Below are 136,648 nucleotides of genomic sequence, written 5' to 3'. Positions count from 1 at the left end.
GTAGAGATATGGATGTCAAGAACCTGTGGTTTGGAATGTTCGTTGAGTGTGGGACAAGACTGACCTTTGGCAATTGTGGCATAGTGGTTACAGATGAGCTTTCCAGAGCCAAGTCTTCAGATATGTGAAGGGAAAATCAGACTGGAGACTCTTCTTAGGTAAGATGACCAGATTGTCCCACTTTTGGAGGGACATCTGGGGCACCTGGCAAATTGTACTTATGCTGAAATTTTAAAATATATATTACAATACTATTTTTGCATTCTATGCGTTCTATGAAAATTTTTGTTGCTCCATATAGACCAAATTTTAATCAAGACCCCCCCCCCCCCTGGTCAATTATGTCCCGCTTTACCAATGTTAAAATCTGGTCACCTTATTCTTAGGGGAAGATTACAAGGCAACCAATTCCTCCCAGTTCTGCGTCATTTCCCTTCGTGTGAATTAGGCCACAGACACTGAAATGCCCCTCTGCCTTAATACACATGGGGTAGTCATAGTACACAGGTGTCCACCCTGTTCATTCTTCTACATTGTTTCACTGTTGATAAAATCTTGTGCCCACAGGCTTCTTTCATGATTGCTCCTTAGAAGAACGGATTTTTGTACCCTGTTGTTTACTACCCAAAGGAGTATCAAAGGAGTTTACAAACATCTTTTCCCTTTGTCTCACCACAATAGTCAACCTGTGAGGGATGTGGGGCTGTGAGAGAACTGGGAATGGGCCGCAGTGACCCAGCAGTCCTCAGGTGTCTCAAAGCATTTTCCAGTCGTCTTCCCTTCCTCTCCCCATAGCAGACTCCCCATGAGGGAGGTGGGGTAGAGAGCCTCACATGGAAGCTGGCAACCCTAAGAGGAAGACTGTGCACAGCAGTCTTGACCTTAGTAAGGTTTTTTATACTGTTTTTTATTTGCCAGGCCAAGGCTGGAAAAAGTCAAGTCAATTCCCATATGTCTCCAGCCATTTACTTGTTCACTATTTACAGTTTCAGGCTGTAAATATTTATTTAGATCTTCCCGCACTTTCCAGACTCACAGGACTGATGCTGGTCTGCCTGCCTGTGCCCCAGAATACAAACAGTTGCTGGTAAGGGCTGGCCATAGCCCAGGAGGGACACACCTGCACCACTCCCTCCCAACTGCAGTCAAAAATGGTTTCTTTGAAGGCTGGACTCTGAGGCATTGTACGATTTTGAAGTCCCACCTCCAAACCTCCAGGAATATTTCCAACCCAGGGGTAGCCAACCTCCAGGTGGGGCCTGGAGAGCTCCTGGAATTACAGCTCACCTGCAGAGTATAAAGATCAGTTCCCCAGGCAGAAAGGGCTACTTTGGACAGGGTTGTGGTAGAGAAGAAACATTTAAGGCCTCCCACACAGGTCATTGTTGAATTTAAAGGCTCAAGGTCTACTGCGCAGGGTTGTTGTGCAGATGAAACAGGAGACAAAAGAGCCAGTTTCTTCTGCAGAATAATGCTGTGCAGTGACCTCAAATCTGTAGAGAGTTGCAAAGAAGAAAGACACATGGCTTGGCTGTGTCTAACCCTCGGACAGAGCAGTATTTTAAGTGAGAAGGGGCTTTTCTGTGGCCTCCCTGTCAGGCAACTGTTTGGCAGAATGGGATAGTCCCCCCCTCAAAAGGAAGGCCCTCAGTCTCCCCTGCGTTGCTCTTGGAAATACCTCCCTCCCCTCAGTCAGGGGCTGTCAGAGGCTCCTTCGCAGCAGGCCTGAAGGGAGGGGGAGGGGGAGCACTCTGCAGCCTCCTGCCAGCTCTGTCAGGGTTCTGAGGCAATTTACAGTTGGACATGACAGGACAGCCTTATGGTGAAAAGGGCTGGCACAGCCTGTCCAAGCCTCTGTTCTCATCCCCCTTGGCAGCCCTGCTGACCTCCTCTCCCTGCGGTGGTCAGGAGCAGGCTGGCAGCCATTTCTCCAGATTGCCCTGGAACTCTGGTCAGTCCAGGGCCAATTGTTGCTCCCCCCCCCATCCCGGATTGAGCTCACCCCAACTCTTCTTACTGTTTTATTAGGAGGGACAGATGTGTTTTATTTTTCCTTTTACACAGGATTACTGAAACTAGCAATACCGATCATCTTTTGATGAAGATTTCCTGGCATGGACCAGCCAACTTCCCATATTTGTTCATGTTATATACTGACTTACATTCAGTGACCTTTAAATTTGGAGCTCCCACCTATGTAGTTTGAATTGTATTCATTTGCTTTCTTAAATGTATATATTTGCATTAATTACAATAAATAAATAACATTTTCCTTGGTTATATCAGTGACTCATTCCTTCTGTCTTCTAGTTCCCAGAAAAACTGGCATCTGTACCTCTCCTTTGGCATCTCTTTGCTAAGAGAACCCAGATTTTGACCACATAGCAGTCAAGCACAACATAATTGTGTATGAGGGGAATGCTCTATGCTGCTTAAGTATCAGGGCTGTGGAGGAAAGTATTTCAGAAGCATTATAAGGCTTTCCCAGTGAAGCAACTGTATGACGTATTTTTCCATTCTGCTACAATGTCACAGACTACTGAGCACATGACTAATCCATTAAGTAATGCCACTACCTTCCACAAGCTCTTGCCCTGATGTGCTAGGACATCCATTGTACAGATATGGCAGACGCAATCTCCTAACTGACGTGCATGTTCATGAGCATCAAGGAATTAATCGCATGAATATACCACTAGTGTAGCAAAGTACTGTTACTTGCAATTACTATTTCTCCAACTTGAGTATCTGCTAATCTAATTATTTTGTGATATTGGTTCAGTTTTGGAGCTCGGTAATTCTGGTTTATTTGGCATTGGTTATGGACTGTGAGATTGCTGTCAGCTCTGCAGCAGCACCTTGAAGAAGGCTGACAATTGTTCTGGACTATGTTGGAACCCAATATTGTGATTTCTAGAATATTTCCGCTGGGTATGATAGATACTATGCAAGCTGTGTGTTTGCTCTCACCTGGTTTTAGTGCTGTATTTAGAACTTGTATTGCTGAAATGGTCCAGTTTGGAAAGCTCATAGTTCCGCAAGTCTAAATGAATAATTTAAAGTATTCTCACTATAATTATGTAGGAAAACCTGGTATTGCATTAGCAGCTGGGAACCAAGTCCACATAGTCCAAACACTATGAAAACAGTGTTGCACTTACCTGTAACTGTTGTTCATCAAGTTGTCACTATGCAGGCACGCAGGCTAGCCACCAGGTGGTTTTCTAAGTAGGCTAGTAACAGAGCAAGAGGAGCCCGCTCCAACTGGGGACACTGGAGACGTTTTCCCACCCAATGGTCACGTGATCCAAGGAGGGGCTCTGGGCTCACCCTCAGTTCTTCTGAGCCATTGCTATAAGCCAGAAATAACACATTTTACAATAGAAGAATAGCTCACAGCAGGGCAGGAGGGAAGGATGCCTGCCTGCACAGTGACAACTCAACAGTTCATCATTGTTGTCCTGTGCAGTTCCACATGGGAGACTAGCAAATGGGCTTACCAGAGGGTGGAGTGTGTGATCCAGTGGAAAACATAATGCAAGACTGCTGTCCCCACTGACGTCTCCTTTCTTGTATTAACGTCTACGGAGCTGTGCTTAATGACAGTGTCTCAGGTGGCTGCCTTGCATACCTCAGTCAGCAGGATGCCTTGTTGAAAACTGGCAGACACTGATTGAGACCCTGCCAGGTGTGCTCGTATGTGTAATGGACACTGGACAGACACTTGCTCATAGACTCTTGACTCCTAGATATCCTCTGGGCTTATGTGGCCTTTCCTTTAGAAGGTCCGGTGAAACAAACTTTATATATGGGAAATCAGCTCTAAGTGCTATAACTTCCCCTACCCTTCTTGCAGATGGAATGGCTACTAGGAAGGAAACTTTGAAAGAGAGATGCTCCAGAGAGCAAATAGACAGAGGTTCAAAGGGGCGGTTATTAAGTGAGTCAGAACTAATGACAAAGACCACTGCGGCACAATGGGAGCCCTGGGCGGGTACAAGTGGTGGCCTTTGAGGAATCCCCATATGAAAAAAGGGATTTCCCCTACACAATGGCATGGAAAGCAAAAACTGCCACTAAATGGACTTTAATAGCCCACAGCCTTTCAATAACAATAAATATTCTAATACTAGCAAATCTCTTAAAGGTATAGGAAATACTAATTGAAGGTTTGCAAGCATTAATGAGAATATTAATTACAGAGCTGGAATAATATTGCTCTCTGGTTTCACCAGCCAGGCAGTGCAGGTTTGCAATTGCCCATCCCTAAATGGCCATGGCTCCCTGACACAAAGGGAGGGAGGTGGTACACCCCCCCCCCCCCCGTTTCTTGATATGAAACATTGCTGTGGTGTTGTCACTCTGCACTTGGACTACCTTCCTGTGCATGCATGTTTTAAGATGTAGCAGATCAAATGCCTGCAACTAGAATGTGGAAAGTCTTGATTATGGCATCAAATTATAAGCAACTTTCTCCATATCAAAACACAGAGAAATAAACATAAATAAGCTACATTAAGGTTGATGATTGTGACCCTAACCAGTAAAAGAGAAACCAAAGGAACTGAAGGTTTAAAAATGTGGATGTCATTCACACTAAAGTCCCTGATGTTTAAAAGGAAGATATTTGCATGGAGTGGACTATATTACATTTAAATCATTCCTGTTTGTGCACAAGCAGATGCTACAGGCCAAGCAGTTAAATTAATTCTGTAGGAGAAGAAAGAAGGAAGGCCTATTGGAAAGGGAGTTTGAACTCTTCTGATATTCAGCTGTATCTCTCTTATGCTGTTGTCAACCCCCTCTTAGGTGTGTGCATGTGGGTGCATTTCCTACAGACAAGTTGTGCAAGCAGCCCATTATCTTTCTTCACCAGGGTGTGTGTGCCGGGACTAGAAGAGGAGCCTGTTAGACCTGGTACTACTGGGACACGTCATCACTAGGCACTCAGTTTGCCAGGTGCCCACATTCTCAATGCCAGCCAAAGGCAATTCAGCTCAAAGTCCTGCCTGCCTGCCTGTTGTCTAGGAAACCATGAGGCAACCTGCTGCCTTAATGGTGCTGTTAGCTCCACTGTATGTATCTGTGTGTGTGTGTGTGGGGGGGGGGGTTGACAGGTACACCTAAAATGCAGACCAACCTGAAATAATACAATTTGTGTTTCCAACATTAAGCCAGTGCTGCAGTACAAAAGGAGCTAACTTCTGAATAAATGAAAGAATGAGCAGGCAAAAGACTTGGGAGCCACCAGGAGCTCCTGGATCTATACTACATGATTCATTTTGGCATCCTTTGTTTTTCTGACCTGGCTTCGTTATATTTACTCAGAAGTAAGCTTTGGCGGGACTTCCAAGTATGATTAGAATTGCAATTGGAGAAAATAAACTGTACAGTTCTTGCACCTTTCTGTATTAAACTCCCTTTCCCTTAGTGGTAAATCTGAAGGCAAATTGCTATGTCACAGCGAGGTTCTTAATCATTAATCTTCATTAATGCTAGCAAAACTACAGCAGAGCAAAGTTGTATATTCTCTTCCCAGGACGGCAAACCCCATCTTTCTCCTTCTTCCTAACGTTTGTTTTTTCTGATTGTGAAAATCCAGACTACTTTACCACACAGTGGCTTCCTCCTTTTTGGGTGGACGTGGCCCAACCTGTTAGGTCAGAGTCCAGAGGTGGGGAAAGCAGTCACTTGTCAAAAGGTCTGAGCTGGCTAGTTGTCATTGGCTGAACTGCCCTGCCCCTTTGACCACGCTGCATTACAGCGCAAGAGAGCAGAAGGAGAAAGCATATTATTTCTGCAGTGTTCTTTGCCTGAGAGCGTAGCAGATTCTACAAAGGAAACCTGGACCTGATAAGGTTTGCTTACCAGTCAGTTCTCAATCAACAGTTTCTCAAACACCCTATCCCATCCCCAACATTCAACAGTGGCAAAGAATGACCATTCCTTGGCTAAATGCATTACTTCCTCATGTTGTTAACTGCAAGCCTTTTGATCTTAAATGTTACTATAAGTCCTTAGTGGTTACATTGGGCATGACATCACCTGCAAAGGAAAACTGTTGTGTATGCAGACAGTCTGCTCAAGAGCTACAGCATGCAAATGAAGGCGTCTTACATGACCAGTGAGAGACTTGTATTAGGACAGTGTTATGGACTAAACAGACAGCTCCATTAAGGGCCAATCAGGTTCCCGGGAGGTCGGCTCAAATGTATATAAGTTCCATGAGTTCCTATGTTCGCTGTTAGGTGTTCCAGCTGGTGCTGGCGTTGAATACAGAGCTTTTGGATGTGAAGAAATTGTCTGTTTCCCAGGTGGCCAAGATTGTAAGGAGAAATTTATTTGACCAAAGGGATAAGCAGGGAGGTGAATCGGTAACAACTTTTGTCATAGTCTGGCTGCCCATTACTGTAATTTTGACCATCTTGAAAACATGCTCTGCAATCCCTTGTCTGCGGCCTTTGTGATGAGCACATGCAGTGACACGACATTTCTTGGTGGTCACTCAACTTCCAACAAGCACTAGAAGAGCTCTCACCACAGAAATATCCACCAAAAATATGAAAGAGGGGTACCACTCTTGCCAAGGCAAAGCTCACCTTGTCCACAGTGAGGGCATCTGGAGAGAAGATGATGAATTGGATGAGGAGGTCAAGAAGCTCCACATGACCAACCACGCACACAGAATCAACAGCCTTTCAGCCTCTGTACCAGCTGCAGTGAGGATCTCCCCCATTTCCAGATTGCTCAGTGCCGCCTCTGTGGGAAATGGGCACATCACCTGAGTCTGCAGACCAAACAAAGCCTGCCTTCCCTGACGAGGGGAAGCAACAACAACAAGATAACCTCAAATAGGGCAGCACTGCACCCAAATGCCTGCCCTGCTATGTACTCAGCGGCCAACACCATCTATGCCCCAACTGTAAAGATAGTCAATGCAACCTTCACATAGGAAGAGCTACATCACCGTCAGCATCGAAGGAGCACTCTGCCATGGCAGTGGATACAGGGTCTGCCCTCTCCATCATATCCAGGGACACCCTCTCCAAACCTGGACAATCCCAGGTCCTGCAACGACATTGGATAGTTGACTACCCCTGGGCTAATGCCTCACTACCACTTTTGACTGCATCAACCCCGACCTGATGTCCTCCTGTCCTCCAGACCAGGAGACTCTGGCAACAACCTGCTCATTCACCACAGATGCCGTCTATATATGGAACTACACCAGCAGGCCATGATGGATGCATCCATAGCACCAGATCTGTCTCCTATAAGGTACAACTGCCAGACAGCTGCACCATGTAGGAGACACCATGTGATGATGCAGTGCCATGTGGACGCAGCAACACACACCAGTCAACACAGAAGGTGCACCATTGCCCACCAGTGATACTGGCTCATTCATGGCTGACCTTGCAGATTACGGTGACCACATTCAATCTTGGAATTCAGTCCCAGCAGAACCTCCTGGTGATGGCACTGACTCTATGATGACAATGTCCGAGCCTCCATCTCCAGCGTTATCGCCATTGTCTCTGCTTCCAACACCACTGGGTCCGACTCTGGCTCTTGCCAAATCTTAGGTGTTCAGAGTGCACAAGGACTCCTCCAAAGTACCTGGAGGACTTTATTTGCAGTCTGGTATGTGCATATCTTAGGGGGAGGCATGTTGTTTATGCAGACAGTGTGCTCAAGAGCTGCAGTATGAAAATGAAGGATTCTGATGTGACAGATGAGTATCTTGTATTAGGATTATATTATGGAACAATCAGACAGTTCTGTTAAAGGCCAATCAGGTTCCTTTATGGGCCAGCTCAAATGTATATAAGTTCTTGTTTGATGTCCGATGTTCTAGTTGGTGTGGGTGTTGAGTAAAGAGCTGTTGGAGTTGAAGAAACTGCCTGGGCCTTGCCGATCCCACAGACTTAATGAAACACAGAATTCCAAATGTTTTTGTTAAGTACTATCACCATAACAAGGTCAACAAGTCTTTGTCAAACCAGTTTACAGGGTGGAAGGGTTGGAAGGCTAGCCTGGGAGACCCAAGTTCAAATCCCCATGAAGCTTGCTGGGAGATATTAGGCCAGTCACTCCAGCTCAGCTTCAGCTACTTCACAGGGTTGCTGTGTGGATAACAGGAAGGAGAAAACCAATTCATTAAGAACAATAAGTTAAAAGCAAAACAAGCTCTGCCACTAAAACCTGAGGACAGATGAATCAAAGGCATTTTTTATAACCCAGGTTTGGGCGGGGGGGGGGCGGGGGCCCCCCATTCAGTTATCAATGAGTGTTGGCCTTGGCCTCAACCATATGCCTGGTGTTTTACAGGCCGCATGGAACTTTGACAGTTCTGAAAGGCCTGGATCTCTGCTAGGAAGTCATTCCACCAGGCTGGAGCCAAGGCCAGATGCACTTCTGGGGCTGGCGATCACCAACCGGTTGGAACTGGCAGAGCAAAATGCTATTCGTGGCTTTAGTTGGAGAGGTGGTCCCTGAGGTACATAGTTCCCAGATGACATAAGGGCTTAACAGCTAAGGCCAATACCTTAAATCTGATCTGCAGCTTGACCAGCATCCAGTGCGACGGCTGAAAAACAGGTTGAATGTGAACTCTCCACAGGGTCCTTGTAAAGACCTGGACAGCTCGTAAGGGCAACATTATGGACCTGTTGTAATTCCCAGATAAGAATCAAGGGCAGGTCCACATAGAGCGAGTTACAGTAATCTAGCCTGGAGTTGACCGTCTCATGGCTGAGTGTTCAGGGCGCAAGTAAGCTTTACTTGGCATAGGTGGAAAAGCACCTGATGGGCTACTTTTGTGACCTGTGCCTTCTTGATAAGGGAGGCGCTCTTCCTCCTCTGGCCCCTTCCTTACCAGCCATAAAGGCCTCCATCTTCAGTGGGTTAAGCTTCATGCAAGTAAGCTTATTGACAGACTTGCAGTGTTTAGGAACATTTGTGTGATAGACCAAAATTCAACATTACCGTGGAGGAGAAAGGTAAACCAGGCAACTGTTAAGAACAACTGACTTCCTCTAAAAGGATGGTGGTCCTGTAAGCTGGTAGAATTTCAAACACAAAACATTTCCCAAACTAGAGGTGGGCCCGTGTGCTTGGCTGCCAAGCAAAACCAAGGCTTACATTCTGAGAATCAGCAGTTCTAAGGTTTGGGAGAAATTAATGCATCTGATACTGCTGTCTTTCTAGTCACTTCCCAAAGCAGCCCTGCCAGGACTAGAAACCAGCTTTTATGTAGGAGAACAATATCTGGTGAAACCAGACATTACCAGATTTGGGAGGTGGGGGAGTAGCATACTTTGTGTGCCTTTAAGAAACAGCCTGATGTGCAGAAAGAAAGCAGGTAAATTTCCCCCCATCATTCCATTTCCATGTATTGGAGAGGCAAGGTTTATTTTGAGGCAGGCTATCTGTCTGTCATGGTCAGTATTGCTTACTTAAACTGGCAGCTGCTCTCCAGGATCTCAGGCCGATCTCTGTCACATCACCTACTACCTTATCCTTTCCTCTAGAGGTATGGGAAACTAGAAAGACTGTCAACACGCCCAGGGGAAATGTCCTGTTCCTTTAAAAGAGGCCAGTAGTGTGGAAATGATATGCGATGCTGAATAACATAAATGGTAAATAACATCCCATTAAATCTATTAAAGGGACAGGTCTTTTTCTCCTTCAGGCAGTCACAAAACTAGGGACTGAACCCAGGACCTTATGTATGGATACTACTGCGCCACAATCCTGCCACTGTTTTTTGTTCGTTTGTTTGCTTTGTTTCTGTATGGAGCCTGATGTGACAGGTCCAGGAGCTGCACCAGTATCAGACTCTGTTGAGAGAAGCAATAGTAGAACACTGTTAGATTTTTTTTACCTTGAGACAGCTGACCATAGATACCAGTTTCCTAGTGCTCTTCCACTCAGAAAATGCTTGGGCAAGCTCCGCAGACCTAAACACCACCACACAGTCTGGCTACCTACTCTGCCATCTCTTGGGGAGCACAGGAAATGCATCTAAATTAATCTCATATGGCTTGTGTTACCAGGACTGAAAAAATAACGACTATCCTAGCAAAAGCCATATCTCCACTGAAGGATATCCATGTGTATTTAACTTAATAGATTGTAATCCATCCTCTTTTCCATAAAACTTAGGGTTGCAGAACTAGCCCCTTCCATATTTTTCACAGAATCAGAGTTGGAAGGGGCCATACAGGCCATCTAGTCCAACCCCCTGCTCAACACAGGATCAAGCCAAAGCATTCTAAAGCATCCACTCTTATCTTGTGAGACAGCCTTGGGGGACAGACGGTCCGGCCTCTCCAGTGCCAATCAGGATACAGCCAGCTGCATCCTGATTGGCCCTGCCCCTACAGCTCCCGCCCTCCCTCACCAAACCCTCACAGTCGTGCCTGGCTGTTAGAGCACGTCTGTGACTCCATCACTCCACTTGCAGGGCTCCAGGTAAGATGCCCGGGAGGGGAGGAGCGCTTCCCAAAGGCCTCAGAAGCACACCCAGGGCCACACAGAGAGGGAGCGCTTCCCAAAGGCCTCGAAAGCACTAATTTGCTTGCCAGGCCCCCGGCACTACTTTGCTTGCCTGTGCTTGCCAGGCCCCCGGAAAGTCATCTCGCCGTGGGGGGTGGGTGGGTGGGGGAGAGGGAGTGCTTCCCTGGGGCCTGGCTTGCCAGGCCCATGGGAAGCGCTCCCCTCTCCCAACCCCCCCTTGCCCTCATCGCTTCCCGCTGGCCTGGAAAGCAGCTGGGAAGCTCACGGGGAGGACCCCTTTGAAGCCTGTTCTTATGAATGGGCTTTGCAGCTAGTATTAGGTATAAGAAGCATATTAATTATTCAATCATAACGGTATTCCAGGTACATTTCTCCTGTTTTCTGATTCTTTCTCAGTGATTGCCACTCCAAAATCTATGTTCCATTTAGCAGTCATAAATCAAATAAGACATATCTCTTAGCTATAAGCTCTGTTGTCTTGACACAGTTTACTCCTGGGAGATGCAAAATGATGTCTCAGAAGACCAAGATCCAACACAGGAACACCAGGATGAGGGAAATATGGAGGAACTGCCTAGAAGTATGTGGATATCTCAAGGCTGGACTTAGTGTAGTGGCATCAATGGTCAGCTGATGGTTCCATGGGTCCTGGCAAGGAACATGATTTATAAGGTCAGATCTGTCCTAGTATGGGTCCTTTCTAACAGCGAATGCTGCAGGTTGCATGGCGCTGGGATTAAAAAGTGTCAGAGAACTATGGGTATAAAAAAAGAAACCAGGAGAGGTGGGAGAAATATCAGGCCATGCTGTCTGCTGGAAAGTCTCATGCCAAGCAGCTTGAGATGGCTTCTGCAAACCAGGTAGGCTAAGCGTGCCACAGCCCTTGTAGCACCAGTGAAACTCCACAGCAACACCACCCCATAAACTGAACCCTTGTATTCTCAATCTTTGCCATTCACTTATCCCCGTCTAGTGAATGCTGAACTGGTAAAAGGGGAAGAGGGTGAAAACATGCTGGTGCCACTGGATGGATTATTTGTAAACAGGCAACTGGAGAGACACAGAAACAGGCTAAAAGGGTGTTGATTCTTAATGCGGTAGGGAAAAAAACTGTTGGAGAAGACTCACTGTGACAACTTACCTCAGCCACGTGGACTGTCCGATTGGGCAGGGAGGAGAGGATGGAACTGATTGACTGTATACTGAGGGCTGTTTGACTTTTTCAGAGATTTTCACTTCCGATAAGCAACTCTCACAAGATTTACGAGCAGCATTTCAAATGCTACAGGGCTCAAGCTGACAGAGCTGCCTTACCATAGAGTTGCTTTGCCACAGAGTTGTCTTATCATAGAGTCAGTCTCTGGAGGAGAGGGAGGAAGTGTAAGTCTATTTTTTCCTTTTTTAAGCTAATTTTTCACCACTAAGCAATAGATCGGCTTGAGGTTAGAATTTTCACAAAAATGCTAAACTGTGCATATCTTCAGGTACTAGATTGGATTATTAGGTGGGTCCCAAAGAAACTAGAAGACAGGGGCAAGCATTGTGGATTAGTTCCAGAGCGGCTGAAGAAGCTGAAGTATAGAAGGAACTAACCATCCATCATATAGAACCCTGCCAATCTTGGGGAAATTGAACTAAATAAGAAAAAACATCTTGATGTAGTAACATATTGTTAAAGAGCTGTCCTCCCCTCCCTTAAAATTTTGATCAACCAATCCTAAATCAATTTCAAGCTTCAAATTTGTAAGATATTATTAGAAATCAAGTTTGTTTTCTTTCTTATTCCAAAAATAATTTTTGTTTATTTTGGCTCACTGGGCTTGTCACTTGATTGTGTTGATATCATTTTTGGCTGTTATTACAAAACTGAAGGTTCAAATGAAGTTAATCTGATTAATGCCATCTCTCAGACTATGTTTTAATATTAGTAATTCTTATATAAAGGTTTAATACTAGTTAATTGACATATATCAATTTATTGATCTGAGGTTGGCTTATTGTTTTAGAATTATATGTGAAGTTTATGAGTTAATGTCTGCAAAGCTCTTGTGGCGCAGAGTGGTAAGTGGCAGAAATGCCGTCTGAAGCTGTCTGTCCATGAGGTTGGGAGTTTGATCCCAGCAGCTGGCTCAAGGTTGATTCAGCCTTCCATCCTTCCGAGGTCGGTAAAATGAGTACCCAGCTTGCTGGGGGGTAAAGCGGTAATGACTGGGGAAGTCACTGGCAAGGCCACCCTGTATTGAGTCTGCCATGAAAACGCTGGAGGGCATCACCCCAAGGGTCAGACATGACTCGATGCTTGCACAGGGGATACCTTTACTTTTTAAGCTAAGACAAAATCTCACAAACAAGAGTTTGATAGATTTAAGGGCCTTTTGGAGAAAAAATAAAGATATATCTCATAAATTAAGAACAAAGAAAAGAGAAGAGGAAGATCAGATAGATATGTCACAAATTATGTGGGGTTTGGACAAGCACGCAAAGGAGCTTAGAGCGGTAACTGAAGATGTAAGAAAAGAAATTGCCATTGTGAATAAAGAAGTGATAGACACTAAGAAGCAATTGTCAACTACAATCGATGACCTTAAGAAGTATGTGGAATTAAACACAAGTCAAATAGAAGATGCTCAGACTAAGGTACAACAATCACAACATGATGTTAATGACCTGAAGAAGTGTTATGACTCTATTGAAGATAAGAGTTATTAGAGATCCAGGGAAGGTCAAGGAATCTGAGGGTAAAAGGAATTCTGAAGGAATCTGGAAAAGACAATTTGCTTCAAGAAGAACTAGTCTAAGATTTGTTGCCTGAAGAGGAAATTTGAATTGAAGCTACAGAATTTACTCCTAGGCAGCAGTGCCCAAGAAACAACCAAGCGACATTCTTATAAGCTTTGACAGCAAAGTTAAAAATTCAAGAACCAGTTAATGGAACCACTCAAAGGCCAAGGCAAGAGGTAAGAGTGTTTCAAGAATGGAATTCCATTTTTTAAGACAGAAGCTTAAACAGAAAGAGATCCGATGTTTTTGGAAGATTTCCTTTGCATTAGAAGTCTTGTTGTCTGAAGGGAGACATCTTTGTATACGACACTGATCAGACCACACCTGGAGTACTGTGTGCAGTTCTGGAGGCCTCACTTCAAGAAGGACGTAGATAAAATTGAAAGGGTACAGAGGAGAGCGACGAAGATGATCTGGGGCCAAGGGACCAAGCCCTATGAAGATAGGTTGAGGGACTTGGGAATGTTCAGCCTGGAGAAAAGGAGGTTGAGAGGGGACATGATAGCCCTCTAAGTATTTGAAAGGTTGTCACTTGGAGGAGGGCAGGATGCTGTTTCTGTTGGCTGCAGAGGAGAGGACACGCAGTAATGGGTTTAAACTTCAAGTACAACGATATAGGCTAGATATCAGGGGAAAAAATTTCACAGTCAGAGTAGTTCAGCAGTGGAATAGGCTGCCTAAGGAGGTGGTGAGCTCCCCCTCACTGGCAGTCTTCAAGCAAAGGTTGGATACACACTTTTCTTGGATGCTTTAGGATGCTTAGGGCTGATCCTGTGTTGAGCAGGGGGTTGGACTAGATGGCCTGTATGGCCCCTTCCAACTCTATGATTCTATGATTCTATCTTATCAAGACAATACAACAAGCACAAGAATTAGTGGATAAACTCTCCCAGACTCCAACTGGAGTAGATGAATAGCCAAAACAGCCTACAGATCAGCCACAACCTCCTGATCAACCTTAACCAGGTCCATCTAATTCAGATTAAAGGTGATGATAAAAGGTGAAGCATGGAGATATTTAAAATTATCTCAATAAATGTGAATGGGCTAAATGCACCAGCAAAATGATCAAGAATTTTCAATCAACTTAAGAAGGCTGCAGCAGATATAGTTTGTCTTCAGGAAACATGTATCAAGCAAAACCATGAAAAAAATCCTGAGTGTAAAGAAACTTGGAAGACTTTTTACAGCATCTGCTAAGGTTAAACAGTGAGGGGTAGTGATTTGCATTTTAAATTCCAGTCTTAATGCAGAAATGTTGGTTCAAGATATGGAATGTCATTTGTTTATTGTCAGACCCATCTGATAAAGAAGAACTTGATTTTGGCAACCATATATGCACCAAATACTGGAAGAATTTTTGAAGAATTTTTTGAGAATTTTTCAGGACTAGCAGGTACAGAAGCAATTATGGTTGGTGATTATAATGCTGTTTCAGACCCAGTGATGGATAAACCAAAAAAGATAATGGGAGCCAAGATGCCAAAGATAACATTGTTGAATTTTAAGCAACTGGCCCTAGATGACTGGAGAGAATTAAATCTCAAAAAACTTAAATACATTTTTGACAGCCACACAATTCCTATACAAGAATGTATCAGGGTTGGCTTTCTGAAAGCCCCCGTGCTGGAGAACACTGGGAGGGCATGGCCCCACCACTGTTAGAAGGTAGGTGCCGGCAGCACAGGGCCCCGAGAAGAGCCTGCACCACCGGTGGAGCACAAGAGGCAGCGGTGGTGGAGGCCTGGTCAGCCACAGCTGGCCCGGGACCTGCCAACAGCACACCCGACATACTCTCAACCTGCCACCTGGGGAGGGGGCAATACCCAAGCAGCCAGGAGCCCTCTGTGCCTCCCCAGGCCTGCCTCCTCCTGCCCACCTTCCTCATGGTAGTGCCCACTGTACAACTAGTATTAATAACAAAACAAAAATCTTTATGATGGCAACCTTTGAAAATATGGCAACAGAAATGAGATGTATATCCCGATGCAACATCAACCCTGACAAAATTAAATATCTTGGCGTCTATATTGATAAGGAAATAATTATATAGTCTGGAATAAGAAGAAGAAGAAGAAGAAGAGTTGGTTCTCATATGCCGCTTTTCCCTACCCGAAGGAGGCTCAAAGCGGCTTACATTCGCCTTCCCATTCCTCTCCCCACAATAGACACCCTGTGAGGTAGGTGAGGCTGAGAGAGCCCTGATATCACTGCTCGGTCAGAACAGTTTTATCAGTGCCGTGGCGAGCCCAAGGTCACCCAGCTGGTTGCATGTGGGGGAGTGCAGAATCGAACCCAGCATGCCAGATTAGAAGTCCGCACTCCTAACCACTACACCAAAATACAGGAAGACATTAAAAGATGGTCAAAATGAATTTCTTAGCAAAAGAACGGCAACTATTAAAATGAATGTTCTTCCCAAGCTAAATTTCCTATAGATATTAAAGACAAAACCCTACAGCAGTGGCAAAGTTGTTTGAATAAGTTTATTTGGAATTATAAAAGACGTAGGAACTCATTTAAAGTTCTCCAAGATTACAAAATGAGAGTAGGTTTGGAAGTACCAGATATAAAATTGTATTTTCACGCGTCTGCATTAACTTGGATTATAGATTGGATGAAAAACCCTAATATGAGAGACCTGGCTTTTGAAAAACATGGATTGGAAGAAGGATTGCATAGTTTCCTGTGGCCTGCAATAAGTTCTAAGAAAAAAAACTGATACACATTTTTGGAATGCTCTTTTAAAAGTATGGCAGAAATATAAAGATAGAATAAGTCCCAATGTATCCATGTCAAATCCCCAGCTGAGGCCTATTTGAATACATTGCAACAAAAGAAAATTGATTAAGATAAAGATTTAACACTTGAAAATGGACAGAATGAAAGTGGGGACAACTAAAGCAGGAAGATATACTGATTGGTTTGGATATTTGCAAATAACAGCAAAGCTGAAGTCTAAGAGACATTGGGAAGTTATTCAGGCCAATGACTAAGTTTGAATTTGCAAATTTGAACATTTGCAAGTTCAAATATATAATGTATTATTTAAATATGAGACTGAGGGTGAGCAGATTAAAAATTGTATGATTAAATGGATGCAAAACTTCAACCATAATGTATCCCTAGACAAATGGGAATGATAATGGGGTAAAATATTTAAGCTTACTAAATATTAATCCTTGAGAGAAAATTGGTTTGAAATGTTTTACAGATAGTATGTAACACCTAAAGGGATAGTAGAATGTCAAATCAATATAACAAGAAATGTTGGAGATGCTATGAGGCTTTTGGTTGTTTTTACCATATGTGGGGGCATTGTGCTAAGGTTGAAAAATTTTGGATTAAAATACATACCATTAGAGAAGATGCTAAAAATTCCTTATGCTTTCTGAATATAGCGTTTTTCCTGAAAATTCACCTAACTAATGCCAAGGATTTTTTTTCATGCTACGATGGTGGCAAGATTAATTGCATAGAACTAGAAGCAACAAGACCTACCGACTGTAACAAATTGGTTGGATAAAATTGGTGAACTCACCAAGACGGCCAAGCTACCAACTTAATAAAGAATTCCAAGACCTGTGGCATTTTTATTTGCACTATGTGAATAGGTAGTTTTCTAATCTATTATGCAATATGGATAAAATATGGAAACCATAATAATCTAATGTCTAAGCCAATGTCTTCTTGTAATTGTTATGCTCTATTCTTTTTTGAATAGGAAAACTTAATAAAATATGTTATTTAAAAAGTGATAGAAGTCGACCACGAGGCCGAGGTTGACCCCCTAACCCTGCCCACCACTCCTCTTTCACCATTAATCCCAAGCCTGTAAGGAAAGCAACTGTATTTTTTAAGCAACAAAGGCAACATCGAGCACTTAGGGCATGGATCCTGAAAGACTATTCTGATGCAGAAGAAAGTTATCATTCATCTTCTGCACTGGTGGTTAAACGCCAAGGTAGCAATCGTACCATGCACCCGCCTATCCTCCCGCCAGATTCCTTCTGTTAGCCTGGCGAGTGGGCCTGTCACCCACCTCCACCACAATGGCATCTTATGCCGGAAGATTCAGATGGATGTCATGTCATAGAATCATAGAGTTGGAAGGGGCCATACAGGCCATCTAGTCCAACCCCCTTCTCAACACAGGACTAGCCCTAAGCATCCTAAAGCATCCAAGAAAAGTGTGTATCCAACCTTTGCTTGAAGACTTCCAGTGAGGGGGAGCTCACCACCTCCTTAGGCAGCCTATTCCACTGCTGAACTACTCGGACTGTGAAAAACTTTTTCCTGATATCTAGCCTATATCGTTGTACTTGAAGTTTAAACCCATTACTGCGTGTCCTCTCCTCTGCAGCCAGCAGAAACAGCATCCTGCCCTCCTCCAAGTGACTACCTTTCAAATACTTAAAGAGGGCTATCATGTCCCAAGTGACAACCTTTCAAATACTTTCTCCAGGCTGAACATTCCCAAGTCCCTCAACCTATCTTCATAGGGCTTGGTCCCTTGGCCCCAGATCATCTTCATCACTCTCCTCTGTACCCTTTCAATTTTATCGACGTCCTTCTTGAAGTGAGGGCTCCAGAACTGCACACAGTACTCCAGGTGTGGTCTGACCAGTGCCGTATACAATGGGACTATGACATCTTGTGATTTTGATGTGATGCCCCTGTTGATACAGCCCAAAATGGCATTTGCCTTTTTTACCGCTGCATCACACTGCCTGCTCATGTTTAGTTTACAGTCCACAAGTATCCCAAGGTCTCGTTCACACACAGTGCTACCTAGAAGCGTATCCCCCATCCAGTAGGCATGCTTTTCATTTTTCTGACCCAGATGCAGAACTTTACACTTATCTTTATTAAATTGCATCTTGTTCTCATTTGCCCATTTTTCCATTGTGTTCAGATCTCGTTGAACTCTGTCTCTATCTTCCGGAGTATTTGCCAGTCCTCCCAATTTGGTGTCATCTGCAAACTTGATGAGTAGTCCCTCCACCACCTCATCTAGATCATTAATAAATATGTTAAAAAGTACCGGGCCGAACACCGAGCCCTGAGGTACCCCGCTACTCACCTCTCTCCAGTCTGATGAAACACCATTGACAACAACTCTTTGAGTGCGGTTCTCTAACCAATTCCCTATCCACCTAACTATCTGAAAATCCAGATTGCAGTCCTTCAACTTATCCATCAGAACATCATGGGGAACCTTGTCAAAAGCTTTACTAAAATCCAAGTAAATGACATCAACCGAATTTCCCCGATCCAGCAAACCTGTTACTTGGTCAAAAAAGGAAACCAGGTTCGTCTGGCAGGACCTGTTGGAGACAAATCCATGCTGACTTCCTTGGATCACCAAATTGTCCTCCAGATGTTTGCAGATCGCTCCCTTTAATATCTGCTCCATTATCTTCCCCACAACAGAGGTCAGACTCACTGGTCTGTAGTTTCCCGGGTCATCCTTCCTCCCTTTTTTGAAGATCGGAATAACATTTGCTCTCTTCCAGTCCTCCGAGACATCTCCAGTCCTTAAAGAGGTTCCGAAGATGATGGACAAGGGCTGTGCAAGTTCTCTGGAAAGTTCTTTGAGTACTCTCGGGTGCATTTCACCCGGACCAGGGGATTTGAACTCATGCAGTGCAGCTAAATGCCTCTCGACAACCTCTCTATCCATGTTAACCTGCCACCCAGACACTGTCCTTTGGCTATGGCCATCTCTAGATGTGCCTAAACACTTTGACCTGTGGGAAAAAACAGATGTAAAAAAGGCACTAAGCCTTTCTGCTTTCTCTGCATCTTCCGTTAGTTTGTCCATACCCACCCAACAGTGGGCCTATTGCCTCCTTTACTTTACGTTTGCTCCTCACATAACTGAAAAATCTTTTCTTGTTACAATGGGCTTCCCTGGCCAATCTTAGCTCACTCTCAGCTTTGGCCTTTCTTATGATTGATCTACAATGCCTAGTAACCTGTAGGTACTCTTCTTTAGAGCTCTGTCCTTCCCTCCATTTCCTGAACATTTTCCTTTTCTTTCTTAGTTCCTCTTGAAGTTCTCTGTTCATCCAAATAGGCTTCTTAGAGCTCCTGCAATGTTTTCGTCTTTCTGGGATAGTCATTGATTGAGCATGCAATAGCTCCTGTTTGAGTAGCGCCCACCCTTCACATGCTCCCTTCCCTTCCAGCATTCTCGTCCATGGTCTGACACTCATCATGTCTCTGAGTTTATTAAAGTTTGCCCTACGAAAATCCAACATCCGCATCTGGCTACAAGCTTCCTTGGCTCCCCATCTCAAAAGGAATTCTATGAGGACATGGTCACTTCCCCCTAGGGTCCCCACCTCCTTCACCTTATCCACCAACTCTTGCCTGTCCCTTCTCTTCACATATGTTGTGAAGAATTACACAGGATGTAACACTGACTGTGACATTTCCCGCCAAAACAAGCAGGAAGAATGTTTCCGAACACTGTTAAGCTGAAGTATTCCTCTTCCAGGCCAAGAGTGTAGCTTGATTAATAGCAAATTCTAAATACCATAGAAGCAAAACACAGGAGAACTTAGTAAAGCCATTCATCTTTGCACATAATGCAGATAATTTTAAATATATATATCTATATACATATCTATACATATATATATACATATCTATATCTATATAAACACACATAATAAGCACTTGGGACAATGCACAGCCCCCCAACCTCCCACTTACATTAGGCCCAAAAACATCATTCCCAAGGAGAAAAGCAATTAAGCTTTTCCGTTTTCAGCTATACCAGCAGATGGCTCTTTAGACTGCAAATCCCCTTGGCTCTAGTTTTCCATATATGCTCTACACTCCCATGCACATGCTTGTGACAGACCACAGGTAACAGTAGCTGTTAAGCATTCCACTTTAAGAATATGTCTGGATTCTGATTTATTAAGGGAATCCTGCCAGCTGTCTTTGGCTGGATATACTCACTGTGATTTGTGTGGCTAATTTTGCCCCACTCCCATAGCTTTCCACAAAAATAGCTTTGTTCTCGCAGCTTGAAACTGGGGATAAAGAAGCAGTCTCTGATGTGGCTGTCCTTAACTAGATAGGAAACCCCACATGAAAATTGACATTGGGCATGTGGCTCCTTCTTTGTGCAGCTCTCAGACTTTGTATACATGATGACCCCAGTTAGGAAGCTGAAGACAGCTCACTGAACAGACAAATGAGCAGTTGCCTGGATGTATAATGCAGAAAGTGCTGGACTGGAATAAAACTCAATACTGTGCTTATTTTATATTTTGGGAGTACTGGTAGAGAGGAAAATGCCCATTGGCACTTACCGTGAAGGGTACTTCTCCCTGGGTTCTAGGACTCCATCCTTGATGGTTCTCACCGCTGGTGCTAGGGAGGCAGGCCTTAAATTTACTTCCTCTTCCTGTCTCCCTGGTAGAACCGCCCTCAACTTCAGTTGTGATCCTTCCAAAGCTCAGAGAAACAATACTCCAAACTACCATAACAATAACTCCGTAATAATTTTTCTTTTTTCTTTTTTAATAATAAGAACATGAAATAGTGGAAGAGGAAGCAGAAAAAACAGTTCCGAACAACTAAATTCCAATATTCCCCCTTTTCCTGTCCCATAATGACTATAACAGGACCAAATTTCAGACGACGCCCAAGGAGGGCTGGATGGAGTCCTAGAACCCAGGGAGAAGTACCCTTCACGGTAAGTGCCAATGGGCATTCTCCCCTGGTTCTAGGACTCCATCCTTGATGGGATATGCAAGAGCTTACTTTGTCCCGGGCGGGATTGTGTCGTCTGAATCTAAGCCTTGTAAAGGAACACTTCTGCCAAAGGCAGCCTCCGCTGCACTGTAATCACTAAGCTTATAGTGCCTAATAAAGGTGGAAATTGAAGACCAGGTAGCCGCCTTGCAGATCTATTCTACAGAGGCAGAATTTATCATGGCAGCATTCGTTGCAGCCCCCCTAACTGAATGAGCTGTAATGCCAGAGGGCACAGGCCTACCCAATGAACTGTATGCTTCAGCAATACAATCCCTGAGACACTTTCCAATAGCCACAGCAGACATCCTTTCTCCTTTATTAGGCGGAGAAATGCTTATGAACATTGACTCTGATCTCCTAAATGGCTCCGTACGTATAAGGAATGCCTTGAGGGCCCTTCGTACATCTAATTTATGCCACAAAACTTCTTTAGGATGTTTAGGGTTAGGAAAGAATGTAGGCAAATTGATTTCCTGCATCCTGTGGAACCTAGATTCCACCTAGGGCCTAAATATAGGATCTGTCCTCAAAACCACCTTATCTTTGTGGAACACATATAACTAAATAATCTTAATAAACTATGAACTACCCCCCCCCCCCAATTTTCCCCCCCCTGGGGAATGAACTGGGAGGGAAAGATACAGAGGAAAAGAAGTAGAAGGATTTTAGTATAGAAATTCCAACTAACAGTCTTAATCTAGCTTCTATAAACAAAAGGTGAAGAGCTAATGCTCACACAACCGCACTCCCTGCAGGCAGGAGAAAAACTGAAGATGAGGGTGGTTCTACCAGGGAGACAGGAAGAGGAAGTAAATTTAAGGCCTGCCTCCCTAGCACCAGCGGTGATAACCACCCATCAAGGATGGAGTCCTAGAACCAGGGGAGAAATAGATGTTACCAGCTATGAGCCAGTTGCCTCTGATTGGCAGGCTATAAATTAAATATATTCTAACGTAACATGATTTTAAAAAAACGTATACCCTCAACTTCTGACAAAGCATACAAATTGCTAAGAACAAGAATACCCCAGTTTATATAGTACTAGCTGGCAATCACAATCTAACATATAAGATCTAGTTCATGACAAATGAGCCTGCTAAAGTTTGGAGATGGTACAATTATGTTCTACCTGCAAAGGTTTTCTGAAGGAATTACATAACTAATGAGAGAAGGGTTGAGGTTTGACACACTAAGTAGAAAAGAAAAACAGGCCAGCTGAGAAAATAAGTCTTACAATTTATTTGAACTTTTAATCTGCTCTGTCCCAGTCAACTCAAATACTTGATCAAAATTAAATACCAAAAAATTGTATAGAGGAAGAGGCTTGAACAAGTAATGTGTGGCTTCTAGATTTCAAATTAATACTAATTCTGACTTTAAAGTGATGGAACACAAATCCTTTTTCAAAATAATTGCTAAAAATTGACAAAAAATACTGAAGACTTGAAACAACTACTGACAAAGGTTAAAAGCAAAATGTGCCAAAGCAGGATTACAGCTGAATGCTAAGAAGACAGAAGTAAGAACAGCTTGGAAACTACACAACTTTAAGGTTGACAATAAAGTTGACAAGGTTTTATATTCCTTGTTTCCACCAAAAGAAGCAATAAGGGAGACTGCAACCAAAAAAATCAGAAGATTGAGACTGGGAAGGGCACCATGAAGGAGCTGGAAAAAAAATTAAGTGTAAGGATGTGCTGCTGGCCACCAAGATCAAGAGAATTCAGATCATAGTATTGGATGTGAAAGTTGGACAATGAAGAAAGCTAACAGAAGAAAGTTGATTAATCTGAAGTGTGGCACTGGAGAAAAGTTTTACAGACACTGGATGGGCAAAAAGAGAAATTAGTGGATTCTAGATCAAAGCAAGCCTGAACTCTCCCTAGAAACTAAAACAATTAAACTAAGGCTATTGTACTTTGGTCATACTATGAGAAGAAAGTGTCTTTGGAAAAGGCAAAAATGCTAGGAAAAGTTGAAGGCAGCAGGAAAAGAGGAAAACTTTAAATGAGATAGATTGACTCAATAAAGAAAGCCACATGGCCCTCAGTTTGCAAGATCTGCTGTTAATGATAGGATGTTTTGGAGAACACTAATTCATAGGGTCATCATAAGCTGGAAGTACTTAATACACATGCACAAGAACAATAAATAATTACTGAGAGATCAGGGAAACCACCATCCATGGACGGATCAACTTTTGATAAGACTTTCCAAGAGCAAGATACTTGGGAAAGAATGTGGGACAAGAGACTGAATAAAAATCACTACTTCTTCTTCATGGATACCTGCTGTCTGCCAGAGCAGTGGTCCCCAATCAACGTTCTGGAGACCGGTACCAGTCCGTAGATCAGTCGGTACCGGGTTGCGGCTCCTCCTCCCCAGCTGCTGCCCTGCCACTGGCTCACCTTTCGTGCTCTCCAGCGGCTGCCATGGCTGGGGCTCCCCCTTGGCGTGGCACTGCGCAGATGGCTGCTGGCAGCGCCCCCCAGCGGGTGACAGGAAGTCAGGAGCACCGGTGGGAAAGCAAGTGGAGCAGGGGCTCAGGTGGCAGCGGCGACGTCCCTCGGCAAAAGACTACACGCCCCACCCCCCGGACCTCAGTAAAATTGTCAAGCGTTGACTGATCCCCGATGATAAAAAAGGTTGGGGACCACTGTGCCAGAGCATGTTAGAAAGCTAAGATATATACTCCCTGTTTGGGGGCAGACTAGGAAGAACAAGTTCAAGCCGAGCTCATTTTTTTTCCAAGCTAGATTTTCATATACATGCCCACCAATTATTATTGGTCATTTTACCTTTAAACCAGGAGGTTAGCAGCCTATTACTTCAGAAACCATTTCTCTGTAACCTACCTTCCCATGCTTTAAATTTCTCAGTACTTTTCATACAGAGCCCTGAAGCTTGAAGATTTACACTTCACCATCCTGTCTAGCCCTTCTGCTTTTAGTGCTGCAACTGTAAATGGTTTCCTGTTCCATTTATCAACTCTCCCAAGAAACATTAGCAGTGCTGCAGCTCAACACCCATTTCCATTGTGATGCAAATAGCCCTGTCATCATGGAAAGGAGACCAAAAGTTTAGAAAGTATCTCACTAAGGAGTCCATGCACTAGACTGTGCATCAATATAATCAGCGCAAACAGCTGCTTTCAGAAACATCATTTCCTTTGCCAAGGGGAAGAGCCACACACATTATTACTCTTTGACAGTCCCTAGTGGCCCTACAGGAAATAACAAAGTGCTCATACAATAGCTGGCCATTACCATCTTCATTTAAGAAACGTTTCAAAGGTTAGCAAAGCAGTATAGGTGTCTCCTTAATGTGTGCATTTACCACAGGTTTCCAAGAGTGACAACTGTGCAGATTTTTACCAGGTATTTCTGCTTTTTAATACACATAATAGAGCTTTGGTATGTGCTTGTTCCAGTCACTTTTCTCAGGCCTGCCTGGGCCATCCAGGTCAGGGCAACATCTCTATTAATCTCCCTAAATATGTATAAATTACCTAACCCATCTTGTTCTATAAATTTCCTTTTAAATGAGAAGTTCTTAATGAAAGCTTCGGTGTGCCCTCAATACAGCTAAGTTGTTCAGCTCTTAAAAATTATTTTTAAAGGAGGTAACTATATCTCATGATCAAATACCAGCCAAATATTCAATAGGCCTTGAGGTACGTAGAGATATATTACAAGGGTCTTTTCGGGAACAATGTGTCGGGCAGAATTCTTTTCCTCATCTGGCATTGAATAAACCGGCCAGGAAAGCACCACTGCATATGTCATTCTGTGAGCGAATGGCAGCTATTCCCTTATCAAGAAAAAAGTAGTGCATCCAGACGATAAGAAGCTGGTCCCTGCCCAAATTTGCAGCATTTGCTGCAGAATTCTATAGAGTAACAGCTTTTCTATCCCCCATTTTGGTGACTACACTGGCAGAAGATGCTTTTGCTGCTACTGGTTATGTTGAAGCCACCACCAGCAACAGTTTAATGCCATTGGGAACAAGTGAGCTCAATTCACTCATATCGCAGAAAGTTAACAGACAGGCTCAGAAAGAGGAGCTGTTCCCATTTATTGACCCTTTTTCAATGCACTGCTTCAATGGCATCACCTGGGCAATGGCACTGCTCTAGGACATCGGTACCCAACCTTTTTGCGGTTGGGGATCACCTCCAAGGGTGGGGGGAGAGTTGGCGGCCCAGGTGCCTCTGGGGGAGAACGCACATGCACAGAGTTGCCGCGCATGCGCCAGCAGGGGTGCAAGCGTGCATGCGTGGCCGCTCTGTGCGTACATTTGTGTCTGCCGGCATGCCAGCGGACACGCCAGCCTCTGCCCCCACTCCTCGCAGCGAGAAGCTAGCCGGGCCGCTTTGCTCGCAGCCTGGCGAGCTTCTCGCTGCGGGGGGGGGGGGGAGGCAGGCGTGGCCACTGCCGGCCCGGTACCAGGCTGCGGACCGGGGGTTGACAACCCCCGCTCTAGGAGACTCACAGGCTGGCCAGGGTACAGGTCATCTTGCTTCCCTCCCTCAGTCAAGGAAGCAGAACTGTCCTTACTCAGAGGGGAAGGCTGGCAGTCATTTTTCAGGAACAAACCAATCTATTTGATTCCTAATAGATCTAGTTCATAACACTTCAACACAGAATTGATAGAACTGTGCATCTACACTTGCAGACCAATTTACTAATCTTGGAGCAGAGTCATGCACGGGAATCAAAAGAAGGTACTTCTTCCACAACTTTCTAATAATTATCCAAGGCACTTCAGTCATAGGAAAAGTCTACTTAAAGATGTTGCATGCCCCTCCCAAGGCACACAGCGTAACTACAGCCTTATGACTGCTGTGCCACCAGCATTCCTAGTTGCACATGCTGCCCAGCAGTTGTTATTGCAGCATTTCCAGCTGCATGTGCTAGGTACACAGGCAGGATAGAGCACAGGGAGAGGGAAGGCTTTTAGGTGGGCATGGGTATGATGCACAGGTGGGAGAGGCACAAGTGGGTGGGAAGGGAAGAAACAATAGGGTCTGCTGGGCAGAAAGAAGACCAAAGCTCAGAACCAGCTCTACATTATAGATTACCGTGGAAACGTTTATCAAACACAAGGTCCATAACTGCTAAATAAAGGGAAGTGAAGAAGCAAGCACAGTTAGAACCGGCAGACATCTGTAAAATCAAAACTGTCACATCCCCAGTATGTCTGCTGTCTCACAGCACATTTGTGTGCTACCTATGCCTTTGTTACTAGTAATTTCACAAGAACGTCAAACATATAATCAGTTTCAAGATTTTATTTTGTCAGAAGGGGAAGCTGATGATTCCAAATCTGTTAAACTGTTTCTAAGATTTACAGACAAAAATGTGCCAAATCAAACAAAAATCTCCTCTAAGGAAAGGAACAGGGAGGAGGATGCAGGGGCAGAGATATCATGATGTAAGAACCACACACTTGGTCCCAGTTCTAGCACAACTTTGGGACTCTAAGCAGCCCACTGAGCCGGACTGCCAAACTGGAACATGCCTGCCTGGCAAGCAGAGTTTTCAGACTCTACAAACCTCCTACTTTTTCCCACTGCCAGGTTCCTGGGGTTTTGCTGGGGCTGCTCAGCTATCATGATAGAAAGAAATCTAATCAAGGCAATAATAAATACTGACAGGCCAGGCACACAATTTCAAAGGCAGAACAGATACATAAGGCGTTCACTGCTCTTGAGCATTTGTCCATTGCAAGCTTTTTGTTCGGACTGGATAAGAAGCTGCTGAGCTAAGTCATCCAGCCCTGAAATCCAGAGGTTGCCCCAGGGACTTCAGTGCTTTGCAACAAATTGGGATGTGACAGAACTAACAAGGAGATGACAGTGGCACTACGACTAAGGCCATCTGCCCCAGCTGGAAGCAAAGGCTTCCATAAACCATGGGGAACCTGCTAAGTGTAGCAGCTTGAACCCTGCTTAAGACCTTGGAGAGTTCAGCATCAGCAGGATTATGGTCTGGCCGGAAGATGCAAAATGGGACAGGAATATGTGTATGGACGGGATAGGAGCACATATAAAAAGTGTAACAAGATCTGGGGGCCCCTCCCTGGGGGATGTACATTACACACATTAAGGCATCATGGTTACAGAAACCATCACAAATGGAAAGACAGCCCATGCTCCCCCAACCCCCGGGAGGGAAGGAGGGAGGCAGGCCATGGACATGATTAAACCTGGAAACAATTGGGACAGCAAGCAGTTGCCAGCTCTGCATGGAATCATGAATCCTCAGTACTTCACCTCTTGCCCAGAGACAGGAATGCCTCCAAATCCTCTCTCCCTAACAAGCAGGAGAACTGCTTTCCTTTTAGAACCTGCCTGACATCTATTCCAAAGGTTTTGAAGCAGCAGTGAAATAAGCCCAGGAGGAGACCATGAAGCATGCCTGCCTCTGTGCTTAGGGACAGTCAGGGTAGGTTTGGTCAATTTCTTTCAGTGATTCTCAGAGGGAACATGGGGCACTGAGCCAAGAAGTCTTTCTGGTGAGCTAAAAGGGGAAGGGGGAAGGGGTATCCAATGCCAGCACTTTGGTACAGGGTGGGGTTTCTACTGTAGCCACTGTCTGAGCAACTCTTGGGATTTGGCATTAGAAGGACTAATCCTTCCACTCCTTCTTGATGGTCAGATTCCACTCCCAGGACAGATGGTCTGTCTTGTCATCATCTGTAAATTTGGATTTAATATTGTAGTTGCCCCGGGCCAGCATACCCTTGGGGGCTTCCTCCATAGGGGTTAAGAACTCATACTCTTCGGCACGTGGCCCATAACTTCCAACCATGTAATCGGTCTTGTCAACTGGAAGGAGACAAAAGCGGTGATAACTTATGAACTGCCAGGAACACAGACTGTTGAAACAAGTTGATACATCTCAATCAAGAACAACTTTTGAGCATCCTTAAGCAGTCAGCCCTGTCTGCTTGCCGTTCTGCCTTTTCTGCAGCCGGCATTCAAACATAAATTATGGTTTCACATTAGGTGGCCCCCAACTTTTGGTTTATTGATGAAATCTGGTTTTAATCTAAGGAGGTAAACACTCCTTTGCACACAGACTTTACCAAAGGGGTGGCATTTCTTTGCCTAAGAGGAGATAAGGGATGTATAATACAAATTCCTTTGCAAGCACTCACTTTTTACTCCTTTCCTGAATGTGTGCTGAATGTACTTCAACCCTGAAACGATCTCCTTGTTCACCTAAAACAGACAGAAGTCAGCCAATATGAACTTAACTGACAAGCACTCTTCCCACAGCCAGAACAAGGTAAATATGCGTTATATACATATTATTATATATCTCCCTATATAATAACTACCACTTTGTAAGACTTACGCAAAAGGAGATTTTTAGCTGGTACTCCACGCCCTCCTTTAGTACAAAGGACTGCTTCTTGAAACTTTCCAGGTCACCTAGACAGCACAAAGGCAGAAATGAATGAAACTGTCCCCCCCATTGAGCAAAACAGGTCATTTAATACCAGCTTGATCTCTCTTATGCAGAAAATGTTTATTTTTCTATAGTAGTCTGAAAACGTAAACATGGAGCTCTATATCCTAAGCACCACGGCTGATATTACCCACACAAGGGATCTATCCAGCCCATGACAACCAAGAGCAGCACCATCTTGAGTTTTTTCAACAGGGAAGCTATGCAATTTCAAATTGAAATGGGTAGACAGGAACAGTGAAATAACTGCCAATATGGAAGAATCCTGGCCCCTGTAAGCTGCTTGTACACAAGCTTGCTGCTTATGAAACAAGATAATTAAACTATATTAACAGGAGCTTTTCTGGGCAGAATCTCTTCAGAAGTTTAGCTCTGAAGAATGCTCCTCCCGTTTCATAATCCAGCAAGGGGCAGAATACATATCTATCTTTTTTGTTCTCAGGTAACTATGGGTGCAAAAATACTGAGGGTAGAGACTTCTCTGTTAAGGCAGTCTACTCTGACTTCACAGGAGAGATCTCCATTCTAACACAACCTACTCACCTTTGAGATCCAACTCCAATGGGCCAGGGGCACTGGCACAAACCAGAGTCAATTTTGTTACCACCACATTTGGAGCACTGGGATCTAAAACAGATGAGGAAAAAGCATTAAAAGGTATGCAGACTAGTCCTCTGTGAACTCAACTGATCAATACAGATGCAAGCAGGTTTTTCAACTATTATAAGGCCTCTTCGTAATATACTATACCTGAAATTGCTAGGAATCCTCTATTTCGATTTTAAAGATGTCTACCTTCCAGAAATTGATGGAGAAAAATGAAGTGATCCCAAAATTAATGCATAGGAAATTAATCCAGTTGTTAAGTCATAGACCTTTTATAGAACTTTTACAGCTTTTATGATCTACTTTGCTACTTTTCTGTCCTCCTCACCAGTGTCAGTTCTGCTGCTTGAGGTTCTTCCAAAGATAAACCTCACAAAGATTCCTTTTTCCTTAACTCTAGTTGCAAAGTTAATTGACATACCACATATGCAAAAACACATACATGTATATATATTACATATATTAAGCTGCCAATCTCTCAGATGGTCCTTTTTGACCAGAACCACATGCATGTCTTCAAGAGCCTAATGACCTAACTTTGGTCAGCAAGATTTCTCACCCACACCCAGATGGGAAAAGGAAGGCCTAACTTAAAAAGACACTGGGTAATCTGAAGGGAGGGGGCAAATCTAAACAGCCTCATTCTTTTACCAAAAGGCAGAAACACCTTGTGGGAACTCACCAGCAGCAATGGCTACATTTCCAAGCAGGGCCTCTTTGTACTTGCGCAAACTCTCATCATCTTTGTCTAGCTCTTGGATCTCCTGGATGCTCTTCTGGGCAGGGGGCTTGTAATTGACAGAGTGTTCATCCTCTTCATTTTCAGCTGCAATCTGGGCCAGCTGCTCAGGGGTGGGTTCTTGTTCAGCCATCTCTGCAAGTTCAACCTATGTCTAGAGTGAAACACAAGAACACAAATTATCACCTGCAAACTGAATGACCATTGGATACTTACTGTGATACTTACTGTGAAGGGTCCTTCTCCTCTGAGGGGAAAAGATGATATCTTCTGGGTGACTTCCCCCATTCTGTCAGGGAGGCAGGATTTAAAGTGCTTCCTGCCATCACTTAGTGAGGTCGCCCAGAGCTCAGTTCAGCAACTCCAACAAATTCTAGAACACTAAAATTCTAACTGAAAACAGCATGATAATAGGAACAAGAAGAACCATAGACAAAGATAAGGCAACACTATTGGCAGGTCCCCTACTGGGTTCTTTTTTATGATGATGGTTTGGAAGGGATGAAAATGTCCTCTTTTCCCCCACAGAGAAGGACCCTTCACAGTAAGTATCCAATGGTCATTCTCACTTTGAGGGCAAGGACATCTGGGACCTCCCTAAGCCAGTTTGGTGTAGTGGTTAGGAGTGTGGACTTCTAATCCGGTAAGCCAGGTTCGATTCTGCACTCCCCCACATGCAACCAGCTGGGTGACCTTGGGCTTGCCACAGCGCTGATAAAGCTGTTTTGACCGAGCAGTGATATCAGGGCTCTCTCAGCCTCACCCACCTCACAGGGTGTCTGTTGTGGGGAGAAGTAAGGGAAGGCAATTGTAAGCCACTTTGAGACTCCTTTGGGTAGAGAAAAGCGGCATATAAGAACCAACTCTTCTTCTTCTGTTCCATTGGGCGGGTTCATCATCAGTACTCCTTTGTGACTTGCTCTAGTATTCTCCTACCAAAGACTGTGTGAAGCACAGATGACTTCATCTGGAAGTCCTTCTTGCTGCTGAACTAGTTACCATAGCTCTGGCATTTACGCTTGATGCATCCGGACTCACATCTGCCATAAAGGCCACCGCTTTTAGCACTCTTGACACAACTCCCTATCACATTCTGGTATAAGTTATGGTATATTGCACATTGAAGCTCTAACCACTACGGAAGTTATGGAGATAGCTCCAGTGGCCACAGCCACTGATTCTAATGTCTTTCATAATGCAAACTCCACCTTTCTGTCCATATGATCCTTATGCTCTTCTTCAGACAAAAGGCCATATTCTCTGTAAACCAACCACTGGTCCATCAACCACTGGCACTTGAAATAATTCCTCTGCAAATTTTGGTATTGTATACATTTTCTTAACTGATGCTGGGAACTGTCTATTTTGACATGGGTTTTATCCATTCCACTTTAAATTGTCTATCAAAATATGGGGGGAGTGGAAGAAGCTTAGGGACTGTTTCCTTTGGAGGAAAAAAAAACTTTTTTTCTCGCAGGTCTCCTTGGATCCTGATTTCCTGCTCCCTCCTCCTCTGTTTTAATTTAGGGCTGTCATACACCTTCCCTAGCTTCCACCATCTTCTGGCATTTTACACTTTTCTGGGATGCCTCCTTGGTGGTCAACGTAGGGATAGTCCAAGAGGATGCACCTGCTGACATTACTGTCTGCAGACTTCCACCAACAATTGGGGCCCTGAGCTCCCCCTCCAAGAGGATGTCCTCGAATTCACTGCACTATTCTTAGCACCCAGGAAACTGAATGGTAATCCCCTTTAGCTTTTCCCTCACAATTGGGAAACACACATTTACTGGCTTCTTTCCCCAAAACCACTTGCCTTCTCCAAGAGAAAGGTTGGGGGGGGGGGTTGTGTTTAGAACTATAGTGCAGGAATAAAGAAATAGAAATAGCAACAGAAATGTAATTTTAAGGCTAGAAATAGCGAAGAAGGCCTGTATGTTGCCTGGCTCACTGCTCTCCCTACTGAGGCAGGAAATGAAATGAGCTCTGGGCAACTCACACCAAGTGATGACAGGAAGAAGTCCTGCCTCCCTGATGGAATGGTGGAAATCACCCAGAATATGATGGAATGTGGAAATTACCAGAAAATGTCCTTGCCCCAGAGGGAGATGTTTCCTTACACAAAGATGAAAAAAGGTCTCAAGGGACTGTACTTCAGTTTTAAGAGGTCAGCTTGGAAAAAGTTTCTTCCATGGGAAGACAGCAAGAACAATGTCCCCGAGCTCAAACAGTCCCATCCTCAATCTAGGAGGATCACACACACCTGCTTCCTGACATAAAAACCACTGAATTCCTCGTACAACCTGAGGAAAATATAAGCATTCACTAGATATAAGCAGAGTTCAGCATTAAAAGGAACTCTTTCCTAACCTTTTAAAAATCAAATTCTGTCAGGTGGATCAATAACTGGTTGACAGATCACACCCAAAGGGTACTTGTTAATGGTTCAGCATCCTCTTGGAGTAACAAGTAGAGTGCCCCAGGGATCTGTCCTGGGGCCTGAGTTGTTTAACATATTTATAAATGATTTGGATGAGGGATTAGAGGGGATACTTATTAAATTTGCAGACAATACTAAACTGGGAAGGGTAGCAAACACAACAGAAGACAGAATCAGAATACAGGATGTTCTTGACAGGCTCGAGAAGTGGGTCAAACTGAATAAAATGAAATTCAATAGGGACAAATGTATAGTTCTGCATTTAGGTAGGAAAAACCATATACACCAATATAGGATGGGGGAGACTTGTCTTGGCAGCAGCATGTGCGGAAAGGATCTAGGAATCTTAGTAGAGCATACACTGAATATGAGTCAGCAGTGTCACTCGGTGGCTAAAAAGGCAAATGGGATTTTGGACTGTACCAAACAAAGTACCGTGTCCAGATCACGGGAGGTACTCTGGTTCAGCCTTACTTGGAGTACTTTGTTCAGTTTTGGGCACCACAGTTGAAAAGGGATGTAGACAAACTGCACCGTGCCCAGAGGAGGACAACAAATATGGTGAGGGGTTTGGAGACCAAGACGTATGAGGAAAGGTTGAGGGAGCTTGGTCTGTTTAGCCTGGAAAGGAGACGACTGAGAGGAGATCTGGTAACCATCTGATTCTGTGAAGGTTCAAGGGGGGGCAAATTACAATGGATAAGCAATAGGGTTGTGAGTGTCCTGCATAGTGCAGGAGTTGGACTAGATGACCCAGGAGGTCCCTTCCAACTCTATGATTCTATAAAATTTTCTTAAAGGAACTGTTGCCATAGTTAATTTAGTTTTGTTTCATTTACACACAAGTCAAATCAAAGGGCTTTACTATGAAAAAATATAATCATTGATCCAGGCTCTTCATGAACAGGTGCTCCAACTACTCCTCAAGCCATCTGCAGCTGAGTCATGCTAAGAAGCAGTAAGAAGTTTACATGGTTCATGTGGTAACAAAAGCATTTTCCACAACCATCTAATGTGGACTAAAGAATTCAGTAAGACCGTTTACGCACTGGAGGTTTTATGCCAGGCTGCAGGCTGGAGTTTTAGTCGTGGCAGGTTGCCCCACCTCTTCCTGCACCCACATGGGGGAGCATCCGACCTGGTGCACCTCATCCACCCCCAATTTGTACTCCTGCATGGGAGCTGAGGCAGTGAAGTTCCCAGTGCATAAACGGTCTAAGAGACACACATACCCTTCATTGTCAGGCTGGGTGAACATGGAAGAGAAGCAGCTTCCTCTGCAGTGGATGACAGCTGCTTCTGGACCAGACTGTTTCTAAAGATGTGGTAGGACAACATCTCAGCCAAGCTCACCCTAAGGCAAGACAAGAGTGGCTTGGTAGTAAGATGCCAAGTGTTTTCCAGGGTTCGGAATGCTCTGGCAAACTGGCACACTTCCCAGTACATACAGGGCATGCTGTAAACAGCACTAACCCATTAATCTACCGCAAACTACCCCAGTAATTCTTTGCACCTTGCAGTAATTCTTCAACTGACCATTCTTCAAGTTGCTATAGCTTGAAAATTACCAAAACCCTATAATGGCAGGGAGGGGGGGATTGTGCCTCAATAACAACAAAATCTATGGTCTTTCAGACCAAACTGAGGGGGGGGGGATCTCATGTAGTCCCCAGTTCAGCACAGAATAAGCAACCATTTGTCCTTCATCCTGAAGTGTCTTCTGGTCTGTAAGATCGCACTCATTCTTCAGGGCCCATGAAAGGGGAAATTTCAGGGATAATAGTCTCCTCCTACCAAAGGCAGCACAGCGCCCTGTTCTCGTGACTGGAAACATTCACAAGATGCAGCCTAACTCCATTCCATTAGAAAGCAGGGAAAGTCTCCTCAACCAAACAGGAAGTTGGCTTAATGCCAAAGGTGTGGCCACATGCCTTGGACATGACACTCAAAAGCATCTATCACTGGCACAGCTCAGCTGCTTTCTCTTTTGGATTAAGCTATGCACCAGAATCCTGCCTGTTCCTTATTTCCTACTTCATTAAGGCAGCATTCTACTCTGGAAATGTAGGAAACATAGCTATTACACCACCATCTTGTGGCCCCAAACTGTATTGCTAGGTTCAATGCGGCTTTCTCCGCAACAGCAAAATAGCACTTGGATGCATTACTGGCATGGCATCATAAACTCCCCTTTCCATTTTGCAATGTACATGCACATTCAGAATTGGAAGCTACTCTGGATAGTGAGACAGTCCACAAAATTATTTTAGGGGGCCAGCAGTATTAGTTTATTGCCACAAGCATTCACAAATATTTTAAATTGGGAGAAAACTTGTTAGTTTAGAGTGCCAGACACCTGTTGATTGTTCCACAAAACAAAGCCAACAGGAACAGTGACAAAGAAACTGGGGCTGCCCGGCACATGAGGTGCATAAGGCAACAGCCATCACAACCAATGGCTTCTCAAGATGAGCCATGGAACTCCAGCAGCACAACTGCAAGGGGTCAGGATCCATAATGCTCAAGACCCCAGGCTAAGAGACTAATCCTCTAAAGCAGTGGTCCCCAACTTTTTTATCACCAGGGACCGGTCAACGCTTGACAGTTTTACTGAGGCCTGGGGGGGGGGGTAGTCTTTTGCTGAGGGATGTCGTCGTCGCCGCCACCTGAGCCCCTGCTCCACTTGCTTTCCTGCCAGCAACCCTGACTTCCTGCCGCCCGCTGGGGGGTGCTGCCAGCAGCAGCTGCGCAGTGCCACGTCGAGAGGGAGCCCCAGCCATGGCCGCTGCTGGAGAGCACCAAAGGTGAGCCAGCAGCAGAGTGGCAGGGCAGCAGCCAGGGAGGAGGACGAGGAGGAGCCGCAGCCTGGTACCACCTCATCCACAGACCGGTCCCGGTCCCAGGACCGGGGGTTGGGGACCACTGCTCTAAAGATTGCCAATGATAGCAGCCTGGAAAGCTGTTCTGACTGCCAAGATTCCGCAAGAAGGCCAGCATCACAGCTTGGCCCCACAGCACAGATGGGAGGGCTCAGTCCTAGACAGCAGAGCTATCTCTGCTTTGCACTATGCAGTACATGCAGATCTGCAGTGGCCATCCTGTAAGCAGAGAGCCAATGGGGTTGCATATCTATAAGCAGCCTTTCAGAGGTGGAGCAAGCCATTGTGACCTTTGAAGGGAACAGCCTACTTTCACATCCAAACTGCATATCCAGGAGCAGCTTCAAAGCAAGAGGAACCCTTGTTCCAGCAGAAAGCTCTTCCCAACCCTCCTAAAACTCTCTGAAACTCTGTTTTATTAGGGGTTAGCAGAATAAAGCCTGGCGAGAACAAAGTCCCTTAACCCCTCCCCCCTTCCCAGGTAAATAAACATCAGTGGAATTATCTGATTCACTCTTTCAGGTTCTGCTCACAACTTCCTGGAAGTTTTGTGACCAAATTTAACTGATGCACTTAGAAAAATGCACCAGAGAAAGAAGTTTTAGTCAGTAACATTCTAGTATATGGCCAAGCAAAATTCATACCAAAAACAAGCCAAAAGTCATAAAAATAATCCTCAAAGGTCATAAAATTAATCCTCAATGCAAACCTGTATCTTTGCCATCCTAAAAATCATAGCTCTTTCAAACAAGTATTTCAACTTAGCTATAAGTTGAAAGTATATGACAACAAGATTTTATGTGGATTTGTATATATAACCCAGACCTGGATGGTCCAGCCTAGCCCAATCACGCCAGTTTTTGGAAGCTAAGCAGGGTCTAGTACTTAAAAGGGAAAGTCCAAGGCTGCTATACCGATGCAGGGAATGGCAAACTACCTCTGAATGTCTCTTGCCTTGAAAACCACATGATAGGTCACCATAAATAGGCTGAGTTTTGATACAACTTCCCACCACCACATAGTTCTTATGGCTAGTATTCCCTCTCACCATCTGGCTCCCATCACCTGTGCTATCCCATCCCCCTGATCAATAATCCCAACTCTTCATCTTGAAAGCTAGGAAATATTACCGTATTCCCTTACTTGAGGCATGTTTCCCTGGCTCAGATTTGAAAGAAAACAGTATCCATGCAAAATGTGACTATTGGGTAGGCTTGCAGCTCATTTCCAATACAGTGCAATGGCCACAACTTCTGCCAGACATGGCCTAAGTCTGCCCCTGCTTGTGTGGCTACCAGCACATGAACCAATCATTTTCTACCTAAATGATCTTGCCAGCAGAAGCTATTTCCCACACTTACCCTGAAGCTCTACCAAACTTATTGCTCTACCAACATTATAATTGATGTGGAACATCTACTGGCGTGCTCCCTCAAATGTAAAGCTACAGACATGACATCTGTAGTATCTCCCCCAGGGACCACACCAGTAGAGGCTGGTCCTCTGAGGCTGTTCCTGCCCTCCAGAGAGCAGGGCCGGCCCAGCACAACACAGCACTGTTTGTCACTGGGCTGGGGCCACCTCCGCTATGCCTCCGAGGCCACTCCCGCCCTCTGGAAAGCAGGGCCTGCCTTGGGAAACTGGTGGAGGTAGGACCAGCACAGTGCGACACACCACCAGATAGGGAGAGGAGATGGGAGGGGAGGGAGGGAGCAGGGAACAAGGATTCTTGCCCCTTATGTTAATGTTCCACATAAGAGTCGAGAATCCTTGTCAGTTGATTTATTGTGGATGCCCTTCAAGTATAGTCCACAAACCACTACTGCTGATGGACGCTTTGCGAAAAATTAGCTATATCAGTATGCGTTTCCTGCCGTGGACGACATAGAGCCAATTAGTTTTATCTAGTACTCGAGCATTCAAAAACCAGTCAGTTCTTCCCTAAAGTGCATTAATCCACACCACCTCAAAGAAACATGATAAGAGACTTGCACAGTGAATTCTGTAATTCTGCAAACTGGGAAGCTTGCAAAACCACCTAGCATTGCTTAGTACAGTGGTCCCCAACCCCCGGTCCAGGGACCGGTACCGGTCCATGAATCAATCAGTACCGGGCTGGGGCTCCTCCTCATCCTCCTCCCCGGCTGCTGCCTCGGGGGCTGCCCAGCCACTCTGCCACCAACTCAACTTTAGTGCACTCTGGCGGCTGCCATGGCTGGGGCTCCCCCTCAGCGTGGCACTGCGCAGCTGCTGCTGGCAGCGCCCCCCAGCGGGCGGTGGGAAGTCAGGGGCACCAGCAGGAAAGCAAGTGGAGCAGATGCTCAGGCAGTGGCAGCAGCAACGTCCCTCGGCAAAAGACTACCCCTCCCCCCAGGCCTCAGTAAAATTGTCAAGTGTTGACCGGTCCCTGGTGATAAAAAGGTTGGGGACCACTGGCTTAGTACACTTGGGAGAAAAGGTTCGGGAAGAGATTAACTAGCACTGCAGCTCCCTGGACTATTCTAGTGCTGGTTTAGAACTGGCATACACATTCTCAAGGAACAGGAGTATACTTGGCCTGAATATAACACTAAAGGGAATTCTGTGAATATTCCTTTACACAGCCACTCGAAGATCAGCAACTGAATATGACTAATCCACTTTGAATCTGAAGCTTCAAGGCAGCAACCACAGTACTCTAGGAAAAATGCCAATTAATAATGCACAAAAAAGCCTGCCTGCCCCTAAGCAATTAGGATAATTTCAACACCCATAAATGAAGACAGTTCAATTCCCACATGGCCAGGCAGATAATAGTTCTATATTTATTCTTTTTTTTTTACATGTCTATTCTGCCCATCCTTACGGCTCAGGGTAATTTACAGTAGGAGTTTGTAGCTCACAGTTCACACAATAACAGTTTTAGATTTAGAAGAAGAAGAGTTGGTTCTTATATGCCGCTTTTCCCTACCCAAAGGAGGCTCAAAGTGGCTTACAGTCGCCTTCCCATTCCTCTCTCCAAACTGGCTGGCTCTGAATGTGAGTACAGGGAATATATCAACAGTTTTGGATTTAAAACACTTTGAACGCAAAAACATTTTTAACAATCATACTGTGTAATGCTGATCTGTTAGCTACTCAACCAAAAGGGCTGCTTTTGTTTAATGGATGGCTGGGTCAGGAGTTGCCCTGAGTTATATCTGTTGGGCACAACTGGAAGTTGGAAGGGGGCTTTTGGGTTAGTGTTGTTCCATTGGCCTCAACCAAAGGCTTGGCGGAAGAGCTCCATTTGCAGGCCCTGTGGGACTGTTTCAGTTCTGGCAGGGCCCTGATTTCTTCTGGGAGCTCATTCCACCAAGTGGGGGGCCAGGGATCACCAGCTTGTTGGAATTTGTGGTGTAGTGCTTTTCAGGGAGCGTAAGCAGTCCCTCAAGAATGTAGGGCCAACACTGCGTATGGCCTTGAATGTGATTACCAAGACCTTAAGCCTGATCTGAAATTCACTCTGTAGCCAGTGCAGCTGTTAAGAGTGTTCCTGTTAAGTACCATGGCTGCTGCATTCTGTACCAATTGGAGTTTCCGAAGCAGAGATAAGGGTAGGCATGTATAGAGCGAGTTGCAGAAATCTATTTTAGAAGTGACCATCACATGGATCACTGTGGATGTTCTGGGGGCAGGTAGGTAGCTTAGCTTGGGGCTGGTGAAAGAACATCAGTCTTGCCAGCCTTGGGACCTGTTCCTCCATGGAGAGGGGGCATTAAAGATAAAGCCCAAATTCCTGCCTGAGTGTTATTGTGTGAACAGATAGTTGCACCCCATCCAGGCAGGGCAATCACATTTCCTCATTGGGATCCTTCCTACCGAACCACAGGTCCTCCATCTTTGAAGGACCGAGTTTCAGATGTCTCTGCTTGAGCGATCCCGTCACTGCTTCCAGATATTGGGTTAATGATTCTGGGGGTGAATCAGGGAAGCCATCCATCAGGAGGATGGCTCCATACCATCTGGGCAAGAGGGCACCAAAAGATATTAAACAGAATTGGCACCCCACATGGGAGTTAGCAACAATGAGATTGGTTCTCTCCAATTGCTGCCTTCTCTCAGCGACCCTGAAAAAAGATCAGCCATTGAAGGGCTGTCCCGCATATCCCAGCATTGACAAAGTGGTGATCTAGCAGCTTGTGGTCAACTGTGTTGAGTGCTGCATGAGGTCTAGTAATACAAGCAACGCTGTCTTGCCTCAGTCCAGCTCTCAGGAGAGGTCATCCATCAGGGCAACTAATCCTGTTTCAACCCCATGGCCAAGCCAGAAGCTGACCGAGCTGGGTCCAGGACAGAAGCTTCATTCAGGAATGCTAATAATTGGTCCACGGCAGCCCTTTCCACCACCTTTCCTAGAAATGCTAGATGCAAGACAGGGCAGTAGTTGGCAGACTCCTGCAGGTCCAGAGATGGTTTCTTCAGTAATGACTGTACCACTGCCTCCTTCAGCCCTCCAGGAGACTAATTGTCTTCTGGAGGGGGGCCTCTATCCTTCTTTCTGTCCTTTTGATTAGCCAAGAGGGGCAGGAGTCTAAGAGGCATGTGATTGGCCTCAATGAAGTCAATACCATGTCCAGTCAGTGAGAGTTGCCAGAAGCCATTTAGTATTTCCTTCAAAGGCAGCCAAGAGGCCTCCTAGTTCCCTTTCTGTGTCTAAGACTGGAGGAAGGTCGTGGCTTTGAGACTTTCTCAACGAAATAGCTCACAAATGCCTCACAGCTCATTTCCAATTTTTTACTGCTTTGGTGCCCTTTTTCCAGGGGGGTGAGAGACCGATTTATCCTAAATAGCTGAGCTGGGCGCAAGTTCGCAGATGCAATGCAAGCTGAGTAAAAATCACTGATTTCATTACCATCTCATAAAGGTAAAGCTATCCCCTGTGCAAGCATTGGGTCATGTCTGACGTGTGGGGTGATGCCCTCTAGTGTTTTCATGGCATACTCAATACGGGGTGGTTTGCCAGTGCCTTCCCCAGTCATTACCGTTTACCCCCCAGCAAGCTGGGTACTCATTTTACCAACCTCGGAAGGATGGAAGGCTGAGTCAACCTTGAGCCGGCTGCTGGGATTGAACTCCCAGCCTCATGGGCAGAGCTTCAGACTGCATGTCTGCTGCCTTACCACTCTGCGCCACAAGAGGCTCTTACCATCTCATAGGTTTTCCTAAATAACCTATAGGATGTTCTCAATGCTTTGTCGAGTTTTCCTCCAAACCTGCTCTAGCCATCTCAGTTCCCATTTCACCTCATGGAGCCCTCTCATCTCATGGAGCCCTTGAGTGGTGGTGGAGAGGGCGTCGGGGGGTGGCAATCTCATCAATGGCAGTCAGTATCTGGTTGTGCCAGTCACTGACTAGAGCATTTAGGAAAGCACCAGGAGGGATTGGGCCCCACGAAGTGTTCAGGAGTCCAATTGGATCCATAAGTCACACCTTGGGCAAAATCAACTCTGCACCTAACTGGGGTGGGGGCAGCAATCATAGACAGGCCTTCAGGGCATAGCGTCCGACCATGGAACAACATTTGCTGCCATCAGCTCCATTTACAACCCAGCACCAAAAATAAGGTCCAGGGTGTGACCTGCCTCATGGGTAGGGCCAGTAACAACAGTGAGACCCCATGGCCAACCATAAATCCAACCTATTTCCTGAAGTCAGCAGCTTGGCATGGACATTAAAGTCCCCCAGGATCAGTAGTCTGGGGAACTGCAATGTCCAGGCCACCGCAACCCCCAGCAAGGCTGGCAGGGCATCTGGTGGTGAGTTGGGTGCACGGTACCCCTCTGCTGCATCCCATCACATTCTATGCCTGGAATAATCTTCCTGGATTAGGACTGTCACCCCAACCTGCTATACTGCACAAACCCATAATTTTATTCAGAGTCGGACAAATACAGGCCACACCATATAAGCTTATCGTATACTACTGATCAATATTTAATTTATATACCCATAGGGACTGAAAATAGTTTACATCATTTTCCTCACATCAACCCTGTGAAGTAGGTTGGGCTGAATGTGTGACTGGCCCAGCAATTTCCATGGCAGAGTAGGGATTCAAACCTAGGTTTCCCAGATCACAGGCTGACGTTTTAACCACTACGCCACACTGGCTCTCATTAGTGTGCCTTATCGGTATAAAAACAATGGTTTGAATCTCCTACCCACATGTTTATTCAAGAGACTTGAGCAAATTATTTGTCTGCAGAATATAGCTTTCTTGCATCCTTCGTGACTCCTATGTCCACCAAATCCTGCTCCTCTGGCACAGGGGACCTTGATGGAGAGGGAAGGGTGTCTGCAGCAGGAATGGCATCTAGGGAAGTTTTAGTCTGGGCTCAGCTCACATGAATTTATATACAATATAAATTCATATTAACTGAGTTATAATTTTTTGTCCGTATCTTTGCTGCTACATCAATCAAGCAGCTGATATGTGCTGGATGTGCCCATTCAATTTTTATTTAAAGATGTACAACACATAACATTCCAACACAGGGCAACACTCTAAAAGAAACCTGAACATGTCAAGCTGCCTTTCATTTAACACAATGAAAATTACTAGATAAGCAAGACTGCTTTCTGCTGCATCAAAGAACCTTTCTTCTCATTCTGAATTTTCAGACCTTTCCTGCTCTCCCAAATTTTAAGTATGAAGGTATCCTGAGAAAGCAGGCTGTAACCTCACCAAAAGAACAGTCAGTGTAGAAGGGAAAACATTAGGCTTTACCGCCAGAGAAACTGGCAGCTGAAGAGAAGAACAGAAGCCTCTTGCATGAATGGTGCCCAAGCCTAAACCACTAATTTGCTTTGGCAGAAGGTTCCATCAGAAAAAGCTGGAGGTCCCATTAGCCCCAGAAACAATGCAGTGTGCCACAACCAAGGAGAGCAGGATAAGTGAGTAGTTTGGACTTATCATTGGAATACTTATCACATAAAATGCTTTCTGGCATAGATATTGTTTTGTCCTAACACCACTAGGCTCTCTCAATCAGGGTATTGTGAAATCCTGGGGTTTCTTTGCAGCCCTGGAAGGGATTCCCAAATGGGTAGGTATTAATGAATTTTTAGTATATATTTTAAACAGTATTAGACATTTTGGTGTAGTGCCCGTTTGGTGTAGTGGTTAGGAGTGCGGACTTCTAATCTGGCATGCCATGTTTGATTCTACACTCCCCCACATGCAACCAGCTGGGTGACCTTGGGCTTGCCACGGCACTGATAAAACTATTCTGACTGAGCAGTGATATCAGCGCTCTCTCAGCCTCACCCACCCCACAGGGTGTCTGTTGTGGGGAGAGGAATGGGAAGGCGACTGTAAGCCACTTTGAGCCTCCTTCGGATAGGGAAAAGCGGCATATAAGAACCAATTCTTCTTCTTCTATCATGTGATATAATCATATATCAGCCTTTCTCAACCTTTTTACAATTGAGAAACCTCTGAAACATTCTTCAGGCTTCAAGAAACCCCAGAAGTGGCATGATCGTGCAGAATATGGTTGGGAAGCATAGCTGTGTACATGCCCACCTGGGACCCCTCTCTTTCCCACCTCCTCCAGGCCCATCATTGGCCATTTTGGGAGGCAGGGTGGGTCAACATGACCACATATGGTCATATCACCCAACAAATGTTTAACAAGTTCTAAAAATAGATTAAAATTGAATTAATTCCCACACATTCAGGAAACCCTTCCAGGACTTCATTAAACCACGGTTGAGAAACCCTGCCATATATGGTCATGTCAACCCTTCCCCCCCCCCCAATCCAAGATGTGTCTAGAGAGGGTAGGCATCTACACAGCTGTGCTTCACAACCATATTCTGCATTATTGTGCCACTTCTGGGGCTTTCAAAGCCTGAAGAATGTTTCAGGGGGGTTCTCAATGGGAAAAAGGTGAGAAAAGCTGTCCTACATAGTAGCAAATATTTTATTGAGAATTATCAGTCTTCAGAATTAGAGCTCAGAGCTTCTTAAGACAATTGGCAAAATAAAACAAGTCTGGTATAGAACCCTTTAACAGACTTTCCTGATTAACATCCTGCAACTTCTATCTACTGGTTATCATTGAATAATGCTACTGGTAGAGAATCAGAAGATCATAGAATCATAGAATCCTAGAGTTGGAAGGGGCCATACAGGCCATCTAGTCCAACCCCCTGCTCAACGCAGGATTAGCCCTAAGCATCCTAAAGCATCCAAGAAAAGTGTGTATCCAACCTTTGCTTGAAGACTTCCAGTGAGGGGGAGCTCACCACCTCCTTAGGCAGTCTATTCCACTGCTGAACTACTCTGACTGTGAAAAACGTTTTCCTGATATCTAGCCTAAATCGTTGTACTTGAAGTTTAAACCCATTACTGCGTGTCCTCTCCTCTGCAGCCAGCAGAAACAGCATCCTGCCCTCCTCCAAGTGACAACCTTTCAAATACTTAAAGAGGGCTATCATGTCCCCTCTCAACCTCCTTTTCTCCAGGCTGAACATTCCCAAGTCCCTCAACCTATCTTCATAGGGCTTGGTCCCTTGGCCCCAGATCATCTTCGTCGCTCTCCTCTGTACCCTTTCAATTTTATCGACGTCCTTCTTGAAGTGAGGCCTCCAGAACTGCACACAGTACTCCAGGTGTGGTCTGACCAGTGCCGTATACAATGGGACTATGACATCTTGTGATTTTGATGTGATGCCTCTGTTGATACAGCCCAAAATGGCATTTGCCTTTTTTACCGCTGCATCACACTGCCTGCTCATGTTTAGTTTACAATCCACAAGTACCCCAAGGTCTCGTTCACACACAGTGCTACCTAGAAGCGTATCCCCCATCCAGTAGGCATGCTTTTCATTTTTCTGACCCAGATGCAGAACTTTACACTTATCTTTATTAAATTGCATCTTGTTCTCATTTGCCCATTTTTCCATTGTGTTCAGATCTTGTTGAACTCTGTCTCTATTTGCCAGTCCTCCCAATTTGGTGTCATCTGCAAACTTGATGAGTAGTCCCTCCACCCCCTCATCTAGATCATTAATAAATATGTTAAAAAGTACCGGGCCGAGCACCGAGCCCTGAGGTACCCCGCTACTCACCTCTCTCCAGTCTGATGAAACACCATTGACAACAACTCTTTGAGTGCGGTTCTCTAACCAATTCCCTATCCACCTGACTATCTGAAAATCCAGATTGCAGTCCTTCAATTTATCCATCAGAACATCATGGGGAACCTTGTCAAAAGCTTTACTAAAATCCAAGTAAATGACATCAACCGATAGATCCAGGACCTTAAGATAGATCCAGGACCTTAACCTGACACAGAAAGTGAGAGATTTTGATGTTTGGCCTGCATTTACCTACTGGATAATAATCAATGCTGGATAATGTTCAATGAGTTTTAGCTTTTACTGGAAATACAATGCCTATCTAGGTTGCGCTCCACAGAACAGCTGAGCCAGAAAATCATTGGGGTTGAAGGTTAGTATTAGGACTGGCAGATCTTTGATGGGCAAAGGAGATAGGAATGAGCTTGCAGGAACATGGCTACAAAACATGGCTAGCTACAAAACTGGTAAACAATGGATTAACAGTTTATGGAATAATAATAATCAAGCTACTACAGTTGACATCTGCCATCCTATGAGGGACTTATCCATTATCCAGTGTGGTGTCGTGGTTAAAGAGCAATGGACTCTAATCTGGAGAGCAGGGTTTGATACTCTGCTCTTCTACATGCAGCCAGTTCAGGGACTAGCCACAGTTCTTTTAAAGCTATTCATGCAGAACAGTTCAGAGCTCTCTCAACCCCACTTGCCTCACAGGGTTTCTGATGAGAAGAAAAGAAAGGTGTTTGTTGCTTTGGAACTCCTTAAGTAGTGAAAACCTGGGTATAAAAAATGCAGATTTGCTTTAATTCTCTCAAAGCTTTCAAGCAACGATGGTTCGGCTGTTTATGGATATTCAATGGCTTCCCTTTTGGTTCTAGGCACAATCCAAGTGTGGGTTTTGACCTTTAACATTCCAAATGCTCAGAGAGAGCAGAATTACTAAAGAATCACTTTCTCTCATAGGAAGTTGGCTGCTAGACTAATAAAGTCACTGGAGGTGTCCTCCCAGAGCCCACCATTTTCAGCTTTTTCTATGGCTGTACTCTCTGAGGAAGCCCTTCTCCCTGTCACTATTTGTGATATCATTTAGGCAACAAAATATATCCGGTTCCTCAAACCCTTAGGTGGTTTACTTAATTTGTTTCATATTGTGCTTTTGGCTATTTAGTGTACTGATTTAATTTGCAATCATATCCTGACCTACAGCAATTGCTTTTGCTCCTACCTCATAACAGATTTAACTTTTTGCAAATCCATCCTGAAAGAAAGGTCTGATACAAAGACAAGTGTCTTCCTAACCAAATCTTTACAAGGCAAGATTCCCCTGAAAGTGACATACTGAGCGTGTAAATTATTAAGGATATACATAAGGTTATCAGTATGCCTAGAACAAGAATCCAGATTTGATACTTAATATATTTAAAGTTGCTTTCCCTCATCAGCCAGAGAATGACAGTTGAAGAATACTGTTTTTAGAGCCCTTTCGTTTTGTGTAATATACAGGGCAAGGGTAGGCAGACTGCAGCCCTCCAGATGCAATTTGGAGGGCTGCAGTCTGATTACCCCTGATATAGGGGCTCCCCCACCACATATCTGTGTTAATTTCTTGCCTATTTATATAAGCCATCTTACATAACTGCAGAAACTGTATTCTTCCTCCCACACCCAGTACTTCTACTTCAAATGAACACTAAGTTTACTCTGCCTCACAAACTATAGTTTAGGTCAGCCTTTTTAAACCTTTTGATTGTGGAGGAGGCCCTGAAATAAATTTTCAGACTTTGGGGAGCCCCGGAAGTGATGCGAGCTGGCCATGCTCCCCCCACGCCCCCAGAAGTGACATCAGTACCTGCACTCTTAGCTCTCCTTTTGCTCCCTCCCTTTACTACTAAAGGAAATAAGAGCAGAAGCTGAGTAGACAGCCCACAGCACAGAACCCCTTATACCAGTGGTCCCTAACCTTTTTATCACCGGCGACCGGTCAACGCTTGACAATTTTACTGAGGCCCGGGGGGGGGTAGTCTTTTGCAGAGGGATGTTGCCGCCACCTGAGTCCTTGCTCCACTTGCTTTCCCGCTAGCGCCCCTGACTTCCCGCTGCCCACTGGGCAGCGCTGCCAGCAGTAGCTGCGCAGTGCCACGCTGAGGGGGAGCCCTAGCCATGGCGGCCGCCGGACAGCACCAAAGGTGAGCCGGTGGCAGGGCAGCCCCCGAGGCAGCAGCCGGGGAGGAGGACGAAAAGGAGCCGCAGCCCAGTACCAAATGATCCACGGACCGGTCCCAGTCCCCGGACCGGGGGTTGTGGACCACTGCCCTATACCACACCACTTCAGAGATCACAAGAACCCCTGGTTGGGCATCCCTGGTTTTCAACAGAACTTTTACAAAAGAAAGCCTCACACAAAGGGGACATTGTTATGATGGTCAGTTCATAGTCTGACAAAGAGTGCTTGCACTCTAAAGCTCACATCTTGAATAAATCTCTGTTGGTTTTAAAGGTGCTACTGGACTCTGATTTTATTGTGCTACTCCAGACCAACATGGGCTACCCATTTGAATCTACGAAGGGGACAGTCTCCCCATCTCTTACATTCCTGGCCTTCAGCCATAAATATGGCCACAATGCCAATATCTCAGGAAAGCAACATGAAGTTTATCCATAACAAGCTGGACAGCATACTTGCCCATTCCTTAATTTACATCCAGGTTTTCTCTCAAATCAGGACTCAGTTTATCCTGCAGGCCCATAAGTCATGCATGCTGCTAGCTTCTCATCAGCTCTGGCCAACTCTATATATTCTCTATATCTACTAGAAATGTAGCCACCACCACAAAGAATATCAGGGCAGCCAGGTTGTAAATAGCTGCCTGGCCGCTTATAACAAAACGAACTAAAGACCCACCAAGAGGCTGAACAAGAGCGCAACACATTCTGAGCATGCTCAGAGAAAGCACACGGCGCTGAAATGCTGAAATTCACCAACGACAAGAAATCGGGATACGCTCAAAATAATGGGAACCGGCTGAAGGCGCAACCCTTAGTGACAGATGTTAGTAGGTACACGAGGGCAGCAACGACGAGGGAAACGGGAGCGTCCCTAACAGTCCCTAAGCAAAGGCGAGGAAACCAAATAATAGCGGGGCAAGGAAGCAGCAGTTTTGCCACCAGAATGTAAACGAATAAGGCACACCGCTTCGCCGCACGGAAGGCCAGAAAGCAAGAAGATACTCCAGATAATGGAGCTGCATGCAGATACAAGGCCGGACGTGGAGAAGGAAACGACACGGGGGAGAAAAGATATGGAAGACAAGAAGCCTCAGGGCATAGCACAGAGGGCGGCGGCCACTGAAGCAAAAGGAACGAGCAAGGGGGGAAACGACCTCGAGGGCCAGCGCACCACCCCCTGCCCCGGGAGAGGAGAGGGGGGGGATCCACCAGCTCCTGCCTGGAGAGAACCAAAGGAGCCCCTACCCAGCACCGGCTTCCGCCTCGCCTTGCTCCCAGGACTGCTGCTGCCGCCAACGGTGCCCAACGCTGCCTGCCACCGCCCAGATCCACCCCGCGCGCGCCCCCGCACTTCCTCGACACCCACCTGCCGTCACTTCCCCCAAGGCGGCGGGGCAGGGATAGAGTCCCCGGCGACACGTCACTTCCGCTGAGTGGACCGTTGGCTTTCCAGTATCCTGAGATTTCCTGGCAAAGGGGGCGGAGGAAGAGGCGACCGAAACAGGCGGGAAGCGATCACGGCCAGCGCTTTCCGCGGATAGAGGCGGCGCGTTATTGGATGTTTTCTTTTCAGAGGATATATTCAGGAGGGTGCGCTATCTTAAAAAAAAAAAACTGGTAAAAATGTCACCGTTACCTTAGAAGTACTCCTCGTTAGAAGCAGTTATCACAGCTAAAGTAGCAGGAGTATTTAAAACGAGATTTTTCATAGTAATCATATGAAAGTAGTCAGTTGGGAAATATTTTGCTTTTCAAAATATGGTAACCTTACTTGTAGCCTTTCACCCTCTACCTGCCCAGCAGGCATCTTGGAAAGGGAATAGCGCAGCTTCCTACTTAACAAGGCTGTTCAAGACCTCCGCTTCTTGAGCTGTCACGGAAAGTAATGCAGTTTGAGGCAACTAAGAGGGAAGATGGTCTTTCTTGTCGGTGTGTGCAAAAACAGCCATTAAACCAAGTGAGGTTGCCAACTTTCAGGTACCATAGCACCTAGAAATTTCCATGAGTTGATCTCCAGGTGACAAAGATAATTTTCCTTGAAGAAAATGGATGCACTGATGGGTGAACCCGTGTCATTGTCATTACACCCTGCTGAGCTCCCTCTCTGCCACAAACCCTGTCCCCTCCAGGCATCACACCCAACATTTACAGGTATCTCCCCAGCCCAGAGCTGGCAACCATATAAAACAATCTTGTGACTACAGGACTTTAGTTTGTTTCAGGGATAATTATGCAAGACAGGAAATTGAATCTTGGTTCTTTATTTCTATCACACTTTTCAAGCTCATGGTGGCCTACTCAGAGTCCATTCCTTCCATGTAATCCACACAGCATCTGTGTAATGTTGAAACCAGCAGGATACTTAACAGACTAACATATTATCCCTGTTTAACCTTCGTGAATATGTAAAATGGTGGCATACAGCCCAATTTGAGAAGCTGCCTGGTGTTTGGATGGGAGACCACCAAGGAAGGCATTGTAAAAGAAAGCAATTGCAACCTATCACTGCTTACTCACTTGCCTTGAAAACCCATAGGGTTGTTGTAAATTGGCTGCAACTTTAAGGCTTTTTACAAACAAAAGCTCTTGTGAAGTTCATATCTGTCCCATGGGATATAATAGCATGGATGGGGGCACCCCTCTTCAGGAGCCCTTAGAAGAGGACTCGGACCAATCATTTTGAAATTTGGAGGACAGTCAGGGAAAAGCCTCCCAGAGATACCCTGAAAGTTTGGAGGCTGAAACCCCCACCCCCAGGGAAAGGTGAAAAGGCCAAAATTCCCATTATAGTCAATGACACCATTAACTTTAATAGACACCGAAGCCAAATTGGCTGGATTGGGCCTTTATTGCACAAGCCTAGGTTGTGAAATGTAATTATGTGAAATTCAAACCTAACCAAAGAAAACAGTTCAAGATGGGTAGCCGTGTTAATGGTAGCAAGAGTCAAGTAGCACAGTGAAGTTTTTTTTTTTTTTTACAGCTAGACTACCCATTTTGATCTATCTCCAAGGAAGGCACATTTAGCCATACTGAATCAAAATCCATTAATCTTGTAAAGAACCTTGTACAGGTACAGAAATCTTTCTCACCATATGCACAAGAAAAACAGGCAATTCCTTAGTTATAATAAACTAGTTAATACCTGTAGTAGGTATTTGCTAAAGTATATAACACTGAGAATAAAATGGAGTTTGGGGGGGGTAGCATGAAATATGAACCAATGACATTGTTAGTCTTCTTTAACCAGTTAACCTGTTTGACCATTGTTAAGAGGCACACCACTAGCACAATAGCATACATCCTTTTGGACAAGGAGTGAACCTATGTTCATGTAACTGTTAGACCCAGTAGAAGTATTGTTACATTATATATAAAATCAAAGGTGTTGTAGGGTCTCACCTGTAGGTTTGTTTCCATTAGTAGGCCCGTTGTAAGAAGCATAATTAGGTTATGGGGCTGTTTTACAGCAAAGAAAATTGGCCACCAAGAAAAATTATCCAAAATACGGTGTAAATCGTTGAGTGTGCCTTGCATTTGCTGGCAGGGGCTCATGGGAATTGTAGTCCATGGACATCTGGAGGACCACAGGTTGACTACCCCTGGTCTAGACAGCCACCAGTGGCAGTGCTCTTTTGGAGCCCCCACAGGATTTTCTGAGCACTACTCTGGCTCTGCTAATGTGTTTCTTAAACTTAGTTGAAAGTGACTTGAACTCGTCACCTAGTGATCTGGCATCCCAGAACTTGAAGCTGGGATACTTATTCCAACTCTAATCACACTAGGATCCAATTCAAATAAGCTTTGCTCTTCCACAGGTAAGCCAATATGAATCTAGACATAACATATTCTTCCTTGCCCTGTTCAGTGGTATTTATTTAGGAACTCAGTCTTAAGCAAAAGTAATTTACTCCAATATGTAACCATGGCAAATCTCATTCTAGAAAAAGATTAGGCTTAGTAAGGCAATGCACATAAGGACTCAGCATTTTGTCGAAGAAGCCATTCTTATGGAGCAGAAGATCCACTCATCTCTTCTGAATCACATATAAATAACATTCCATAGCTCCTTCATAAGACCACTGAACACAGACAGAATTCAGTCTTTCAGTTGTGATCTGATTATTATACTTTATGGACTGCATTGTGTAAACTAGGCAATGGCTATAGCAAATCATATTTGTGTTCTAGGGTATATGAACCTGCAGTTGATACCATTTGTTATCCTACTCAATTATTTCCTCTCATTTTACTTGATCAGTTTCCACATGTGTAATGGAGCTATAATACAAGAGTTCCCCCTCAAAACCTTAATTTGTGTTTGCCTATAGAACCCATCCTGTGTAGAGTTAATCCTTCAGAGAAACAAGGGATGTGATTGGCTGATATAGGAGGGAGGAGTTTCAGAAGCTGCTATGACAGTTCAGACTTCAGAGCTGCATAGTCAATGAAGTCTGGGTTGAATCCAGAGAGTGAGGGAAACTTGCTCCCACAGGATGCTCGAGGGAAAAACATAGGGGAACTGGCTAAGGGAAGAACCTGTGAGATTATCTCAAACCTAGCCAAAGATATGGATTCTCTTCTGGGGATAGGTTTCCTTGGTCCTGTGTTCTAAGAGTACTGATAAGGTATTAAGGGAAACTACAATTTTCTGAATATATTTGTATTTGATTAGGCATATACCAGCAAACCTACAACCTAATTCTGATTAATTCCCTTTCCCCCCCAGAGTTTAATAAACTCTATTTACTTATTTGGTAAACTTTACAACACTTCTTGTATGTGATGGCTTATTGAAGTAGAATACATTGCATTGTGAGGGAGAACACCTTAGTTCAGTAGGCTGGTGCCTCTTTTCCCTATAACAGCTAGGCACAGGTGGGACAAACAATAAAGCCCTGAAGGGAAAAGACACAAAAAGCTCACAGCAGAAGAAAGAGGAAGGGATGTTTATTTAAAAGGAAGACGTTTATATCAGCCACAATCCCTCTCTCCCTCACAAAAAATAAAGGTGTCTCAAACATAAGGATTAGGTTAAGTGCCTGGCCTTCTCTTGGCTGTGAAACATGTTACATACTTTGTTAAGTTTCCATTGTTCAAATCTATGTCTTTTTTCAGTGAAGACTCAAGGTGGAAAAGAACAGTTCAAGGCATCTCACCTCCCTACATCGGGCTAGCAATGCCTAGAGTAGCGGGGTAAATACTGAAAGTATAAATTATATATGTTCCATGTTAGCCTTTCGTCATCTGGTGACAGGTTAGTTTGGTGCCTTTTTCTTTCTCAGAAAGCATAGTACAGTACCAAAGGGAAGCAATACATAGCACCTAACAGGAGCTAGTGCCAATTCTCAAACACACTGACAACTGTCCCAAAAAGAGAGAGTATCTTAGCTTACTACACTTAAAAATTTCTGCATAACTAATGTTTTATTAAGACCTTATATATATAATTTAACATTATCAATGTATATAAGTGACCATTCCAGTCTTCTGAAAACATTTTCCAGATAGACTTTTAGTAAAGCTGTTTATTTTGTTGGGTATGATATTATTTACGTTTCTATTCTCAGTTAATTTTGTAATCCTTCTGGGCTGTTGCTAGGGTTGATATTCTGATATTATGTTTTAACAGCATTTTCCTTATTAACCAAACTGTGGCAGAAGACAAATTTTTAAAAGACCCAGCTGCAGCAAACTACCAAGTGGACTTTTGTGTGCAATGTGATCTGAAGAGAAACCATTTGAGTGATAAATAATTGTGAAGATCAATAATTTTAGAAATAAGACACTATATATGAAACTCGAGGTTAGTAATGATATAGAATACCTCTCTCATCCAAAGAAATAAATCTGGGACCTATACCTTATACATACTGTCGTATCTTCCACATCCACATAAGATCATAATTACAGGCCTTCAGTGGAATAATGCAAGGTTCATAAGTAAGTTTACCCATTGATATTTACAGTAGTTATCAATTGACATTATCCAGCAAGTATCTTTTGTTTATTCCACTGCTATATAAAGTTTATTACCAGAGACATTCAAGGATCTTCTACACTGGTCACTATTACACAAGAAGCTTTGGTATTTTGGCACACCCACAGTTTCAAAGTACTGAAAGCTTTCCATATCTCTCTACCCTATCATTAGAACGTGAGGGCATCACACATATTAATGGTTTACATCTTTAAAATGAAAAGTTCGTTTGTATATATGGCTGTAATAGAATATGGGATGTGCCCTTGGATGGGACTGGCATGATTCCAACAACTCTGAATATATCCCAAGGTAAAAACCACTCCCACATTACCATGATGTACATTTTTCATCACTTACGCCAGCCTTTCTCAACTTTTTTACCATTGGGAACTCCCCTGAAACATTCTTCCAGCTTCAAGAAACCCCAGAAGTGGCCCGATCATACAGATGGCACAAAGGTTGGGAAGCATAGCTGTGTACAAACCCACTTGGGGCCCCTTCCTTCCCACCCCCTGCATGGGCCATTTGGGGGGGGGGTTCAATGTGATCATATATGATTGTATTCCATGATGTTTTGACAAATTTTAAAAATATATTTAAAAATAATACCCACCCACTTAGGAAACCCTTCTATGCCCGTCATGAAATCCAGGATTTCACAAAACCCTGGTTGAGAGAGCCTGCTTTATGCCAATTGAAGGTTACTGACTGACATTTTCATCCTACCCATTTCACAAAAACCTGACCAGAGTTATATCCCAATGTATTGGAAGTCATGAGAACAGAGTGAACGGGGAAAAATTCTATCAAACAGATTTACTTAAAAAAAGAATTCAATATGGAATTGCGAGTTGAAAGACTAAATCTTTACTTGGCATGTTGGAGTCACTGAATTCACAGCAACTATTTTACAGTAAAAATACTGAGGTGGGACCAGCACTGAACTTTGGAATCAAGTGTTAAATACAAAAAACGACTTTAACAAGAAATTTACTCCCGCTCCATAACAGAGGGTGGAGCTATTTTACTGCAGAACCCCACCACCATTTCCCTGCAAAAAGCTGTCACACTGGTTGGCTTTAGCACAGACAAAAGAAGAGTCAGCACATAGGAGATGAGGGGAGGGGATGTACAGGTTTACAAGTCCCAACTGGGACATAGTGGAGGAGAGAGACCTGAGAAAGCAGAATCCCTCCCCACGGGAAGGACAACTCAGCACCAGCTCTGTCACTAGGGGCTGGCAGATACCTGCTCCCTAACACATCTCGGTTCCTGCAGCCCCAAGGCTAGACACCAGCTGCAACAGGAAGCAGACATTTACAGCTCTAGACACATTTCTAATTTATTACTGCCAAGGTGAAAAAGCCACCAAGGCCCAACAGGCAACCAGTAAAATTTTTCCCAAAAATAACTCAGTACAAAACAGATCTGTTTCAGAATTTTTAAAAAAAGAAAGAAACCTTTACATGAGTTTAAAACCTATTCCAAAACATAAAAGTAAAACAAATTCCATCCTTGATATTAGTAGCCGCCGTACACCCTTCCCCTCCCCCTGGGGAGCATGGAATGAGATGTCTGCAGTCCTTTCCGTGCACGAGATGTGCCAACTAGTTTAACTGGTATCCATCTAGAAGAAAATAAAAAGACAGTTACTTAGCTACCATCATCAGCACGGTCCAACCTAAAGGCTATTGTCACCATTTAGCAACTGTTATGGACATAAGTTTTTTTCTAAAGATAGATTTACAAAGTTGTTAAATACATGCAGGGGGGGGGTCTTTAACCCAGGATAATAGCCTATTATTTCAAGGATCACCCTTTGAAAGTTGCAATAGTGTACTGGAATTCTCTGCTAACTCAAAATTATATTTAAAAAATAGATCTCCTGGAGACCAATCTTGTTTTGCCTGGAGCTTTATCCATTGCATTGAGCAGCAGCATCTTATCCGTACATCTGATGGGTTATAACAATAATTCTCTATATTATCCTACTCATTAAAAGCAGTTGGTGAAAGACTTTACATGGCATGTACAAAAGTTTCCATTCAATAGTACTTGCCATTCTGTGGTATGTTAAGTGATGGAAACCAAAATATGTATTCAAAGCTGTATTTTGTATTCAAGAAACTGCATCTAAGGCACTCATGTTTAGCAGGCAGTCTTAGACTTTAATCTTAAACAGATGTCTGGGTTAGCATGCTTGAGATTGCACTATTACCAAAGTAATTCTAAAATTATCTCCAATTTCCCTAATTTTAGAAAGCAATAATTTATTCCTATCTTACGACATTGGAAGAGCCTCCTGTGGCGCAGAGTGGTAAGGCAGCAGACATGCTGTCTGAAGCTCTGCCCATGAGGTTGGGAGTTCAATCTCAGCAGCTGGCTCAAGGTTGACTCAGCCTTCCAACCTTCTGAGGTCGGTAAAATGCTGGGGGGTAAATGGTAATGACTTGGGGAAGGCACTGGCAAACCACCTCGTATTGAGTCTGCCATGAAAACGCTACAGGGTGTCATCCCAAAGGTCAGACATGATCTGGTGCTTGCACAGGGGATACCTTTACCATGACATTGGAAGGGGTCACCCACTATTACTTACCCTGGCATTGTAAGCATCCAACTGTGCATCCAATTCTTCTGCAGAGAGCTGCTGCTTGGAACTCCTGCCAGCACCTCTGCCTCTGCCTCTGCTGCCACGGCTGCCTCGTCTGTTACCGCCACCAAAGCCACCTGAGCCTCCACGGTTTCTGGTCATACCTCCTCTGGTTACACTAAAATCATAAAAAGTCCAATAAGCTATAGTATCAATAACCCCAAAATCACTCTCTACAAAGAACGCTCCATGATTGTTGAGGTTCCAGGGCCTATATATCTTGTTACCTGGCAAGAACACAGTATTATGGAGAGTCACTGCCCCTCTCCAGACAAGAGTTTGACCTCTGCCAAGGCCCGAAAACAGTGAGAAAGCAGTAATACTTTTACCTAATTGCTGACAAGGATAACATGCTTTATCACATGTGATTATGCCATATTCAGCCCTTTTGGGGCACACAAGAACAGTTAAAATACATCAGTGACAACCATAAATTTTTATTAACCAGTTAAAATCTATAGAAAGAAACCTATCAAAATTTTAAAAATCATACTTCAAAAACCTCCGTGGATGTCAGATCAAAGGACTCTCATCTAGCTTTAAGCACAATCTAAAGGGTATGAGAATATGGTAAATCCTAACAAGGAAAGCTGCCTTTGCTATACAATTGAATCCATCAAAAGTAAGTCTCCTACCTCTGCACTGGTCTCCTTTGTGTATCAATTTGTGACGTAACCAGCTGGATGTTCATAGGGCGTCCTAGGAAAAACAAGAATTTCCGTTTATGATCATGACTGAGTTTGACCATCTCCCAGCCATTAAGTAAATACCTTGACAAACTGCATGTACGTACCATCCAGGGGAACTCCATTGTACTGTTTCATAGCTTTCAGAGCATCTGCCTTTCTTTCAAAATGTACATCTGCTGTACCTAGACTACGACCGGATCGGTCATAGTGCACTGCTGCCTTCTTCAATGTCCCAAACTCTGCAAATAGCTCCTGGAACGTGAAGAGAGATATATCATATAGCCTACATAGAAGCTGTTACAAAATCATCTAATATCACCATAGAATCAGGTAAGTGATCATTTACACTGCAGCATCTAAACCTAAAGGGTTAAAGGGTAATACACTTGCTAAACAATGGTCATTGTCTACCATCTACCAGTATATGTCTTCCTGCATGATGCTGATGAAGCCAGTGGAGTGCAAATGTGTCACAGGCCGCAAATTTTACAAACAGGCATTTTTGATACCAATATATTGAGCAGAGTTTGAAGCTTCCCTTGATTTACTGTAGACTTCCACCAACATAAGCAATTCTTCCAATGGAGGAATGTCCTCCTGCCTAAGTTAGGACAGACAGCTGAGCTGATTTTTTTAACCAAAATTTATTCCATAGTGAAGAAGCAACCATTAGACATTCTTTCTCCAAGCAGAACTCTTACTGCACCTAATTCACATACTGAGAAAATGCCTTTAATTCTATACTGCTTTTAAGGGGATAAACCTTCAGCAAAAGACTCAAGATCATTAACCCAGAACTATAAGACTAACTTAAAAAATTAGGTTACTGTGCTCTCCGGAAAAGCAGGAATAATAACCCTACCTCTCCACTGACATGTTAATGGTTCCTTTGCAAAAAAAAAAACAAAAAAAAACCCACTAAACTAACTCAAGTATGAAAATATAGAAAAAAACATTACTTTATTCCTTTCTCCAAACTTGCAATAAGGCAGATATTTTGCAGTTATTACATAAAAGAATGAATATTTGGAGAAGAAATAGTGCTGAAGAAGATAGCATCAGTAACTAAGACATCACACAACATATTTTACAACCAAATTATTTAAAAGATTTTACCATGTTAAAAAAACAAAAACAAAGTCATTCTCATCCTTCAAAACCAATGCTAAATTAATGGAATAATTTTTAATACCATACTCAGACAAAATAGTCTTATATAACCCCTATTCCATAAGTGCTCATCTTGCATATTACTTATTTTAGGGGGGGAATCCCAAAAATTAGCTTTTATGACACTATTCCAAACACAAAAACTTAGTAGATGAATAATTATATTTTTCTTATACACTTTCTTTTAAATAAGATCAAAATGTAATATCAAAAACTGCTTATTAGTTAATATATGAGATTTCCAAAAACGGTATTACTTACAACGACGAAAGCACTATCACATTAACACTTACCTGTATATCAGCATCCGACACACCAAAATCCAGATTAGAGACAAGGAGCTTTCCACCTGTTTCCACACCAGCGCCAGCACCAAATCCACTATCAAACAGATCATGTTGCCACTTTTCGGGGAGCTGCTTTGGCTATAAACAAAACTACAATCTTAGTACACGGAGTCCAATGTCCCAAGCGAATTTCACCATATGCATCCACTTCGTTAACTTTCCTTTTTCCTTGGCCGCCCACCCACGCGCGAACATACTTTGATGCAAACACAACGCTCTGAACCTCATGGTTCATGGAAAACAATTGCAAAAAACAAGCAAACAAACCCAACCCTGACCAAAAGACCTGGCATCTTAAAAGCACTAAGCCGCATTCTTCTCGCAGCGCGATATTTTTAAAGAAAGTCGCAGGACCAAGTTCTTCCCCGACACAAAGAATCTAACTTGCCTCCCACTGCCGAAGCGCTCCATCCGGCCAGGAACTTACCCGGCTGTAGGGTGCAGGCCTGTTCCTGCCGCCTCCCCGGGCGAGGGCGGCCCTGTTCCGCAGGGGGCCACCTCCTGCCCGCCCAGCACCACCTCGGCCGGCCCCGCCGCCCCCGCGGCCAGAGGTTCCTCTTCCCCGGCCCCGACCACCGCCGGCCCGGCCACCTCCACCGCGTTGGCTCCGGTTCAGCTTGATAATATCGTCCAAAGACATATCCATTTTGTCGCCCATGATGGCGGCTCCCTCCGGCTCCAGGGGCCTACGCTTCCGGCCGCGCTACACCGGGACCGGAAGCGGATAGGGCGGATATAAAAAGCGAGCTTAAGAGCGCTCACGTGCAAGGACCAACTTTTTGTGAAATAAAGGGCCAGTCGTGGCTGACGCGCAAGGCTTTATGGGACCTTAGCGCGCGGGGGAGACTGGGAAGAGTGGGGGCGGGACTTCCAGTACCGGGGGCGGGGGGGGGAAGGAGAGAAAAAGACGGTTGAGGTTGGGCGCCAAAGCTGGAGCGGTTGAGGCGGAGCGCTGTAAGGGAGGGGACTGGGTGGGAGGAGGGAGGGAGGAGCCTGTCTCTTGAAGGGGGAGGTGGGCGGGGGGGCCGCTCTCCTACCCTGGCCGTTTTACTGGCGTCTTCCGCGCGAAGAGGGCGTTTGATGCCCGTGGTCTGATCTCCCCCTTAGCCTTTCCTTTGCTGTTTCTTATGATTGGGCCGCCCGTGCGCCGCAGGGAGTCCGGCGCACCTCATCTTAGGCATAGCTCATGTATGCAGGGGAAAGGAGTGCAAGAGTGAGCTGAGCACTGTTCCAAAATGTGAACCTCTCTCTGCAACATTTTGCAATAGTGCTTAGTGTTAAAAGCTCCTTGCATATAACAAACAAATGCAGCAAGAAAAGTGAATGTATATGCTAGGTTCTCTGTTATACTAATTTTCTACTGTGGAAGGCTTTTCCTTTTCACATATGTCTACATTCAGACTGGCCTTTGCAGTTTAGCGAGCAGCCTGGAGCAGGCCTCTGGAGTAGCACCATTTAAATTTTCTATATAAATTATAGAAAATTGCATTCTGTAATAGCATCCCATTTTATCTTAACCCCAGGTGTGAATAAACCAGGTCTTCACTTGTCAGGGCCTGGATTTTACCTTACCTCTTTTCTCTTTTCCTTCTATCTATTGATTTTTCCCTACTGTTGCCCCACATACTTGACAGGCTTCCAGCACCTTGTGCTTTGGGGCAATAAATGGTAAGGGAGCAGGCTGTTGTTCTTGCCATTTTGGGAGGGGCCCTAGATCTAACTGCCCTGACCTCAACCAAAGGCAAGAAGAGCTCCATCTTGCAGGCCTTGCAGACCTGGGAAAATTCCAGCAGGGTCTTGAGCTGTACTGGGAGCCCATTCCACCAGATCAGGGACAGGACCAAAAATGCCTGGGCCAAGTCAAGGCCAGGCATACCTCCCACTGGCGAGGAACACCAACAAGTTCACATCTGCAAAGTTAAGAGCCCGGGGGGGCATTGGGAAATAGGCAGTCCCACAGGTATGCGGGGTCCAGACCGCAAATGGCCTTGAAGATGAATTCAAGAAACTTGAACCGGATCCAGGCCACAACCAGCAACCAATGCAGCTGCCTCAGCACTGGCTGGATATGGGCTTTCCTGGTTCTTCCCGTGAGGATCCTAACAGCTGCATTCTGTACCAGCTGCAATTTCCTGGTCAGGAAATTTCCTGGGAAGGCCCACATCAAGCAAGTTTCAGAAATCAATCCCGGAATTGCATGGATCACTGGCCAAGTGATCCAAAGACAGATAGGGTGCTAGTAGTGGGCCTCCGTTGATAAGGGTGCATCCAGAATCACACCCAAATTCCTGGCCACAGGCAAGATGTTAAGTTGCACCCTGGCCCGAGTGGGCAACTGCACTTCCTGATCTGGTCCCTTTCTATCGAGCCACAGGAGGGGTTGAGTTTCAGGCAAGTCTACTCTAACCATCCAGCTACGACTTCCAAACATCTGGGGGTGAGGGAGTCCATGCAGATGTTCATCAGGAGATAGAGCTGGGGTCATCCACATATTGGTGACAGCTCAGCCTGAAACTCTGGACCAGCTGAGCCAGAGGGCACATAAAGATGTTGAACAGCAGTGTGGGGGAGAGAAGCGCTCCCTGTGAAACCCTGCATGGACATGACAACTTTTCCCCCACAGTAACCCTCTGTGTCTGGTTCTGGAGAAAGGAGATCAGCCACTGAAGGGCTGTCCCTGTGAGGATGCTGGAGGAACTGAGAGTATACTTGACAACTTTTCTGAGTGAATTCCAAGCCTTTCCTCACTGTCTACTCATCTGTAAATGCAGAGTCCTAATTTTAGTATGTATTGCATCGTACAATGGCAAAGAAAGCTTGGTGTGATTAAGAGTGGTGGCTTCACATCTGGCAAGCCAGGTTTGATTCCCCATTCATGAAGCCAGCTGGGTGACCTTGAGCTAGTCACAGCCTTGAAAGCACTGTTCTCACAAAGTCCTTTCAGGACTCTTTCGGCCCCACCTACCTCCCTTGTGGGGAAAGGAAGGGAAGGCAATTGTAAGCTGCTTTGTGGCTCCTGGTAGTGAAAGGAGGGGTATAAAAACCAACTCTTCTTGTTCTAGAAGTGATAAAGAAACCTCAGTAAGCTCTGTAGAAAAATGTAAATAACATTCCGCTCAATTTCGAGTCTGTAGAAATGGATCTAAGTCCCATCTAGGTTCTTTCTTTATTCCCTCAGATTCCATCTTAAGTTTGGTATGTAGTCTGGATACAATGAAAGTGGAAATCAAGTGCTGGCATGGAGTTGCCTCATGGCTGTGGGTTGCCAATGATGAGAACTGTGGAATTTGCCGGATGGCCTTCAATGGCTGCTGCCCAGACTGTGAGTAGTAGGGCTGTGTGCCCACTGTCTTTCATCTTTCCATGTACATATGGTCTCCCAACTTTCTCTTAATTAATCTTATGTTTTGCAGGTAAAGTGCCTGGAGATGACTGCCCTCTGGTATGGGGCCAGTGTTCACACTGTTTTCATATGCATTGCATTTTGAAGTGGCTCAACTCCCAGCAAGTTCAGCAACATTGCCCAATGTGCCGGCAGGAGTGGAAATTCAAAGAGTGACCAAGGCAACGTTTATGTTTTTGTGTGTTCCCATTTTTGGATTTCATGGATTGCTCACTTATTGGGGATTGGATTTCTTCCCAGATTTGGAAAACATACACAATATTGTGTAAGATAGCTTCTGCCTTCCCAATGTTACTGAAAGGAAAACTGAAGGAAGGTAGAAGAAATGAAACAACTGCTAACTTATTGACAACCAATGGTTCCCCCCTCCCCTGCCATGGGTAATCAGCATGTTTACGCTTTATGGTTCTGGTCTCTATGACCTGCAATAGTGTACCCTCTGTGATTCCAAATTTGACCTGGAAATTACATTGGGAGGGAAAAGCTAAAGAAGTGGATAGATAAGGCTGTGTTAGTATTTTTCAAAATCTAAACATCCCTAGGAACACCTGAATTGCTTTAGGCATGGTTCCTGAGTGGACTGTGCCTCAGTTGCATTAGGAGTTCAGAATCATTAGAAAAGTTATGTTCCCATTTCCATTTGGGCTCTGGGGGATTGAGGCTAAACATTCCCCTTCTATTCCCTATATCATTTATGAGCTGTATTCTTGTTAATGATTCGGTATGATCCATCAATGTTGGGGTCTTATCACTGTGTTCTGCTCAGCCAGCATAACAGCATGTAGGCAACAATCCTGAAACCCACTTCATTGATTTTAGCAGAGTTCGGGTGTTGCATGGTTCGGCACTGCAACCTTTCAGTATGAATGTAGTATTAGGGAATTAACAGGGGAAGGGTGGAGGGAGGGAAGAACAACTGCAAGCTTATGCCTGCATCTTGTTGCACGCTTGGCTAGTAATACAATAATATATTTGTTTCATAAAGGCAGTAATGCCAGATCACATACTGCCAAGCAGTTGCCCACAGTGTAAATGAACACATGGGGAGGTTTCAATAAATGTTGTGATTAATTGTAAAACTCCTTGCTTTTTTATTTACACTGGGATTTTGCAAAAGTTACAGCCAAGAGCAAAAGGTTCATACCAGTGACACACATGCTGGTTTGAGATGGGAAGGTGTGCCATGTGAGGGAATGGCCATTTTTCAATCATATCTGTAACCTTTCTCCCACTCCCCCCCCCAGTAAAAAGGTTCTTGCCATAGTTTTGTATGTAGCCACACAGCCCACAGACCAGCTGTTTTTGATGCTTCATCCTGGCTATTGGATGCCCAGTCCTTTCAGCCTCCCCCGCTTGCTATGTGTAATTGAAAACCCTTCACAGCACCCAAATGAGAGGATGTTCTTGATAAATTATTATAGTCTGTGACCTTTCTGGCACAGGATGGCAACACTAACAAAGTTGAGCCTCCAAAGAGGGAAGTTGTACAGGTAGAAAGGCTGGAATATTCTCAAAGCCGTCCCCAGTTTTGAAATATTGAACACAATATTAACTAAGTTGAATAATGCCATAATCCTTGACTTCATGTTTTCCAAACGTGCTAGCAGAAGCATAAAACTGGCAAGGCTTCACTTTTACATTTGAAAAATTTACTTTTAGGGTATGAAGGAGTAAGATTTGCATACCCTTGAAGAAGCCTACTCCATGTATTTGTGCATAAATCACTGTTATGCCCACACAGCCAGAGACCGTGGCTGCGCCTGTGGCAGTAGCTCTGCCACTGCTACTCTCAGAGCACGAGGATGAGGAAGAGGTGGGGTAGAGCAGCAAAGCACTGCAGGATGATCAACACTCTGACGTGGACGCACAGCCAGTTCCCAGCCAGGGAGACACCATGCCCTTCTCACCAGCATCGCCCCAGTCAGAGGCAGCACCCCTCCCCAGTCCAGACAGCTCACCAGAACGCTGGAGACCATGCAGGCAGGGTGACTTGACAGCTTGCCGCCAAAACATCCAGCTCATGGCACGCTGTCAAGCTAGATGTGGCCCAGCTGAGGCCACTTCAAGGGACTGAATTTGAGTCCCCAGGTGCTGCCAATTAACTTCTTAGCCAGGCTACACTTAAGCAAGGCAGAAACAGCCCCTCAGCGTGAGTGCAACCTGTGCGCAAGCCCTCCCATCACCTCGACTCCAGTTCCTGATCTGCTCTTGCCTCAGCGAAGCTTTGCCTGACTGATCTCCTGTTTCCTGACTTCTTACATCGTCTTGGACTACAACTCTGGTATTTGACTTTGTTCTGGCTCTTACTCTGTCTCCCTAGTTCCCAACTTTGGCTGCCTACTCTCCCTTGGACTTCTGACCAACTGGTGTTAAAATCCGGACTGGACTTTGACTCTGCTATTGGATTGTGGGTTCGGCTTGGCTTACCAGCCGAGGGTGTAGCTATCAGGACTGCCACTGGGTGTGCCTGGCTAAGGCAGGACTTTTTGCACCTGCCACCGCACCTCGAGCCAATTGCGCAGATTTACCCAGGATGCCATGGAGCAGCAACTAATCAACCTTGTTGCTTGCAATCAAGCACTGGAAAACCAGGTGCAAGAGCTGATCACTGCCATGTTGGCTCTATAGCAAGTGGCTGGGGTGGCAGTGGCCACTCCCAGTCCTCTTAAGGTGCCAGAGAAATTAGACAGGTGCCAGGAGGATTTTCAAACTTCCTAGCCCAGGTAAAACTCTTCATAGCAGTGTGGTCTCATGAGTTTCCGTCAGATCAGAAAAAAGTCAGTTTCCTTATTAGCCTGTTAAAAGGGTCCACAGCCCGCTGGGCAATTCCACTGCTACTCACCAATGCCCCCAAACTGGCACATTTTCAAGCTTTTGAAGTGAGGTTAGATGAGGTAATTTGGGGATGCCCAAAAGGTGCTCAGAGCCAGCTGGTGCCTGCAACCACTGTGCTATGATTCCAGATCCGTACAGGACTACGCAGCAGAGTTCCAGATGATTTCCCAAGATCTAGACTGGAATCAGCTGGCGCTAGTGGATCAGTTTGTAACTGGATTATCAGATGAAGTTCTAGATGAACTAGCCCACATGGAGCTGCCCAGAGTTCTGAGGGAATTTATTCAGCTCTGCTACTGAATCGACAACTGCCTGGAGGAGCATTGACTCCCCCAGGCCAAGCCATGGCATTGCCTCCTAAGTAGCTGGTCCTTACCTTGCAACCTTCCTCCTAAGACACTGGCCTCCCCAAGAGAGGAAGACCTGATGCAGCAAGGAGGAGCTTGGCCCTGCCTTGACCCCACACAGAAACAGCGCCAATGCCAGCACAATCTATGCCTCTATTGGGAGGAGGGGGCATTATGCAAAGCAATGCCCAGAGAAAAGAAACCCAGGGCAGAAAATGCCCATTCCCCAGCAACACAGGGCGCGGTCGCTTGGGAGGAACTGGTGGGTCTGTGACACGATAAGTCACCTGCTCCTGCCTGTGGGATCCTGGTTGCTGATACATACATTGGTGGAGTCTTGGGCCACTCGGTCCTAAACAATTGCTTCCAAGAGCAGAAGGCAGTGTCCATTCGGTGGAAAGCCAATCCAACATAGGTAGAGGCCATAGTCAGCTGCCTGATAGAAGCAGGCCGCATTAAGTGGGAGACAGAACTCTTGTTCCTTTAGGTACAGCAGCCCTCAAACTATCACATTCAACATAGCTCATATGCCGCATTTTCCCCTGGTGCTGGGTATGGTTGGTTGGCCCAGCAGAACCCCTACATAAACTGGAAAAAGCTGGAAGTGCGATTTACCAAGGGGTGTGCCCATTCGACCATGCTGCTGCTGGCAACCCAAATTGAGGAACTGCCGCCTGACTATGCGGATGTTTTCAAGGAGAAAATAGCAGTTCGTCTCCCCCCATGTAGAGAATATGACTGTGGGATAGATCTCAAGCTGGGGGCTGCTGTGTCAGTCAAAAGGCTGTACACATTTTAAGAGCCAGACCTACAGACGCTTCAGTTGTTCCTAGAAAGAACCTCCAGTGCAGATTCATCCATCTCACCACAGCACCAACTTCAACATCCATTCTGTTTGTAAAAAATAAGTGCGGGGAACTGAGAATGTGCCGTGACTGCCGGGCCTTCAACCAGATCACTGTCAAAGATCGCTACTCCTTACCCCTCTGAACTCTTGGACCAGGTAAGGGGGGCCCAGATTTTCACCAAACTAGACCTGCATGGGGCAAACAACTTGATCCACATATAATTTTGTTCACTTCAGTGAACGAAATTATACAATCTGGGAACGGGAGTTGCTAGCCATTAAGGCAGCTTTTGAGACCTGGCGCCACCACCTAGAAGGAGCCAAACACTCTGTCTGGGTTCAAACTGACCATCGGAAAACAAAGTTGCTTACCTGTAACTTGTTCATCGACGTCTTGTGTACAGGCACACATTGTGGCTGTGCACGTGCAGGCCTGCCGCTCGGAACTTCCCTAGCTAAAAGTCTCCAAAGAGGGCGCTCCGCAACCGCGCATGCACAGGATTTCCCGCACACTGGTCACGTGAAGACGGGGCAGAGCGCCCACCCTCCTCATTTCTCTGCTGCCGCTCCTCAGTACCCGAGGCATCTTAAGGACTCAGCGGGGCAGGTGGGAGGGAATGTGTGCCTGCACACAAGATGTCAATGAACAACAGTTACAGGTAAGCAACTCTGTTTTCATCTTCCGTCTTGAAGTTCAGTCCCACATTGGGATTTTCATGAGCTAAATACCTGTGGTGGAGGGTGAGTCCATCAGGAAAAAAGCGAATGCAGGACAGATGTTACAAATCGAGCCTCTGCTTTCGCTGACAAATCAATCGCAGAATGTTTGATGAATGTGCTCTCATTAGACCATGTTGCTGCCTTGCAGATGTCACAAAGAGGAACTTGTCTCTGGAACGCAGCAGAAGAAGCCTGAGCCCTCAACGAATACGCCCTCAGATGTAATGGGCACGGGAGTGCTGCAGCTCTGTATGAGGCACGAATCGCCGACACCAGCCATCAAGAAAGAGTCTGGGAAGATGCCCTGTATCCCTTCTTAGGTCCCCAATAACAAACAAACAGGGAAAATGACTTCCTGAAATCCCTGGTCCTATCCAAATAATAAAGAATTGCACGCTTAACATCTAAATTGTGTAATTTCTGTTCACCAGGTGACTGAGGATTTGGGAAAAAAACTGGCAGGGTTTTTTCACTGAGAAAGGTGAAACTGTGAGACCACCTTAGGTAAAAATTGTCAATCCGGATGGAGGACTACCCTAGAAGGGAAAACCTTTAGAAAGGGGGAATCTATTCTAAATGAGGCCAGTTCACTAACCCTTCTAGCAGATGTAATACCAACTAAGAAAACTACCTTCATAGATAGCAAAGTTAATTAGATGGAATCCATAGGCTCAAAGGGGGAACTCATTAAAGCCTGCAGTACCACCTCTAAAGATCATTGAGGGATTGGTGGGTGTCGGGGTGGAAACAAATTGGCAAGACCCTTAAGAAAACGCTTAGATAACTTATGGGAAAATAATGAGGTACCCTGTATCTCGACGTGGTAAGAAGCCAATGCCGCCAAGTGAGTCTTAACAGAAGTAACTGACAGACCAAAGCTTGCCAATTCCCATAAATATAACAGAACCTGTGGCAAGGGGAAAGTAAAAGGACAAAGGTGTTGTGACAAACACCAAATCTAAACCACTTATTTTGATAACTACGTCTAGTAGAAACCTTCCGGGAATGCAGTAAAACCTCCCTTACACTTGCAGGGAAGGGTTCGATAATGGTAGGATACTCCATGCCGTAAGATGGAGCCTGAGTAAATCGGGTGTTGTCTGGGAACCAGTCCTCAGGAGGGAAGGATCCGACAGGAGTCGGATCCAATGGCCTTTGGCCATCAAATTCAGCCTGGTAAACCAAGGTTGACGGGGCCAAAAAGGGGCAATCAGAATCGCATCTGTATTGTCTGCTGACATTTTCGCCAATACCCGTGGAATAAGAGGTAATGGGGGAAATGCGTAATAAAGAACCCGTCCACATAATCTGGAACGCATCCCCCAGAGATTGTGGATCTATCCCCCCTGGAGAACAAAAACTGCGGGCTTTCGCCGAATGTGCTCTGGTGAAAAGGTCTATCTGGGGGGTTCCCCAAAGGGAAAACAGTTCCGCTAAGACCTGGTTGCTCGTTGTCCAGTCGTACTCTTGGGAAAAAACCCTGCTCAATCTGTCTGCCCTGGCATTCATGGCGCCTGCTATATGGATAGCCCTCATATCCGCCTGAATTCTGAAAAGAGTTCACCACACTTCCAGAGCCTCGGAGCACAGGGCTATAGACCCGGTTCCCCCCTGCTCGTTGACGTAAAATAGAAGTATTGTTGGTCCGAAGAAGAATCCTCTTGCTCCGGAACAAATCTGAGAAAGCGGTTAAGGCCAAAACCACAGCTTGAAGTTAAAGTAAGTTAATATGTAATGTACGTTCTAAAGGGGACCAACAACCCTGAGTCGAAAGCTCCCCACAGTAAGCACCCCAACCCTCTAAGGACGCATCAGTGGTTAAAACCAAATCATGCATCCATGGGCCAAAAGGTACACCCCTCGACAGAGCATCCTCAGATAACCACCAGTCGAGGGATTGGACAACTGACCTGGGCACCGAAAAATGTTGAAAGGGGGAATGTCTCAACGGGTTAAACCGTCAAAGAAACCAGGACTGAAGACTCCTCATATGCCACCTGGCATAAGGAACAACGGCTGTCATTGAGGCCATCAGACCAAGTGCCCGTTGAAATATGTATGCAGGTTGCCATCGGTTCCGTCTCAAGGAATCGAGAACTGTGACCAAGGAACGTATTCTATGGACTGGCAAGGAAGCGGTAGCGGTAGCAGAGTCCAAGAACGACCCTATAAATTCCACCTGCCGCGAAAAAGTAAGGCGGGATTACTCCCTATCCACCACCAAGCCTAATTCTAATTCTTGGAAACCCTCTGAGACCAAGTCTTCAATCTTGCAGCTCTATCAGAACACGCCTTCAGAGTAAACTTCTGGCAGATAGCACATGAAGGCACAGAGTGAACCTCACCCGAACAAGTAAGACAGCGGTCATGCTCATCCGTCACAGGCATTTCCTCAGCGCATTGACCGCATTTCTTAAAAATCGCCCTAGGCGCCATTTCAAGGGGGGAAAAAATCTGAACTGACGCAGCTAAAAGTTTGTTTGTTTGTTTATTTATTTATTTATTTACTGCCCTCCCCGGGAGCTCAGGGCGGTTTACATAAGAACAAACAACAATACATAAAACAATTTATAAACATGTTAATAACTTTACAATAATAACTAATGGTTGTAACCGTATAACAATGTAACAGTATAAATATTTTAGACAAAACAACAATGCAACAATACAAACAGGTCCAGAGCATGTTGGTGGAATTCTGAGGGGGGGGCAGGGGGGGAGCAGGGGCCTTTCAGTCGCTGTTGATTGCATCTGGTCTCAACCAAATGCCTGGCAGAAGAGCTCCTTTTTGCAGGCCCTGCGAAACTGTTTAAGCTCCGTCAGGGCCCTGATCTCCTCCGGGAGCTCGTTCCACCAGGTGGGAGTCAGAACAGAGAATGCTCTGGCCCTGGTTGAGACCGGGCAGACTTCTTTAGGGCCAGGGATCTTTAGCTGGTTGGTGGCAGTGGAGCGCAGAGCTCTTTTGGGGGCATAAGCGGGGAGGTGATCCCTCAGGTACACTGGGCCCTGACCGCGTATGGCCTTGAAGGTAATTACCAGAACCTTTAGTCTGATCCGGAATTCAACTGGCAACCGTTGCAGCTGTTGGAGAATAGGCCGGATGTGAGACCTCCACGGTGTTGCTGTGAGGATCCTGGCCGCTGCATTTTGAACCAGCTGTAGTTTAAGGCTAAGGGCAGGCCTGCGTAGAGCAAGTTACAAAAGTCCAGTCTAGAGGTGACCATCGCATGGATCACTGTGGCTAGGTGTTCCGGGGCCAGGTAGGGCGCTAGTAGTTTGGCTTGGCGGAGATGGTAGAATGCCAGTCGCGCTACCTTTGTGATCTGGGCCTCCATTGTGAGGGAAGTGTCCAGATTCACGCCTAGATTCCTGGCGGAGCAAGCCGTAGAGAGCTGCACACCATCCAGGGCAGGCAGACGTTCTTCCTCGCATGGGCCCTTCCTACCCAGCCACAGGATCTCCATCTTTGAAGGATTGAGCTTCAGACGACTCTGCTTGAGCCATCTCATCACTGCTTCCAGGCAGCTGGCTAACGCTTCTGGGGGAGAGTCAGGCCATCCATCAGGAGGAAGAGCTGGGTGTCATCTGCATATTGATGGCAACCCAGCCCAAACCTCCATACCAGTTGTGCGAGATGGCGCGTGAAGATGTTGAATAGGATGGGAGAGAGGACCGCTCCTTGTGGGACTCCACAAGTAAGTTGCCGATGGTCTGATGTTTTCTCTCCTATTGCAACCCTCTGTCCACGATCCTGGAGGAAGGAGTTCAGCCATTGAAGGGCTGTCTCTTGTATTCCGGCATCGATGAGGCGGCGAGCTAGAAGGTAATGATCAACAGTGTCGAACGCTGCTGAGGGGTCTAGTAATATCAGCAGTGCCGACCCGCCTCGGTCCAACTGGCGACGGAGGTCATCTGTCAGGGCGACTAGCGCTGTCTCTACCCCATGGCCAGGCCGGAAGCCTGACTGGGATGGGTCTAGGACCGAAGCCTCTTCCAGGTATTCCGTCAGTTGGTTTGTGACTGCCCTTTCTATCATCTTCCCCAGAAACGCTAAATGTGAGACGGGTCTGTAGTTGTTAAACTCTCGCGGATCTAGCAATGTTTTTTTCAGCAGTGGGCGTACCACAGCCTCTTTCAATCCCTCCGGGAATTCTCCCATTGTGAGAGATAGGTTGATTATCTCCTGGAAGGGGCCCTTTATCCTTATGCTAGCTGTTTTTAAGAGCCAGGATGGGCAAGGGTCTAGTGGGCATGTAGTTGGCCTTGTTGTCGCTAGAATCCTGTCCACTTCGGTCAGCGTGAGTCGTCTGAAGTTACTCAGGGTTTTCTCCAAAGATGGCCAAGGGGCCTCTAGTTCACTTTTTGTATCTAAGGTTGGTGGGAGGTCATGGTGGAGTGTCGAGATTTTATCTGCAAAATGACTCGCAAATGCCTCACAGCTGATGTCCAATTGGCTACTGTTTTGTTGCCCTTCAACCAAGGCGATGAGGGATCGAACTACCTTAAACAATTGAGCTGGGCGTGAGTCTGCAGATGCGATGGTCGCCGAGTAAAAATTGCGTTTTACTTACTTCACCGCCGTCTCATAGGCCTTCATCTGCATTCTATAAGATGTTCTCAAGGCTTCGTCACGGGTCTTCCTCCAAACTCGCTCTAGCCGTCTCAGTTCCCGTTTCTTGTTGCGAAGCTCCTCGGTGTACCAGGGGGCCCCGCTTGAGACAGGGCTGGAGAGGGCGTCGGGGAGCTATCTCTTCAATGGCAGGCAGCAGTCTGTTATGCCAGTCACTGACCAGGCCATTGAGAGAAGTGCCAGGAGGCATTGGTTCCCACAGAGCGTTCAGGAATCCAATTGGATCCATAAGTCTCCGTGGGCGAGCTAAAATTTGTTCGGCGCCCAACTGAGGAGGTGGTGGGAGCCTTAGCCGAGCCTTTAGGGCGTTGTCGTCTGACCATGGCACAGCAGTTGCCGTGACCAGATCCACATCCAGACCTACGCCGAAAATTTGATCCAGGGTGTGACCTGCTTGATGGGTAGGGCCAACAACAAATTGCGAGAGCCCTAGTGTTGCCATGGTTGACACCATGTCCTGTCCGATTCTAAAGGACGGTAGCTCAGCATGGACGTTAAAGTCCCCCAGGACTAATAGACTGGAGAACTGTAGTGTCCAGGCCGCCACCACCTCTAGCCGGGCAGGCAGGGCATAGCAAAGAGACGTCCACTATCCGCCACGGCCAAAAGAGAACTGAGGAGGGTGGGCACTCTGCCTCGTCTCCACGTGACCGGTGCGCGGGAAATCCTGCACATGCGCGGTTGAGGAGTGGAGCGCCCTCTTTGGAGACTTTTAGCTAGGGAAGTTCCAAGCGGCAGGCCTGCTCGTGTGCAGTCCCAATGTGGGACTGCACGACAAGACGGAAGATGAACTTGGAGTACCTCCAGTCCACCTGCTGTGTGAACCAGCATCAGATCCGGTGAGCACTGTTCTCCACCTGGTTCAATTTCGAGATTGAATACATCCCTGGCAGCCAGATACTCTCTTGAGACAATCTCAGTACCAGTCAGACTCCGCCACGGCTACCTTTCTCTGTCTTTGCCACCCTGCCAGACCAGCCCAAATTTCCACAAGTGCAGAATCAACAGGACAGGGATCCATGGATCCAGGAGTATATCCAGTGGCTGCAGTAACATACTGGGGAGCCATTGGAGTTTCATCTACAGCAGAGGCTGTTACATCATCAGGAGTGTGTGGTGCTTCTGACCGCTGACCTCTGTGTTCAAACCCTGAAAGTGACTCATGATGACCCAGCCACCAAATATTTTGGCCAGTACAAAATTCTACAACTGGTCAACAGATATTTCTGGTGGCTCCAGGTATAAGGGGATGTAGAAAAGTACATGGCTTCCTATCCCATGTGTAGGCAGGCCAAATATGCACCTGGGTGGCCAATTGGTCTACTACAACCACTGCCTCTGGTGCCTGGCGAGAGGTCACAATGGACTTTATGACTGACCTACCTGCCTCAAAGGGGTTCACCATAATCCTAGTGGTGGTGGACTGCTTTTCAAATATAGTGCACCTTGTTCCATACCGTGGGCTGCCCAAGGCTAGGGAGACTGCCCACCTGTTACTTGCTCATGCCTTCAAACTCCATGGACTCCCAGACCAGATCATCACAGATTGCAATGTACAGTTCACCTCCCGCTTCTGGTGAGGGCTGCATTCTGCCCTTGGAACCAGTCTACCCAGTGCGCATCACCCCCAGACAACCCTCTATCTAGCCAAACTGACAGAGCCAGTAGTCATCAAACAGTATCTGCGATGCTATGTATGCTACCAACAGGATGACTGGTTCTGTTGGCTCCCTCTGGCCGAATGCACATAATAATGCCATCCATGTGTCCACCCGGATGACCCTGTTCCAGGCTGTGTATAGGTATCACCCCCAGTTCCTTCCAGACACCATCACGCCACATACGGCCTGGGCAGCAGCCAACCTGGAAGAATTGCAAGCCCAAAAACAGATGCTGAAAAACACCCTCCAGGAGGCACAGGAATGTTACAAGGCATAGGCAGATACCCACCAGACTGCAGATACCCACCATTGTCCTTGGTGACAAGGTATGGCTTTCAACCTGGCATATCAGGACAGCCTGAGAATTTAAGAAGCTAGATACCCACTTCATAGGACCCTTGAAGGTAATGGAGCAAGTCACCCCTGTGGCTTTCCGGTTTTACCTGCCTCAGACCCATTGGATCCACCCTGTGTTCCACTTCAACCCCTCCATCTCCCCTGTCGGTTTTTTATTTATTGTTTATTTATTTTTCTATTTCTCTACCACCACTTGCCGTAGCCTCGCGGCGGTTTACACATAGGTTACACATATTCTAAAACAATAAAACCCCAATAAAATCCCCATTAAAATAACAATCACAATGGCGACCATAATCTCTAGTAATCCCTCCTTGTTCAGGGTGGGGCACTAGATCTAATCTAATGTAATGAGAGCTGGGCAGTACGGAGGCAGGAGTACGGAGTCCAGCAGGTCTTGGACTCCAGTGTGCGTCAAGGCACCCTCCAGAATCTAATGGACTAGGAGTATGATCACAAAGATCGCTCTTGAGAACCCGCCAGTTATGTACACGCCCTGGACCTGATCGAGGAATTCCACCGGCACTACCCTGCTGAGCCAGGACCCAACCCTGTGGAGGGGGCACTGGGAGGGGGGATGGTATGCCCACAGAGCTGGAGACCGCACCTGCACCAGGAGCTCTGCCGCTGCTACTCTCTGAGGATGAGGAAGAGGCAGGGCAGACTGGCAAGGCGCTGCAGGACGATCGGGATGTTCAAAGACCTGATGAGAATGCCCAGCCAGGGATTCACCAGTCCCTTTGCACCAGCATCACCCCAGTCAAAGGCAGTAGCTCCCCTGACCAAACAGCTCACCAGAGCGCCGGAGACGATACAGGCAGGTCGACTTGACAGCTCACCACCGGAGCACCTGGCTCATGGAACGCTGTCAAGCTAGACTGGGCCCAGCTGAGGCAGCTTTAACAGACAGTGATTGAATCCCCAGGTGCAGCCAATTAACCCCTTAGTCAGGCTGCACTTAAGCAAGGCAGAAATGGCCCCTTGGCATGGGTGCAACCTGTGCACAAACCCTTCTATCACCTTGACTCCAGTTCCCAACTTTATTCTGACTGACTGGTATTAAGACTCAGACTGGAATTTGCTATTGGATTGTGAGTTGGGCTTGGTTTACCGGCTGAGGGTGTAGCTATCAGGACTGCCACTGGGTGTGCTTGGCTAGGGCAGTACACTGTTCTGGATTGGCATAATTTGAAGGAGGCAAGTCCAGAGAAGTGACTCAGGCATAGATACAATGAGTAACGTCTCCAACAGCCAAGAATGAATTTGCATCCAATGCAGAGATACTGTAGAGTTACTCCTCCCCACCAGGGGCTGGAAAGAGCCTTGAAGAGATATGATGAGTAGTTGAATGGGATCTTTGGATCACATAATCCTTTATTCTCATGGTACTCTAGCTCACAGTTTGGGAATTACCAAATTATTCAGCTACCCACTTAAAGTTTTTTTTTATGAGGGTATACCACAGAGTACAGAGGGAGGTAACTGTGAACAGTTGTTAAAAATGCAAGAGGTTCAGTGTGTAACATGTGAAATACATGTAAGCATAAGACTAGGGTCAATCAGGTTACAAACGTGAATACATTCTAATTCAGCAGTTTTTTCCCTCTGAAGTTTTTGGGTTGAAGAATAATTATTCAGATCAGTATCCCTGGAAGCTCATATCAGGTGCTGCAAAAAAGTCCAGATTGCAAATCTCTATCTACTCAAGGAATACACTCACACAACTTAGAAATATCAGCCATTAATGATATCATCTGAGGCTCATTAAACTGTAGTCTCTAATGTGATACATGCTATCATAATATATATGTCTTTTAAAATGTCTCTTGTCTGCCAAACTTGCTATCATATAATATGTATGTTTTCAAAAATGCCTGCCAAGCAGGTAGGACAAACAGGTCAGTCCTGGGAGGGGATGACACATATTCAACGTCAAAAATAGCAGTATTTAGAAATGTGCCTATAACATTTAGAAATGTACCAAATAACAGAAAATCATATAATTCTATTAAAACTATTGAATTAGAATGTACCATTATGATTGACTTGCATTATCTAGGAGCTTAATGAACTTGACATTTTGTAGCTTGTACAAGGTTTGAATGCGTTGACATATGTAGTATTTGGTATCATCACTAATTGTAAAAGCACCATGCTTTTCTTGTACACTTTTGTGTAGATATCACAAGCTATACCTCCCCCATGTCAACCTTTTAATCATTGTTTGCAAACCTCCCACTCCCTCTGCTGTCTGTAAAATTGATGGTTTAGGCTTTATTCTGTATGTCTCATGAGGTATTTGCAGCATGTTTGGTATATAAAATGTTTTTTTTTCATCTGCCTTCCAAGCGTTCTGATATATTCAAATGGAAAAAGCGATTCAGGAAAACTCCTAATCTGTAATGTGTAATCTAATCAATGCTGCCAGTTTCAGTCTCTCTCTCCCATTTCTGCTAGACAGCAACATAGGGAAGCTCCATGATCCCAGCAGGGAGGGTTTGTTTGTTTTTACTTCAGAGCAGGGGATAGAAAGGCACTTTTCTTGAAGGGCTAGTAATGGGGAAAGATCATTTAGATAAGGTGCTGGAGCAATTTGTTATGAGGGCCAGATCTGACATAAATGTCACTGACAGGCTAGGCCAAGTATGCCAGGTACCAGATATATAAACTTTATAGGACTAAAAATATTTTTACTACAAACATGCTTGAGATATTAACACACACTATTTCCTTAAATAAAGATTGTTAAATATTTGAATACTGACACCTCTTGCTCTGAATTATTACATCAAAATCTAAAGTCATTTAGTATGTGTTACAGTAATCTTGAGTGTGTTGTTTAGGTGTATATCTGTAATCTGAGGGTATACTTTTTATTTATTGACATTTGTTACAGAAAAGAGCTGTTCACAGATATACATTGGCCTATAGAATTTTAGAAAGCAAAAGCCTTAAACTGGGAGAAATTTGGACTCAAAACTGGTAGTTTGCTAAAACCAACTTCAGAAAGCTTCAGTACAGCATCACACGGCTCCTCCAACCTACCTGCGATTGGTGGCATCCTCTGATTGGTAGATGGAAGTGTGTATAAAGCTTATCCAAGCCAAAATAAAATCCTGAAAAAATACCTTATTAGTATTTTTCAGGTATTAGTTCAGTTGGAGATTATATATTTAGCTGTTTTCCATCAATCTGAAATGGCAAAGCCTGAAAAATATTGAAAATATTCAAGGTTTTTTTGGGATCACCAGATAGCTGCAGTTGAAATGCATTTAAAGGGTTCTCAGTTCTAGATTCTAGATGGGAATTGGCCCATCCAGGCCTTTGGAGTGAACTCAGCTTTTGAATTCACTGGACTCCTTGCAAAAGGCCAGCTAACCTGACATGGGTCTTTTGCACCACCCTCCTCTTCCTTGCTTGGGCACAGATAACAAGCCTAGATGGGCCAACTCCAGCCCAGGGCAGTATGTCTGACCCCCTGATTGGGCAGTTCAGATTAATAATCACCCTGGCTGCTTTGAAGAAAAGGGAAAAAAAGTTCAGTGATTAACAGCTGCACCTTTCTAAGTCTATCCCATCTGCTTTGGTCCTACACAGTCTCTTTCTTGGTGAGCACATTATGTCTTGAAGACTTGTTGATTGTAACCTGAATGTGCAGTAGACCGAACACCAGGAAAGGGGTGTGTGTTTGTAAAAACATTTGGGAACCACTCTCCTATTTCCTTGAGACCTCTGGAAGTCCTACACTGAATCACTGGAAACAAACCTAATCTAGCCAGCTCAGCTGACTGAGATAGGTAAAATCTTCCTCTTTTCACATTTTCTTTAAAAACATCTTTCCCGTTCTTTAAATCCCTCTGTCTTCCACTTCTCTGACCATTCCCTGTTATAATCTCTGGCTTGTCTCTCACTTTCTCTCCTCTCATGTAACACTTTGTTTTCTGAATATGAAAGATTTAATTGTTCCTTTTGCTTGGGTATTCCTGAACCCCTACATTTACCCCAATAAATGTTATTCCGTGTTTACTGGCAGCCTATTAGAAGCACTTGGAATTTGCTTGCACACTGTCCAGGTAAAGTTCCCTAAATCACATATTCTGCTCCCTCTAATTGACAAGTAGTTTTTCGAGCTAGCCAGGCTGTGGAAGTGGGAAGGTGTTTCCCTGGGACATGGAGCTTAACTCCTGAGCCAAGTTAGAGAGTCCACTCCTGCATAAGGATGCCGGTGAAAGGGAGCACATGTGCTAACAGAGTATGTAGAAGGTCAAAGAGAAACTGATCCAGATAAAGCTACCTTGCAAGAGAAGGCATCTCAAAGAACAAATCAGACTTTTTATAGGAAGGGGGGAGGGGGACACAGCCTGGTAAAAGTTCTGCTTGAAACTACGGAAGGACATCACAGACGCCGAGGGAGAAAGGCTTTGGGACTCCCAGCCCAGCGAGCGAAGGGGGAAGCGGAATCTCCCTTCTGCTGCCTCCCCCTCCCGAGCAGTACCGAAGAGAAGAACCCCGGAGGAATCTGGACGCTCCAGGTTCAACGGCGGGCGCTGCGCTGTGGGGTTTCGTCGAGGCTGCTGTGGCAGGAAGGGATGCCCACATCGGGTGGGGGGGGAGTCCTGCTGCCCTCAGCCACTGGGACCGGCGGCGACCACAGTGAGCCTGCCCTCTAGGAAGCGCCTCTCTGACCGCCCGGCCGCGGGGAGCCGCCCGCGTCTCGGCTTCAACGGGGGGCCGTCGGTGATTGCTGCCCCCCCCACGCCTTGCCGTGCCGACTGCGGATGCCGGGGGGGGGGGCGAGGAGGCTGAGCCGCGCCGCCCACGCGCTCGCCCGCCTGCCTGCCCGATATAAGGCGCCGTCGACGGCAGGTGCTCAGCCCGAGAGCGCGCCGCCGCCAGCCAGCCAGCCGCACCATGCGCGGACCGCCGTCCTTGGCGCTCGCCTGCCTGGCCCTGGCCGCGCTCCTCGGCCCGCCCGCGGAGGCGTGGTACAAGCAAGCGGCCGGCCCCAGCTACTACTCGGTGGGCAGAGCCTCGGGGCTGCTCTCCGGCGTGCGCCGCTCGCCCTACATGCGCCGCTCCGACGACCCCGGCGCCGCCGAGCCCAGCGCCGACGGAGCTCCCGCCGCCCTCGCCTCCCTCCTCGTGGCCGAGCCGCGCCAGAGCGCCAGCGGCCTCCGCAACATGGTGAGCCGCCCCCCGACCCTCCCCACGGGGCAAGGCAAGCCCGACGGGGCCTCGGTTTGGCCGGAGCGCTGGTGGCCCTTCTCTCTCCCCTCGCGTGATCGGGGCCACAGAGAGAAACCAGACGGCCAAGCGGGCCTCTTTCACGAGCAGTCCAGCCCACCCGGGGGGGGGGCGGGGGCGTCCTGAAGCCTCTCGGGGGGAAGGGCGTGTCCCGGACTCGACGCGCCAGTCGCAAGGGACCGCTGGGCGCCCCGGACGCTCAGTAATCGCCAAGGAGACGCGGCTCTCAGGTTTTCGGCGAAGGCAGGACGGGCCTGGACGGGCTAGCAAGTCACGAGCTGCCGCCAGGGCCCCGCGGACGGGGTCAGCGTCACCCTCATCCCGTCGCTCACCCCGGCTCTTTCTCCCTCTCGCAGGCGGTGTGCGTGAAAGAGGTGGCCCCGGAGCTGCAGAGCTGCCAGCTGCTGCCCGGCGTCCCCAGCATCATCCAGTGCAAGGCCGATGTCACCGTCTCGCTGGACCCCGCCGACTGCAGCACCACCTGAGGGGGGGGGGAGGCTGCTCTGGGCGCGAGGGAGGAAGGGAGGGAGAAGATGGGGGGCTCTTTCTCCAGGGGAGGGGCGCAACTGGCAGGGCAAGGGACACTTTTCACTTTTTCTCCCCTTCCGCATCTAATAATAAATGCGCCTTAAACCGCTGTGGTGTTCCTTTGTGTCTCGATAAAATGGTTTAAGTGAATTCCAGGGAGTGAGAGGGAGGAAAAGTCGTGGATAAGCTAAATCCAGCATTGGGGAAGGGTGTGTGGAAACGCTGGAGAAATGCAGGTAAGTCTCTTAGAGTGCAGAATTCCAAGAAAGCGGGCAGTACGTCTTAAAAGGCAGGTGTAGGTTGGATGTGAACGCGCTAACAAAATCTAACAATAACGTTAAAGCCCGCAAAATCTATTCCAGAATAAACTTTCGTAAATAACTTTTGTTCATCTGTAAAATGCCGCCGGACTCCCTTTTTTTTTTTTGCCGCTTCAAAACGAAGGCGGCCACTCCAGCATACGGTTTTGTGAGTCACAGTCGACGTGATCGGATCGATTGGGCAAAGCTGGATGCAGGAGGAGGTTTCATGAGTCGGAGCTGGCTTCATCAGGTAGGCGGAAAGGTTATAAAGAGGACAAAGAGGGAGCTGTGTGTGTCTGTCGCACTCACAAAAGGGGGGGGAGAACTTAAGCGCCTTCGAAAATGACTCTCGGCGCCTTTCCCTTCTTCCGAGAAGTCAGTTTGATCCAGGAGTAAGGCTGAATCGGTCCAGCGCAGGCGAGGAGCCCGCCCGATTGTTGCCGGATCTCACCCAGGAGGGAGTGGGGTGGATCCTGCTGAGCAGGTCCCGTGAGAAAAGGGGCGAAGGGCGCCGAGTCCCCCGACGAAGCCCAGATCAGCCCTTGCAAGTCGAGAGACTGCGAAGCGGTGCCTCGGAGAGAGGGGAAAGTTCCCTCGCTGGGCGCAGGATCTGGCCGTTTTCTTTGCGACTTCGCTCCCTGCGCCAGAAACTCTCGCGTCTCCTCCCGCTGCCTTGAAAGGACCTCCCGGGACGCCGTGGCGCCTGGCGCTGGGGAGCGGGCCCCCTTCCCCCCTCTCCCGCCCGGCGACTCCGTCCCCTGCAGGGAGCGGCCCCCTTCTGCAGAGACCCGGTCCGTCGGCCTTGCTTTCGCTCCCAGCCCGGGGCCTGGCGGAATCTGCCTCCTTCCAGCGAGCACGCCCAGCAAAGACCACGCTGCCAACCGGCGGCGCCTTCGCCCGCCTTTCGAAGGGCTCCTTCCCATCTCGAACTCTCCGGCCTGGCCAGCGGCAGCCTCTGCTCTGGAGCACTGGGTTGGATTCCCCGCTCCTCCACATGCAGCCAGCTTGGCGACCTTCGGCCAGAGCCGTTCTTGCAGACTTCTCTCAGAGCTACCTCACAGGGAAACGTGTTGGTAAGCCAGTTTAGGACTGTTTTTGGATTGTGAAAAGAGGAGTATAAAAAAAGCAGCTGCTCTTCTTCTTCTGCACTCTCACGTATAAATAACATTAAATAGCAATCCAGTGGTACCTTAAGCAAACTTATTCCAGCATCTGCATAGGTGAATCAGAGCTCTTGTCCCCAGATGCACTGGGATGGACACTGACTCACAAGTATTTATGCTGAAATAAATGTTGCCAGAGGTGCTACTAGACTCCTGTATCCTTTTGCCATAACAGACTAACACTGATATCCTCTCAAGAAGAAGAAGAAGAGCCAGTTCTTATATGATTAACCTTCCCTTTCCTCTCCCCACAACAGACACCCTGTGGGGTGGGTGAGGCTGAGAGAGCCCTGATATCACTGCTCGGTCAGAACAGTTTTATCTGGACTGTGATGAACCCAAGGTCACCCAGCTAGCTGCACGTGGGGGAGCGCAGAATCGAACCTGGCTCACCTGACTAGAAGTCCACACTCCTAATCACCACACCAAGCTGGCTCTCTCAAGGATTTACATGAAAATCAGACTAAAAATGCAGACAACAAACACATTTATTATCCTTTTCCTAGCTATGCTTATTCATAGTAGATATTGGGTTTCCTACTACCCTTTCCATGAGGTGCTGTCCACCAAATTTTCCCCCATAAACATATTAGGAAAGGGCTAGACACTTTCGAACAGAAGAGACACACTTTTTCTTTCCCTGACAGAATCCATTTCATGGGAAAACATTATTCCTATTGAAACAGACTCCCTACCTTATGCTAGATGCTCCCCTGCGCCCCCCCCCCCAAGAGTTCAAGGTAGAATAAAAGACCATAGCCTACTCAGCTCTTCACATCCCACCAGGCATGTTATTTCAAAGACAACTTTCATTTTTCAGCAGTATATCTGAATTTGAATCAAATAGAGGAAATGTGTTTCATTAAAAACAAAAAAACTTAAATTTGGGTGAGTAATGACAAAAGAGAGCTACAAAAAGAAATTAAATTAAAATGCAAATGCTCCTCGATGGGCAATGCAAAACTCAAACCCCCACCCTACTGGCAGTTCTAGAGAGAGTAGTTGAAATATGACTATCTGAATTCCTGAAAAATAACTCAAGCTTGGGAAGAGGCACAAAAAGTATTACAAATGTATGCACAGAACGTACACTCTGATATTAAAATATGCAAAATGGAGGTTAGCTCCCACTGGGTACAGTATCCATGGCCATGAGCTAGAAAGAGCTGAGAAAGAAGAAACAAATTATCACCTGGTCCTAGAAAGGTGTGTATCTGCCACTAGCAACAAGACAGCAGACAGTTCAGCCTAAGTATTTGCTATTTTTTCCAATGTTCTAAACAGGAAAATAGACTTTTATGTGTGTGTGTGTGTGTGTCTGATTATTCAACAAGGTCATTTCCAAAGGCAAGGCCAAAAGAGAAACCAAGGTTACATCTGATGACTGAACTATTTGAAGTACATATGAGCAAGTCAGATGGATATGGAGTCTGTTCTAAATGCATTCTCTGTTGGTTAATAGGAAGCTTGGGTCTTCTTGCCTCTCCGAATATTATAATTTCTCATTCAAGATTCTGATGCTTGCAGGGCACTACAGTATCTCATCAACATGGGGTATGGGGCTCGTTTTACACATTATGTATGCATTCTAGAACAAAGTTGGAGTTCGATGGCACCTGTAAGACCAACAAAGTTCTATTCAAAGCGTGAGTTTTCATGTGCATGCACACCTCCTCAGACAATTAAATAGAAATCATCAGAGTACAGCTATAAAGAGAAAGTAAATAAGCAGTAAATTAGTAAACAGCATCATGAAAATATCCAACAAATATGCAGCATAATGAAAATGTTTCGCCTAATCAAGTGCTTTGTGAGAATAACAAGCTAAGCTTATCAGTCCTTTGATTCAATTTCAGTTCAAAAAATATAGGAGGAATAAAAATGTTAAGGTTAGTGATTATTGGCAGATGGATTCCCAGTTGTGAAAAGGAGTAACTAGTCCCATCCATCTCCAACCAAGCATGGAGCCATCCCCACTAGTGACAAGGCATGCTGAGTTAGGTCTCCTATCCTAAAACCAGATAATTAGATCTTAATTTTCCATTCTTAACTACATTACATACCAGTATGCATTACATCACATTACAATCCACTAAACAATCCCATTATCCCAAATGGACTGTAAGGGGATTGTAAGGAATGCAGATATGAGAGCTGAATGAGGCTAGCATATGTGGTGAGATAAGAGACCAAGAACCCTGTTGAGTCCTTAGGATTCCATTGTTTTGAGTATTGTAATAACTTGCATCAGCAATTTCCCTTTCTAGTCTGTTCTTGAAAGTTGATTTGCAATAAAGCAGTTACTTTGAGGTCCCTCATTGAATGTCCTGAAAGGTTGTTCTGCAGGTTTCTCAGTCTTGTGATTCTTGATGATGTCAGATTTATGTTCATTTATTCCTTGGTGGAGGGTTCGGCCCACTTGTCTTGTGTAGAGAACAGAATGGCATGGTCGGCATTTAATGGCATATTAAATGCAATGTTAAAAGATAAACATGTGAACAAGCCTTTGATGGTGTAGTTGATGTGTTGTTTGGATGTATGTGAAAGCAAAGTTGGCATTTGGGTTTGTTCAGGCTCTGGTGGCAGTGTTACATCCCAGTTATTCAACAGAAAATTTCAGTGTATCACAGCTCTCTATAAGCACTGGATTGCATTTACATGACAGTTCTACATTGAACCATATATTCTGGAAAGATCAGATCTTGAATAGTCCATAGAACTAGTTTGGATCATCGCAAAATTGAAAAGGAGATAGGGTTTCTCTTTCAGCCCCAGATGACTCGGTACATCAAAACTGGGCCCCCTGCATCATTATATTCCTTGGGACGAAAAAAATGGACAAATGAGTTTAATAACTAAATTGTGAGGGGGTGGTGCTTTTTTAAAACTCATGAGGTGTTGTGTCTGTAGCCCTGCTGAGGACCAAGCTTGAACTTCCAGGCAGGATTGTAATCCTGAGAACATTATTGGCCAGAGCATGGCCAGATCCTGTCTGCTGGATCCAGTCAATCCAAAGTGAAACTGACGTTTAGCACAGGATGGTGGAAAGATATTTTGTTCTGTATTCATATATCATTTGGGGGTGTTGGTGGGTTTCTCTTAGTTCAGTTGCTTCTTGTACCATCATGCTGGGTCACAATAAAGAGCGGAAATGAACCCCCAGTTCCCTGGTCTCTGAATCCACAGATCTAACAGTCAGGATTGTACATAGGGTTGAGTGCTTGGGTGTGGTTCGGCCGCCTTGGTGATCACTGAAGCCCAAGACAGAGAGGAGGGGTGGTGGTGGTGCCCTCCTCTCCGTGCCATGGGGCTGGCCAACTACGCACCCCCTCGGGCTTTGGTGATTGCCAAGGCAGCGGAACCAAGCACTGAACCCTAATTGTACACTTCTATGAATTGACTTTAAAAGATTAAGATGGCGAATATCTCTAAAATATCTAGTCTGACCTTCTTGATCCATTCCTGCTCCTCCTTTAGTCATGCCGCCCACACTTTGCATTAGTAAGTGTCCAATAAAACATCTGTGCACACATGTATGAAATGTGTCTTAAGAGCTAAGATTCCAGTTTCTCCTTCAACCACACAACCAACTCCACCCATTCAAAGGATGGCTGAGGTTAGAGTAGAATCCTTGTAATGAAAGGAGATTGACTTGGTGTCCCACTTGTAAGAAGGTCTCACTCTTCCCCATCCTTCCCTCCCTCCTTCTCACTCTTCTCTCTCAAAAACAAAATGATGTTGCCTCAGGAATTACAAGCACATATGGCAGATGTCCTCATTTAATCATCTCATCTGTGGAAATAAATGAATTAATTAGCAAGACAGATAAGTTCCAGCACTAAGCATTAACTAAGACTGTGAAGCAGAACCAGTCACCCTTCCTTAGAGACAGCGGCAACTGTAGCTTGATCGTAAGTGACAGCGTTACTCCCAGAAGGGGTAACACCAGGAGTGGAATCCCTACAGCAAGACGGAAGGGCTAAAGAGCATTTTTCTGCTGTCAAATGGAAAAGATCCCCCTCACAAGCATTTTTCAGGTCCTTGGTCTAGCAAGGGGAAATATATGGAGGTGCTGTAACACTCCCTACAGAGAAAGCACAGTGTATCATGGAAATTGACTAATGCAGCCTTTCTAAAAAAATTTACCATCGAGAACCCTCTGAAACATTCTTCAGACTTTGAAAAACCCCAAAAGTGGCACGATGGTGCAGAATATGGTTGGGAAGCATAGCTGTGTACATGCCCACCTGGGGCCCCTCCCCTTCCCATCCCCTCCAGGCCCATCACTGGCAATTTGGGGAGGGGGAAGTGGGTCAACATGGCCATATGTGGTCACATCTCCCCATAAATGTTTAACAAACTTTTAAAATATATTAAAAATTAATTATTTCTCACTAATTTGGGAAACCCTTCCAGGGTTTCGTGAAACCATTGTTGAGAAAGCCTGGACTAATGTGAGGGAAGACGTTATGGGATGTATCCTATAGACATTCTGCTGATGGAAACACATAATTCTCCTGTTTCCTTCCATCAGGAGCTCCTGGAAAAATACACTGCCAGTGGTTGGGGACCCTCATAGACATAAAGGCACAAGGGTTTGAAGAGGTGGTCGCTGTGAAGAAGGGAATGTTGCAGGCTGGATCCTCCCTCTCTTCCAGCAGAATGACTGCAGCAGGACACACACAAGAGAAAGCAACAAGCACTAGTGAAATATGTCATTTCTTTAAAAGGTATCATCTTCACCCTTTTCAGACCTCAACTCCCACCTCTAGCTCCAATATACAATATGGAATTTTTTTTTTAAAGCACTCACATATACTGATTTCCCTTGTCTCTGCAATTTTCTCTTCTTTTCCTCTTGCCTTCCCCCATTTCCTTGCTTTTCTCCTCTCAATCTCCCTTTTCCCCTTCTGTAAAACAAAAGTATTCTTTTGTTTGTACAAAAAATGGGAGTTGAATACACACCCTGAGCTAGGCAGGCCTTGGATTATTTTTATTTACCCAATAAGGACTGTTGTACTAAAGAAAATTATTACTGCAGGCAAATACTAGCTGATCGCTGCACAAAAGAGAAGGGAAAGGGAACTTGTCCAGAGAACTTATAAGCCACAATAGATAGACAAGACTGGACCGGTGCAAGATGTTGGAATATCCAAGATCTGTAGAGCAGGGGTAGTCAACCTGTGCTCCTCCAAATGTCCATGGACTACAATTCCCATGAGCCCCTACTAGCAAACACTGGCAGGGGCTCATGGGAATTGTAGTCCATGGACATCTGGAGGACCACAGGTTGACTACCCCTGCTGTAGAGTGCACATTGTTAAATCCATGGGCTCAAGGAAGCCAAGACAACTGGGAGTTCAATCAGCTCATTATTGTGAGCTCAGCATGGTGTTATAAAGAGGTAAAACCCAACTTATATACAGTAGCAAACAATGGATCTTCCTGCCAGCGCACACTATTGGTCAGTTTTGCTTTAAACTGACTGGATCCTGCAGATGGAATCTAGCAGCTTCAATCCTTTCTCAGACCTCAAGCTTGATCCTTAGCAGAACCACAAACACAACCCACATTCAACTGCATAAGAAGAATATCCTGCAGGGAGCATTGGGAAATTGGGACTATTTAGCATAGTCTGGTTAGGAACTTCCTGATATTTTTTCAACTAGTCTCCTCCAGTGTCCTGAGTGGTTCCGTTGGAGACTTACTGCTCCTTCGAGTATACTTCCTCCCTGTTTCCCTCCAGAACACACAGAAGGAATGCAAATGCCAAATATCCAGCTGCAACAGGGAGAGATGCACAGGCAGCCAGATACTTTAAGGGAGTGGGCAACATTGTAGTCCCAAACAGAAGCCAAGGTCAATAGCCAGAAATCAGTCACTCACATGCCCAATCAGATAAGAGCAAGAAGAAGCTCCGTAGTCAAGTCACAAGCTGAAGGCCAAGCAGGGAAGCAGGGTCCAAGAAGTCAAGAACAGGCTCTGGAGGTGCAGGTCCGGAAGGAACAACACTGTCTGCACAAATGGATTTTAAGCCTGACATGCAGTTAATTATCCACAGCTGACTATGGGAGGGCAGAGCTTCCTGAGCCATTAGCTTGTACTCCTCTGCCTTTCCTGCAGAGGGAAGCACTGCTCTTTACGCTGTTGCTCTCTAGGTTCAGTAGACAAGCAGGGAGCCGGCCACTCCCGGGGCTTCAGCAACAGGGCTGGTGTCCAAAGGCTGGAGATGCTGGGTGCTTGTGCCTGGTTGTAGTTCAGGTTCTGGACTGGGTTTCCTAGGCAGTTCTGGTGCTTCAGAGGCTGAAGCTCAGGGGCTGATCCTGCCAAGACTTGCAGATCTGCCTCTTTCTCAGTCAGACAGGGTTGCAGCTGGCTGGACCCAGACCGCAAATCAGTTTAGACTGTTGGGACTAACCCTCTCTTCCTTCTATATAAAGTTATTTCTCTTCATAATAAGCTGCTGCATCCCTCCTTGCATATTTTAACTCCGCCAACATAGGATTGGGGCTGTTAGAGACTGAAAACAAGTAGTTGTGGGTAAAGCAGGATATCTTCAAATAATTCATAAGTGTTGGTACAGGATAAAAGTACAGCAAAAAACAGTGGGATGCATTACAGACACTAGAGAACAATATTTTGGAATGAAAAGGCAGAAATCCCTTTCCTTATTAACCTTTACCTGTTCAAATTGCCCTTTTTGTGCATTTCATGATATTTTTTCTGCTTCCTAAGCAGGCTGCACAGACAGGAAGTTTGTGGGAGCACCAATGGGAAACTGAAGGCCCAGTGGGCCACCCCATTTGTGGTTTAGTTGTGGGGACCATGGCTGGAAGGGGTCATGACTCACGGCTCTGGTTCTAGCATCTGGCCACGCTCATCCATGGGGGGAAGGCACTATGTGGGGCCCCTGAAACTGTGAGACCTGTAGTCCAGGGGTAGTCAAAACTGCGAATGCTGGCAGGGGCTCATGGGAATTGTAGTCCATGGACGTCTGGAGAGCCGCAGTTTGACTACCCCTGCTGTAGTGTGTGTGCTATATGTGCTACTTGGGTAAACTCAACCTGGATCCGGCAACCTTTCCACCTTCATCCCCTCGGACCTTCTCTATATGCTCACATCTTCTGATGTAAGAAAAATGACTTCCAAGGATGGGACATTTGAATTGTGGCACTCACATACAGGATGTGTGAAAGAAACCTACACTGTTGATTCTTTGGAATCTGTTGAAGATGCTTGCTTTCATTCATTGCTAGTGTGCAATCTTCTGTTATTTGTGACTGATTTGAGGGACCAATAGACTTGTTTTACTACTTTTTAAAACATTTGTTTACAATCTGACTGTAAGCCATCTCAGGGGCCCAACATGGCAGAGAGGGATAGATGAAAACAGTTCAAATGAATATGCAAGCAAATAGGAGGGGGGGGGGAATTATGACTGTCACTCTTGAGGCCGCGAAAGCCAACTGATGGGAGATACATCATTGCTCATTCGCACATTATTAAAAGGCATACAAATTGAATATAAAGCAATGAGACTTATATTAAGTTAGCAGTAAAAATAGATTACATTCATTAGAAAAGTAAAAGGTCAGCCAGGTGACCTCTATGTCACAAGCTAGCCCGACCACATCCTACACTACTTACAAACAGGTGTCCTCCATTTAGGAAGGGCAGGAGAGATGAAGTCCAAACACACATGCAAGCATACGCACGCATGCACACACACTCAGGAACAGCTGCGTCTATGGCCTGTTGGAGCTATGTGTTAGATATACATGCTAAAAGTTCATTCCTTTGTTTTAAGACAGTGGTCCCCAACCTTTATTAGGCTGGGGACCGGCAGGGCATCGGGCCGCGCCCGCGGGGACCGCGCCCGCACGGGCCACGCCCGCACGGGCCACGCCCATGCTTCGGGCCGTGCCCGCGCATCGAGCCACGCCTGGCCGCGCCCGCAGATCGGGCCGCGGATCGGGCCGCACCCGCGGGCTGCGGGCGCGGCCTGCATGGGCGCAGCCCAGCCCTGATTCCCTCTCCCCGCCCTCCCGCAGGTTGGGGACCACTGTTTTAAGAGATTGGTAACAGTGTCATAATTAATGATATAGATCCCATTTCATATGAATACTAGAATTAAAGCCCGTTGTAGCAGATACAACGGGCGCTAGCGGGGGGAGTGGGGGAGAAATAGCAAAGAGAGAGAGAAGTAAAAAGGAAGAGACTGATTAAGATAGAGCGAGCTTGCCATTGGGAAGAGTAAGGGGAGGGGTTGTCCAGTTTGTAAGGGAATGAGGTTGAATTTGTGTGTTAGGTTGTGATGGTGTGGTGAAAAATGATGGTGTGGATGTGGAGAGATGGGTGTGAAGAACCTGTGGTTTGGAATGTTAGTTGAGTGTGGGAGAGGACTGATCTTTGGGAATTGTGGCATAGTGGTTACAGATGAGCTTTCAAACACTCAGCAGGCCTCAGCTGTCTCTAATCAGTTTAAAATCACCTTCCTTTCTTCTCCCCATAACAGACACCCTGTCAGGAAAGTGGGGCTGAGAGCTCTGAGAGACCTGGGAATGGTCCACAGTCACCCAGCAGGCCTCAGGTGTCTCTAAGCAATTTAAAATCACCTTCCCTTCCTCTCCCCATGACAGACACCCTGTGAGGGAAGTGGGAATGGTCCAGTCACCCAGCAGACCTCAGGTGTCTCTAAGGAGTTTAAAATTGTCTTCCCTTCCTCTCCATCCCACTCCCTTCTTCTCCCCATAGACCCCTGCCAGGGAAGTGGGGCTGACAGCTTTGTGAGAACTGGGAATGGTCCACAGGCACCCAGTAGGCCTCAGGTGTCTCTAAGCAGGTTAAAATCACCTTCCCTTCCTCTCTCCATAACAGTCACCCTGTCAGGGAAGTGGGGCTGAGAACTTTGTGAGACCTGGGAATGGCCCACAGGCACCCAGCAGGCCTCAGGTGTTTCTCAGCAGTTTAAAATTGCTTTCCCTTCCTCTCCCCATAATAGGCATACTGTGAGGGAGGCGGGCCTTAGGGTCAGCCCTATCAGGGTGCGGCCAGCTGTGCTGGCCGCACCCTGATCAGTCCATATTTCCTCACAGATGGCCGGGACACACTCCTTCCACAGGTCTGTTTCACAAATATGTAGAGGAACCATGGATACGATAGCAGGGCTTGTCAAAATAAACTCTCTGACACCCCACCCCACCTCCTGCTGTGCTCCCTGAAATTGTGCCTTTAAGGGTCAGTGGATCTCCATGAACAGCATGAAGAAAAGTTGGCAAAATCTCTCCCTTTCAGGGCCTGCAAAAGGGAACTCCTCCACTAGGCATTTGCCTGGGACCAACCACAGGTCCTCCTCAGACATTCCCTCCATGGCCTGAACTAGTCTGTCCTCTCTAAGGGCCTTAGCTAAGTTCTTGTTATATTGTTGTTTAAGATCACTGAAATAGTGCTATTTAGATTGTTGTTGTTGTATTTGTTTATGTTATATTAATTTGTTCCATGTATCCCCCCATGTTGTTGTATGTAAACCGCCCTGAGCCGTATGGAAGGGTGGTATAGAAATCAAATAAACAAACAAACAAATAAAAACTTTGACTTATTCCACTAGCATATTTTTGGGACAATCCCAGGGACAAGTTTATGTAGGATTCTGAAAATTCTGCTGTGTCTTATATAGAAGAATTACAGTATTTGCTGGCGTATAAGACTACTTTCCCCCCCCTGAAAAACATGCCTCTAAGTGGGGGGGGTCGTCCTATACGCCGGGTGCACTTCAGTTGGGATAGACATAGCTGCCCATAGTGTCCCATAGTACTGTAATGTAATGTAACAAACTCTATATTTTGAGTGGAAATGTTGGGGGATCGTCTTATATGCCGGCAAATACGGTACTTGCTTACCTACATATGATGGTTTGGACCACATTGTACTTTAGGCAGCACCATCACAATAGAAGAACTCATGGGCTCATGGGCACTCAATGAAATTAATGAGCAATAAACATAGAACACAGCAATCCTGTGCTGCACCTACACTGCAGGGGCCAGTCACAGTACAGCTGTGGTACCACTAGTCACCTGTGTGCATCTGGGACCCTTGGATCTCCAGTTATGGTCAGGAGGTGGCCCAGCCCTGTCAGCCATTCTGCTTTTCTTTTTTTTTAAGCATTTCTTATTTTTGAAATATAGAAGAATATACAGAAAGAAAATAGAATATATATACAAACCATATATAACACCATTCATTAAAATATACATAATAAACAGAGTATCCAACCCCAACAACTCACAAACTGAGTTAGTTTCCAGTAAACAATCATGATCTGAATAACCGTTGTTTGTAATATTCTGCCACTGAAAATGTGGGCATTATTTTTCTACAAAATCCAAAGAGGGACCCCAAGAGTCAGTAAATTCTTCTGGTTACCAAGTTAGTCAGCTTTGCTGTGATGACAAGATTTTTCATATGCTCCAGCCAAGAATCCACTCCAGGCGATTCTTGCTGCTTCCATTTCAATGCTATAGTAAGTCTAGCTGCAGCAGTTGCATGAAAGAAAAAATATCTAGTTTTAATAGGTAGATTAGCAGGTAACATGCTTAACAACATAAATTTGGGATCTAGAGGAAAATTAATCTGTAAAATGTTCTCTATTTCAGCATGCAAGCTTATCAAAAAACTTTAATACATTCACATGACCATCGCATATGAAAAAAGAACCTACCGCATCATGACATCTCCAACATTTCCCATTGAATTGAGATGACATTTTCCTTATGCTTTTAGGAGTCACATACCATCTGTAAAACATTTTAGACTGATTTTTCCTCGACAACTGACATTTTGTTAATTTAACATTATTGGACCATAACTTATCCAAGCCTTCCAAAGATATGTTTTGACCCAAATGTTGCATCCATTTAATCATACAGACCATTTCTGCACGGAGGGGTAAAACACACGTGGCCTCCTGCTTGCAAACATTGGATGGTAAACCTCATGATTGTAGCCCTCCATATGAGAGACCCCTCCCACATTTCTCTGCTGTTGTGTCGCGCCTCCCCCCCCCCCGTACTAGGTGGCGGCTAAGGCAGGAGAGAGAGCAACACAAACTTTATTTTATGTATTTATTTATTTTTAGATTCTGTACGGCCACTCTCCAGAGTTCTCGCAGCGGTTTACAACAGTAATAAAAATACAATAAAACCCATCAAAATACCCCATAATAACAATTATAAATTAATTACAATTAACCAGATGGTGATTTAAATTCTATGAGAGCCCTAACCCTCCCCTCCGTTCAGTCCAAGGGTCTGTTCTCTTGCACTAGGAGTGAGGCCAGATCTAATCAAAATTGGCTGGGGGGATCCTCTGATGAAAACACCTGCTGGATGCCGCCCCAGCCTCAACCATATGCCTGGTGGAAGAGCTCCATCTTGCAGGCCCTGTGGAAATCTGGCAACTCTGCCTGGGCCCTCAGCTCTTCCGGGAGCTCATTCCATCAGGCTGGGGTCAGGGCTGAAAAGGCTCTGGCCCTGGTCGAGGCCGGACAAACATCCCGGGGGCCCAGGACAGCCAGCAAGTTCATACCCACAGAGCAAAGAGGGGCATAAGCAACTAAGCGGTCCCGCAGGTAAGTAGAACCCAGGCCACGTAAAGCCTTAAAGGTTAATACCAATATCTTGAAGCAGAAGCAGACTGGTACTCAGAAGCAGACTGGTAACCAGTGCAGATGTCAAAGCATCGGCTGAATATGGGCCCTTCAAGATGTTCCAGTGAGAACCCCTGCAGCTGCATTTTGTACCAGCTGCAATTTCTGGGTCAAAACCATGACTTCCCACTCCTCTGCTTGTCAATCATCTGAGGCAACAAATCCTCTCTCAGTGGTGGTTTGGGGGACTCCAAAGTTCCCCTGAGTACCAACATTAATTTTTTACAAAGATACTTACATGTTGCTATGCATTAACACAAGAACAGTGAAGCGTTGATTAGTTTTATCATAGGGATCCATTTTATTGCTGCATTTTTGCACTTGGTGTTTGGGCAAGTGCATATCCATGCCCCGAATACACCCCCATGTGACCTCTATAAACCCGCTAAGCAGCACACCTTTCCACCATTTTCCCTTGATCTTGGGGGTCTATTGAGAATGGAGAATCTCTTAATGGCCATGCTGGCTTGGATGTTGGCCCTTGCTTGCATCAGGGAGGATATGGCTCTGTGGGCAGCCCGGGATTTCAAATGCTATATCCATCCCAACATGCACTTCCAAAGTGTGCTGTTCTCTTAACACACTCAATGCGTTGCTTTGAGCTTAGGTGTTGGTCATCTGAGTTTCCCTTCTTTTTGCTCTCTTGGAAACCATCCTTGCTTCAGGATCGTGCAGTATAATTTCCTTCCCCTTTTGCTAGCATCTCCTTTGGGTAACATAGCTAGATTCCTCTATAGGCAGTCTTGGAGGACATAACAGCTGACCTACATGTCTTGCAAAAAAGAAAAATAAAGTTGGCATTGCCCGTGTGAAGTGTGTGATTCTCTTGCTTTACGTAGCTTGAATGGCGGGGAAGGGAGGGTGGAAGGAAGGCTGGAGGGGGTGGTCACAGCCAATTACAGTGATCCTTCTCACCCCCTGTAGGGTCTCTTGGGCAAGAGGGCTGGCATGTTTAATTGGACAACAGCTGCAATTGGTCCAGTTGCTGGGTACATTTTTAAAAATCACGGGAGGGGCGCTTACGCCCCCTTCTCCAAAAAACTGCCATTCGCCAGCATGCCAGGGCCATGCAGCAGGCAAAAATTGAGGCACTGCTCTTTGTTTTCTTGAAGGGGGGGGGAGAGAATTGGAAACAACAGAGGAGCCCAAGCACAGCAGGAGCCTCTTTCTTTGTTTTCTTGAAAGGGGGGTAGGGAGGATTGGAGACAGCAGAGGAGCCAAGCACAGCAGGAGCCTCTTTATTTCTTTTCTTGAAGTGGGGGGAGAGGATTGGAGACAGCAAAAACCAAGATGCAAATCTCTACCAACAGAAGTTAGGGCTTCTGGGAGCTTCTGCTGAGAGAAATTAGGAGTTTCCCTTCTAAAGCAAGCTTGTAACCTGGGCAGCCTTAGCCAATCAGGGCTTCTCTACCACGGAGCTCTTCAACAAATTCGAAGCAGCCAGAGATCTGCATGTTTTCTCATGCTTTCTCAATCCGATTATTCAAATATTGAGGGTTAAAACCACTCCAGGATATTGCCGGATCAATCATGCTTGCTGGAGAGGGAAAACTTAAATCGTACAAAATCAAAATAGAAATCGCATTCAGTGAAGATGGCAGGGACTGAATTGACCTGGGATTGGAATAAAAGCTCCGTGCAGACTCCACCCTTTCAGCTATCTCCTCTTCTGCCTCCTCTCCAGAGATTGCTCTTGGGATGGTAGGGATGGTGGGAAAGTTGGGTCAGTGCATGCAATTCTCCCCACCAATGTTCTTTGTGTAACCACTCAGCATTTGCCTTTGCCCATCAGCAGGTTTCTTCCCAGTGCAGGATGAGTCCTTCCATGGCATGGTGGCTGTGGTCATCCCTAGCCTGAGCACAGGCAGGATCACGTGGCCATGACCTCCACTGCTTTGTGATGTGCATAGTGAGGAATGCTTACAGTTCACAGGTGTGCTGATGTGCATATACGTTACTCTGTGTACAACACAATTATTTTTAATTCCCATGGTCAGGATATGGGAAGACTAATTCTCCATTGATGTTCTTCCTTTGCTTTTCATTTTTTGACTATAGGCCATAACATGTCATGAAGACTTAAATTGTGTCCTCATCTGTCAAATACAAAATCTCTTCTTAAGGGGTTCTTAATCCATTCTGAAATCCAAACTAGACCGGAGGTGTTAGGTATTGTCATCCCACTTTGTCTTTAATCGTCTTGAAGCACCTTAAATGCGATCCTGGGTCTTTTATGTTTTCAGATTAACTTATTTAACTGCCTTTGCCAATGATCTATTCTCTAATCAGAAATAAAAAATTAAACCTAGGCAGTACCTTCATTTTGATTGTCGCTATTATTGCTGACCAGGAGAAATTCAGTTTCAGCTATCTATAAGTTCTTCTTGGACTTTACACCAAACCACCAAATAGCTTTTTTGATAAAGGTTTTTCAGATCTTTATCTAGATAAATTCCAAGATTCTTCTCCATACCTCTTCAGCAAGTTATGAAAGATTATTGACAAACCTAATAGAACACTCCCAGATTCCTGGGAATAAGCTTATTTGTTGTCGGTTCACAAAGAAGGTTTGGATCCACTTATCTTACAGACCTATTTCTCTCTTAAATGTGGATTACACATACATTTCCAAAATTTTGGTAGAGAGACTAAAAAAGTGTATTTCTGAAGTGATCCACGAAGATCAGACTGGTTTTATGCCAAAGAGGCATATGAAGGATAACATCCGATTTGTTATAAAAGCAATGGGCAAGAAGATCAGAAGAAGAGATGTTTTTCATCTTTTTAGATGCTGAAAAAGCTTTTGATTATGTGTTTCTTAAAGCTATTTTGTTAAAAATGCAGACCAGAGAGAATGTATTGAAATGGATTCAACAAATCTGTACAAAGCAAGAAGCCAATGAATTAGTAAATGGCATGGTGGCAACAGACAAAATAGGGATCAAGAAAGGGACAAGACAAGGATACCCTTCTTCATCCTTGTTTAATTTAATCATAGAGGTCTTAGCAGTTAAGATGGGATCCCAATATACTAGACATTAAACTTAACAAAGAAGAATTCAAAGTGAGGAGTTATGCTGATGATGTTGGTTTAACACTCACCAGGCCAGGGGAATCTATTCCAAAACTATTTAATTGATTGAATATTTATCAGGTTACAGGGTCAATAAAAATAAGACAAAAAGACATTTATATTTGGCAAATTTAACAATAGAATAACTGAACTGGCGTTGCAGGTTGGCAACTCTGGTGTTAGGGTTTGTGCCATTGCACTGCTGGCATGTCTGTGGTGCTCCAGCACTGGTAGGACTCAGTGGCACTAGTGCCCTGCACAAGTGTAAACTTCCTTCATGATAGCACAACTCTAAGTTACTCTGGCATAGGGGTCAGGTGGGTCTTTATTCTAATTTGGTCTCCTTAGGATTGCTCTGTAATTCACAGGGTTGCCATAGGTTGGAAGCAACTTGACGGCATTTAACATACACACACACAAGCTATAGGTACTCTTGTAGAAATTCCCCAAGTCAATCATCACCCATTGATTGAACTATAAACAGATTTGCTTTGCCATGCTGCAATGTTTGGGTGAGTTTTGTGGTTTTTAAACTCAGAATCCAAGCTGAAAAAGCAGTGGAAAAAGCAACAACCAGCAAGGCCCAAAGGATATTACATGAACTTTATACCAAGGTTTCATCCACACATCACTGGATATTGTACTAGCATTGCTTTATCATAGCTATTCATGTCCAAGACTGCTTTGTTCATACTCGAAAATTCACTTGTAAATGATGGCTATAGTGTAATGATATTGCAATATACAATGATATGTAGAAGTCCCCTGAGGAATGTTGCTAAGAGCTTCATACTTGCTAACATCTCATTTAACTCTTTCCTCATAAAGGACCCTTGAAAGACTATGTTTACAGCATTAGCAACAGCAGGTATTCCCAGTTGGCACTAAATTCACCCCCAATGCTGGATGAAGTATAGGAAATCAGCAGAAGAAGAAAGAAACAGAAAGTCAATTTATGTGGGATTGACAAGGACTTCCCATGTGTAGTAACACCAGAGAAGTAGCCTTAGTCAGTTCAAGCAAGAATAGCTTGGAGTTTTGTGTCACCATAAAGACAAGCTCTTTAAGACACCTTGATGTTTTTAAGGTATCACAAGACTTCTGTTTCTCCTGTTAATTTCTCCTAGAAAGAATTGGACTTGAGTGCTGTCAAACCAAAAGACAGAAAGTAACTGTTTCCATCATATCAAAAGCCACTGATAGAATCATAGAATAGAATCACAGAATCATCAATGCATTGGAAGGGGCTATGCAGGCCACCTAGTCCAACCCCCTGCTCAATGCAAGATCAGCCTAAAGCAGGGGTAGTCAACCTGTGGTCCTCCAGATGTTTGTGGACTACAATTCCCATGAGCCCTTGCCAGCATTTGCTGTCAGGGGCTCATGGGAATTGTAGTCCATGAACATCTGGAGGACCACAGGTTGACTACCCCTGGCCTAAAGCATCCAGGATAAGTCTCTGCCCAGCTGCTGCTTGAAGGGAGATTATCACCTCCTTAGGCAGTCAATTCCACAGCTGAACTACTCTGACCATTAAATGTTTTTCCTGATATCTAGCTGATGTAATTCTCCACATAGTTAAACCCATTACTGAACATCAAGGCTGAACATTCCCAAGTCCCTCAGCCCATCCTCATAGGGCTTGTTCCCCAGGCCCCAAATCACTCTCATCACTTTCCTATGAACTCTCTCAATTTTGTCCACATTCATTTTGAATTGAGCCTCCAGAACTACACATACTCCAGGTGGTGTATACAGTGGGGGGCTATGACAACTAGTGATTTTGATGTGATGCCTCTGTTGACTGCATTTGCCTTCTTTACTGCCACATCACACAGTCTGCTCATATTTATCTTACTGTCCACAAGTATCCCAAGATCTTGGTCACACACACTGCTACTCAGAAGAGTATCTCCCATCCAGTATACACACTTCTCATTATTGTGACCCAGAGGTAGAACTCTACGCTTCTCCTTATTGACTTGCATCGTGTTCTCATTTGCCCAGTTGTCCAGCATGTTCAGATCTTGTTGAACTCTATTTCTATATTCTGGGGTGTTCTCTATTCCTTCCAATTTGGTCTAATCTTTAATCTGCTCCTGCGGAGCAGATTAAATAAAGCAGTAAGGGCTGGTGGGGAGGAGTTAGGGCGGGCTCTGTCCGGGATAAAAACTCGGAGGAGCGAATCAGGAGCCGCGAAGCAGCTCCTGATTCGCTCCTCCGAGTGGCACTCAAGGGCCAAGTGTCCAATTGGAATGCCGCATGGGCCATCCGCACCACGGCTGAAACGCTGCTGCCACCGCTGCCGCTGGATCGCCACCCACGCGATGCGCCACGTGGTCGCCCGCCTCAGGCCTGTCCGGAACCAGCATCCCCCTAGCTCCCGGCTGCTGAGGACCCGACGGCGCTGAAGACAGGTAGGCTGCTTCCCCCAAATCCAGCCCTGGCCCCACTTCAGCCTTCCGTGGTCTGCTGGGAGGAGGAGGAGAAAGGCTTCTGCAGCCCCATGGACCCCGTCCAGGGCTATGCAGAAGCCTTTGGGAGTCGGGGGGGGGGAGTCCGAGGCCATCTAGCGCCCATTTTATTTTCAATTAAAATGGGCTTTAAATCTAGTCTGCAAATAATCATCCAGATCATTGATGAAGATGTTGAAAATTACTGGACTCAGTACCGAGCGATTGTGGCACTCTGTTGCTCACCTCCCTCCACTCTGATAAAATACCACTAACAACCACTACTTGGATGCGGTTTTCTAGCCAGTTCCCTATCCAACTAACCATCTGAAAATACAGTATAGCGTCTTCCAGTTTACCATCAAAACATCATGAGGAACCTTGTCAAAAGCCTTACTGAAACCTAGGTAAACAACATCCACTGAGTTTCCACGATCTAATAATGACATAATTCAGTCAAAGAAGGAAACCAGGTTGGTCTGGAAGGACCTATCGGCAACAATTCCGTGCTGATTTCCCTGGATCAATAAATTGTTCTCCAGATGATTGCAGATCACCTCTTTTAAAATCTGTTCCATTATCTTCCATGCAGTTGAGGTTAGACTCACTGGCCTGTCATTTCCTGGTTCATGTCTCCTTTTTTTGCTCTCCTCCAGTTTTCTGGTACCTCTCCAGTCCTCCAAGAGGTCCTAAAGATGGTGGAGAAGGATTCCACAAGCTCTCCAGAAAATTCTTTGAGCACTCTTGGGTGCACACCGTTCAGCCCAGGGGATTTTAACTCATCCAGTATAGCCAGGTGCCTCTCATCAACTTCCTTCTCTATGTCAACCTTCCACCCAGACACTATACCTTGCCTACTACCATCCCTAGATGTGTCCATATTCTTCTGGGAAAACACAGAGCCAAATAGGTATCGAGTCTTTCTGCTTTCTCTCTGTCAGAGTTTCTCCATAGGAGGCCTATTGCCTCATTTACCTTATGTTTGCTCATCACATATCTGAAAAAGTTTTTCTTGTTATAATGGGCTTCCCTGGCCTGTCTCAGCTCACTCTTAGCTTTGGCCTCTCTGATGGCTGATCTACAGTGCCTAGTAACCTGCAGATACTCTTCTTTAGAGACCTGTCCTTCCCTCCAGTGCTTGAACATTTACTTTTTTCTTCCTTAGCACTTCCTGAAGTTCTTTGTTCATCCAAATAGGCTTCTTGGATCCCTTAACTTGGAATACAATCAGCAAGTTATTTGGAATAGGCCTACCTCATAGGCCTGATTGTCACAAGCTACAAGGTCCTGTTCATGTGCTCAGCAGGGACATCTGGTGGTTGCAGAACACAGCTGCAGAAGATGAGTCATCAAGGCTTTTGTTTCAGATGGGAACACCCCAATTTCCTCTCAGAACAGGAAAAGAAAGCAAAGGCTTTGTTCTCAGTCACTTTGTCTCTGTTAGACACTGTGTGTGTGTTCTCCATTTTGTGGCAGCGTGTAAGAACAGTTTATGTCGTAACTTGTAAGTTTTTGGGGACCTGATTTGGCAAGAGGCCAAATCAGCAAGCATGATATATTTGTACAGAAAATAAACTCAAAGTGTGCTAAGAGTGGAACATATGCAGTGGGGAAAGGGCAATCCTCATTTTTTTATGTTGTGTTCTTCCAACCACAACATGTAGTAAAAGTGAACAACACCTTACCATGTCTCCATCTTGCTGGAATAGTCATAGCTTGAGCATGCAACAGCTCTTGTTTAAAGAGAGTCCACCTGTCACTTGCTCCTTTCTCTTCCAGCATTCAGGTCCATGGGATGACTCTCATCATGGCTCTGAGTTTATTAAAGTCTGCCCTACGAAGGTCTAACAGGTAGGTGGCCCAAGAGGCAGGCAATCCTTTTATGCTGTCATGGGAAGACATAATCAAAAGGACGGGGTCATAAATATTGCCCTTTTCCTTTTGTTATTATGCCACATTTACTAAAGAGTACTGTCACGTCAGAGATATTAGTAGTATTGGGGCATTAAACTATTCAGTGAGGTAATACCAATCTCAACTTCACAGAAAAACGAAACAGTAGAAGGGGCAGAGTAGAAGCCTCCAGCCCTTTTAGTCATGGAACGGTGCATGAGGAAATGTCATTAAGGAACTCAGTGCTTTGGAAACATCAGACAATCATCCGCTAACAGAAGGGGCCCACAGAGTATACATTCATCTTCTTGTTGGTCCCCAAAGTACTGAAAAGCAGAATCCCACGCAGAGCTAATTAACAGGGGATGAGCACATTGGAGCAGAAAGAGAGTATTAACTTGAATAAAATATATAATTATTTGTTCTGTATGCTTTGAGCAAAATGACAGCAATTTATTCATGGCACAGATTGAATTTAAAAGGTGACAAATCATATAACAAGTCTACCTCAGGATATGTGAATTCTGTCGCCATCAGCCTTATATGGTTTTTTGAAGTCTCTGCTTCCTTCACGATTCCTGCATTTTGTCAAGTTGTATTTTACTTTAAGCCTGGTTTTCAGCCAAAAGCCATCTCCCAAAGGGGCTCACAGCAATTAACATTTAATACAAACAACAATTAAAATGCAATATGCAATCCTGCTGAAGGGTACAGTATATCAGTCAAACATAGGTATTTCAGGTTATGCCACAATAGACAAGACACACTAGGAAATAGGAATGGAGGGGAAGGGAAGAGGAGAGGAGAGGAAGTCTTTTGCAGCACCAGACCAAAGAGCTGATCTGTTAACAGGCATAATAAAATTCTTCATGGAAAAAGAAAATTTAATAATCTTTCTGGATGGCTCTATTTGGCCACAGTAGCAGCCGACTACCTCTGGTTTGCAGGTGCTAGAACCCTGACCCATTTTTAGCCTTTCACAATACACCATTCCAAACCTATTGACTTTAATTAGAAGGGCGTAACTCTCTTTAGGATGGCACGCTGAAAGACCTGGGGGCTTGGGGTGCTAATATGTCCATTTGAAGGCTCTCCCTTACTTTTCACTTCATCTTTTCTGGTTGTCATTTTCCCCCTCAGTTTTCTTTTTTTGGATGGGCGGTGGGGGAGATGGATAGCATATATCCTCCTTTCAGAAACCAGCTATGCTTGACTTCAGAATTTCAATCAGCAATACATTAAGAAAATATCCTCAAAAATGCAAAACAAACCAAGACTACTGAACTCACTTGCCAAGTATGGCAATTCTGCAGATGGGAGCCTCCTATTGTTTAATGTTTTGTGGACTCTGGAAGAATACGTTGGCAGCCTTCTGATTCATGAGCTCACACTGAGCTAGTGGTCCTTTCTGTTACTGACTTGCCACCTTATTTTAATCAACTTCTCATTATTTAACTTTCACTAGTAGCATTCCTATATTTCCTGGGGTGCACACTTCCTGGCAGAAGTAGATAATTTAATACATCTTAATATGCTTAGTGTTCTGACATATGTTTATCATCATTTTCTTGTGGTCTCACCAATCTTTCCTTGTTTGGGAGCTCTTCAGGTGCCCCCATTGTCCTGATCCCCAAAACAGGCTATCAGCTAAGTTATTGGTCAACAATAGGATGCAGGATTGTGAAATGGAATGAATGAGTCATGTAACTTTTGAGGCCCAAGAAGTCAATAAGCAAAGATCACTAAAGTTAATGCCCAAAACACAGCGCACAGACCAAACCCAAAATATTGAAATCATTCCTGGTTTTGGAGCTACGTCTCTATTGGTCAGTGTTACTGCCTTGGAAGGGAAAAAAAGATCTGATCATTGCGACTATTGAAAGGCAGTACTGTGGCAAAGTTTATCCCATCCCCTTGTGTGAAGCCTGGAGCAGTTGCCTCCCTATTTCCTCCTCTTGAGAGAAGTTATCATTAAGATAGGTTCTCATTATGTTAAATTTATTGCCTTTGAAAATTGACCTCATATCAAAGTGAGAGCATTTTAATTTGAAAATATTACTTCACAATAATGATAAGTAGTAATAACCTCTGCTAGCATTATCATTTATTAAGATAAGCAATTTCCTCTGTTACATAATCAAAACATAATCAAAAGCTGATGGGGATACTCAGATAGCCACGCATTAAGCAAAGCCATGGCCCTCACACTGCTGATAGCCCTGAAGGGTCTCTGCTGAACTCAGGCTGCCGGGATGACAAGGGGTGTCAAGGTCACTCACTGGGACTGTTTGAGCACTAACAATATCACTCAGATTTGCATTTTAAAGGGCTGACTTTTCCTTATGTTTCCACATTAAAATTCGCCTTTTCAGGCACAGTCCCAAATTGCCATCTGACTTACCATGCATACTGGGAATTCCCAGTTACAGTGATTTCATTATTCAAGGCAGTGTCTAATTCAGGGCTGCTCAATGCGGAAATGTGTCCATTTAGGTTTTTACCCACACCTGTCATTTTGAGTCATTTGGGTACGTCCCTTTCCTTGTTGCTGTCTTCCCTCCCCTGGGAAAGGTGCCCAAGCACTTCCCCTCTTCCATCTGAAGGTTAGTTAGGAAACACCTAACTAGAGTACAAGAGTACCCCAGAGGTTACATTCCAAGGTGGGGTGATCATTGAACAGTTGGGCCAGAATGTCCTCTTTATGGCCCATCCTGAGTGGATTGGATGTTATTCTACATTTATAAATGGCTGTATACTTAAGGGTTGTCTAACTGTGTATAGCTGGAAATGTTTCACATTCATTAAATATTGTTTGGTGCAAGCTATATGGTTTTATTAGGCATTACTTGGAGCTGGGCAGATACTTCCAGGGCATGTCAGGATATTGGATGATGTTCTATTTTGTTCTTGAGAATAATATGCCATTGAGATCGGTGAGATTGTACTCAATTACTTTCTAATTCCAGTACACCAGGTTTTCTCAACCAGGGTTTTGTGAAACCTTGGGGTTTCTTGATGGCCCTGGAAGGGTTTCCTGAATAGGTGGGAATTAATTTTAAATATTTTAAAAAAATTAAAACATTTATTGGGTAATATTTGTTTATTTAGTTAGGCAGTTACTGTATATACCATCCCTCTCAGAAACCATCTGAGGGCAGTTTACATGATTTTAAACACAATAAAACCAAATAAATACAACACATTTAAATTATCAAATTTAATTAATATGCTATATATGGTTATGTCAACTCACCCAACCCCTCCCAAAATTGCCAGTGATGGGCCTGGAGGGATGGGAAAGGGAAGGACACCAGGCTGGGATGTATACAGCTATGCTTCCCCTGAGATAGATCACTAGAAATTAAGGTTGCCAGCTCTGGGCTGGGAAATACCTGGAGACTTTGGGGGTAGAGCTGGGAGTGGGCGGATTTGGGGTGGAGAGGAACCTCAGTGAAGTATAATGCTATGGAGTCCACCTGCCAAAGCAGCCATTTTCTCCGGGAGAACTGATCTCTTGAGTCTGGAGATAGCTATAATTCCTGGGGACTGGCATCCCTTTTAGAAATTGAAGATGAAGAAAATATGAATCTAGCATAGGTTTTAACACTGACATCAGGGGAAGGAGGATTAAAGGCCAGGAAGTGGACTCTTGGTTTTATGGAGTCAAGGTTGTTCTCTAAAAGCAAACTGTGACTGCCAGGCTTGAAAGCTTTTCTTGAGGTAGGAAACATTAAACACCTTCAATTTGAAATTCATGAACCTTCTCCATAATCTAACTCGAAGTTCATTACCCCTTTCTCTTTCTCATGTCCCAAGAGAAAAACAACCCATCAGTAAACACCAGCACAGAAGGGAAGAGACCCAGAGGCACTTGGAAAGCAGAAAAATGTGAAATGCAAAAGGGGATGGAATGAGAAACAGCAATAAGGATATATGAATAACTGGCTCTGCCAGGCACTGCTCAGTGCATCTAATTGAGTAGAGCTGAAGTTCCAAATCCAGGCTGCAAAGCAGTAGGGAGGGCAGAAATTAAATAAGTCTGACATTTTTAATAACAGTTTTAAGTAGTTGGAAGCCAGCGGCAACATCTTCCTATGGAAATGCACAGCCTGCAGTAGATTTGCCACTTCGGACCGAACTATTTGTGTTTGATGACAACCCCCCTCCAAATCTCTCACTTTGCAGAAGCAGCAGAGCCCCAAGGAGTCTCAAATTGCAGAGAAATGAATTTAAAAAATGGTAACAAGTCCAAGATTAAAAACAAAGTAAGCTCAGTAAGACTGAAGTTTTTATGGCATTTTGTCAACTTAAAGCAGGCTTCCTCAACATGGGTTCTGTGAAACCCTGGGGTTTCTTGACAGCCCCAGAAGGATTTTGCTGATTGGGTGGGAGTGAATTAATTTTAAATATATATTTAAAAAAAAATATGTCCATATATAGTTACATTGACCCAACCACCACCCCTCCTGCCCAGTAACAAGCCTAGAGGGGGTGGAAAGGGGAGGGGGCCTGGCATTCGCTTGAGGCCAACCGACTCAGAACACCTGATGGTCCCCCCAGACGCCCCCCCCATGACTGAAATAATTAACCTCCCAATGTTACTGTTAATTGTTATTTATATTAAAAATGTGGAATTGTAATCTTGATGCTTTACTGAAAGTTCCTTTGATGCTAGTCTGTATAACGTAAGTTATAGAATGTACAATGTAAAACGCCCAGAGCTGCAAAGAAATGGGCGGCATAGAAATATAAATAAATAAATAACCAAATAACCAGGCAACCAACCAACCAACCAAATAAATAAATAAATAAATGTGATTTCCATGGGCATGGTAGGGAGGTGTGGCCTACTGACATTACTTCTGGGGCTTCTTGGAGACTGAAGAATGTTTCAGAGGTTTCTCAACCGTAAAAAAGATGATAAAGCAAGAGGCATAGAACTTGGCTAACAGCTGATGAAAGAAGACAGCACCTTACTAGGCTTGTAAACTGGACCAGCAGGAGTCTGTCCTATGCCATTGGGTTACCAACTCTGAAGAAATGTCTGGATATCTGAGTCTGGAACCAAAGAAGGGCAAGGTTTGAAGAGGAGAGGGACTTTACTGGGATAAAATGTCATAATAATAATATTATTAGCAGCATTATGATAATATTGACCTTTCTGAGAACCCTGCACCCAGGAGGGAAGTGGCTGGTTCCCCCCACACTACCCCCTGCACTGAGCTATCAAGACCACCCACCATGAGACAAGCCATCCAAGAGTCTGGCCCACACCCCCTAACCACCCCGTCACTAGGAAGATTTTCAGCCTCTTGCAAGCCGCCGACATGCGCCACCATGCAAAGTCCTTTGGTCAACAAGCCTACCCACTAGAGCAGTGGTCCCCAACCTTTTGATCACTGGGGACCGGTCAACGCGTAACAATTTTACTGAGGCCCGGGGGGGGTAGTCTTTTGCCGATGGATGTCGCCACTGCCTGAGCTCCTGCTCCACTTGCTTTCTTGCCGGCGCCCGACTTCCCGTCGCCCACTGGGGGGCGCTGTCAGCAGCAGCTGCGCAGTGCGACGCCAAGGGGGAGCCCCAGCCATGGTGGCCGCTGGAGAGCACCAAAGGTGAGCTGGCGGCAGAGTGGAAGGGCAGCCCTCAAGGCAGCAGCCAGGGAGGAGGACGAGGAGGAGCAGCGGACCGGTACCAACTGGTCCCCGGACCGGCACCGGTCCCCGGACCGGGAGTTGGGGACCACTGCACTAGAGGAACACCACCAAGCAACTACCCCGCAACCCCCAAACAAGGACACAACCATTGAAGACACCAGGACATAGTCAAACTGTGGGACTTTTGATCCAAATGTCCTTATGTGACTGATATTTGGTACTTTTCTAAACCAAAGTTCAAATGGTGTTTTATCTACAGCTTTTGTTGGCAGTCTATTCTGTAAATATGTTGCTGTCAGTACTGCTTCATCCCAATATTGGTATGTTAATTTGGACTGTTAAGATAATCTAACCATTTCCATTAAAAAACTATTTTTACTTTCTACAGTACCATTTTTTTCTGGACTATATGGTCTGGTATGCAAGTATTTTATTCCATTCTGCTCCATGTAAGATTTAATGTGATGTGACATGCACTCACCAGCATTGTCTGTAAGTATTGCTTGAGGCTTCTTCCTAAATTGATTTTCAACACTTGCAACAAAGTTTTACGTCTGAAAGAGGTGAAATTGGCCTTTACCAGGGCCAGGTCTTTTTGGCCCTGGCCCCAGCCTGGTGGAACAAACTCCTGGGAGAGATCAGGGCCCTGCGGGACTTTAATAAGTTCTGTAAGATGGAACTGTTCCACTAGGCTTATGACCGAGGTCCACAGTAACATCCACCAAAATGGCTGACCTCACTGCTAGGAGGAAGAGAAGCTGGAAGATCAGCCTCCTACTACTCTCCTGTCTGCAAATTTTAAAGGAGGTTATTTGTGTTTTGTAACTGTTTAAAAGTTTAAAATTGTATATTGATTTTATTGATGTTATCTGCACTGAGCATTTGGAAGGGCAGGTTAAAAACACATTTATTTGTTTGTTTGTTTGTCATTATTATTATTACCATTATTATTTCTGTGTAAAGTTGTTCACACAACTACCAAATTAATCCAAGCCATATCCAACACTGAAAATGGAAAGTCAATTATAAGTGCAGAAGGGTCCCTCTCAGGTTAATAAGTGTTACTCAGACATAAGTTACCAACATTTTATTAATTTCCACTGCTTAAAATATACAAGATTGATAGAAAAAAGCTTGCCAAAGAACAAAACAACTCGATTATGTGCTCCCTGCAATATATGAGAAAGGAGCCTCCCCATCCAGCTTGGTTGTATAAAGCATTTAAATATTATGGGTAGTGTACTGAACCCAATCCCACTATGAAAGAACATCAAGGCCAGTGTGGAAGAGTGTTAGGCACCCACTGTATCAAGGCTTTAGGAAGCGTCTCTAGACCCAGTGAGATCTCCAGAACATTTATACCATACTTTTTATGCTATGGCAATGTATAACATTTTAGCCCCATCCTTCTGTTGCTTAACTTGAAAACCTGATCAACGAACATGGCCTAAGCGCAGAAGAGCAGGATGCAGTCTGTCAGTGGGGAAGCCCAGGGCGGTCTAAGCTCCATCCATGGAAGCTGACTGGAAACATACCAAATGCAAGGCAGTGGAAACTGCAGCAGACTAGTTCTAAACTGCTTTTTCTCTTTGTGCCCAGTAAATGCCCAAGGGCACCTGGCCAAACTCCAGTGAGTACCCCATCAGTACTTCAGGCAATGAGGAAGGCCAGGAAGGGCAATTTCAAAAGTTTCCAAATTGCCTCTGGCAGACAGAAATTAGAGGGGTGCTGTAAAAGGTGAGCAGAGTCAAAAAGGTGAGCAGAGATGACCCCACTCCCCAGCTCAGATATGTCAGAAGGTAAAACCACACAGTGTTATGTTAATTGGATTTAAAAACTGTTATTGGGAGGACAATGTTAAAAATCTTCCCATGGGAAGTTGATCTGGGCTAACTAGCAGCACCCTAGTTACCCAGGAGAATTGTAAGCATGGGCCTTACTGCGGCTGGCAGCAGTATCCTATCCTCCAGAAAAATATTGCAGCTCCAGGAGGAGAGGATTCTCCTGCACTCCTCCCCATGCTAGCTCTCGTGGTCCTCCGGGCCCGGTAGAGCTGCCTTCTGCTTGGCTTCCTCTCTTTTTTGCATGGCTTCCAGCACAGCCAGTTCCTTTGCTTCTTTCTTCTGGTTTCGGGCTTCAAACTGCAACCTGTAAAGACCAGCAGATCCATCAGACTCTCTCGTCTCCAGGAGGGAGGATTTTTTTTGTAATTCAGACTTCTCTGAAATAACTGAAATTAGTAAATTAGTATAAGCCTAAATTACTTCAATCCAAAGAAAGGAAAATGAAGAAGGATCAGCCTCAACAATTTCCCTCTTATTAACAGTTATGCCAGTGCAAGCCCAGCCTACACGACCAGTGGCTGGAAAGCAGTTGCATAACTTTGTGCCCTTTACTGGTAAACCACATGCATCCCACCCCAAGTTATCACAGAGAAGCAGAGGGGGAAAAGGTAGCTACAAAGATGTAGCTCCAATTTATACAACCAAAGCCTGAATTCAGTGCTCAGAGTAAATTCAGTGAACATCTATGGTTTATTCATGGTTTCTTTATTTATTCTGGTTGCACTAGTGTATCTGTTGCTTTCACAGAATTCTGAATACATTGGCATTCTCAGGAATGGCAGAGGGCAAGGAAGCTGTAGAATGGTTGTGCTGGGCATGAATGCAGGCTAGAAGTCATAGGAGGGGGGAGATGTGTAGTACAGAACCCTAGTTCCAAGATCTGTTTCCTGACATTCATACACTACTGCTGAGATATGTTCAGTTTTTGTCCAACTATAGTTCCTTCATTTTACCACTGGTGAATAGTGCTTTATTGGTAATATGACCTGCTTGGTATGGAACACATGCACACACAAAAACGATGAGAAGGCAATTTGGGGAGTTTGTAGCACACTAGTATGGAGACCCTATTGCAGACACAAGTCAAAGGCAGCCAACCTGTTCTTAATGATTCGTTCCACTATCAGATCTGTGGTGAGATTGTTGCCACTGTCCACCAGCTGGAAGATACCACGTCTCTTAGGTTCCTGAAGGGAAGAGAATGAATCTTCTGAGGAATGCAGAACAGGGTACTCTCAAACAGTTAGCAAACAGCATTTGACAAAATACATTAAAAAATTATGTGCCATAACTGCAGAAAAAGGTTACAGTTCCTTTTAAAAGTCATAACAACAAAAGCTCTGCATTTGGTCACAGAGACAAAAGGTTACTACTCAAAGTATAAAAAGAAGCTAAAGCCATGTATCTGTATCGCCTTGCTGCACATACATACCTTCCAGAGGGAAACCTGCCTGTCTGCTGTGTGCTATGGTTTGAATGAAGAATTTCAGTAGCTCAAAAAAGAGTCCCAGCAGCCCTCCTAACCTCTTACCTCATATGGATCTGACCCATCCCTGTCTGGTACCACCTCAGTCATCCCATGGCATACAAGATCAACCTGCAAAGGAATCAAATATCACTATCACATTCCAATTATGACTTGGCCATCAGGCACAGGGGACAAAACTGTAGCGTTGACACATTATAAGTGAGCCAGTTTGGTGCAGTGGTTAATAGCAGCAATCTCTAATCTGGAGAACATAGTTTGATTCCCTTCTCCACATGGAGCCAACTGGGTGATCTTGAGCCAGTCATAGTTCTCCCAGAGCTATGTCAGCCCCACTTACTTCATAAGGTGTCTGTTGTAAGGAATAGAAGGGAAGACAATTGTAAGCTGCTTTAGTAAAAAGTCTGGTATGAAAACCCAACTCTTCTCTTCTAAAGAGAAACATCTGCCAACCAATCCTGAAAGTGTAACCAAAGCTGCCATGACAGAAGCAGAAGATAGCAAAAGCTTCTCATTGCTTTGTCACAGCAAAAAACTTTCCCCATGACCTACACATGGTCCATGAAGAGATCATAGCTTTTAAGATTTAAGAGGGGATAGTGTAGAGCAATCACTGCTTGCAGGACACCATTCATTTTTTTCCCTATCCCAGCATAGCCCCTGGGAAAACTAATTCTAGACTTGAGCGCGGGCTGTTTCGGGCTGGAATGGCCACTTTGGCGGCCAAAGCACACAACCCTAGTTGTGAGTGTCCTGCATAGTGCAGGGGGTTGGACTAGATGACCCAGGAGGTCACTTCCAACTCTATTATTCTATGATTCTATTTTTCCAATGCACCAAGCAGTGCTTGGAAATAATCAGCATCAGCACCCAGAAACATAACTAGAATTGCTGTTAACATATCAGAACACATTCTGACGCAACTGTCTGGGACCCCTACTGGATGGTATATGTGATGAGAAATACCATCTCCCCATGTTGAAGCAGTTTGGGAACAGTTTTAAATCATTCCTTTTTACTCCAAGTCTATGCAGATCTACTTAAGTACACATTTATCCTGAGGGGTTTTCTCCCTCTCCCAAGGAAAGAAACTGGGTGCTTTCTGCATTCACAGCTTAATTTCAATTCTTACTGAATTGAAGCCATTATCCCCTTAATCCATATCATGATCCTGCATTCTTCACCTCTCTTCTTTCTCAGATTCTCTCCTACAAAGCACAGAGTTCAGCTCTGCATACTAACAAGAAAAAACAGATAGCCAAGATTTTTTCTTCTTTGTGTGTGTGTGTGCTGTTGATCGGTCCCTGCTGATTGGTGGTCAGGCAGGAACAGGACTTTCACTTCCAGGCCTACATTTTAGTGCTGCTTTCATTTTATCTCAGCTTCAGTGCTGTAAAACCATTTTCTCTACTTTATCAGTCCCTTAAGTGTTGTCAGAAGCATGGTGCAGCATTAGTGTCAGTGGAAGTACAGATGAGCCATTCTTGCCTATAGCACCTCCTCCTCTCTTCTTCATCCTGACATGTGCTTTACCATAGCAGGGGTTGGGGACAATGCCAGACCTGCCCTGTTTTTCCCCTCTGCCCTTCCCTTCCTATCTTGACAATTTCTTTTTTTATTAAGTGAAGGATTCCTTTCTTTAAAAAACAATTGTAAGGAGCCATTGCAATCCTTTCTTTAAAAAAGAAAAGAGAAACACAAGAGAACATTCTTCTGGATATGTGGTTGGGGAGGATGAGGGGGGAGAAGATCCAATAGAGATGCTCCATCTGCTCATGGAAGAGAGTGCGATGGTTGCACATTTCTCAGATTAAGTGGAGAAAATCCACTCTCAGGTATGCCAGGGAAAAAGTCAAATGACTCTGTGCTTGATCCTGAGTAGTACAGATGGGAAAAAAGTGAGCAGCATCAGAGTGGATACCCAACTCAGGTGCAGACTGATTTTATTTTACCCAAGCCACAAGGTGTCCCCCTCTGCATGGCTCTCAATCTATCAGCCCCGAGTTAAGTGTTTAAAATGAAAGGAAGATATCCACTCTATGGTTCAATGGAAATAATACTGTGTATCTTGCCTTATATCAAACAAAATCTAGTTTCTCTAGTGTCTATGAATATGGATATTTTCATGTTGATAGGAGTTTTTTGAACAAAAGTATAGCCATGGACACAGATTTTCTGAAAGAAATCACACACAAGCACATGCACTCAAAGGGGACTCACCTTAAAATGATCCAGCAAATCAGCAGAGACTGCATAAGGTGCTCCAATCACCACCTCAGAGACATACTGGAGAAAAAGAATCAGAGAAAAGCTAACTAACAGCACTAATTTCCCATTACTGCATTCTGCAGTTTGGAAGGAATATCTGTAGTGCTGGGATGTTTCACTAGGCCACAGCTGCCTGCCTCTTGACTGACACAGTCCTGTGGTTTCCAGCTGTCATGCCTTGAGAGAAAACTATGGATATATTTGTCAATATTTTATCTCTGTGTGGCATCTAGGGAGTTGCATTTAGCTCAGCTCATTCTAAAGGAACTCCAGTCTACGTTTCTCTGCCCCAGCACATGTTACCTATTAAGCCCCTGTCTCTGCACATCATCTGCTTTCTCCTTTGATTATTTTAATTTTTAAAATCCTCATTCTGATGCAGCAGCACGACAGAAAGAATATCATTTAGGAGTTCAGTCTGCAACATTTATTCCAGCCCCACATTGTAGTGCATGGCCTTTTGTTTTGTGCAGAACTTTTACACCACCATGCATAAATTACTTAGCATTACATCCATCACATAAAGCTGCACTAGGAGCACATTAACCACTGATGGCTGAGAATGCCCACCCAAAACATAAACACACATAATGAGTAGGAAAGAGTTTTCCTGGTGCTCTTTGCCCTCCCCCTCTCATTCACATACTGCAAAGCACTGAATAACCCTGACGAATGCCCTCATACCACTACAACAAAGAAAACAATTCATGTGCAGAATTAGAATCACAACGATGAGCATTTTGCTTGATTTAAGTTCTTAGGTCCTAGTGCAAAATAATGTTAGTGCAACATAATGAAGGGTAATCCTTAGGAGAAATGTAGGATGGAGGCAGCAGCCATATTAGCCTACTGCTTGTGGCACCTTAAAGACTTATGAGTTTATTGTTGCATAAAACTTTCTGTAAGCCAGTGGATTAATCATGGATCTGACCAAGAAAGTGATTAACTCTTCCAACTGAAAAACTGGGAGCATTTCCACACCCTTTAAATACAGTGTAATGCTTATTGTTAGTAGTTGTTATACTCCGGCCCTTCCACATGACATCGCCAACATCCAGCATCTGGGCAGTAACCGGCCAGCTACATCCTCCATTTAAAAGTGCTAGTTGGTGATTCCCAAAAAGTGGATTCACCAGCATATTTAGCGCTACCTAATGGAGAGCAGCCAGCAGCCCTCCAGCCAAAGACAAGTATGGAGGCTCAAAGGAGTGAAGGGTGCTTGCCTTGTCCCACCCTTGCTCCCGTCCCCTTTTCCAAGGATGGGGAAGTCATTTTTAAAATGTCTGACATCTTAAAATGCCCCTGCCACCCACAGCAAGGGAACTCCGCAGTGTGTGTGTGCACGCATGTGTACATGTGTGCGTGCATGCAGGGCAGGTAAAACAGTGGCAGTGAGCCCTCACTGGGTAATGCGTGTGTGTGTGTGTACGTGCGTGTATTTGTGCACAAAGGGGGAGGTAGCGGCAGCAGAAGGAAGGTTTTTTTTCAACTGAACTGCCTGGAGCAACAAATAGGTGTTTAGTCGTGCAGGCAATGGCAAAAATATTTTCCCCAAAAGTTGTAGCACAAAGCATGCCTCTCTAAGCTTCCCCCACCCCCAATCAGGAACGAGATTTCTTTTTAAAAGAAGCAAGCATCATGATTCCATAAGTGGTGGCAATAAAGACACACTGTGCATCTATGATTAGATGCATAGGCATTTCAACAGAGAACTACTGATTTTAAAAAAAATTAGCGGGCATCATGGGGGCCCTTCAAAGCATGGAGAAACGGGATCAGCTGCCAGGCTTGATTGGCAGGCTGAAGAGAGTCATGTATAAATCGTGTTGCTCTCTTCCACCATTTCAAGCAGCACTTGTGGAAGGGGGAGAAGTGCAAAAGGGCGGCAGAGAAGAGCGAGACAGCCGGAAAGGTGAGAAGGGGCCGGGAGGCGCGATTATATGTAGCGTTACACCATTTAGCTGGTGTAACGCTATTTTTAACCATGTGTGGAAATGCTGTGGTTTTTCTCTGTATCTGAAGAAGCTGCATTTTTATGTTAGAATATGTTGAGAGAATACATAGACTGTTGTGAGCCAGCTAAAGCACTTTGGCTGTAGGATTTTACACTATCTGGAGATCTGATGCACGTAGTAAATCTGCTGTCCTGTAGGAGTGCCTCTTTGCATCTCCAGGAGTCTACTTGTACATTTGTAAATGATGCAAATATTACAAGTTATACCCCAGTGCTTTCTCCTCCTAGGAAGTACTGCCCCTGGAACTCCCTAGCTAGGAAAGTAGGGAATACAAAACAGTGTATTTTCACTGCAACAGTTTGAGCCTTGGCACAAGGACCTCTTGTGCTGAGCGAGAGTACTAATTCAGTAGGCAGTCCAGCTATTGTAGGGGTCACAGCATATCTTTCAGCACTTGACATATCCTTGGAAAGTCACACACTAACATCCCAGTAAGTCAGATCTAGCTTAGGCTGCATGCTCTATAAAGTAATAGGAGCAAAGAGGCAAATCAGGGCCACATACTCACCCTGCAAGCCAGAACACTGAGAGTGCGTTCGTGCACATTCATGATGGGATAATTCTTGCCTTTGTATAGATTCACCTCCTGTGGGTTCATGAACAGAAATCATAACCAGCAAAAATAAGGCACCATATTCCCAGCAGGGCTCAGCTGGACAATGAGTGTGACATGATGTAGTATAGAGAATCTCCGAACTCATATTCACAAGCATTCTGGGGCCAGTTTAGGAGCATGGGACAGGTGGTAGGCAGTTCGGCCTTCCCTCTTCCACCATTTTCCCAAGCCAAAATAACCCTGGGGTCCCTATTTGTCCTACCTCCTCTCATACTACATTCCTAAACAGAATCAGGGCTCAGAATGTTTGGGAATTACAGTAGCCAGGCAGAAGCAGGCTGGCAGCGGGGGGATTTGGGGACATGGTTGGGAGCTCCTCAACATGCTGACATCACATGGAAATGACATCAACAGATCAGAGGTGATGTTCTGACTCTTGTGCAAAACTCTACAGTAGAATGTTGCCCAAAAACCAGATTGGGCACCTGTAAGGTTTTAGCTGGTTGCTTTCACTAAGGAAACTCTGTTTGTAGGAAAGCTTTCTTTAAGTACAATGATGCTTACATGCCAAACAATCCTTGCTAAGACTAACATCAGGTAATTACTGCTCTGTTTTAACCTCTAGCTCCCCTTTCTCCCTCCTCCAGTCTTTTTGGGTTCAAAATGTTTGTTATGGTGTTTTGAGGCTAGCTCAGGAGATACAGCCACATTCCAAGGACTTCCTAGAAATAGTGTTGTCATAGTGACTGAGCAGAGTGGAGAGGCCCCCACAACTAACTCTACTGTGAGAATTCACACTTGACTTCTAAGGTAATTAATTGCATAGGCAGAGAACAGGACCAGCAATAAAAAAGACAGTTTGAAATACTTGGCCACTTGGCCAAATGGCCAAAACTGGCATGGTTTTGATAGCACCACACCTCACATACACCCCCACCCAAAACTCAGAGAGTCAGAGTCTGTGACTCTGCCACAGATACCACCCACTGCCATCATATTTTGCTTCCCCCTCCCCTGCAAAAGCCAGCTTGTGAATTTTGGGTGGGGGGAAGTAAGCATGTGAGGCGGCAGCAGGCAGCATCTGTGGCAGAGCCACAAATCCCACTCCACAAGTTTTAGGTGCAGAGGATTTCCCCTAAAGTGGGGGGATAGGTGCCAAAGTGGGGGCTTCCCCAACTCCAGTGGGGGTCTGGATTCCCTACTGGGAACTTTAGTTCCTGGTTGCTATGCATAACTAGATAATATGTATCATTAGTTTGGCCCTGCTGGCCTTAGATGAGAAGAAATTAAATAACCTCCTGATTTACCTGGGCCTTCGTACTATGGCGCTGTGACATACCTGATCAAAATGCAGCCCCACAATGATATATGGTTGCTCTGCCAACTTGTGCACTTTCTCCAGAAAATCCACATGACCAATGTCTAAAGGATGTGCATATTAAAGAAGAAATCCTGTGACACCCATAAGAGGAATGCAAGGCAACTGAGGACAACATATTGACCAACACCACATGTTTTTCTTCTTACTAGACTTAGCAACTGCTGCAGTTGTCCAATAAATCTGAATTTGAGTGCACATATGTTATGGGAGCAGCCAGATGGTTACGAAACATACTGAGTTATTTACAGAGATACAATTCACTGCCCAGCACAGAGCTCAAAGGAAGTAAGTACTGTCAGTTTGCAACAGAAGCCAGCTGGACACAGCACTGATTGGATGCTGCCTGTAACATCACAAACGAATATATACCATTTGTCCACAGCAGTTCTGCAGCTCTTTCCCCTTAAAAAATAAATGAAGATAGGAATATGTAACTTAATGTTTGTGCTATACTCCATAATGATAAAGGGGAGAAGCAAGGTAGAAAATTGATATCAGCACCTGAATCATTTATATGCATGCCTTTTAAACTTGCTGAAGGGGAAAGAGTTAGACCTGCTCTACCAGTGGAAAGACATGGCAACTCTTGATTAAAAGTACATCTATGTATATCCTTTATTTCTCATACTGTTCCCCTCAATAGTTCTGGCACTGGTCTCAGTCTAATCACAAGGAGGCATCCTAGCTGAGGACATCATATGGACTGACTAGGCAACATTAATTTCCTTGAGGTACATCAATTAGCAGGACAATGGGGAGTTTGTAATCTGCATCATCAGAGCATCATAAATCTCTTATTTCCATGTGACTTCCCTGGGCTGAACTATCCCAGTACAAAGTTCTTACCATACATGACCCTGAAGAAGAAATGAAAAGGGGTATAACTATGGGACTCAGAGTAAATATTCTACTTCAGGGGAAATTCTCAGGAGAGACCAAGGAACAGCATGGGATTAGTATTTCCAGAGAGAGCAATTGAATTTCACTTGTGTTTTTTCTATGAACAGAAGGCACTTTAAGCATGGAGGTTTACGATGCAGGGCCATAATGGGGCTCAAATATACTCTTCCTGGTCTAGTCCTCCCCAGTGCAGTGCACCCCCAAGAAAGAAGCAGGATACGAAAGAGGTCAAAGGCACCAGCCACGTAGATGATGGTGTCCCCTGGCTGTGGCTCTTTGCCAGATGCAAACTGGATGATTTTCTGGGATGTCTGCAGAAACTGAGAAACTCCAGTCCAGGGGCTGTGACCTTTAGGACCCTGGTGAATGAAATACAAGTTAAATATTATCCCACCTGGACCGAAAATATACTTCTTGCATTTGCTCCAACTTATTATTTCTCTTTTCCCTCTCTGACATTGGCATATTTACCAGAATTATTGATCTTGTCTGAAAAACATCAAATATTGTTTCTAATCTACAGCACTGTTAATAGCTAACAGAATAATATTGAACACATGTAAAGCAAATCACATATGCATAGTTGAGAGAGAGAGCGGGCAAAATTATTTTAAAAATGAGCCCCTATATGAAGAAAACTAAGTAAAACAGTGAATATGAAGGTGATCATTATTAGCAAAGACTATAAGGGGAGAAGAAGTAGTAGTACCACCTAAAGGACTCAAGGTGGCTTACAATTGCCTTCCCTGCCTTGCCCCACAACAGACACTCTGTGAGATAGGTGAAGCTGAGAGAGACTGCTCTAGCAGGACTATCACTAGCCCAAGGTCACCCAGCTGGCTGCATGTGGAAGATTGGGGAATCAAACCCAGCTCGCCAGATAAGAAAGCTGCTGCTCTTAACCACTACACCAAGTTGTCTCTCAGAAGGGTAAAAGAAGAGTAACAGATCAGGATTATTTTAAAAGCTTAATTAGGAAGAAGCTTAATAAGACTACCTGAGTGATCTCTGAGAGACTAATAGGAAACTTCATTTAAGAACTATATACATTTTTGTTTGTATATTTGAGAAAAATATGGAACAGTATAACAAAAAGAATGGATAAGAATTTGAGAAATAGAAAGAAAAAATGCACAGATTGTTCTAAGTAGCACTGTTTTTCTTTTTTGCACTGATGTTAAATCTGTGAGGTATTTCATTAAGAAATTAATACTATCTCTTAAAAAAAATTGAACCAAGCAGCTAATAGGTTGACAGGTCCCTTCTGGCCACAGGCAGGGGTTGGAGTAGGGTTGCCAGGCTGGGAAACTCTTGGAGATTTAGGGATAGAGCCTGGGAAGCACAAGAACCTCCGTGGTGTGTCCTCCAAACCATCAATTTCTCCAGGGCAACTGAGTTTTGTACTCAGCGGATGAGCTGTAATTCCAGGGCCCTCCCAGGTGCCACCTGGAAGCTGGCAATCTTAGGACCTAATGAAAGCATGGTTTCCTCTTCCAATACCCCATTTGTTTAATGTTTGCACTTACCATTTGGTATATTAACTATATTAACTACAAATCAATTCTATCTTGTGATTTATTTCTTGTAAGACAATCATATTAAACAAGTTATTAGAATACTATGTGAAGTTCCATGTAAGTTATATAATGTTCAGTGTAAACCACCCAGAGCTGCAAAGAAATGGGCGGTATAGAAATCTAAATAAATAAATAAAATAAAGTGTATGAGGATGAAAAGCACCAAAAAAAGAAGTGAACATCATCTGATGCTACTCCCAGCAAACTAACAGCCTCACTGGCTGAGTACTACCACATAAGAAGAGCCTTCCCCCAGGTAGATGCCAAGGACCTCAGATGCACCAGTAGAAAGGGGTCAGCCAACCCACCTTTTATCTTCAGTCAGGGGCTATTCCGTGATGTAGGAGAGTGCAAAGGATGCCACTGAAGACACCATCCTTGGTCCCTGACCTGGATAGCCTAGACAAGCTTGATCTCACCAGATCTTGGAAGCTAAGCAGTGGATGGGAGTCCTCCAAGGAACACTAGAGTCATAATGTAGAGGCAGGAAATGTCTCTTGCCTGGCTGCTAGACAATTCTAGAATCTCCTGGCTACACTATACACACGCCATACAATAAATAAATAATGATCATCCTTAGTCCTGTTCTTGGAGCTAACTGGCAAACCCTTTTGCCTTTCACCATTTTGACCCAACTGAGGAATCATCAAAACTGTATTCTTTTTCATGTGAAATTCACCTTAGTTGAAATAAGATAGCTAGATGGAGCAAATTCATTTTATGGGAAATGATCAATAATGAGCCATTAATAGTATTTTAAGCTTAAGTGTGATAAGAGTATTAATAAAGACTTTGATTTTGGGGGGAAATTATAATTTCATTACTCTTTGCTTGACTTGTTACTGATGTGGATTTAGATTTGGTTAAAAAAGTAATAATGTAGATATATCAATATTTTTGAATAAATTATTCTTACATGGTTCTTACATTCTTACATATGTTGATTATATATAGAAAAACACAAAAACACATACTTATTACTTTAAAGGGGAAAAGTGATTCGTTCATTAACAGAAGGGTAACAGATCAGGATTATTTAAATAGCTTGGTTAGGAAGAAGCACCTCTGAGAAAAAAAAACCTTAATGGAAATACCAGGTTGGCAGAGCCTTTTGGCTAAGGAACTCAAGAACTTGGAAGATAGTCAATGGAAAGAGACCAGAAGTTAAGATTAACAGAAGGAGATGAAAGGATGGGAAACAACATATAATAAATTACAGGATTTTATGGGGGAAAATAACCCTACTGAATATTAAAGTAAATGAACAGAAAAGAACTGTAAAATTTAAAGGGCGAGAACAAGCTATTCAAAGGTAGATTTGATCAACAACTAAAATATTGGCAAAAGGTAAAACCATATTATGATAATAATATGTTTGTTTAGGAGATGTTTAGAATGGATTTAGGAGACATAATCTGAAGCTTAAGGCATTTACACACTGAAGTTTAAGGCATTAGCAGAATATGTGGAGAAAAATGTTCAAGATGATTACTTACAGATAATATTGTTGGACTATCATGGTTTGCCCAAGTAGGCACCTATTGGAATAGATGGGGCAGTTAGGATTTGGTATAAAAAAAAGTGAAGAAGTTTAAAAAGTTGTATTTCTTCAAGTAAAAAAGAATTATTTAAGAATATTTGGGAGAATAAAGGTTTAAGTATACAAGGAAAGCACAATGTTAGCTTTTAATGATCTTCATCTTGATACCTTGCCTAGAAATCATTGTTAAACATGTTTCACTGGGCTGTTCTAACATAAAGGCATCAGGTAAATGGAGCAACCCATTTAGTCTTAACTTTTAAAAAATAAAGAGCAGATTATACAGGAAATTCATAAATTACTGAGAGGCGTTGGAGTAATCAAAGACAGAAGAAGAAACAGGCTTTCACTGGAAGATAATATCTTGTAAACATATGATTTTTGACCATAGGTTGCAGTGGGTCTTTTAAAGGTTCTTTTGGTAAATGAGGCTTAATTACTCAACAAGAGAAGGAAGTAGGTGCTTTATTTCTACAGAAAACCCAACTTAAGACAAACAATGAACACTGTCTGAAGCATATGAAGTTGTAGGATGTATTGGAAGCGGCTGGTCCCAGGAAAGGAGTGTGGGGGGGTGAAATTATATTACGAGATTAAAAAAACAAAAATCAAAAACTGTGCTGTATGTTAAAAGAAGAATTAGGAAGGTATGTGATATTGAATTCTTTTCATGAACCATACACTGAACATGTAAAATTTTATAAACCTCCAAAGAACGAGATAAGTTTGTGAAGGGACATATTTTTATGATATGAGATTTTAATGGAGTGATATTAACAGATGCATTAACAGATAACGTAAGATCTTTAGTCAAATCTGTTCTGAAAATGTCATTTAAATCCTACAGGTCAAGATCATGCTTTTTATTTAGTACCTAATATTTTTTATTGAATGGTTTTTCCTCATTATTATGATAAAAATTCAGCAGATTAAGTCTAATGTTGGTCATCGGTGACTCTCAGCTGAGAGGCATGGAATAGCATGTGGATAGGCCTTACACCCTAGTTCAAGAGTTGTGTTGCTTGCCAGGGTCAAAGATTAAACATATTACTGACAGGATGTCAAAACTGATAAACCCGAATGGGGACAATATGCAACCTGGGCTGAATGGTATGCACCCCAGAGTGCTCAAAGAATTTTCTGGAGAGCTTGTGGAATCCTTCTCCACCATCTTTAGGACCTCTTGGAGGACTGGAGAGGTACCAGAAGACTGGAGGAGAGCAAATAAAGGAGGAGAGATGACCCAGGAAATGACAGGCCAGTGAGTCTAACCTCAACTGCATGGAAGATAACGGAACAGATTTTAAAAGAGGTGATCTGCAATCATCTGGAGAACAATTTGTTGATCTAGAGAAGTCAGCATGGATTTGTCTCCAACACTTCCTACCAGACCAACCTGCTTTCCTCCTCTGACCAAGTGATGGCCTTATTAGATCATGGAAACTCAGTGGATGTTGTTTACTTAGATTTCAATAAGGCTTTTGACAAGGTTTCTCATGATGTTCTGATGGGTAAACTGGAGGACAGTAGACTGGATTTTTGGAGGGTTAGGTGGTTAGGGAACTGGCTAGAAAACCATACCCAAAGAGTGGTTGTCAGTGGTATTTCATCAGAGTGGAGGGAGGTGGGAGTACTGGACCCAGTACTGTGCCACAGGGCACAGTACTAGGTCCAGGACTTTTCAACGTTTTTATCAATGATCTGGACGAAGGAGTAGGAGGACTCATTAAATTTGTGTGACACCAAATTGGGAGGAGGACTGAACACCCCAGAAGATATAGAGTCCAACAAGATCTGAACATGCTAGAAATGTGGGCAAATGAGAACAAGATGCTATTCAATAATGAGAAGTGCAGAGTTCACCATCTGGGTCACAATAAAGAGAAGCATGCATACTGGATGGGAGATACACTTCTGGGTAGTAGTGTATGTGAACATAATCTTGGTGTACTTGTGGACTGTAAGCTAAATATGAACAGACCATGTGATGCAGCAGTAAAGAAGGCATATGCAGTCTTGGGCTGTATCAACAGTGGTATCACTTCAAAATTACAAGATGTCATAGTCACACTGTATACTGCATTGGTCAGACCCCACTTGGAGTACTGTGTGCAGTTCTAGAGGTCTCACTTCAAAAATTATATGGACAAAATTGGGAGGGTTCAGAGGAGAGTGACAAGAATGATCTGGGGCCTGGAGACCAAGCCCTATGAATAAAGGCCAAAGGACTTGAGAATGTTCAGCCTGGAGAAGAGGAGGTTGAGAGGAGACATGAATGTTGTCTTTAAGAATTTGAAAGGTTCTTGAGTCTATGATTCAGTCTGGAACATATACAAACCATGGTTCTATTATGATATCTTGAATTCTGAGAGAAAACTTCTGAGACTATATATACTTGAAAACTTGTTTCAAGGAACAAAGGGATTAGACAAGTGCAGGGCAGTTGGAATAAATGTTTTTGATAATTAGAGGTCAGCTAGGCCATGGTAGAGCATGCCATTTATTTAAAATCATACAAAAGATTCAAAGGTATTGGCAACAGGAAACATACTTGAAACTGGAGAGTAAGGCAACAAGGAACTCTCAAATGACAGAACAGAATGTTTTAAAATTGCAATCAGAATTGAAAAATGTGCATTGTAAAAGAGTTAGAGAAATATATGAGATGAACATTTTGAATTCGGAAATGAGCCTTCAGAGGTGTTATCAAAGATTATTATTGAGAAAAGAAAAACATGATTAAAATGCCATGTGAATCAATTTTGGTTATCTTAGTCAAAAACCATACTTCTCACTGAAAACATATATACCTTTGATTTTGCATATTAATTTGCTTTTTTAATACTTGTGATTTTTAAGTTGGTACAGTATCTAGTGAGAAATCCAGAGACAACACAACCACCAAACTGTGCATATATAAGTAGCAAGCAGCCCCCCTGTTTCCACACATACACTCTGCCTCAGTCTGGTCCATTGCTACATTCAGAGGAGCAGAATGGAATAGCTCCCTCATGTGACTGGCCTGGACATAATTTACAAAACTAGTTCAATCAACATCTCTTCGGTTTTATTTTATATCCAAGGTGCCAAAAGAAACTTCTTCGAGGCCAGAGGCAGAACAAGAGCCCTGAGAATGCATGCAGGCCAGATAAGACATAGTCTTCTTCCCACGTAAATCTCCCTATTGTATAAATGAAAAAGGACAGATATTGGAGAAACTCAAAGTAGCTCCAGACTGAGTAAGCAAAGATCTAAACAAAGCCCTCAGTGGGACTAAAAAACAGCTGCAGTGAACCCCAAATAAACTCATTGGTTAATGAGCTGATTTTCGTCAAGTGCTTCTCAATATGTAGCCTACTCCAGAAACAAAGATGCAACAAGCAGCAAACAGACACTCCCTTGGGCATGTTAGCAAATGACTAGTGCCAGATGAATCTGTGTCTGCTGAAGTCTAGAGCTTCACTCTGTACCTTTTAACTTGCTGCTGGATCAGGAGACAATAGGTTTTCCAGGTCCTCCCTGGCCACCTCCCTGGGGGGGGGGGGGGTAGGATTGCCAGTTCCAGGCTGGGAAACTCCTGGAGATTTGGGGGTAGAGCCCGGGGAGGACAGAGACCTCAGTGGGGTACAGTACCATAGAGTCCTCACTTCAAGACATTCATTTTCCCTAGGGAAACTGATTGGTGTAGACTGGAGATAAGCAGTAATGGGGGGGGGGATCCCCAGGTCGCACCTGGAAGCTAGCATCCCTATGAGTCAAAGCAGTTGTTATTTATTCTGCCTTTTCCCTTTCCCAGATCTAGCTACAGTGTAATTTAAAGTCCTGCTCAATACATCTGTCAGGGGAGGGGGACAAAAGGTCAAGAAGAAAGTGTAGGGATTTCATCTCCAGGTTTACAGGCACATGGGGGGGTATCTCTGTTTGGCCAAGTGGTACATCTACAATGTACAATGGACTCCGGGGAATAGTAGAGGACAGGAAGGCCTGGAGGATCATTGTCCATGGGGTCGCGATGGGTCGGACACGACTTCGCACCTAACAACAACAACATCTACAAACCACCATGCCACAGTGTCCTGTATCTAGAAAGCAATTTTGTTTTTACGTCTCCTAAGATTTTACAATAATTAAAGCCCATGTTGTGATCAGTCTGAAATTGCTGGTCAAGATTCTTATAAAGTTGTTAGGAATAGACCGATTCAAGTGGATAGCCATGTTTGTCTGAAGTAGCACAACAAAATTTGAGTCCAATGGCATACACATGAAATCTTATGACTTGAATAAATCTTTGTTAGTCTTAAAGGTGCCATTGGACTCAATTTTTTATTATGAATAGACTGTAGAGCATATGGTATTAACTCACTTATTACTAAGTCATTCCTCCCTCATCATTTTCAAAGTCTAGCTTAGTCAGGGTATTCGCAGACAGGAAGGAACAACGTATATACACAACCAGGCCTTAGTTGTGATCATGGGCACTAACCCTTACCTTCCCAAAGTTATCTTTGTGCTTCCGATAATCCATATCTTCTTCCTGTGAATCAAAAAGTCTGTGTCAATGGTGAATAATTCTTGCTGGGTTCTTCCAGTTCAGGAACAAAATATGATGAACTTTGCATCAGATCAGGCACAGTTGTCATTACATTTACCCACAATGACATAAGCTCTCAATAGGAACTTGCACAGATATTGTATATGATACGGCTGGGGTTCATCTTCAACCACCCATAAAGCACAAAGTGAAACGTCAAAAACAGATGTTTTTGACCCACTCGCAAATGTAGTCTTGAGGAAATGATCACACCGCCGATCTGAGAAACTAATGCCACCTTGCACTGCTACACACAGGCCATGGCAGCCACCCCCCTTCTCTGTGCAACCCACTTAAACTCCTTTTCCTTGGCCTCCCAGCACTGCCATCTGGTGATCCACACAAACAACATTTCCCCTCTCTTTCCTCACCACCAGTTCACCCACACAGTACATGAACGGTAGTAGTCTGACTTCATTTCAAAGGCTACTTCATCACACATATGCTTCATTATGTTTTTTGGCATCTGCAACCTAGAAGGCTTCTGCCAAGCAACACTGGTCCTGGTACATATCACAGAGATCAGCAGATTCCAGTCTCCTAGCTTTCCCCCAGACAGCTCTTAGTAGTCATAGAATCATAGAATCATAGAGTTGGAAGGGACCTCATTGGTCATCTAGTCCAACCCCCTGCACTATGCAGGACACTCACATCCCAATCGCTCATCTACTGTAACCTGCCACCCCTTTGCCTTCACAGAATTAGCCTCTCTGTCAGATGGCTATCCAGCCTCTGTTAATAAATTTCCAAAGATGGAGAACCCACCACCTTCCGAGGAAGCCTGTTCCACTGAGAAATCGCTCTAACTGTCAGGAACTTCTTCTGGATGTTTAGATGGAATTTCTTGTGAATTAATTTCATCCCATTCATTCTGGTCTGTCCCTCTGGGGCAAAAGAGAACAATTCTGCTCCATCCTCCATATGGCACCCTTTTAAATACTTGAAGATGGTTATCAGATCCCCTATCAGTTGTCCCCTCTCTAGGCTAAACAGACCAATCTCCCCCAACCTTTTTTCATATGTCTTGGTCTCCAAACCCCTCACCATCTTTGTTGCCCTCCTCTGGACACGTTCCAATTTGTCAACATCCCTCTTCAACTGGGGCACCCAAAACTGAACACAGTACTCCAAGTGAGGCCGAACCAGAGTACAGTAAAGTCAGAAACATTATTGCAACCTGCCCAGGAAGCAACCCCTAGACTAGAAGGCCATAGGAAACTGATGGAGACAAGAAGTCACTGTATCCCCTGTCCACGTCCGTCTTTGACTCACGATATTACTGTGGTGAGCCTTGGTCATAAGCAGCATACGGCCAACCAGATCTGTGGTAGACACTCCCTGAGTGCGTTTACATTCCCTGCAATAAGACAAGGTCAGAGTGAGACAGGCGCTCTGGAAACAGCTACTAGGAGTATCTATCATGTCCTCAGTTTTGGATCTCCTTACTGCAGTGAGAATATTCCTGAGACACACTATGATTAACCCAATATTGAGATTGAGATCACCCTGCTCTACTGTTTACTTTGAGACCTGATCACACATGCACCTTAAAAAAAAAGGGGGGGTTGCCGGAAAGAGATGCAATAGGGAAAGGGGATTTAGGAGGAAATTATTTTGGCCTATTCTGAAAGGTTTGTTTTTTTTAGATTTGATTTCTCTGTGTTTATCTGGGATTTTCTTCTCTTTCCAAAACTCAAATTAGGAATTACAACTTGAAGTGAATTCTATTGTTTCATGACTGAAAGCATTTAAGTATTTAAAAATACATTTAAGGTTCCGTATGTCCCAGTGCAGGACTCTCCCTCTCTCTCCTCTAAGCTCAATGGTCGCCTTTCTTCACAGTAAAAACCAAAGGGGGGAGGGGGTTAAACTGTTTCATTAACTTCACTAGTACTGAGTGGATTTTGCCCAGTCTGAAATCAACACGTTATTTCGCTTGGAGAGACCCCCCTCTCCACTTCTAGCAGATAAAAAAACAAGAAACCCAACTGTACAGCTTGCAATCCTTATTAGTGGAAAAGAGCAAGAGTCTAAAAGCAACATCTTAACGACTAACAAAATTTGTGGCAAGGCATGAGCATTCCTGAGTTGCTGCTCACTTCTTCAGATACAGCTAGAATATGAGTCCATCTGTCCTTGTATCTTGGAGAGTGGTGTGATTTCAGATGCTGAATGATCATAGTAGGCATTGTTAATGAGACAGGAAACCTAAGTCTCAATTCAGTCCAGAAGGATGCATTCTCTTGAGCAGGGGTAGTCAAACTGTGGCCCTCCAGATGTCCATGGACTACAATTCCCAGAAGCCCCTGCCAGCATTTGCTGGCAGAGGCTCCTGGGAATTGTAGTCCATGGACATCTAGAGGGCCGCAGTTTGACTACCCCTGCTCTTGAGCTTCATTATCAGTTGCAGTTCAGCAGTCTCTCTTTCTAATCTCCCTATGAAATTCCTTTGTAAGAGAACTGCTACTCTTAAGTCAGCAACTTAAAGTCCTGGAAGATTAAAATGTTTCCGCACTAATTTTTAAATGTGGTTTCTAATGTCAGATTTATATCCATTTATTCTTTGAATCTTCCTGGACTGAATTGAAATCTAGCTCTCACTACCAATGCTCCTATTTCCACACCTACCATCTCTCTGTATATCACAACTAATCCAATCAAACCTGCAATTGTCATTCATCTGCTATTGCCATTCAGCATCTGAAATCACCTTTATCAAGTTTATATCTCCAGTACCTGGTATTACACTTAACGGCATCCATGGCCCAGCCCAGTGACCTTTATGCCAGATCTGACCCTCATAACATATGAGTTCAACATCCCTGGTCTAGGCTTTCTCTCTTTCCTTGCACCCAGCTAAGCCAGTTCTTGCAAAACAGTAGTTTTGCAACAAGATGAAACAACTTTTCTCTATTTTAATTTCCCTCCCTCTTTTCCAAGTTTCTCATTAATTGGTCTCTTCTTTCACATAATTATTCTGCTGCGCCCCCCCCCCATTTTAGGAATGAAGAATCGACATGGAAGCAAGCAATGGCAAACTGCTTCCAAGCATCTCTTGCCTTAAAAACTCTATGGGGTCACTGTAAAAAAGCTGTGATTTGATGGCAAAAAATGGAGGAAGGCAAAAAAACAAAAAAAGGATGAAGGAAATAGGCTAGGTATGCCTCTGCACTATTCTGACATGAGCAGCATCGGTTAACAAGGAGAAAATTACCGGTATCTCCCAGCATTTTTCACTTCTTCATAAGTGTCCTTGCCATCCACAGTAAGTGTGATGTCATCTAGGAAGATAAAGAGCATTAGAACAGTGCTAGCAAACAGAAAGGTTCTGAAAACTTTAGTTGAGCATGGCTAGCACTAGTATGTACAAATGACTGACTACAAAAAGCTCATGTACTCACTTCCATGTACACAGAAGTCACAGTTGTATTTATCCAGAGTTTCTAGTGTTGTAACATAGGGAGCTCCTGGCACAATCTCATCCACCCACTTGATAGCTTTCACCATTTTGTATCTCTCTTCTTGTGTGAAGACAGGAGGACCTTTATGTTTGGAGATTTCCTCTGATTTTAAGAAGAACAATAGTTGTTAATATCACGCTGGATGCGAAGACAAGCAAGAAAGGGTGGCTATCATAATCAAATGTATCTCCCAAATAGTCAAGTGACATCTGGCCAGCCATTGTTGGAGACAAAGTACTGATTAGACAGAACTTTTGATCTCTAAAGCAAAACAAATTATGTAAAGCACACTATCAGTACATTCAGTATTCAACAGCACTTGCCATTGATTTCCCCCAACCAATCTCAACAAACATTTAGGAAAATCTAATTTCCTTCAGCTACCCCCAACTGAATACACAGTAACTGATTCCCGTGTGTCTAAAACAGTTCTCAATAGGAATCCTTAAATCCTCAGCCTGTTATGAACACCTCTCTCCTCCTGGTAAGAACATAAAAGCAGCCCTGCTGGATCAGACCAGTTGTCCATCTAGTCCAGCATCCTGTCTCACAGAGTGGCCAGCTTTGGAGGTCCAACGAGGCCGAGGCTTTCACCTGATGTTCCCTCCTAGTTCCAGTATTAAGAGGGTTATGGCCCTTGAATGTGTCCATCCCCTTTAGTCACTGCAGCTAGTAGCCAGTGATAGACCTACTTTTCAGGAATCTGTCTCATCCCGTTAAATCTGTCTATGTTTGTATTCTCCAAGTCTATCTTTTATTATTTCCTAATTGTCCCTGTCCCACAGAACTCTGTTGACTTGCTCACAAAGCTATAAATGAATTGTCACAACACTTTTATCACAATCAGCGATAAGGACTCTTCCAAGAATGTGTATCTGAAGAGAGCTTGCATGGAGAAGATTGCTAAAAATTGCATTAACTAGCTGTACTGCTGTAATACCAGTAGACATACAGTCTGTAATAATTCCTACCCTTGGTCTAGGTATACTCAGCCTTATTTTAGGCCTAGAAAAAGCTCTAGAATCTGTGAATTCTAATGTCACAAGGATATTATGGACAGTAACAAAGTAATCTGGCAGGGGCTGGTTGAATCTGTTGTGACCATGTTTTCAGAAAGATATCTGGGAATCCTTAATAAAGGTGCTTCTGAAGCAGCCATCAGTAAAGACATTTCCTTACCATCGGTGTGGACTCCCACAATAAGATAATCCCCCATCGCATGAGCCTGGCGCAGCTGGTTGGAGTGCCCATAATGCACCATATCATAGCTATAAAATACAAGAGAGTTTGTGTGAAGAATTTGGCTTGGCACTGCTATCACAAGACTCTTTCTGTATCATGCATCGAATGCTACAGTGCCATCTGGGCTAGCTATCCACCCAGTACACCCCTGGTATTATTGACAGAGGCGGGCTCTCACAAGTAGTAAAGAATGGCCTTATTCCTAGGAAAATGAAACCGAGGTCTAACGGTACCCCCAAAGACTATTGGTATTTATTCTCGCATGAGCTTTCATGAACCGGAGCTCATTTCTTCAAAGGGTTTTATTCCTAGCTACTGAAAACTATTAAACAGACACCTACACTGTCTTCATCCGAAGTGTTATCCACTACCATGTTCTCGACACTATTTAGAGATGCATGTGCTCCAGTTCTAATAAAGAATTAAAGTATACTGCAAAGTCACAAGTATGTACAGAAACGTCACTAAGGAAGAGCAGGGATTGGTGAGCTACATTTCAAATTAAAAGTGGTCCACTTTGTAAGGACTAGGCACCCCCTACACACACACACACACACACACACACACACACACACACTTGCTTATTCTTTGAAAGTAATTCCCTTCCAGGATCACTTTGTAGCAGAGAAACAGCCATCAGACCATAACTCTGTCATTTTGGTTTAGCTTGCCCCTGAAAAGTACATATATTTAGAATTGCTGGTGAAGGACACTTGTTTGTATAATAATTTTATACTTATCATATTGTAATATCAGAATCCTTGAGCATATTTTCTAAGTCCAAATGCCTCCCTACAACAATTTTCAGGGACAAAGACAAGCATGAATCCTCCTTTTGGCACTGAAAAAAAAAGTGTGTGTGTGTGTGTGTGTGGGGAGAAATATTGGCTCATAAGCAATGCTGAGCTCAACCCTCCAACTAGTGATTCATTACGCCTCTATTCCCATGCAAGGAAACAGAGCCTTTTGCCTGCCTTTCTTCTTTTTCAACTCTTTGTGGCTTCCCCTGTGTAGTATTTTATTCTGAAAAGTTGACTATAATATGATATACACTGTGTGTCTGCAGAACATTTATTGCAATATTTTTTATTCATCTGCTGACAAACTTTTCAAGCTCAAGGCACACTGGGACTGGCTCCTTGGGACTGCATACAGAATAAAGCACTCATGTATTTTGGCTTCCGCTGCTGTTTGCATTGCAGTTGGTTGCAGCTTTTCTCCTCCTGCTGATAAGGGACTAGGAAAACAGAGAAGGAGATGTTAAATATTCTCCCAAAGAGGAAAACACTCCACAAGTAAGTGAACTACTCATAGACTCTAAATTAGGGAGGGATCTTGTTTTGCTAGAAGGAAATGAATACCTGGGGCCCATTGGCACAAGTCATGTAAACCACATTCTGTTGTAGGTGTACAAAATCCACTTGTATCAGCTTTGTAAATCAAATGATGTCAACACAGCACTGAATGCATTGTAACATCTGACACACTTGAAATGCAATTATAAGTTAAGCTTCCTGCATGGTCATTAGTCAAAAACTTGGTACAACATGTTACATCTTTATGTGCACATTTATAACTTTTTCTTCGTACCAGTAGTGGGAGAAGTACATAGTACGTAGCTATCGTATTGCAATATACTGTTGTGTCTTGGAGCCAGCATTCCTAAGGATACCTTTCAATGACCATAGACCTCACTTACCCTGATGACATGGGGAGAAATTTCTCAACCTTCCCATACACCCTGTAACCTATACTGAAAGCTGGCAGAGATAAATACAAGCAGTTTATGCATCCTTCTCATACACACACACACACACACAAGGATATACGGTCACAAGAGATGACATGCAAGATGCTAGATTCATTGTGTTTCACGATTACACAACATTCTTGCTAACATTTGAAGTTATTCCTGAAGTTGGCTGTTGCTGAGAAAATAAAAAAAAATTCCTTTAGGATCAAGGTCTTTCCATAACAAGTATGTTGTCTCTTCATGGAATTCACAATTAGGGCTGATTGTGCTACCCAAATCCTGGAATGCTGTGATAACAGCATATGCTATCTGCTAACAAGGCAATCGAGACTATTAATGAAAACTTGCCTTGCCTGTTCTGTTCCACACCAAGCCATGTGGATTAAACACTCTGCCAATGCAAGACATTCCAACTGCACTTCTCAAAGCTCATTGACTAAGCTGCTAGGAATGCCATGCAAGGCATGCAAAAAGATTGCATCTAACAGAATTGCATAAGCAGACTGCTACTAAATGAAGCTGTAAGCACAGAAGTCACATGTTCCTAAGGCATTTGTGCTCCCAAGCATGAATAAAACATTTATTAGATGCTGTCAACATTAGTCTAGCTCAATTACCAACTGAATGCTGGAGGGCATGGAAGACAGGATAAGAACAACCTTGTATGGAGCTGCCTGGGGAGGGGGATTAAATTGCATCAAGACAACTTGGGTTCAAATCTCCACTCAGCCATGAAGTTTTCTGGGCAATTTCAGGTCCACCACAGAAAAATTTACAGAGCATTTTTACAGAGAAAATGGGATAACTTCAGAGTTTGGGAAGACTAGGACACATATAAGAGCCTCTTGTGGCGCAGAGTGGTAAGGCAGCCGTCTGAAAGCTCTGCCCATGAGGCTGGGAGTTCGATCCCAGCAGCCGGCTCAAGGTTGACTCAGCCTTCCATCCTTCCGAGGTTGGCAAAATGAGTACCCAGCTTGCTGGGGGGTAAACGGTAATGACTGGGGAAGGCACTGGCAAACCACCCCGTATTGAGTCTGCCATGAAAACGCTAGAGGGCGTCACCCCAAGGGTCAGACATGACTCGGTGCTTGCACAGGGGATACCTTTACCTTTACCTTTAGGACACATATTTGACATAATGGTTCTGTGACTTTTGTTTACAACACACCAGTTCCACTCCTTAGACAGCCATCTTCTGATGGTATACTCTCCTAAGAATATCCAGTTTGAATCATTAGGTCATGGGTTGTCTCTGGCATGGTCTCCCAGAACGAGTGATGATGGTGCCTTCAATTACTGCATTCAGTAAAATAGTTTTTATTCTGGAGAGCATTTGCTGAAGTGTAAACCATTTTGGGCAAAGCTGGCTATCATTTAATCATTTGTGCCGTTTTACATTTTACGCTGTTTTTTGACTTTGCAGTGGTGTAATGGTTTCAAATTTTTGTTATTGTGACCTTGCAGGTTTTATTGATTTGCAATCTTAATTGGCTAATCTTTGGATACCTAAATCTGGTGACTGCAGCTGTGAACACACAGAAGAGACCTTTCTACAAACCTGAAAAGGGCCCCAGGTTTTCAGGAAATGTGAAATCTTTAAGAAGCCCCAAAATATTAGGGTGGGGGGGGATTAAAAAGTCAAACATGATAAAAGGAGAACCTGTAGCTTTAAGCAACATATTTTCTCAGTAACTGTTGCCAGGCTAGGTTGTTGTGAGGGAAAACTCAGGAGGTTTTCCAGGCTATTTTGGCCTCGAGGGAAGATTCATCAAAGCTAGGTCTGTCCATGGTACCAGCTCCAAATTGGGAAATTCCTAGGGATTTTTGGTGGAGTCTGAGGAAGACAAGGTTTGGGGAGGGGAGAGGCCTCAGCCGCCTAGTATGCCATAGTATCTACCTTCCAAAAGGGAGGGTTGTCAGATCCAGGTTGGGAAACTCCTGGAGATTTGGAGGTAGAGTCTGGGAAGCACAGGGACCTCAGTGGGGCACGAAGAGAAAAGAGTGGAGAAAAGAGTGTTTTCTCCAAAGCATCTATTTTCTCCAGGAGAAGTGATCTCTGTAATCTGGAAATAAGCTGCAATTTCAGGGAATTCCCAGGTCCCACCTGGAGGCCACCATCCCTGGGTCTGGAAGACCCAGGTTTGAATCCCCCTATTGTTTTGAAAGCCAGTTTGGTATAAAGAGCAGCAGCCTCTTATTTGGATAACTGGGTTTGAGTCCCCACCCCTCCCCCACATGCTACCAGCTATGTAACCTTGGGCCAGTCACAGCCTCTCAAATTTATCTCAACCTCACCTGCCTCACAGGGTGTCTTGTGGGGAGAGGAAGCGTAGGTGACTGTAGGCCACTTTGAGACTCCTTAAGGAAGTAAATAGACGGGTATGAAAACCAGCTTTTTTTTCTTCTTGGAAGCTCACTGGGTGATATTGGATCACTTACATAATTTCAGCCTAACAGGGTTGTTGTGAGATAAAAAGGGGGAGAGGAGAACAATGTAAGCTGCTTTCACCCTCACTGTGGATAAAGGCAGTATATAAATGATGTCAATAAATAATCAATATAGCTTAAGATGGATGGAGTGAATGACTGAGAATAGAATGAGGCAGGGAAGGGGGAGAGGATATGGGGATTGCTTATGGAATGGAAAGAGAAAATAGCATGAAAATGGGGATACAGGGAACAGTGAGGTGCTACCTCACAAGTCTTTATGGGCTCTTACCATGCGTGTGAGCCTGGCCTAGTGACTGGCATCACACTACTGGGCCACAGTTTTTCTAGGTAGAGACTTCTGGGAGTTGGGGAAGATTAAAACAGAAGGACCATAATTGTAGGTTTACAACCACAGTATCTCCTACACACCCTTTTAAAATCAGGAACCTAAATAGGTCCAGTGGATATTTTGTGTTCAACCATTGTGTACATTAGAAAAATGTTTTTGGACTATAGATAAATGTTAAGAGCCATTGATGAAGATAGTGGTTGAAAACAAGTTTTTCCCTTGGAGGCTGTGCTTATTTTCACAATTGTCAGCTCAGTTTACACTACAGAAAACGGCTGCTTTGGAGGCTGGACTTTGTGGAATTATATCCTGTTGGGCTCATTTCCCTCTCTAAACCTTATTCTCCATCCTAAAATCTCCAGGAATTTCACAACTTGGAGCTGGCAACCATAATGGTGGAACTGATCTCTATAGTTGGGAAACCTGTTGTTACTCCAGGACATCGTCAGGCCCTACCTGGAGATTGGCAACCCTATAAAGGGATAAGCAAGCAGAAAAATGGGAGAGGCTATGGCAGTGGTTCTCAACCCGGGGGTCGGGACCCCTTTGGGGGTTGAACGACCTTTTCCCAGGGGTCATGGCAGGGCGAGCAGCTTGGCTGGGGGGGGGGGGCGCCACCACTGTTGCCGCTCCTCCTGCAACTGCCCGTGCTTGGCCACAAGCCACCAGCCCACATCCCTTTACTGATGTCTCCAAATAAATTTTGTCTGAGGGAGGGTGCCTGCACACGAAAGCTCATGTCTTGAATAAATCTTTGTTGGTCTTAAAGGTGCCCCTGGACTCAATTTTTGTTCTTCCAAATTGTTGGTTTTCGTTACTCAGTTCATACCCTGCCCTTCTCTCCAGAGGAGTCCCAAAGTAGCCGACATCACTCCTTTTCCATTTAATTGACACAACTGCCTTGCGGGTAGATTGAGATAGAGCGTTTGTCTGTCTGGAGCAGAGGAAAAAAGCAAGATAGGCAAGGCGGGACAAGAGGCAGAACTGAACTGAGAAACCCCGGAAAAAAACAATTTATAGACAATCATGAACAATGGATCTTCACGTCATTGGTCAGTTTTGGTTTGATATTATGGTTGGGGGTCACCACAACATGAGGAACTGTATTAAAGGGTCACAGCATTAGGAAGGTTGAGAACCACTGGGCTATGGGGCTTTCAGAAAAAGGAAAGAGCAAATAGTGGGGCAAGGAAAATGAGATTATAAACTTGTATGTTTATAATCTCAAAGTCTGGCAAGAACAGAACAAGACACAAGAGAGAACATTCTGTTCATGGTTTCTGAACCCTTCTGCGGCATCAAAATGGTAGTAGTAACTGTGCAAGAGATATTGAAACACAAAAGCTCACGTAACCAGCTTTCTTCATCAGAGAAGGAAGGAGGCACTAGAAGGGCTAGGTCATTTCTACAAAGTTCTGAAATGCCTTGATACCTCTTCCCCTTGTGCCTCTTACATGCTCCCCCACCTATTTACCATTCTGGTTGATGGACCTAAAAGACATTTGCTTGGGTCTCTGTAAATCATCCCAGAATAATAAGGTATACTCAAGGCCACATGGAATCCTTGGCAATAATCATAAACAAGTGTCACAGTGGGGCCACTAAACACACACCTCATTATAACCAGGGGAATCCAGGGCACAGGATAACCTCCAGAATAGTTTCAATGAAGAAACGGAAGTTTATGACCCTCTCTAAACTCCAAAGTCCTTTCTACATTGTACATAGATGAGAACACCCAGTTCCTTTACAATAATAGATTTATTAGAACATTTAAACTTCCCCACTTCTGGCACAAGGCAATCAGCAGGGGAAGGAGTTAATGCAGCCACAGATTATCCAGCAACTGCCCAACTACCCACTACCAAAAACCTTGCTCTGGGATAGGTCTGGCTCTCAAGGCTCCAGTACTGCAAACTGCTGGTGGCTTGCCTAGTCTTCCACCCACTCAAAAAGCTCATGCTCGGTATCATTACATACAAAATCTAGAGAGTGCTAGTAAGAGGGGCTGCAAGACGAGAGATCTCCGTGCTGCCCCCCACCCCCCGCAAATGCCAACCAATTACAAGAACAAAACAAAACAAAACCGGATGGGTGGAAGGCCAAAGGAGTTGTGGATTGGGCTGAACAAGCAGGCAGGCACATACTTCTCTACCACACTTCCGCCCCTCTCCGTTAATAGTGCGCGGCGCAATCCGAGATTTACTCGGGAGGCAGCCCCGCGGCGGAGCCGGCGCCTGGGCACGGGCATCGGGGCACATCTAGTGGCGCTGCTCCTCAAGGGCCGTCAGCTGCCCAGGCTGCCCATGGCCGAAGGACACAGCCGTCAGGGATTCGCCTCCACCTCTGCAGCCAGGCCAGCCGAAGAGCCGAGGCATGCCCACCCAAGGGCGCCGCGGGAGGAGAGCGAAGCCTGCGCGGCCGCTTGCCCAGCGGGACCCCCGGCCAGGAGCGGAGCCGCCGAGGAGCTCGGCCACCCACCAACGCCGTCGAGGGCCGCGTGGCCGTTGCCGGGGAGACGCGCACGTTTTGCAGCGGCGGCAGCCCCTGGATGGTGGGAGCGGGACCCAAGCGGCCGTTGTCATAGAAATAGCGAGGGAGACACCCTAACCGCCGACTCGGTCGCCTGGGTTACAAGTACCGGGGGGGGGGGAGGGTTCCTCACTCACCATCCATCGCACCAGACACGCACAGGCCGGGCAGCGGCGGATGCACCACTGGAAGGCGAGGAGGCCCCCACAGACCCGTTCCGCAGCATCTCTAACGAGCAACTCCGCGCTGGACTCTTGGCGGCTGCCCTGACCCTCGAGCTGTCATTAGTCAGGACCTTCCCGCGTCACCTGATCAGTGACGTACTGAAGCGAACGCAAACACTCCCTTCTTCGGGGCATCACGTGACAAAGGAGGGCCTGCCTGCCTGCCGTGGTCTCGCCCCTTGGGAAGGAACTTCCCTTCTCACGTTGCCAGGAGCCTCCGGGGTGCTGAAGACGGCCCGGGGAAAGGCTTCGTCGCACACCCCTCACCCGGCGGCCAACTAGGCCAAGGCTGCGGCCCCCTGCCTTCCAGGCCCATGGACAACGGCTCTTGGCTGACACCGTGGCGATTTACCTACTTACTCTGCCAGGGTGTTTTCTCTGCGGAGCCACCTACCTCAGGGGCAGGGAGAGCGAGGAAGAGCATGCACGTGGCGCCACTTTCCTTTACCCAGCTCCCTGCACAGTTCAGGCAGCAAGGTGCATGACTTGCCAGCAGAGCAGGACCTCTCCTCTTCTGCCCCTCATTAGCTGGGGAGGGGTCTTTTCCAGATGCATTTGTCCTCATGGCAGGACCCTGCAAAGGTCAAGCACTACAGTTGCTGCTTCTGACTACCAACTGCAGCATCCTCATTGCCTTGCTTGTCTTTCAGGGTGGGGCAGGATTTTTTTGTTGGGGCCATAATTGCCAATTCCCCTCCCTCCAATGGAATTTATACCCATCATCAATCTTTCCCTGGAAACCTGAATCTCCCTCCCTTTAACTGTCCATGTCATTGTGAGCAGGCAGCATTTCCCTGCCCGTTCACAATCTACTGCAGCTTTTTTCGACCTTTTGACCATGGAGGAGCCTCTGAAATAATTTTTCAGGCTTCAAGGAGCCCCAGAAGTTATGTTGGCTGGCCATGCCTTCCTGCTGTGTCGCCCTGAAAGTGACATGTCACCAAAAGTGACAGCACCACTTGGGTTAGCAGGTAGGCTTGAGGAGGACTGGGGTGGAGGGAGAGACAGAAGATGATTTAAGCTGGGAGAGTAGGAGCCACAGTTCAGCAAACATTCGTCAAAGCAGTGCTGTACAAATAGCAGTTATTTGCACTTGTGCAATGGCACCAATTTCAATTTTTTTAACAAGGTGAATACAGGAAAAGTGTTGGAGCCTGGAAACCATTACTGAGCCTTCTTACATGCACCAAAACAAATCACTTTGAGAACATTCCCAAATAGTAGTGCACACTACAGAAATTACATTTGTTTCACACAAAAACAAAAAAACCTGTAGCAAATCAACGAGAAAAATTGAACCTTCATGGCAGGGGGCAGAGTGAGGAAATTGCCAGAACAGTGGAATGATACATCACCTTGAAGTCCCATTAGCGATACAAGCTGAAACTTAAACCTGGCAAGACTGAGGCGCTCTGTATTCATAGAAAGGCAGATCAGGGACTTAAGATCACCTGTTTTGGATGGGGTTATACTTACCTTCAAAAGCCAGGTTTGCAGCTTAAGTGTGCTGCTTGACATAAGTCACACTAGAAGTCCAGGTAGCTGCTGTGACTTGAACTGCAATTGCTGATTCCTGGTTTAATCAGTTCTAGCCACAGTGATCCATGCCTTAGCTACATTTAGCCTAGACCAGTGATCCCCAACCTGCGGGCCGCGGCCCGGCGCCGGGCCGCAGCTCCCTCTCCCCGCCCCCCCCCCGCAGTAAAAAACTTCCCAGGCCGCAAGCTTGCGGCCCGGGAAGCTACTTACTGCGGGAGGGCGGGAAGAGGGAATCAGGGCCGGGCTGCGCCCGCGCGGCCCAATCCACGGGCGCGGCCCATGGGTGCGGCCCGATCCGCGGGCGTGGCTTCCGGGCACGGCCCGATCCACGGGCGCGGTCCCCGCGGGCGCGGCCCGATGCCCTGCCGGTCCCCAGCCTAATAAAGGTTGGGGACCACTGGCCTAGACTACTGCAACATGTCCTACTTGGAGCTACCTTTCAAGTATGCTCAGAAGCTGCAGCTAGTGCTTCTGTGTCTGGGTATAGAAAGTGTATGTCCCCAATATTATAGCAATTACACTAGCTACTGATCCACTCCCGAGCCCAATTCAAGGTGTTGGGTTTCATCTTTAAATCTCTATATGGCTTTCAACTGTGGAATCTGAATTGCAATCTCCCACACATTCCTGCCTAGAAATTAAGACTGCAAGGAGATATTGTGGACCAACCTCCCCCACAAAGGTGTGCCTGGCCCTTGCATCATGGATCTCCAGGAGGCATGTGAAGACGAATTTATTTAGGACAGCATTTAT

At 45.0% G+C, this 136,648-nt stretch overlaps 5 protein-coding genes and 3 long non-coding RNA genes across 15 annotated transcripts; 4 read left to right on the top strand and 4 right to left on the bottom strand.

Moving 5' to 3' along the window:
- Positions 1-26,353: 26,353 nt before the first annotated feature.
- Positions 26,354-48,053, bottom strand: ARHGDIA (Rho GDP dissociation inhibitor alpha). 3 transcript variants are annotated; one of them, XM_077328072.1, is made up of 6 exons: positions 47,918-48,053; positions 29,842-30,052; positions 29,097-29,180; positions 28,440-28,516; positions 28,240-28,303; positions 26,354-27,907 (listed from the first exon to the last, which is right to left on the bottom strand). In XM_077328072.1, exons 2-6 carry the CDS (start codon positions 30,029-30,031, stop codon positions 27,708-27,710), a joined length of 615 nt encoding a protein of 204 aa, XP_077184187.1. In that variant the 5' UTR covers positions 30,032-30,052; positions 47,918-48,053; the 3' UTR covers positions 26,354-27,707. The 3 variants fall into 3 exon arrangements, with proteins under 3 accessions (XP_077184187.1, XP_077184184.1, XP_077184186.1); XM_077328069.1 differs by having other exon boundaries at positions 47,797-47,950; XM_077328071.1 differs by having other exon boundaries at positions 47,819-47,938.
- Positions 47,993-52,403, top strand: LOC143832926 (uncharacterized). Of its 2 annotated transcripts, none has more exons than XR_013229453.1 (3): positions 47,993-48,141; positions 51,670-51,747; positions 52,184-52,403. It is a non-coding gene; the product is annotated as an uncharacterized LOC143832926 (long non-coding RNA). The 2 variants fall into 2 exon arrangements; XR_013229454.1 differs by having other exon boundaries at positions 48,000-48,168.
- Positions 52,404-53,961: 1,558 nt separating this feature from the next.
- On the bottom strand, positions 53,962-58,192 carry ALYREF (Aly/REF export factor). The gene is made up of 6 exons (XM_077328068.1): positions 57,818-58,192; positions 57,337-57,468; positions 55,978-56,125; positions 55,820-55,883; positions 55,131-55,302; positions 53,962-54,161 (listed from the first exon to the last, which is right to left on the bottom strand). Exons 1-6 carry the CDS (start codon positions 58,046-58,048, stop codon positions 54,147-54,149), a joined length of 762 nt encoding a protein of 253 aa, XP_077184183.1. The 5' UTR covers positions 58,049-58,192; the 3' UTR covers positions 53,962-54,146.
- A 67-nt stretch (positions 58,193-58,259) lies between these two features.
- On the top strand, positions 58,260-61,872 carry ANAPC11 (anaphase promoting complex subunit 11). 2 transcript variants are annotated; one of them, XM_077328073.1, is made up of 3 exons: positions 58,260-58,344; positions 60,569-60,712; positions 60,804-61,872. In XM_077328073.1, exons 2-3 carry the CDS (start codon positions 60,604-60,606, stop codon positions 60,947-60,949), a joined length of 255 nt encoding a protein of 84 aa, XP_077184188.1. In that variant the 5' UTR covers positions 58,260-58,344; positions 60,569-60,603; the 3' UTR covers positions 60,950-61,872. The 2 variants fall into 2 exon arrangements, with proteins under 2 accessions (XP_077184188.1, XP_077184189.1); XM_077328074.1 differs by having other exon boundaries at positions 58,281-58,344; positions 60,548-60,712.
- A 1,211-nt stretch (positions 61,873-63,083) lies between these two features.
- On the top strand, positions 63,084-65,951 carry LOC143832927 (uncharacterized). Its single transcript, XR_013229455.1, has 2 exons — positions 63,084-64,978; positions 65,691-65,951. It is a non-coding gene; the product is annotated as an uncharacterized LOC143832927 (long non-coding RNA).
- Positions 65,952-77,030: 11,079 nt separating this feature from the next.
- NPB (neuropeptide B) lies at positions 77,031-78,071 on the top strand. The gene is made up of 2 exons (XM_077324354.1): positions 77,031-77,374; positions 77,791-78,071. The coding sequence occupies exons 1-2, from the start codon at positions 77,102-77,104 to the stop codon at positions 77,917-77,919; spliced, it is 402 nt and encodes a 133-aa protein (XP_077180469.1). The 5' UTR covers positions 77,031-77,101; the 3' UTR covers positions 77,920-78,071.
- Positions 78,072-80,123: 2,052 nt separating this feature from the next.
- Positions 80,124-85,438, bottom strand: LOC143831330 (uncharacterized). Its single transcript, XR_013228827.1, has 3 exons — positions 85,314-85,438; positions 84,241-84,337; positions 80,124-81,043 (listed from the first exon to the last, which is right to left on the bottom strand). It is a non-coding gene; the product is annotated as an uncharacterized LOC143831330 (long non-coding RNA).
- A 19,841-nt stretch (positions 85,439-105,279) lies between these two features.
- PCYT2 (phosphate cytidylyltransferase 2, ethanolamine) lies at positions 105,280-134,455 on the bottom strand. Of its 4 annotated transcripts, none has more exons than XM_077328058.1 (14): positions 134,270-134,455; positions 127,006-127,094; positions 125,767-125,928; positions 125,580-125,646; positions 123,638-123,722; positions 122,264-122,308; positions 117,731-117,772; positions 114,878-115,016; positions 113,716-113,798; positions 112,329-112,406; positions 109,758-109,823; positions 107,583-107,648; positions 107,150-107,238; positions 105,280-106,355 (listed from the first exon to the last, which is right to left on the bottom strand). In XM_077328058.1, exons 1-14 carry the CDS (start codon positions 134,356-134,358, stop codon positions 106,229-106,231), a joined length of 1,227 nt encoding a protein of 408 aa, XP_077184173.1. In that variant the 5' UTR covers positions 134,359-134,455; the 3' UTR covers positions 105,280-106,228. The 4 variants fall into 4 exon arrangements, with proteins under 4 accessions (XP_077184173.1, XP_077184172.1, XP_077184175.1 ...); XM_077328057.1 differs by lacking the exon at positions 134,270-134,455 and adding an exon at positions 133,748-134,064; XM_077328060.1 differs by lacking the exon at positions 117,731-117,772 and having other exon boundaries at positions 134,270-134,454.
- Positions 134,456-136,648: the final 2,193 nt, after the last annotated feature.

This window comes from Paroedura picta, chromosome 3 (assembly GCF_049243985.1).
Source record: "Paroedura picta isolate Pp20150507F chromosome 3, Ppicta_v3.0, whole genome shotgun sequence".
NCBI lineage: Eukaryota > Metazoa > Chordata > Lepidosauria > Squamata > Gekkonidae > Paroedura > Paroedura picta.
Note: the sequence above shows the minus strand (reverse complement) of the source record. Positions and strands in the feature narration are given on the sequence as shown.

Coding starts and splice junctions, on each gene's coding strand:
- ALYREF (XM_077328068.1), bottom strand. CDS start 58,048: ATGGGCGACAAAATGGATATGTCTTTGGACGATATTATCAAGCTGAAC. Junction 56,126..57,336: donor TGTCGGATGCTGATATACAG/GTAAGTGTTAAT, acceptor TTCACGTTCCAG/GAGCTATTTGCAGAGTTTGG. Junction 55,303..55,819: donor CAAAGGAGACCAGTGCAGAG/GTAGGAGACTTA, acceptor TTATGATTTTAG/TGTAACCAGAGGAGGTATGA.
- ANAPC11 (XM_077328073.1), top strand. CDS start 60,604: ATGAAAGTGGAAATCAAGTGCTGGCATGGAGTTGCCTCATGGCTGTGG. Junction 60,713..60,803: donor CAATGGCTGCTGCCCAGACT/GTGAGTAGTAGG, acceptor TATGTTTTGCAG/GTAAAGTGCCTGGAGATGAC.
- PCYT2 (XM_077328057.1), bottom strand. CDS start 133,851: ATGCCCGTGCCCAGGCGCCGGCTCCGCCGCGGGGCTGCCTCCCGAGTA. Junction 122,309..123,637: donor AGGCTCACCACAGTAATATC/GTGAGTCAAAGA, acceptor TTTGATTCACAG/GAAGAAGATATGGATTATCG. Junction 109,824..112,328: donor TCAGTGTTCTGGCTTGCAGG/GTGAGTATGTGG, acceptor CTTTTTCTCCAG/TATGTCTCTGAGGTGGTGAT.
- ARHGDIA (XM_077328072.1), bottom strand. CDS start 30,031: ATGGCTGAACAAGAACCCACCCCTGAGCAGCTGGCCCAGATTGCAGCT. Junction 28,517..29,096: donor ATTGGAGTTGGATCTCAAAG/GTGAGTAGGTTG, acceptor TGTGCTGTCTAG/GTGACCTGGAAAGTTTCAAG. Junction 28,304..28,439: donor AGCTAAAAATCTCCTTTTGC/GTAAGTCTTACA, acceptor TGTCTGTTTTAG/GTGAACAAGGAGATCGTTTC.
- NPB (XM_077324354.1), top strand. CDS start 77,102: ATGCGCGGACCGCCGTCCTTGGCGCTCGCCTGCCTGGCCCTGGCCGCG. Junction 77,375..77,790: donor CCAGCGGCCTCCGCAACATG/GTGAGCCGCCCC, acceptor TCCCTCTCGCAG/GCGGTGTGCGTGAAAGAGGT.